This window comes from Homalodisca vitripennis, chromosome 1 (genome assembly GCF_021130785.1).
Source record: "Homalodisca vitripennis isolate AUS2020 chromosome 1, UT_GWSS_2.1, whole genome shotgun sequence".
Lineage (NCBI taxonomy): Eukaryota > Metazoa > Arthropoda > Insecta > Hemiptera > Cicadellidae > Homalodisca > Homalodisca vitripennis.
Window position 1 is genome coordinate 119,432,205 of NC_060207.1, and position 125,160 is coordinate 119,557,364.

The 125,160-nt window shown below is 34.4% G+C and overlaps 2 protein-coding genes and 1 long non-coding RNA gene across 4 annotated transcripts; 1 reads left to right on the forward strand and 2 right to left on the reverse strand.

Annotated features, from left to right (window-relative positions):
- Nucleotides 1-624: 624 nt before the first annotated feature.
- Nucleotides 625-49,696, forward strand: LOC124370504. The gene is made up of 7 exons (XM_046828804.1): nt 625-660; nt 12,481-12,687; nt 17,164-17,488; nt 30,390-30,512; nt 32,336-32,431; nt 34,185-34,343; nt 47,219-49,696. Exons 2-7 carry the CDS (start codon nt 12,500-12,502, stop codon nt 47,711-47,713), a joined length of 1,386 nt encoding a protein of 461 aa, XP_046684760.1. The 5' UTR covers nt 625-660; nt 12,481-12,499; the 3' UTR covers nt 47,714-49,696.
- Nucleotides 49,697-52,965: 3,269 nt separating this feature from the next.
- LOC124370512 lies at nt 52,966-55,192 on the reverse strand. Its single transcript, XR_006923189.1, has 2 exons — nt 54,411-55,192; nt 52,966-54,022 (listed from the first exon to the last, which is right to left on the reverse strand). It is a non-coding gene; the product is annotated as an uncharacterized LOC124370512 (long non-coding RNA).
- A 3,300-nt stretch (nt 55,193-58,492) lies between these two features.
- Nucleotides 58,493-108,848, reverse strand: LOC124370519 (endoplasmic reticulum membrane-associated RNA degradation protein-like). Of its 2 annotated transcripts, XM_046828809.1 has the most exons (11): nt 108,511-108,848; nt 105,688-105,871; nt 103,173-103,432; nt 95,382-95,471; nt 89,815-89,970; nt 86,451-86,632; nt 75,407-75,558; nt 71,471-71,640; nt 70,063-70,364; nt 66,864-67,130; nt 58,493-59,228 (listed from the first exon to the last, which is right to left on the reverse strand). In XM_046828809.1, the coding sequence occupies exons 2-11, from the start codon at nt 105,833-105,835 to the stop codon at nt 59,054-59,056; spliced, it is 1,902 nt and encodes a 633-aa protein (XP_046684765.1). In that variant the 5' UTR covers nt 105,836-105,871; nt 108,511-108,848; the 3' UTR covers nt 58,493-59,053. The 2 variants fall into 2 exon arrangements, with proteins under 2 accessions (XP_046684765.1, XP_046684768.1); XM_046828812.1 differs by lacking the exon at nt 108,511-108,848 and having other exon boundaries at nt 103,173-103,385; nt 105,688-105,818.
- Nucleotides 108,849-125,160: the final 16,312 nt, after the last annotated feature.

Genomic DNA, 125,160 nt, shown 5'->3' on the forward strand with positions numbered 1-125,160 from the left:
GTTTGGAGCCTCTACACAGGCAGTTCCTTGCCTTTTGAGGTCCTATTTTGTTTTCTTGAATTTTGTTTATTGATGTACCCTAGCTGTATTAAAATAAAAAAAGACATGTTCATATTTTCTTTAATAAAAAGTAACATTGTTTTATTTTTATTCTCATGTCAAATTGTGTCTACAACTAAGGAGCAATGTTTGTGTTTGTGCTTAAGGTATAATGATGTTTATATAATTTTACTATTGTACATATTTTCAAGAAAATAAATAATTTTTCTATTCTATTCTAGATTATGACATTTTATTCGTTGTGCACCATCTCACATTTTGTAAAGTATCTTTGGAGTTATAAAGAAAGTTCAATATTAATATAATTAATTCGATATAATTTCTATGTTTTGCAGATATGTTCGGATATAAAACGACTCATTAATTCGGATATAAAAACGACTCATTAATTCGTAAGATAATAGAAATCAGAACCGTTCCGAACTGAGGTCGCTATCAGCCGCATGTACAGGGTTTGTCAGGAATGTTCGGGATTTATCGGTACTGCTCGGCTCTGCCCCCACTCTTTCTCTCCGCCTGTCACGATCACCCCATTGAAAACAAACGGGAGGAGCTCGTGGCTTTCAACACATTCATTCTATGGATCGAAGAAGAAGGCAGGTCAGGTTTAACCTAATGTTTTGCTAACTATCTTATTGTTTTTCATTGTTTATAATTTTTTTACTTTAACTAAACCTTATGAATGATTTCGGTGTACTATCCCTAGTTGTTTGCTACACAGTGTTAAGCAAGATTCCTAATCTCAACTGAACGTTTCATGAAACATATTTAATATAAAGGTATAGTTCATTACTACGTACTCTTGTTATTTTTCTTTGTTATACTATTTTATAAAAATATGGTATAATATTGAACGATCTGTATACTTTTTGTTACTATGTTAAGGTAATTTAACCAAGTGGTTGTTGTGTTTAATTAGCCAACAGGTCAGTTTCGGGATAAATAATATTTTAATATACGTGAGAATAGTTATAAATTGAATTCTTCTGGTAGGCATAGGAGAGTAATTAAGCTAATTGTTACTTGTAATGTGCCTATTAAATTTAAGTGTATTTAAATGGTAGCCAAAGTATATTTAGGCCCTTATCAGATTTTTATCCTTAGGATAGGCTAGATTTACATATAGACTCAGATGCAGTATAATAAGCGGCCACCACCACAATCAACTCATAAGTATTGAATCCTCGGTATTCACTGCTATCTACAAATACTGAAAATTAAATGTACCAAATTATGTAATATTTATTTAAATAACAATATTGTTCAGCTGGTTTGAATAGGTATCTATAAGGTTAAAACAATATTTTAACATTGAACAATATTTTAAACGGTTCCAAGGCAATGAATGACCTTGTAAACTCCTTAAAATCTGAAGTGTACAGTTTGTAGTGAGGAGATGAGAACTAGAATAAAAGGTGGAAATCAAATAGGGTTTTGTTGCTAGAAAAGTTATGACAAACACAACATTGCACAAAATGCACTTGAGAAGACGTATCTATGAGATTAAAGGTCGACTCAGTAAATCACGATTTTCATGTTATTAATGCATTCTGCTCATCCTCTAAAACAAAAAAATATATAGTATTAAGGGGTGAAAATGACAATTATCATGGTTTTAGGAGGTATATTAATAAATAGTTAAATTCTTAATATTTTAATATTCTTTTTGTGTGCTGTGTCTCGATATCTGTGTACCTTAACCCTTTGCACTCGAGAGTAAAATTTTTGGTCACTACCAAAAACTCGGGCCTCTATTCAACAAGTACTGGCGAAAACCTCGGAGCCCTTTTTATCAATTTTGTAAACGTTTTGTTAAAAAATTGTAACTTTTTTATTTTAGCAGATAAGAGTTATAATTTTGGTTTTGTTTTATTTCTCATAAAATTCTAAATTGTAAAAAAATATATATTTGTAATTACCTTATTTTTAATACCTTTTTTCACTTATAAAAAAAGTTTTTTTGGTACTTTGGGATTATACCGACCACACCAGTATGAAGAACACAAAAATAGAAATTTATAGAAACAAACATGATAGAACGAAAAAACAACTCTTCAATTACAAAATTACAAACTTACAAGCATTTCCAGGTATTGTGATCGGTATTGTTGTCGCTGTTATCTTATCTTTCTCGAGAATCCTGATTACGGCAGGCCGCGCGGCATCACGTGATTTGCACGGTACATAATTGCCTTTCCATTTCAATTCAATTTATATTTCTGATTAGCCCCTCTAGAATTTGATATTTTACTGATAGGTACTATCTCGAGGGATGTTTTTCTTTCGTCGACATCAGCGCGGGGCAGCACCGAAGGTGCTGTCGAAGCCCGCGCTGATGGCCGGAGGCACTCGCATTTTGGGTGGCGGAATGTGATCAAGAATAAAAACAAGTTTTGAGTGTTTTTTTAATAAAGAGTTTAGTTTGGTAAATGTTTGTTTTTGTTAAATTTTTGTGTTTGGAGAAATATAGAGGTAAAACACGAAAGTACAACAAAGCGATGCACCAGCTGAACGGGCGGCGAGGCTCTGCAATCACGTTATCTACTAGACGCTCGACTTTGACCTCTGTCTGAGGATGGGGAGGGGTTTGCGATAAGACAATTCCTGTTTTATACTGACGAAATAGTCTTCTACGCTAATCTAGTAATCAGTAGAAGCAAAATGTTAAATAACGATTCATGTCTGGGTGTGGTCGGTATAATCCCAAAGTACCGTTTTTTTGTAAAACTTTTTACAAAAATTAACATTTAGCTGTTATAACTGAAAGAATTTGCATTGACATTATATAAACTATTATTATTTCTAGGTTCCTTACATAATTGTAAACATGCACATAACATTTCATAAACTTACCTCTATAAACAAAAATGTTGTAGGCAGTTTTGTAATTTCCGACAATTTCCCCAAATAGTGAGTTATTTGTCAAATGATTGAATATTTACTTTTTTATACCTTTTTATGCCCGTAATACCGGTACTTTGGGATTATACCGACCGCACCAGTATGAAGAATACAAAAATATAAATTTATAGAAACAAACATGATAAAACGAAAAAACAACTCTTAAATTACAAAATTACAAACTTACAACGATTATCAATGGGGTCAGATTCCGTTATATGCCCCCAACGCTTAAACCTTTTTCAATGAACTTAGAACGTTATAAAACGATGTTGTTGAGTAACAGAACTAACATTCCATCAATCAACAAGCATTTCCAGTATATTGTGATCGGTATTTTTGTCGCTGTTATCTTATCTTTCTCGAGAATCCTGATTACGGCAGGCCGCGCGGCATCACATGTTATTTAAGTTTTTGCACGGTAGATAATTGCCTTTCCATTACAATTCAATTTATATTTCTGATCAGCCCCTCTAGAATTTGATATTTTACTGATAGGTACTATCTCGAGGGATGTTTTTCTTTCGTTGACATCAGCGCGCTGATAGCCAGAGGCACTCGCATTTTGAGTGGCGGAGTATGATCAAGAATAAGAACAAGTTTTGTGTGTTTTTTCAATAAAGAGTTTAGTTTTTGTTTGGTAATGTTCGTTTTTGTTGAATTTTTGTATTTGGAGAAATGTAGGGGTAAAACACGGAAGTACAACAAAGCGACGCGACGCACCAGCTGAGACTCTGCAATCACGTTATCTACTAGACCGCTCGACTTTGACCTCTGTCTGAGGATGGGGAGGGGTTTGCGATAAGACAATTCCTGTTTTATATTGACGAAATATTGTTCTACGCTAATCTAGTAATCAGTAGAAACAAAATATCAAATAACGATTCATATCTGGGTGTGGTCGGTATAATCCCAAAGTACCGTAATACCTCCCTCACTTTCACTTTTAGCATCGTCAGATGATTCCGAATCTGATATGTTACTGACAAAAATATCACTCAGATCGTCAACATAACCTTATTGACTGAAATAACTTATCAGACTAAACAAAACAATGAAGAGATCAGCTGTTAAAGTTATGATCAAATCAGCTGACGAAAATGGTGAAGTTGACAAACCTCTACAACACAATGTAAAACTGCAAAATCACTGCTATAGAGTATAAAGGTTTACTACGTTTTTACATCCAACAACTATCCAGCTTGCGTATCGCAAATTTACCGCATTTGGATAATTTAATTTGGATAATAAAGCCAGTATAAAGGATTTACCAAATGTCCGACATTTCGGACGTCCGAGGTTTTGGCCAAAACAACGATGTCCGATATTTCGGACGTCGGAGTGCAAAGGGTTAATGTTATCTGCGGCAGGGACTGATAGCATATATCTGTTATCTGAGCACTTCGGGGTTGTGGTCCAGTGCTTTACAAGATATCGTGTACTGCAGTTCGAATCGAGTGAGTGCTTGTCAATCATGGATCAACCATCCACTAGTTCGACGAATTGTATATGTTTTTTTCAGGCCTGTTAGTTTACTTTTTGACTGAAATGAGATTATTTCCTTTTAACCCATTCAAGACATTGGACGGGCAGTTTCCGTCCTTCACTTCACGCGGCATAACGACTAAAGACGGGCCGGGCCGCGCCCGTCCGCTAGACACGACATCGACGTAGTTGAATATATTGCCGATAGATCGCAGAGGCATTCACATTTGCTGCATATTTTGTTCTCAATATTCTAGTCTATGTTTTTATTCTTCTTCTTTGCTGAAAATCATCTGATATTGTCTCAAATCATCTTGGCAAAACAGCTGTCTTTCACACAGTCAAGATGGCGTCCGTCTCCCGACCGGAATGATGTGTTTGTAAATTCGGATGATTTTGCGGCTTACGTTGCTAATGTTTTAGATGAAAGTGGTGATGAGGAAAGTGACAGTGAACAAGATGACATGATACATGAAAATAATGAAATGTCTGATGGTACAAACGATGACAGCAGTGATAATGGAAGTGACAATAACCCACCGGCTAGGCCTTGTGATTTTGCGTGGAGCGTTTGACCAAATACTGCTAGTGCAATGCGTTTTACCGGCAATCATGGAATAAATCCTATCATTTCGTGGCAGTGAGAAGAAAACTGCACTGAATCAGATGTGTTCAATCACTTCTGTGACGAAACCTTTTGGGGTCAGGTAACCCTTTGGTAGCTCCCGCTTGTGGAGAATCACCACTGCGCCTTCAAGGAAAGTTTTGGGGGCATTTTATTGAAAAGATATCTCCAACCACCAAAGCCAGGCCCTCAAGAAAATGTAAAGTTTGTGCCTCACAGGGGAAAAGAAGTGAAACAGTGTACCAATGTAAAAAGTGTCATGTTCCACTTCATCTGGAAACGTGTTTTGAGGTGTTTTACACCCCAACCAACTTCTAAAGAAGTATAATAAAAATTTGTAAATATATATATATATGTAAAAAACTAACATTTTGTGTTCATACAATAACAAGGAATAACTAGGGTAAATTTATAATATTCATAGCATGTTATACAGTAAGTGTTATGCAAAGTGCACCTCTTCTTACACGAAAGCATGGAAAATATCCAGTTCTGTAGTCCAAAAATTATAGTAATTTATTCAGTCACGAATGGGTTAATGGTAAGTGTTCTCTATTACTGTCCATTTGTATATTAATGTTTTTTTACATGATTTATTACGTTTACATTTTACATAAATTTCTTACATTACTTTTTAATGTATATTTCTGATCAGCCCCTCTAGAATTTTATATTTTAGTGATAGGTACTATCTTGAGGAATGTTCTTCTTTCATTGACATCAACTCAGAGCAACAACTTTGGTGCTGCCGCAGACCACGCTGATGGCCAAAGTCGCTCGTCTTAATCCAATAACAACAAATTAATTTGTAGCGCAAAATTAAGTAAAAACATCATTCATTTGGGTCAAAATTCTGCTCATTTCAGTATTATTTTTCATTTATGTTTCCAAAGATGGTCGCACATCTGATGATGTTATCATACACGTGACGCACGAAGTGGATGTAAAACATGAAAATATTGTTCCGCGTGTAAAAAGTAGTTCTAAATTTTATTTCTCATTTCTTCTCTGTGAATTATTATATTGTCTTCAGTAGGACAATTACAATAAGTTAATAATGCGAAACTTTATTTTGTTGCTCCGGCCATTACTTTCACACTTGCCTAATAGATATATTAACAATAAGTAAAAATCTATCTAAGGTATCTATAATTTATAAAATGTTACAAACAGAACAATGTAATATTTACTTAGTTTTTACTATTTTCGAGGATAAATGTGCCTGACTTCTTGTGGTACATAGAACACGGATACATCGTTATTGTATTTGTCGCCATTAGTCAAATACCAAACACATGATTTTACTTTAAATTAATGTGGAGTAATAGTGTTGAACTTATTTATATTTTAGGATTTCAAATTTTATTATAGTAGAGATATTTTTGTATATGTAAATAAAATGCATTTGTTTCAGATTATATAAAATTACTAAACTTTATCTAAACTATGTTTGAGTAGCATAGTACTTACGATAAATAAATAGCCAATCTGAAATAGTATTTCTGCAGGTGCTGATGCTGTCAAAACTACATTAATTAATTAAGAAAGTTAGTTAGTTTGGTTCCAACTAAAATAGTAACTTATATGATTTTTCTGTATATATACTGTATATATTCATAATACCAAATTTAGAATGTTAAAAAAAGTCTTCTCTGTAATTCTGAAGGTAAAAGCTGACCCGGCAAAAAACTTTTTATTTATTACTATCTTCTTCCCGAGCAAAAGTTGTAAAACATTAAAAATGGAATGAAATGCTTTTCATGTGCGGAGCAATATTTTCTTGTTGTACATCCGCATCGAGTGTCACTTGAACTTTAGGGACCGTGATTAAAAGTTATACGAAACGAGAATTTTGATTTGAAATGAATAATGTTTTTCTTAATTTCAAGCTAATTAATGAATTAGTCCTTATCAGGTTGAGAGGAGTGCCTCTGGCCATCAGCAGGTTGCGGCAGCACCAAATTTGTTGCTCTGTGCTGATGTCAATGAAAGAAAAATATCCCTTGAGATAGTGCCTATCAGTAAATATCAAATTCTAGAGGGACTGATCAGAAATATAAGTTGAAAAATAATATAAACAAATTTATCCAAAGTATCAAATACGTAATGAATCATCCATTACATCATTTGTGTATATGTAAAATAACAATAATGTTAAAATCAGGGGAATTTGACCCAAATAAATCTTTGTTTTTATTTAGACCTTGTAAGATTAAAAGTTTATATCAGCCTGGCATAAGTGCCTCCAGTCATCAGGGAGGATGTAGACGACAATGGATGTCACATTTGTTACACAAAGAAAAGAATTGTAAAATTCCATGTTTAACTAAAAATTATACAGTATTTGATTTTCTAATATAACACAATCAAACACAGCACCCAATACATATATTATTCGCAGGTATAATACCTTTGTAGAAAATAAGTCCATTGTTGTAACCAAATTCAAGGGAGCTCGAATACAAAATGGCCAATGACAACGACAAAACACAGAGAATGTCTTTGCTTTGAAATGTACTACGCGGCAAATCTGACGAATCACAAAACAGGAAAAAGTAATTTAACTATACTGGTTATCCCCTCCACCAATGCCTACCCCTCCTTGTTCTAACACGATCTCTAGGTTCTTTTAACAGTTATTTCACAGACAGACAGAGAATAACATAATTTCAACATAGCCCTGTCCATTCCTTAATAAATTAAATTAGCTAATGCAACTCGTATATGGAGAAATAATAACATCTTTGGTACACATGTTTGTGAATAAATACATATGTAGAAATATTATTGTAATTTTTTAATATCTATAATTCTTAACCCTTAGTATCCCATAGTTATTGTTTTAGTTTGCCTTCTATCAAGTTTGATACTATCAGCAGTACTCAAATTACCGATTGGTAAAACATGTTTTTTTTTTTTTAGTTTTTTTGTGTATAAAACTATTTAGAAATATATAGCAACAGAATAACGTAATTTATAAATAATATTATAATTGAATTTCGTGTTTTCTGTGTCTATATTTTTCAATGCTAGCGTGTTTGCTGGTTCTATGCGCGGACTTAAGCTTCTCGTTAGTAAACAGACGTTTGCTAATTCGTATTTTATCTGTACGTCGTACTTTGTGTAGATGTAAATAAATATATTTTCTATAAATATAGAATCATACATTTTTACGTAAATGTAATTTATTCTGGAAGCCAATTTTATTACCTACCATTTCTATTACTTAACACTTTGAGTCCCCGGTTCTTAGTAATATTTATATGTGCTGTCCCAGCCATTTCAAGGGTTTTTTTAGTTTAATTGTAAAAAAATTTTAAGTTATAGTTTCTTAGCAACCAATATATCAAATTAAAAAGCAGAAAAATATAAATAAAACTATTAAAAATGATACTTATCTTTTTGAAGTCAATACAAATCTTGAGTCTATAAAAAGTGTGTAAAATACTGAAGAAAAAAAAATTGGAACATAACTCATCAATTTATTTGCACATTTTTCTTCTTGACTATTTTCTGCTAACCATAACATATTACACATCAAAATAAAGCCCAGAAGTTTTAGTCCAAATATATGTATATATATCCAAGGTAAATATATCAACTTTTTTTAAATCAATGAAAATGTTGAGTCCATAAAAAGTGTGTAAAATATTGAAGAATAAAAATTGGAACATAAAGCATAAGTTTGTTTATACATTTTTCTTCATGATTCTTTTCAGCTAACCATAACATATTACACATCAAAATAAAGCCAAGAAGTTGTAGTTCAAATATATTTATTTATAATCAAGCTAAATAACACAGATGAAAAGTTGAATAGAGAGAATGTAGTCCTATTTACAAGTAGTTAGCTTTAGTGTGAAATAATTTGAAACATTCAGGAAGGCAGAAGGCAGTGTCACACTCTGGGCAAAACCACACATTTTCTTTTCTTCCAGATTTGCCTGTGGTTTGTTTATTTTTCTCTGAACAAACTTTACACACTCTTGTTGGATGGACCTTCTTATCAGTCGGAGGAATTTTTTCGGGAAAATGTCTGCCTGTAAGTCAGAATCTGTATGATACAATGTATCAACGATAAGCTTCGTTGTTTTGGGATCCAAAAATTCACTCATTTTACGCGTGTGAGTTGAATAACATAATAAAACAACACTGAGCAACACAAAATCCTAATTGTATAAATAACTATAACTAAAGCAACTTTTATTTCACTGTAAAACACAAAGCGAGTAGACGTACAACGAGTACAGACGCCACGGCACGGCACTAGCAGACAAATACGTAGTTCTTGACTAATGTAAGATAAATAACATAATAAAACTATAACTGAGCACTCCAAATACTAATTTTATAAACAACTGTGGCTAAAATAACTTATAATTCACTGTAAAACACAGAGCTAGTGTAAACAGTGCAGACGTCACGGCACCAGCTGACAACTGCGTAGTTGGTGACTCGGCGTCGTATCAGCTGTTTGTTACACAATTTCTGTTATAATATTTTTTTGCTTGTAACCGTTTATAAATAACCAAAGACTAATAAAATTAGTCTAATATGACTTGCTAAACATAACACAACCTCTAAAAACGTCAGTAATGCGAATTACCAGTCTCCACGAACTAAAAATAGACTGCCCGGCCTGAGCTCGGGCTTGGGTCATTGACGATATTGACACAGCCCGGCCTGAGCTCGGGCTTGGGATTCAAAGTGTTAAAAAGGAAACATGACTTGGAATTTTAAATATGTTCATTTCCCTGAATCTCTGCAAATTCCTTTAAAGTAATGTGGTATTCTTAGGCTTCCCTGTCCCCTACAAAAGATAAATTAAGTAGAGTTCAGATGACACTATTTGGTTTATTCGTTGATTGTACCGAACCGACCTTGTGTACCGGCGAAATCATTGTCTCGTTGACAATGACCCACCGCTAGACCTCTGACCCGCAAACTGGGCTGTTGTCTGCCCCTGGTATTTATTTGTTATCTTTGAATTTCCAAATTGGATACATGTATTTTCTAAACATCACAGAAAAGAAAGTTATTAGATATGCACAGTGTTATGTCGACACATCGAAAGACACAGAGATAAAAATTAAGGAGCTTAAAATAGGTGATAGCAATAAATCGTCACCGAATTTCTCGCATATAGTTAGCGAGGAAATACTAGTGCACCGCAGCTTTGTGGCATTTTTTGAAAATACTGCTAGTGACGATAAAACGTCATCGTTGCACTTGGCGTAAGGGTTAAATACAGTACTACAGTTGTCTGTTTGGTTTGAAAATATACTAGATAATCGGAAATTTTCAACTGGGAATAAACCGGGAATTTGAAAAGAGGTTTTGAGTGGCCACTCTGTAAACAAAAAACAAAGTATAAGAAAACAAATGTATTATATATATATATATATATATATATATATATATATTATGTATGAAAGTAAAACTAAAGTACTATTTTTCAACCTAGTCACCATACAATAAATGTAGGCAGTTATCATAGCAGTGAACTGGTTTTGAAATCCCAGCGTTATAAAATTCAGCCGCCTGAGACTTCAATCAGTCACACCCATTAAAGCAGTTCGACGTTGTCATTAAAGCGCTGCATCACAAGCCAGGTATTCATTGCTAGAAACATGTGGTAGTCCCTGGGTGCAAGATCCGGACTAAAAGGCGGATGTGGAAACACCTCCCACTTTAAAAAAGCACCCAGGACTTCTCGAGTCCGATTTGCCACTGTGTGGTCAGGCGTTCTTATGTAAAAACAAAATTTTCGCCCTTAATTTTCCGCTGCCCTTGTTTTGTATTGCTTTTCTTAACATATGCAAAGTTTCACAATACCTCACAGAATTTATGGTTGTGACACATTCTAAGAAATCAACAAGAAGAACTCCTTTCCTGTCCCAAAAAACAGTTGGCAGAATCTTCCGTGGCAACAATGTGTGAATGCATTTCTTTGGTTTTGTGGGAGAGTGTGTGTGTGTGTCCCCACTCCATAGACTGTAATTTGGTTTCAGAATTCACATGTTTTATCTATGTATTGCCTTCTGTAATGATTCAATCAAGCAGTGAGTCACCATTTTTTTTTAATTGTTAAAAAATGTTGATAAAGCAGCCATAAGCTGAATTTTATGAGTTTCTGTTAAGATTTTTGGTACCCATCTTGCACAAAATTTATGGTAACCTAACTTATGTATAACAATTTCGTGTAACAAACTCCTTAAAATTTGAGGAAAGCTAAGTGAGAGTTCTATTATTGTGAATCTGTGGTCTTCCCTAATCTTCTAATTGACTTTAGAGACAACTTCATCGGTTACAATACTTGGCCGTCCACTTCATTCGTTACCATGCATATTAGTTTCGCTATTTTAAACCTATTGCACCACTGACCCACTTCACCCTCAATAACCACATCGTTTCCATTAACTTCACAGAGTTGGTGATAAATCTCAATAGGTTTATTGTGCTTAGCCAACAAAAACTGTATTACCGATTGCACTTCACAACTCACGGGATTTTGAATTGTGTTCCACATTATAAATTGCTATTGTGAAACAACAAAGAGTGACAGTAACCTCTCACTAGCACGGGTGGATTGCCACTGAACGGAGAAACACCCTGACATAAAAATGGCTGTCAAATGTTATGAAAAACAATTGATTGATATTAGTATATCATATATTTAATGTTTCTTGAACATTATTTAAACAAAAGGTATATTATAACCAAGAATATTAATAATATATGGTACACTTTGAGACGTCGTTGGTAAATTTTTTTGTTTTTAAAAATTTTTAATCGTTTTTTTGTACATTTAGAAAATATGGATATTATTGTCACTAACAACTTTTTATGATTTTTATTTAGTTTGTGTTAGGTTTAAATAATTTATTTGAATTGTACAAGAAAATTATCTCCTAAAGTACCATTTTTTGTAATGTAGGTTATAAATCATGTAACTTTAAAATGCAACATAACCAAAACACATGAGTAAAGTTCACAGACTTGTCTAGCTATAAAAAAAGAACCTAGATTGTAGTAATTCCGTAACCTCGTGTAATTTGGAACTTTAAATAGGTATTTAAACGTGATTGCATAATTGGGAATAAATTAAATCAGAGTTCAGTGGCCAGATGGTCAATTGAAGTGGAGGAAACTGGAGTAGGAGGACAAATTTTCGATATTAATACCGGAACTGTAGGGATTTACCATGTTCTGCAATGCTGAACCCAGGAGCACTAAGGGTTAAGAGTACATAGTTTGTGATTTAGATTACTAATTTTAATAATAGCCATACAGGATTTAAATAGTTTTCTAACATTCTCCCTATTTCTGTGGATTGACCCAGATATTACCTTTGTAAGTTTTCTTATTTGACATAAGCTAATGTTATCAGTAACACTTTCTTGTTACAGCAAAATTCAACCTGTTAAAATGACGTTGCCAGAGAATGAGGAGTGCCAGTCAGAGAGTCCTCCTGCTAAGAAGCTTAAACGTGAGGAATCCCCACAACCAAGCACAAGCACTTGGTTTGTTGACTATTCACTGCTTGATTTTTGTGATGACTTGCTTCTTGAAATATTCTCCCATTTGAAGCCTATTGATCTTATAACCCTAGGCCAGTAAGTATTCCAAAAATCAACTAAAAATACATTTTTGGATATTTTCTGCTAATTGATCACCAGTACATTTTTCTCTGATTTTGCAATAGTTTTAGTTCTCAGTCTTAAAAATAACATGAACAGTTAAATTTCAGAAAGGCAAAACATTTTTTAAAAACCTTGTAATAGGATCTAGTAGTTGAACGAGCTGACAGTAATGCGATGGTCTTTGATGTTGCCCTGCGCTGATGGCAATGAACGAAAAACATCTACTTGATGGTATCGATCAGTAAAATATAAAACTTTAAAAGGCTGATCACTAATCACTAATAGCTAAAAATATGACAAACTAAAAAAATGTACCATGTATAATTGTATGTGGTGGCCAGTTAATAGATATGTCCAATTATTATTTATCAGATATTGATGTTTGTCTCTGAATGTTGGAGATAAGAAAGGCATTTTGACCTTGGGACTATTCAATTTGCTTAGAGGAATGACTGAACTGGTTGAATCACATTACTTTGTATTGTTTGAAGTGGCTAAATATTAAATTAGTCACTATTCAATGTATTTTTAATGGTCAGGGTGAAGTTGGGACTATTTTATTTGTTTACAAGATTTATTTATTACTAATGATGGTGCTTAGCACATAGTATACTACTGTAAAGAGATGAACTAAATTAACAGGAAAAACGATTAGACTAAAATAGGAGTAACAAGGTGTTTATGTGTATAGCATAAGTATAAATTAATAGGATACTTACAGAAAACTGTATTCATGACATCAAGTTCAAAATGAGCATCATACAAAAAGTGTAAATACAATACAAAAGGAAAACATGGATTTTTGAAATTTTGTAGTAACTTGGTAGTTTTCATGGTCATTCAAATAGTTCATATTTTGTGTAACTTAGAATTGTTTCTTGGAAAATGGAAAATAGTGGAGTTGTTTGAGCTGGAAGATGTAAGTTAATTCCATTTATAGTTGTTTGTCCATTTTAGTTGTTTCTCGTTCAATTGGAGCTGACAATGTACATGATGATTTCAAGTACAATGCTTAAAAACGTTTAGGAATAAATAGAAAATTTTGCATTTCACAGTTGTTTTAATGAGACAAAAATATCAAGAATTATAATTAATATGAAAAATGGTTATATAGTGTCATTTAGAAATCGATTGAACCTCCAATAACCTTAATGCACTTTGTATGCAGCAGATTCTTAACAACGTACAATCCCAGTGATAGTAGTCGGTTTCAGTCAGTGTAGACCATCAGTGAAGGTGTTACAGGATGGTGTCAGTCAGCTTGCAATACTCTTCCTTTGTGATCAGGCCTGGACGTTCATAGACTTCAGAATAGTTTTAATAGGTGGCTGCACCTATAATTTTCTAAATGTTCTCCATAAAGTTCAGATTTGGGGTTCTAGCTAGCAGGCCAGTAAAGAATTTAAACACCATGGGTATCAAATCATGCCTAGTTCTGGTGGGATTTGTGGCATGGAGGATTATCATGTTGTTAATGAAGTTTCATCAAACATTTTTTGTGCAGATGGAAGCATAAATTCTTCTCTAATATGACATTAGCATTGCCATCAACAGATCCCTCAAGACAAAAAGTAATCACCAGACCCTTCCAAAGTGATGCAGCTCCATATCGTGACTGATTTATCTACTCTGTTGCATGACTGGAATAACATTTAAACAACTTTTTGTAGTGCTGCATACACAACTCTTTTAATGTTATACAGGGTGATTCACGAAAATATGCAGAAACTGTGGGAGCTCATTTTATATGTAAAAATAATGAAAAAAGTTTATATAAACATTGGGTCCGGAAATACTTTGTTAGCGAGTTATGGCTAGCGAAAGATTTTGCCCACGTTTCAACTCACCATGTAAAACGATGTCTTCTTGTAGATTTTGGGAAAAACCGTGTCAAATACAAAAACATTGAGTGAAAAAACGTATTTTCATCTTTGGACAACAACTTTATTAGTTCACCAAGAAACAGATAACAGGTTTTAATAAAACCTTTAGGAAATTTTCTTGGGATTAAAAAGGTGTAAATAAAGTACACAGAAAGCGAATAGATGTTTCATTCAATAAATATTTATTCATAACAGTACAAAGTAAAATTAACCAGAAAACATTAATCTAATTCAACAAATTACAGTATATTTTTTTAAATGTCTCTGCCGACTTCAATGAATTTTTCTGCTCATTTAAGAATGGCTCTTTTTTCTTTCCATAGTCCAACAGGACTTTCCTTTAATTGCATAAAGGCTTCATTAATACGTCTAATTAGCACCTCACGGGAATTGACTATGACCTTGTAAACCTTCTCCTTTATCCCCATCCACATATGCAAAAATCCAAGGGTGTATCATCTGGTGACCTGGGTGGCCAGCATATAGGACCTCACCAACTGCTCACCTGTTGGACTTATGGAGTTGCAAACAACGGGTGAGCATCGGTACTTTAACACGGAGTGGCCGATTTCAGTTTTTAGCGCCAAAACACACTGTGTGTGTGCAGTGACACAGCACTCAACACTTCTGGCTCTTACGTCTTAACTAAGCTTGAATAGAGGTATACTTTATATCAGTTCTGATGTTAAAATTTAGAATGTAATCCTTTGTTGTGGAACCAAGAAACAAGTTATTATTCCACACTTGTTCGTTGAATGATTCTTCGGGTAATCATAAAAAATATTCTTTATTGATACTGTTTCATCAAGATACTACTGCTGAATGAGGCTGAGAAGGGGAACTGGAATCGCAGTAGAACGCTGAAACGCATTGCCTGTCTAAAATGGTCCTGTGATATCACTGCCACAGCAAAGAACATTTATCTGTGTTCCGTCTGCATTTTGTGGCCTGTGTGAAACCGCTCTAAATTGCACCAGAACTGATCACCATGAGTTGCCATGATTAGGCTTATGCAATTGTCACTCTTGTGAACCGCTTCGATTAATAGTAAGAGCTCTGGTATGATAAAAGTGGCAAATTTTGTTCCGTTTTATGCTCATTACTTAACAAACCATACCGTTGGACGCATATCGCCCCTTGCTGCTTGTCGTAGCCTAGATCTAAAATCAATTTCTATTTTTAGATGCATCTGTCCATTTCTGCACAAATCGTTGACATCGTTAGTGAGATAAGGAAAAGTATTAAATAGTTTCACCATTGTTTCTGAGAAATGAAACATGTCTGTATTCAAGCAGAATTGAGACACGAGAATGGGCAACATACGCCAAAGTGCCCAGGCCTAGGTCCACTGCACGCGCTTGTGGCGTGTTATGGTGCTGGATATTGAAATCGGCCATTCCGTGTGATAAACACTATCTTTTGTACTTTTATTCGTAATGTTTATAAAAACTATTGACCGTGAAATTACTATTTTTGTACCGTCAAAACCCTGAAAGAGCCTTGAATTTGATTATTAAGATTGAGTGGGAACATTTATAATGTTTTAAATGTGTTAGGTAATTTTAAGCAACTTTTATTCTATCACATTTTTTATGTCTCTTAACTCTTTCTAATTGATTTTTTCATCTTTTTCCTTTCTCAGCTTATATTTATTTTAGCATTTTCAGTGAAACCCCATTTTTTAGCAAACTACTATTTATAAAAGTAAGTAAATTATTTTATTTTATAACAGTTTATTATATTGTTAATATATTGTATAAAGCTGTAAAAAAGATACTTACTCTAACAAGTTTTATATTTTAACAAGGTCATCTTAATGCTCAAAATAATGTGTAATTTGAAGGCCAAGATTTTTCAGCAGGTTTTGCAGTAGTAGAATGTTTCTCTTACAACTCGTATATCAGTTGTTGTCCAACATTGCGACTAATAACATTATTTTTACTTCATTTCAGCCAGTCTGTGATGTTTCCAATTGGTCCTGTGATGGCACAGCATTCTTAGGAACATGACAGCTGGAAAACGATTGTAATGTGCTGAGTTTTGTTGTAGCCAGTTACCTAAGCTATTTTCAGATGTGATCAAGTCAGTAACTAGATGTATCTTTAACGAGTACGTATTTTTTCAAATTTGTATATCCACGTAATAAAATTCATTTTTTAAGTATTTGAAAGTGTTTGAAGTATATTAACATGCCGATCTTGAAAGCCATTGTACAATCAGTGTTGTGCAAATTAAATGTCTAAACTAATAATTCATGTTCAGGTTGACATTTCAAGATGACAGTTACATTTGAAGTATGCCTTTCTTCCGACTAAGCTGGAAGAGATATTTTAACATGAAATGATTAGCAGCAATCAGTTACAATCACTCTAGGAGAAATTAAACTTGTAAAAGATATCAAAAGAATAGTGTAATTTGAACTGTGTTTCAGATATAATGTTTAAAGATCTCATCTCTGAATATAAACAAAGTAATGATTAAATTAGACATGTTTTAATAATGTTAGAGCAGAGCAGCTTACATTCGTTCTCCTTGAGCGATGACTTACAACTGTTCAATTTTTCAGATGCTGCAAGAGGCTGCAAAGAATTGTCAGGGATAGAGTATTATGGAAAAATGTGGACTTTAGACCACTTTGTATTTCGGATAAGGATCTTACAAAATACTGTGAATTCTTACTTCCAACTACTAGAAAACTAGCAGTGAAGGGATTGTGGGTGCCACCTCACCCAAGAGAGAGAGGTGGAGAACTCCGGGCAATCATAGACCAGAGCTATTTAGAAAGCAGACTTGCAATAGGCATGTCAGCAAATTTTTTCAACAGTTTAACCAAATCTGCACCCAACCTTCATACACTGATTATTGAAAACACTGTTTTGGACACAAAAAACGTAAGTTGTAGCATATAAAAGATTTCAGTAACCATTGTTTAGGCTAACTATATTTAACCCCCTAGATGTAATCATAGTTAAAAAATGAAACAACCATATTTTAGAACTTAGTTGTAGCATTTGTGACATCCAAATTCTCAACCAAGGTGACATCCTCGAATATAAATAGAGACAATTGTCCGTGAACAGTCTTCCAATCAAACAACTAAACCATTATTTTGAATGAAAAAATGTTCCAGAAAAAGTGGAGGGACTTAAAATTTTTCAATTTGGAAAGCAATAAAACAGTGGTCTTTATTTGTACATGTGAGGTGTAACAAAGAACTGAAATGTATTCAAGTTGACACTGTGTAGTCTAAGTACGTAAATACTTCTATCATAATTTGTATTTAGATATAACTAACTTTGAATCACTAAATGACTGTGAACCATAACTGTAGTGTAAAAATAAATCCAGTTATCATACAATACTTAGAGGTAATATCAAATTACTATATACTTACTAAATAAAAACAGAGCTACTAATCACTGATTTGCAGTTAGCTTTAGATTTATTGTTTTCATTGTAAATATTTTAATGTAATAAAATATTCATGGTCATAATAATTATTGTATTACTGTTGATCTTATAAAATGACTAATATCATATATTTGAATAATATTTGAATGGACAATAATGTGTATATTTCATAATAATAATTTGTTAATATAAATTATTACTATGATTAAATATATAAAATGAAATATATATGTGATTTGTTCTTTTTGTTTGCTCTTATCGATGATGAGAATGAAACAAAAATATTGTATACTGTTATTTTATGTACAAATACAGATAAAAGAAAATTAAACATTTTAATGTAAAATAATTCTTTATACACAGAAAAATATACTCAATTGTAAAAATATTTCTAACTAATCATTGGCATATAATTGTTTAACCTTTTCGGTATGACAGTAAACCAGGTGCTGTACCACTAAAAACGGACTAATCCGACCAGTATTTTCCTGTATAAATTGAATCAGAATAATCTTTATTCATTTTGGCACATGTAGATAAATGGCATAATGAATGAATATGCAATATTGGGAGAAGTAAATAAAACTATCTAAATAGTCTCAGCAAATACTACAAAATAATAGCAGTTCATTGTGAAATTAAGTGAATAAAAAAGTGTTATTACCAGGTAGTTACTTCTACAGGCCGTCCGGAACAGTTGGTAGTTGTTACTACTTCCTTACCATCTACTTACTATAACACTACTACTGTATTTGTGATTGTGAATACTCCTGAATCTACCCTGACCCATTCAATATAATAATTGTTTATGGCTCAGTTGCCAGATGGAGACGTAATTCACAAAATCAGCTTTTGACTATTTTATTCATTAATGAAGTTGCTCGGGTTTGTTTGTCAGATGGATGATAGATCCTAGCTCAGGTTATTCAGGTATTTATAATAAATAAAGACTCTCCCTTGGTCGACCGAATAAAACAATATACTTTATTATTTGATGAGGAATTTGAAATTTACTTTATAATTTAGTTAAACTTTAGAATGGGAGAGATAGAGCAATATCACGTGATCTTAACACGTTTTAAACCCTGGCACGAATGCTCTGAGAACAATGGACTTTCACCCAGAGTGGCGTTATCCCAGATGCTAACTCAGCAGATTCAGCAAATTCCTGCGTATTTACTGCAACTTAACTGGGCAACTGCTCTACATATTGAAAGTTTTCAGACTTATTGGTGACTGACCTGGACTTACAATTCATATGTTATATTAAATTATATCTCTTCTTCCTGCATTGCTTAACCTAGTAAGACTGCATGATATGTATTGTTCATTATTACAATTAAACCATTAAATGTTTTGCTATGTGAATAAAAATAATAAAATATTTTGCTGATAATTTAATATTATATTAAATTGGTTGATTGAGACCATATAAGATGTTACCGGTCTGGCATTACAACTATATGCTGGAGGTCATCACACTTCCTCAAACAGTAAAAATTGTTTATCAATGACATGCCGAAGCTCACGATACAACTTACGTTCATAAATATGCATGATCATCACCATGATGCGACTGAACTGAAACAAAATCTGATCTACCCAAGCTCCACAAATACGAAGCAATTACTATAGAAAGGTAGTAATTGTTAAGTTTTATCCACAAAAATCTGAAGCAAATACTACAAGGTCTGAGAAATATTAATCAAGCATTTACCTTGGTAGCACTTCATTTTTAGTTACTGGTAAGAAGTAATTGCTTCAAAATTACTACAAGGAAACAAGTAATACTTTTTATTCACTTTACCTATTTAATACTATTACTAACAATATACGAGGGCTATTTAGAAAGTAGATTATTTTTTATATAAACAAAATAGTAGCCTACATGAAAAAAAATGGTGTTATGTAAATAGATTTGAAATTGACACTAAAATACTATTTTTCGACATATTCACCATACAAATTAAGGCACTTATAATGATGAAATTTCAGCATTATAAAATTCTGCCACCTGAGACTTCAACCAGGTAGTCACACCCTCGAGCAGTTCCACAACGTCATCAAAGCGCTTCATCGCCAGCCAGGTCTTCATTGCTGGAAACATGTGGTAGTTGCTGGGTGCAAGGTCCGGATTGTAAGGGGATGTAGAAAGACCTTCCACTTAAAAGCATCCAGGACATCTTGAGCCCAATTTGCTGTGTGTGGCCTGTTCCCATCTTGCACAAAATTTATGGTAACTTCTGTGTAACGATTTCGTGTAACGAAATCCTTGAAATTCAAAGAAAACTAATTGAGAGTTCTGTTATTGTGAATCAGTGGATTTCTTTAATCTTCTCATCGATTTTAGAGACAATTTCATCCAGTCACAATGCTTGGCCGTCCACTTCGTTCGTCATCATGCACGTTATCAGCCATTTTTAAACCTAATGCACCACTGACGTATTCCACCTTCAATAATCATATCGTTTCAATAAACTTCTCAGAGTTGGCAATAAGTTTCGATTGGTTTATTGTGATAACAAAAACCGTATTAACGACCGTACTTCACAACTCGCGGGTTTTTGAATTGTCACACATTTTAAACTGCTATTGTAAAACAACAAGGAGCAACAGTACCCACTCACTAGCATGGCTGGATAGCCACTAAATAAGATACGCCATATCATAAAAATGGCCATGATAGATCCCTCTCTAGTGGCTACTGAGCGAAACATAATCTACTTTCTGGAGAGCCCTCGTACATTTATATAACATACATATATACGAAGTACCCGACCGCCGACCAGTAGGCGGCCGCGGCGTAACCGACCGGTTCGAACCAGTTATTGGAGGGGAGGGGCATGCCTACTCCTTCCGATATTAGGCATTGAATACGATGCGATCACTCAGTGAATCACAGTGCTCTGTTCCGTACAGTACTGCCATTTGTGTGCATTGCATTTCAATATGACTGATGAACGTGTTGAGCAACGCATTTGCATTAAATTTTGCCAAAAACTTGGCCATTTACCATCAGAGACGATTACTATGATACGGAAAGTTTATGGTGACGTGTCCATGGGCGATACACAAATAAAAGAGTGGTTTAGGCGGTTTAAAAATGGCCGTATATCAGTGGAGAGTGATGACCGATCTTCCAGGCCTTCAACGGCCATAAACGCTGTAAATGTTGAACGTGTTCGTGCAACAATTAATGAAACTGTTGATTGACTGTCCGAGAGCTGGAAGAAGATCAAGGAATACCAAAATTGTCAGTTTGTAACATTTTACACGAAGATTTAAAAATGTACTGTTTTTCGGCAAAATTTGTTCCTCGGCTGCTGACAGAAGACCAAAAGAACTGTCGACTTGAAATCACACAGCACAATCTGGATTTGATAAAAAGTGACCCAGGGCTATTTAAAAAAAGTTATTACTGGTGACGAGTCATGGGTTTATGGCTACGACCCTGAAACAAAGGCTTAATCTTCACAGTGGAAAACTCGCGAAGAGCACTGGCCGAAAAAATTAAGACAAAGTCAAAGCAATGTAAAGACAATGCTGACAGTTTTTTTTTACCAGGACGGCGTTGTTCATCACGAATATGCTCAAAGAGGCCAGACAGTGAATAAGGAGTATTATCTTGAGGTCCTAAGGCGGCTACGAGATGCAGTGCGAAGGAAACGACCTGAACTGTGGACAAGCTGTGACTGGATCCTGCACCACGACAACGCGCCAGCTCATTCTTCAAATCTTATTCAGCGTTTTTTGGTCAAACACGACATCAACCAACTACAACAGCCTTCCTACAGTCCTGACATAGCTCCTTATGACTTCTGGCTATTTCCAAAATTAAAAATTCCTTTGAAAGGAAAAAGATTTGACGATGTTGAACAAATAAAACAAAATGCGACGAAGGACCTGTTAGCCATTCCGCAAAACAAATTTAAGGAGTGTTTCCGGAAGTGGGAGGAGCGTTGGAATAAGGTAGTGGCTTGTGGAGGGGAATACTTTGAAGGGGACCAGATTGCCGTTGCCGTAACGTTGCAAGTAACGTCAGTTCATGCCAGACGTCAAGGTCGGAGACTTTAGACACACCTCGTACTTACTTACATACATACTGGTCTTTTCTCAACTATCTTTAATAATAGGATTTCGGACATTTGCCTTCATTATACTTTACAAAAAGTTTAACACTATGTTTCAAGGGATCCCACCTTCTCCCTCAGATGTAAAAACTTAATACATAAACATGTACTTAAAACCTACAACATGTGGCAGTGGACTGCCACTAAAACAATTGGTATTGTACCCGAAAACAACTTGAAGACAGACAGGAGAAAATGAATCCGGGTGTTTAAATCAAGAGCACAAACAATATGTTTCATCCGCACAAGCCAAAGTGGAACACTAATAAGAAAATCAATATCTGCATTTCGTGTGGTATAGCAGTTGTCATCTGAAACAGTGAGACAAGAAGGCAGACAATGGTCTGGAGGGGAGAAGAGTAAATTGAGCCGCCCCTGGTTCCTAGACTTCAATGTTATGGCGTGTGTGTACATTTTGTTGGTTGAGGTTTATTTTATTAAAATATTTTTAGGCATCCATGCACCACTTCTTTTAAGCCTAAGAAATAGAACTAGTTTATAAATAGAACTTTTTCCACCTTGCTGCAAAAATAGAATAAAAATAAACAAAATGGTATCTGGGGTCTTAATGGTTCTAATGTTCTTTAGAATATTTGATATGAAATTTAATTCTTATTAAAACACTAAAATTTACTTCCCTTAAATGAAGACGTTGACTGACTATGAAGTCTATAGACTTGGCTAACATTAACTTTAGTCATTAGAGTTCAAAAGTTTGTAGTCCAAAAGAATCAAACTTGAAGTAAAGTGAAGAATAAAATAAAACTGGGGTGAAGGACAGATCTGAACTCGTCTAAAACAAAATCGAGATTGGATTAGCCATTTATCGAGACAAATTTACGGACAAAGCGCACATGATCCTTTCCGGTAGACGGATGGTCAGCTACGAGTTTAATAAAGAAGAGATTACTAATAGTGCCAATTAGGTTATCATTTTACCAAGAATTTAGTTCCAAGAGCATATGAGAAATATTGATAGTCAGTTACAAGCAAAAGGGTTGTTTAAACAAATTGTAAAGTATCGATAAATTTTTACATTCATAAACAATACAAGAGTTGATTATAGTCCTTGAAACGTAGTTTATACATTTTGTAACATATAATGCATCAATTGGTTTTTAACACTTTGTACCCTGAGCCCGAGTATAGGTCGGGCCGCGTCAGCAGCGCCTGCTACCGGCGCCCGAGTATAGCTCGGGTTGTGTTATTTAATTGTATTATTTAGCTCAGTCATCTTATTTTTGGATTCAAACATTTTGATTATGTTCATTGGTTGTCTAAGTTCGTATTTGTTGGTTTTGAGATCCCTGGGTCACGTTTTAGTAATGAAATACGTATATTTATCGTCGTACTACAAGCGAGTCTAGACAGCTGATCGTAGGCGCCATGGCTGATCGTCGGTACTGTCAGTTTGCTTTGTAGTGTTTCACGTTGTGTGTTGTTGTGAGTCTTAGTGATGTCTTCTACAAATCTTGCCGATAAATACTGAAGCAAATGTTATTATAATGTATTATAAATGTGAATTTAAGTGTTTGTAAATAATCAGAACTTTAGTTTCTTACTGAATGAAGTAAAGGAAAATGCAAGCAATGTGAGGTTATCCGTGTGTTTTGTTTTGTATTTATACTCGCTTTGTTCTTTCTTCTAGACTTTCCGTTAATTTTATTTTATATTATTTACTTATTATTTTCGAGTTTAAATAATATGGGTGATGAAATCAAAAGTGATGCAATTCGCGATCTTTTGTTTAACTCCGAGTCGGAAAATTACGATGATTTTGATACACACCTGGGACCAAATATTGATTTTATGAACTATCTAAACGAAAATTTGCGAGATCCTGTATTTGATTCAGACTATTGTGCTTTAAAAATTACCACTCTGAGGCGAATTACCTGAACTAACAAGCTATGTAGCAAAAACTTTTTTGTATTATTTACATAACATTCAATATTATGTAATAATTTTAGTTAGAAAATAAACTTTATATTTATATACATTTAAAAAAAGTTTGTATCTCTATCTTTAAAAAGATATATAGTATGAGTTTATAACATAATTACTGTAATAACACAGAATTTTTTAAAAACATCATAAAACCCCCAGGGAGCCACGCCGAAACATGTATTAAGGGCCCAGGGTACAAAGTGTTAACACATTGACTTTGGTAGACTCACCTCACGACTACCCCAACTATTCTAAAGTCGTGTCTACATGACTTGTGTCACAATGGTGTTAGTTATGTACTCTGTAGGTAGAGATGTATTATAGTTTAACCCATTGGCTTATATATATATATTTTACTATCAGCTCAACTGGAGTTATCCTGTTAAAAATACTAAAAACGTAAGAGTTTTGTTATATATTTATAAAAAATTATTTTTCAAGTTATTTGGTTATATTTTATATCTTTTTGGATTAACATGAAATGGGCTTTAATAATAAATAGATAATGATTTATCATAATTGATATTTGGTCATAATTTGAAAATATTAATGCTGTACAAACTAAAAAAGTTTTGGAATTTTTTTAATTACAAATTTCTTTACTCAAATAATATAAAAGAATATACTCCATTGTTGCTTTTATTTTATTTGAAAAGTATTTCTCTAGCTAGCAATACTAGAATATGTGTATATATATATATATGCATAGGTTGTCAGAATAAATGTTTTTTCTAAATACTGAAAATTCCAAGAATTTAGATTTTTTTCTCTTGTAGTTTCAATTAATTAGTATTGCAGTTTTTCTTTAGTCTAATTTATACTAACATTTGGTTGAAAAAGGAGTTAAAAAAAAATTATTTAGATGGCGCTGTACTTGTCACGGAACGGTTCCGTGATATAAATTTTGAGCCCAGACTAGCTGTCACGGAACCGTTCCGTGATACAAGGCCAATAGGTTAACACATTGACTGTGGTGGAAACACCTCACAACTACTCCAACTATTCTAAAGTCCTGTGTACATGACTTGTGTCACAATGGTGTTAGTTATGTACTCTGTATTATAGTTTAACACATTGACTGTGGTGGAAACACCTCACAACTACTCCAACTATTCTAAAGTCCTGTGTACATGACTTGTGTCACAATGGTGTTAGTTATGTACTCTGTAGGTAGAGATGTATTATAGTTTAACACATTGACTGTGGTGGAAACACCTCACAACCACTCCAACTGTTCTAAAGTCCTGTGTACATGACTTGTGTCACAATCGTGTTAGTTATGTACTCTGTAGGTAGAGATGTATTATAGTTTAACACATTGACTGTGGTGGAAACACCTCACAACCACTCCAACTGTTCTAAAGTCCTGTGTACATGACTTGTGTCACAATGGTGTTAGTTATGTACTCTGTAGGTAGAGATGTATTATAGTTTAACACATTGACTGTGGTGGAAACACCTCACAACTACTCCAACTATTCTAAAGTCCTGTGTACATGACTTGTGTCACAATGGTGTTAGTTATGTACTCTGTAGGTAGAGATGTATTATAGTTTAACACATTGACTGTGGTGGAAACACCTCACAACCACTCCAACTGTTCTAAAGTCCTGTGTACATGACTTGTGTCACAATGGTGTTAGTTATGTACTCTGTAGGTAGAGATGTATTATAGTTTAACACATTGACTGTGGTGGAAACACCTCACAACCACTCCAACTGTTCTAAAGTCCTGTGTACATGACTTGTGTCACAATGGTGTTAGTTATGTACTCTGTAGGTAGAGATGTATTATAGTTTAACACATTGACTGTGGTGGAAACACCTCACAACCACTCCAACTGTTCTAAAGTCCTGTGTACATGACTTGTGTCACAATGGTGTTAGTTATGTACTCTGTAGGTAGAGATGTATTATAGTTTAACACATTGACTGTGGTGGAAACACCTCACAACCACTCCAACTGTTCTAAAGTCCTGTGTACATGACTTGTGTCACAATGGTGTTAGTTATGTACTCTGTAGGTAGAGATGTATTATAGTTTAACACATTGACTGTGGTGGAAACACCTCACAACTACTCCAACTGTTCTAAAGTCCTGTGTACATGACTTGTGTCACAATGGTGTTAGTTATGTACTCTGTAGGTAGAGATGTATTATAGTTTAACACATTGACTGTGGTGGAAACACCTCACAACCACTCCAACTGTTCTAAAGTCCTGTGTACATGACTTGTGTCACAATGGTGTTAGTTATGTACTCTGTAGGTAGAGATGTATTATAGTTTAACACATTGACTGTGGTGGAAACACCTCACAACCACTCCAACTGTTTTAAAGTCCTGTGTACATGACTGTGTCACAATGGTGTTAGTTATGTACTCTGTAGGTAGAGATGTATTATAGTTTAACACATTGACTGTGGTGGAAACACCTCACAACCACTCCAACTGTTCTAAAGTCCTGTGTACATGACTTGTGTCACAATGGTGTTAGTTATGTACTCTGTAGGTAGAGATGTATTATAGTTTAACACATTGACTGTGGTGGAAACACCTCACAACCACTCCAACTGTTCTAAAGTCCTGTGTACATGACTTGTGTCACAATGGTGTTAGTTATGTACTCTGTAGGTAGAGATGTATTATAGTTTAACACATTGACTGTGGTGGAAACACCTCACAACTACTCCAACTGTTCTAAAGTCCTGTGTACATGACTTGTGTCACAATGGTGTTAGTTATGTACTCTGTAGGTAGAGATGTATTATAGTTTAACACATTGACTGTGGTGGAAACACCTCACAACCACTCCAACTGTTCTAAAGTCCTGTGTACATGACTTGTGTCACAATGGTGTTAGTTATGTACTCTGTAGGTAGAGATGTATTATAGTTTAACACATTGACTGTGGTGGAAACACCTCACAACCACTCCAACTGTTCTAAAGTCCTGTGTACATGACTTGTGTCACAATGGTGTTAGTTATGTACTCTGTAGGTAGAGATGTATTATAGTTTAACACATTGACTGTGGTGGAAACACCTCACAACCACTCCAACTGTTCTAAAGTCCTGTGTACATGACTTGTGTCACAATGGTGTTAGTTATGTACTCTGTAGGTAGAGATGTATTATAGTTTAACACATTGACTGTGGTGGAAACACCTCACAACCACTCCAACTATTCTAAAGTCCTGTGTACATGACTTGTGTCACAATGGTGTTAGTTATGTACTCTGTAGGTAGAGATGTATTATAGTTTAACACATTGACTGTGGTGGAAACACCTCACAACCACTCCAACTGTTCTAAAGTCCTGTGTACATGACTTGTGTCACAATGGTGTTAGTTATGTACTCTGTAGGTAGAGATGTATTATAGTTTAACACATTGACTGTGGTGGAAACACCTCACAACCACTCCAACTGTTCTAAAGTCCTGTGTACATGACTTGTGTCACAATGGTGTTAGTTATGTACTCTGTAGGTAGAGATGTATTATAGTTTAACACATTGACTGTGGTGGAAACACCTCACAACCACTCCAACTGTTCTAAAGTCCTGTGTACATGACTTGTGTCACAATGGTGTTAGTTATGTACTCTGTAGGTAGAGATGTATTATAGTTTAACACATTGACTGTGGTGGAAACACCTCACAACCACTCCAACTGTTCTAAAGTCCTGTGTACATGACTTGTGTCACAATGGTGTTAGTTATGTACTCTGTAGGTAGAGATGTATTATAGTTTAACACATTGACTGTGGTGGAAACACCTCACAACCACTCCAACTGTTCTAAAGTCCTGTGTACATGACTTGTGTCACAATGGTGTTAGTTATGTACTCTGTAGGTAGAGATGTATTATAGTTTAACACATTGACTGTGGTGGAAACACCTCACAACCACTCCAACTGTTCTAAAGTCCTGTGTACATGACTTGTGTCACAATGGTGTTAGTTATGTACTCTGTAGGTAGAGATGTATTATAGTTTAACACATTGACTGTGGTGGAAACACCTCACAACCACTCCAACTATTCTAAAGTCCTGTGTACATGACTGTGTCACAATGGTGTTAGTTATGTACTCTGTAGGTAGAGATGTATTATAGTTTAACACATTGACTGTGGTGGAAACACCTCACAACCACTCCAACTGTTCTAAAGTCCTGTGTACATGACTTGTGTCACAATGGTGTTAGTTATGTACTCTGTAGGTAGAGATGTATTATAGTTTAACACATTGACTGTGGTGGAAACACCTCACAACCACTCCAACTGTTCTAAAGTCCTGTGTACATGACTGTGTCACAATGGTGTTAGTTATGTACTCTGTAGGTAGAGATGTATTATAGTTTAACACATTGACTGTGGTGGAAACACCTCACAACCACTCCAACTGTTCTAAAGTCCTGTGTACATGACTTGTGTCACAATGGTGTTAGTTATGTACTCTGTAGGTAGAGATGTATTATAGTTTAACACATTGACTGTGGTGGAAACACCTCACAACCACTTCAACTGTTCTAAAGTCCTGTGTACATGACTGTGTCACAATGGTGTTAGTTATGTACTCTGTAGGTAGAGATGTATTATAGTTTAACACATTGACTGTGGTGGAAACACCTCACAACTACTCCAACTGTTCTAAAGTCCTGTGTACATGACTTGTGTCACAATGGTGTTAGTTATGTACTCTGTAGGTAGAGATGTATTATAGTTTAACACATTGACTGTGGTGGAAACACCTCACAACCACTCCAACTGTTCTAAAGTCCTGTGTACATGACTTGTGTCACAATGGTGTTAGTTATGTACTCTGTAGGTAGAGATGTATTATAGTTTAACACATTGACTGTGGTGGAAACACCTCACAACTACTCCAACTATTCTAAAGTCCTGTGTACATGACTGTGTCACAATGGTGTTAGTTATGTACTCTGTAGGTAGAGATGTATTATAGTTTAACACATTGACTGTGGTGGAAACACCTCACAACCACTCCAACTGTTCTAAAGTCCTGTGTACATGACTTGTGTCACAATGGTGTTAGTTATGTACTCTGTAGGTAGAAATGTATTATAGTTTAACACATTCACTGTGGTGGAAACACCTCACAACCACTCCAACTGTTCTAAAGTCCTGTGTACATGACTTGTGTCACAATGGTGTTAGTTATGTACTCTGTAGGTAGAGATGTATTATAGTTTAACACATTGACTGTGGTGGAAACACCTCACAACTACTCCAACTGTTCTAAAGTCCTGTGTACATGACTTGTGTCACAATGGTGTTAGTTATGTACTCTGTAGGTAGAGATGTATTATAGTTTAACACATTGACTGTGGTGGAAACACCTCACAACCACTCCAACTGTTCTAAAGTCCTGTGTACATGACTGTGTCACAATGGTGTTAGTTATGTACTCTGTAGGTAGAGATGTATTATAGTTTAACACATTGACTGTGGTGGAAACACCTCACAACCACTCCAACTGTTCTAAAGTCCTGTGTACATGACTTGTGTCACAATGGTGTTAGTTATGTACTCTGTAGGTAGAGATGTATTATAGTTTAACACATTGACTGTGGTGGAAACACCTCACAACCACTCCAACTGTTCTAAAGTCCTGTGTACATGACTTGTGTCACAATGGTGTTAGTTATGTACTCTGTAGGTAGAGATGTATTATAGTTTAACACATTGACTGTGGTGGAAACACCTCACAACTACTCCAACTGTTCTAAAGTCCTGTGTACATGACTTGTGTCACAATGGTGTTAGTTATGTACTCTGTAGGTAGAGATGTATTATAGTTTAACACATTGACTGTGCTAGATGCTCCTTACGATTATCCTGACTGTCCTAAAATCGGTACATGCCATTATGACAGTTAGTTCTAGTTTGCAATAATGGTGTCAACTACATATTCTACAGATAGAGATGTATTATAGTTTAATTAACACATTGACTGTGGTAGATACACCTCACGACTACCCTGGCCCTCCTAAAGACATCACATGACTCATGTTGCAATGAAAATGTTAAACAATTAACATAGTTTCTAGATATACTTGATTGTGTCTTAATTAGAATAAACATTGGTATTTTAAGTTGTGTTTTATATGATATGTTACATACAATAATACTATTTAAAGTATTGCTTCATCTTGTTCACATTGCCTTGTTTTTATTGTATTATACTTTAGAACTGTCATTGTAACTTAATTTTATCTAGAAAATAATTTCAAGTAATATTTAAGAGTTGATTTGCAATTAATTGTGTAAATTAAACTGTTACAGCTAACATGGGACAAAGTACCATCAAATTTGGAAAATTTGTCATTGCAACATTGTCATCTGTTTGAACTTGATGCATCAAAGTCGTTCTTCTATGGCATCGACAAGTCTTTGCTGAATTTAAAGGTTGGTAAAATGTTTCTTGGAATATTACATTTATACTATTATATTATTACATTTACAATTTAGGACTGATGTTACAGTTGTTTATACATGTAAACCCAAAACCAAAAGGTAAGGGTTTATTGTTTATAATAATTAAGTTTATGCTCTTGAGTTTAGCTCCAGTTCACCTTCCTTTTAGTGCAGTGTCTGGAATTTTATTTCATAAAATGCCCAATTGAGTGCTCTACATTCTTTTAGACACAATCTTTAAGCATGGTGGACGAATTTTATACTCATAATGTAGCTATGGTGAGAATTGGAGCCAAACTCAAAATTCTTCAACCAATCCATATTTTTCAACATAATTTTCCCACTAATACTGGAACACTTATCTTATCAAACAATTGACTTTCAGTTGCATAAACACATGGTAATCAAATTGTACCCTGCCAAATGTTGTGATGAGATCTTACTCCATTTGGAACAGGCATTGTTTATACAACAAAACAATTAACAGTTAGTAACAATGTCATAGAACACTTTGAAAGTTGAAGAAAGTACTCTGATACTGAACAAATCATGAAACAACTCTTTATTTTCACTTTTTCGTTCTCTGGCTACATCAGATCATCAGTGATCTCTAAGGATTGCCCTCTCCATTCCTCATCTTGAATTTTTTTTGTTCTCGTCATGAACTTCTTTTGGCCATCTTTGAAAGCTCTTTCTCATTTGCATACCATTGCACTGCTCATAATGTTTTGTCTGTACATTTCACAAATCTGACAGTAAATTTCAAATACTTATTCACTAAGAAAACAAATAAAATGACTATTTTACAGTTAGCAGAATTTTCAATAGACAAAATAATTATAAACCAATGCAAAAACGATTTGAATATTGCCATAATGGCATCTGTGGCTTGTCAACAGATGTAGGTACACAGTATGTTAGTGCTAGATATAGGGACTGCAGTGTTGCAATGGCGAAATTTAAAAATGGTGCTTACTGAAAAAACACGCCTCATCATACATCATTTTGGAAACTATGAAAATGGTTGAGTTAGATAGTGTAGAGATATTTTTATTTAGTTTACTCTTTTAATATTTATTTTAATTACATAGTATTAGTTGTAATTCATTTAATTTTATAATTTTAATTACATTGTCGTTCATTTTGTTCGGTCAACACAATGACTGGTATAACACACTTTAGCAGGAAGGTTCAGTAACTATACTGACCGGTTCAACTGAACAAATCGTAGCAGTGAACGAGACCGATTGAGCCGGATCAATCAGATGATCGAGCGAATGCCAAGCAGTGGTGGGGATACTATGAGGGGGCGGTATCACAGCGTCGGAGGGGTACGCTGAACTCAAATCACCAAATGGGGGTACGGTCTACCAATAGTTGATTACAATGTATGCTATTGCTGAGCAAGTTTGGAATGCTGGGGGATCTGTGATAGTATGTGAGAGTAATTGTAAGTCTGTTAGCCATCTTTGAACTTCTGAGAGTGCTATTAGTTGATTACAATATATGCTAACGCTGAGTAAGTTTGGATTGCTGGAGGATTTGTGACAGTATGTTGGAGTAACTGTAAGTCTGTTAGCAGTCTTTGAACTTTTGAGAGTGCTACTAGTTGATTACAATAACTGCTAACGCTGAGCAAGTTTGAGTTACTGGAGGATCTGAGATAATATGTGGGAGTAATTGTGAGTCTGTTGGCAGTCTTTGAACTTTTGAGAGTGCTACTAGTTGATTACAATAACTGCTAACATTGAGCAAGTTTGAGTTACTGGAGGATCTGAGATAATATGTGGGAGTAATTGTGAGTCTGTTGGCAGTCGGTGAATATGCAAGACTGCTTCTGGTTGGAGTCACATTCATTGTACATGATGAGAAAGCTTAAGACACTGGAGCAGATGGCACAGTGTTTGGACGTAAGTTTGTATTTACTGAGATTACTGATTATTTTGAGACACAAAGTTTTATAGCTACTGGAATGGTGGAGGCCATGTAGGGTGCTGGTGTTACCAATGGGTCTTTTGCAGTATAGCTTTTCCAGCAAAGGTCACTGCCATTTTGAATGTGTCTTGTGTGGATGTGGAAATCTTCAATATAGATACAAGATAATCAATACTGTTAGCTAGGCAGTGTTAAAAGACATAAAACTCCTAAATGTTCAGCTTGAAACTTGTCTGGTATTGTCATTATGATATTTCCTCTTTTGGCAGGATCAACATCATTATTATTTCTTGAATTACAGGCCATGAGGGAAACAGGAAATGAAAGGGCTCATGAGTAGGCAAATTGGAAACAATATCATACATGAAAGGACCTCAACAGTTTGTGGAATCGCCAGGATTTAGCCTTTTGAGCTATCTTGAATAGTTCTTCATTCACCTTCCTATAGGTTGGCATTTATCAATCATTGAGTGATATTTATTAACTCAGATAGTGGGTCTTATCACAGAACATGTATAACTGAGCTACTTTTTCCACATAAAAGTCATGTACCTAGAGATAATCTGTTCTATATGCAATGGAAGAGCTGTTCTGTAGGCATATTAAAAATTGACTAAACTTCAGACCACTTACATTATAACTGCTCTATATTTTCCAAGAGTTTTTATGCCAAGTTTGGCATTTTTGATAAGGATAGTAGGTATATTGATGAAGGTATGTTCAGTTGCTTCCAGCTTCTTATATAAACTGCAAATTGCTAAGTCTTCATTTCATAGGCTCTTGAGGTTTAAGTAGTTGCCTAAGACTCCGTCTTTTAGAAGAAGACGTATAGGTTTGTTGTCAGACATAGAACCTTCGAGAGTGCTGCTTATTCAAGTCACTCATACTACTCCTTCTGAGCAAGTGTGATATAATGGAGGAGCAAGGATATTGTGTGGAAGTAAGTGTCAGTCTGATGCAGTTATTGAACCTCTAAGAGTGCTATGTATTCATCGCTAAAGATTAATTATACCATTTAAGTATGCCTCCAACAGAACCACAATTACTAGAACATATACACTTACATATATATATCAGTACTGTTCACAAAGAGAACATTTTAACTGAGACATTATGTGGAAGTTGTAACAGTCTGTTGCAGACATTGAACCTCCAAGAGTGCTACTAGTTTGAGTTACAGTCATTGCCGATGCTGATGAAGTGTGAGACATGCTGGAGGCATTATGTGGAAGTAATTATAATTCTGTTGCAGGCATTGAACCTCCAAGAGTGCTACTAGTTTGAGTTACATACAGTGCCGACACTGGGCAAGTGTGAGATATGCTGGAGGATCTGAGACATTATGTGGAAGTAATTGTGATTCTGTTGTAGACATTGAACCTTCGAGAGTGCTACTAGTTTGAGTTACATACAGTGCCGACACTGGGCAAGTGTGAGATATGCTGGAGGATCTGAGACATTATGTGGAAGTAATTGTGATTCTGTTGTAGACATTGAACCTTCGAGAGTGCTACTAGTTTGAGTTACATACAGTGCCGACACTGGGCAAGTGTGAGATATACTGGAGGATCTGAGACATTATGTGGAAGTAATTGTGATTCTGTTGTAGACATTGAACCTTCGAGAGTGCTACTAGTTTGAGTTACATACAGTGCCGACACTGGGCAAGTGTGAGATATACTGGAGGATCTGAGACATTATGTGGAAGTAATTGTGATTCTGTTGTAGACATTGAACCTTCGAGAGTGCTACTGGTTTGAGTCACATTCATTGCTCACGTTAAGCAAATGTGAGAAGCTGGAAGAATTGAGACTGGCTGACTGTCTTCTCAGCGACTTTGTGCCATACGTCAGTCTTGGTACTCGATTTGGCTTCAAGACGCTGACTGTGAGTAACCATCATTACACGGAGTTTCATAACAGAAAAGGGCTTGTTGTATCAATAAGTTGAAATGCATCTAGAGAGTAATTTCAAATTAATGTGTTGTATTAAACCTAACATATTATGAATGAGTTGTCACCATATTGAATTAGATACTTGTTATGTTAACTTCATAGTGATCATTATTTTAAATTTAAATATATTGTAAAATGTTTAATGTCTTTTCAATTTTGGATTATAAACCATATTAAACCAGTATCATTTATCATGAAGTACTGTTAAAATGTTTGTGTAATTTTAGACAAACAAAATCTTGAATTTGTTTCTAAACTAAACAAACAAGGTTACTGTTAACAAAAGATAGATGCCACTGAGTAAATTATAATATACATGTTTAACCCATCAATGAACAGCCTCACCCATCATCTTTTACCATTAAATCACTCGTCATATTTTGCTCATGTAAATAACTGATCTGTTGATGGATTTCTGCTGATGTAATATGTTTCACTTTGAAGAAATGAATGACAGATCTAATCTTACGCATGGCAGGATTTTCAACAAGTTTTGCCATTATAGACAAGCAACACAAACAAAAGAAACATAAGTTTTTATCTCTTTATTCAAAAATCAAGGATATAGCGTGCATGTGTGAAACTGTGATTGCAATGTTTTAAAGACGAGAAGTAAAATAGAACTTATTGGGCTTCATAACAAATAAGTAAATTTAAGACATGAAATGGAGCTGATAAATTGCTTGGAAAAAGGTGTTAGTAAATTTCAAAAATTAGACAGGGATAATTGATTCACAAAGTTCTCTATAAACGGGTTCTTGGTCATTTTTTACACTTAAATGTAGATTAAAAATAGAACTTCTTTTTCTTCAGTCCACATATTTTTTGTGAGTGGCATTTCCTTGAATTTTGATCACAATGAAAATAAGCGTATTGCAGAAAAACTTGTACCAAGACAACATAATCATTGTAAGACATATGTAATTATTAGTAAAATAAAATTCATAGAATCGATGTACAAGATAGGTGCTGGAAAGGAAGTCTTGTATTACAATTCGAGACAAACATCCTCCGGATGTAAGTGGATACGCACATCCACCCAGACACCGGTGGTGAACAAACAGGAAATGCTTGCTTAAGCAGCGGAAATGCTTATATATATAAAAAAAAACCATGTGACGATGTAAGGGGCAGCCATGCTTATATGAAAAATTGGTACTCACGAATTATGATGGAGAGATTTGGCAGAGGCGTGGTCATGAGCTGGCGGGAGAATAACATCAAAACTGAAGAATAAGGAGGAGAGAAGGAAGTCGAGGACGGGATTTCGAAAAAGGAAGTTCGGGAGTGCTAGTGCTTGTGTTTGTGTGCGGAAAAATATCTCTAGGCGTAATAAGTGTGAAGTGGAATAAAATGTAAGTAATTTTAGGAACTTAGTATATATCAGGGTTCATTAATCATTTACAATTCCATATCTATTTAAATGTTCACAATTTCAAAAATGTAAATTCATGTAAATGTCTAGCTATTTTAAAAGAAAGTTTCTCACGTTAGTCCATGAACTCATAATTATTGCAACACTACAAGATTACTAGTAAATGTTATAATGAATTAAATTAAAAATAAATTGTAATGAATAATTTAATATTAAATATGTCTTCAAAGTATTAAAGTATTAAAATTTGTGCTTAATATAGACGCAATCAATTGTTAATTAAAATTTTTAATAAATTTAATGAGATGTCACAAATAAAATATGTGTTGTTTCATTTGAGGGTATTGTACTGCCAATCTAACCTATTATTAAATCCTCTCACAGCAACCCTTGCTCATAATATGTCACAACCTTAATCTTAAACTAAACCAAACTTAAAAACCTTACAGCATACTTTGAAGTCATGTTTTAGAGTAATGACTGTTAACTAACAAGGTTTTGGTCTTATTGTAGAGCATTGTACTAAGACAATATTTCTGTAAATTATTAAACCTGTTTAACCCTTTCCACTCGGATTTTTTTCACTAGTCTGCCCCCTCAGCTCGTATTTATTTTAGCATATTTTCAGTAAAAACCCATTTTTAGCAAACTGGAAGTCAATAAAGTATATACATTATTATATTGTATAATAATTTTTATTTTATTTCTAATTTATATTTTAGAGATATAAAATTTGATAATTACACTAATAAGTTTTATATTTTAGCATGGTATGGTATCGTTCAGAACACTCTGCAGGATGAAGACCAGGATTTTTTGAACAGGTTTTACAATAGTAAAGTGTTTCCTTTCTTCCTCCTGGCACCTTTCTATTGCTACAAACAGCACAGTCTTTAGTTTTTTTTGTTGGATGAGCTGCAAGAAAGTGAGGTTGTTTGTTTAGCCTTTCTTCTTTTTCTACTGATGAAGGACGACCCCGCTTCAAACTCATAGGGTTACGGACATGGCCTACAAGTTCAGTGATAAGGATTTCTCTGAAATTCCTGTGTTGAATTGTTTTTTCTCCATGGTTTTGTTTATTCGTGTTGAACAAGAGAAAGCTATTTACTATTCCCACTTCCAACATCCAGAAAAATAGCTTTCTCCACTACTTCAGAGATTTACGGGGAAATTTGTAGGAAGCAATATAGTGGTCTGCTTGGTCCAAGCCACCCATATATTTGTTATACTGACAGATAACTGTTGGCTTTTGTATGTTTATTTGATTATCCTTGCCTTAATTAAGTAATTCAGCAATAACTTCTGAATCAGAAAGAAAAGAGGTACTTGGTAACGACATATCGAGTCACTAATGCGAACGCGTCTGAAAATTGGTTAGGAAACGTGACTACAATGACAAAGCAAAATAAATCAGCAGCCGACCAATCGTAGTTCAGCTGTCATTTATTAGTTCCTGAGAATGCCGTGCGATCGCAGCACCAATCGGAAACATCGTAGACCGCCTAAAAATAAAGAAAAGCTGACGTCACTGCAATGTCGGATGGCGTCCGACATACGAGCGGAACGGCAAAATAGCAATGTCGGACGACGTCCGACATACGAGCGGAAAGGGTTAACATTAAATCTTCATTTCATAAAGTTATCCTTCCATATAGATTACTTGAACACACAATTTTCTGAATTTGCACAGATCAAGGCTAATGATAAATTCTCAACTATTTGTATAAAACCTATTGTGAATTGTGTGTTTATCTTCCATAAGCATGTAGCTATTCTGTTCTTTGGTACTGTTAAGTATGAATCACTGTACCCTTTCATAAAGTACTGTGTCACTTAAAATGTTCACATCCACGATAATAGCAAGGTCACAAAGAGGTCTCTTAATGGTTTATTGTGAGATCATACTCAGTTTAAATAACTTACCTTCCTTGCTCATCAGTTGCAACGGCTTTACTGCGTGTTTGCAACTCTTCTTTGGTACAGTTGAGTCTCATAATCCCATGCTTTGACATGAATAGTATTCTATTTGGTATAACTAAATAAAAGTTACAATTTGACTTTTTTGTTTGTGCTGAGTTGAACTTTTTCAGGTGAGATTAATATTTTGAGACAATTGACAATAATGTATACTATTCCTTAGATAATCTTGGGAATATAATTCCTATTATTGAATTTGAAATTTAAATCATAACAACAATATAGTACAAAAACATGTATTTACTCAATCAATTAGAAGAGATGTCTCTGGGACACAGTTTTGTTGGCATGAACTAAACATTGGGACAGGAAGAATAAATTCATTACTTAGGATGTACAGTCAACTCCCGATTATCCGCGGAATAGGGTGGCTTGGCGGCCGCGGATAACCTGATTCGCGGATAATCCGCAAAACGTAAAGAAAGGCAAAGAAAAACTCGAAATAAGCAAAGTAGGACATTTAATGACTTATAACTAAGTTTTTATTACATTTAAAAGGCTGGAATAAGTTCAAAGTTAACATTACGTACCGGTATTGTATACCGTTACGTAAGCCTACAGTTAATACAGTATCGAGTACAAACAATTTAAAAGTTAGTAGTACTGTACTGTACATCATAGCTAACTAAAAATATACATAGACGGGAATGAAAATACAGTACTGTTCTGTAAATACCCTACTCTAAATAATAAAACTATTTTATATTACATTAACTGCAAATTAATTTGCTTTAAAAAAATCAGTAAGTTTCTTCTGTTTTGTTTTGTTATGGCACTTAACCCTAATTTGTGGTCTAAGTTTACGTAATGTAAGATCGTCTGCAACTGTCCCGAAGTCTTCGCCCTCTAAATATTCAATAAGTCGTTCAACGTTGAGGGTACATGGTGAACCTGAACCTGAACTGACAAGCTCTATAATGTGGTGTCTAATTTAAGTAATTATATAAAATTTTAGTTTTCCATTGGTTATAACTCTGTGTTTTTGTGAAGATTTTACTATAGTGACATTCTTGAAGACATGGACTTGGACTGTAAGACTATTTTTAATTGAAGTTTTAAAATTGTATAATCTTCTCGTAACATAACCTCACTCTTATTATTAAAAACTTAATTGTATTGACTACATCACATAATCTCAATAGTTTGAAGATTAACAGTGGCATTTGAAGTTTGACAGATAAACTAACAATAACATTTTGGAAAGCCCAGTGATTGTTTAAAGACAAGAAAACTCTTTTTCTCTTGCCAGTTGTATAAACTGAACTATCAGTGTTTAGTTCTGCTAAGTTTTTATCATTATCAAATAGCTCATTTGATAAGGTGACTGACTCCTAATGTGATAGTTCCAGGTTCAAATCCCACTAGTGGCATTTACTTTTTGCAACCCCAATTCTTAAATTTATTAGTAATCTTGACTGAATGTAATAATAATTTTCTATTTTAATCTTTTACCTGACTGCTATTTAATTTATTTAACTAATTGTTATATTTGTGTTTCTTATTATTTTAATGTTAAATGTTTAGTATGTATGCATTGTAATTATTATTGTTGTAATTGTTATTGTCACCTTTTAAGCTTTTAAACTTATCTGGCTTACAACTTTTGTATTTTAATATTTGTAATTAATTCAATTTACTTTTTATTGTTATAATAACTGTTTATACGAGCCTTAATTACTTTTTTAACCTGTCTATATTACAAATTTTATTAATTTAATTTAGTTTTAACAACTGTTTTATTTAGAAATAAGGCAATATGTCTAAACATAATAAATACCCCTGTGGAGTATGTGGAAAATGTGCAAGCACTTCAGCTATATTTTGTAATACCTGTAAATCATGGAATCATTTGAAATGTGTAAATTTAATATACAATAATGTTAAGAATTTGTCAGAAGAAGATTGTAAATCATGGAAATGTCCTAATTGCAAGCAGAATTATGTTGAGGAAAGTGGAGATGAAAGGATTGTATGTGACAAGCATGAAGAGGAACCTAGTAATTTAGAGGATTCTCTGACACTGGCAGCAGAAATTGGACAAGCACTTTTAAGAGAGAATGAAGAGCTAAAACAGGCCCTGCATGAAACCAGCAATGCCAAATCTGTCTATGAGCTGGAACTTGAAGACAAAATAAAGCAAAAGGAAGAGGAAATTGAAATAATGTTGGAAAAATGTAAAGAAAAAGAAGAAGAATTACTTTTAGTTATAACTACTCTAAGAAACAAGCTGGAAGAAGAGAAAAAACTAAATATGGAGCTCATATTACAAGCAGAACAAGGGAACTGTGGTATGGTTGAAAAACGAAAGGAATTACCCTGTACAAAATGTGAAATACTCAAAAATGAAACTAAAAACATGATATCCTCTATAAGATCTCTAGAAATTGCAGCAAAAGAAATAAAAAATGAAAATCTAGTTCTACAAAGTAAACTGAACAATTCTCAATGTATTCAGTGTTTTCCACCTTTAAAACTGAACACAGGGACTAAGCAAAACATAGTTGCTGACCAAAATAAGTGGCAAAAAGTTCCTGTGGCACATAAAAAATCTGTACCTCCAAAAATCCAAACCACTAGTAGTTGGATTGACACGAACAATCGCTTTGAAGTATTGTCAGGAGAGGAGACTGATGAGGATGAATTTGGAGATGACACAGAAGTAGCTACAAAATCAAAAGAGGAAGGCAGGAAACAAATTAACAAAAATAAATCAATTTTTTTAAAATCTACAAGACAAAATAAAACAAAAAGTAAAAACCAACGTCATACTGCTACACATACCGTTAAACAAAATATGCATGTGACAACGAGACCTTCAATGGAGTCTGGAACAATAAACAAAAATAAAATCCTTATTCTGGCAGATAGTCATGGGAGAGGCTGTGGTGAACACATCAGGGACCGGCTTGGTAGAATGTTTGTGGTTACTTCAATAATCAAACCCAATGCAAATTTTAATGATGTAATTGAAAATATTGAAGAACTAACAGAATCCTACCAGAATGGGGATTATGTTATTGTCTTAGCAGGAACAAACAATTTCAACAATAGAACACCAGATTTAGATTTTCGGTTTGATTTAATAAAACAAGTAGCCCGTAAAACCAATGTAGTTATACCTGGAATTCCACATAGATTTGATAAGTTGGGGTTCAACACCAATGATGCTATTAAAAGATCCAATATCAAACTGATCGAATACATAAGAGTCTCAAAACTTGATAACCTCAACTTTGTCATTGTTCCAAATACTAAATATACCTTGCATGATCATACCAAACATGGCCTGCACTTTAATGCAAGCGGTAAAATTAAACTCTCAAACCAAATTTGTCTTGGAATTAAGAATCATATATCAAAAAATATACGAGGTTACGTCATTCCACAAGCTACTGAGAGTGAACTAATTACACTTCCCCATGAGACATACGTGGATGCTGTCAAAGGGATCACTGATATACCTGGAGGAGAAGCAGAGTTCACCACCTCAACTACATCAGAAGTGCTGCAGTCACATGAGGAAAGAGACAGTCCAGTGCCAGTGTTTACCACAACTATAACAAAACTTGACAACAAAACTTGTACTGATGATTTTTTAGGGACACAGGTTCCACCCCCAGAGTTGCAACACAGAACTTAAACCTCTTCCAAAAAGTAAAACACAGACATAAAACTTTGTTAACAAATTCTACGTTCAGCATAGTCCACCAAAATGCTCAAACTGCAACAAATAAGTTAGATGAACTTTCTCTTCTATGTGAGGAACTTAAACAAGACATCTTTATAGTCTCGGAACACGGATTTACAAACGAAACAATAAATTTTTTCAAAATTATTAACTTTGATCTGGCCCAATCCTTTCAGCGTCAATTTTATAAGGGAGGTGGAGTAGCAATTTTAGTTCGAGATCGAATCAAGTCTGAGCCACTGAGGTTTAATGTAGGAATTGAATTAGATTTTGAGATGGCTGGAGTTGAGGTTTGCTTGAGTTCTCTCGGGAGAATTGCTGTAGTTGGTTTGTACAGATCACCAAATGGCCAATTTGGTGTTTTTTTCGAGAGACTTGAGCGGCTTCTAAACTATCTCCTCAATAATTTTAAATATTTTGTTATAATGGGGGATATCAATATTAATGTTTTAAATATGAATGATAAGCAAACTCAACAGCTTAGAGACTTGCTCAAATCTTTTAGTCTTAGCTGGTCTGTGAACTCGCCAACTCGTGTGACAGCGACATCGAGCACTGCCATTGATAATGTCATAACAAACGTACTCAATAGTTCTGTGTCAGTGCTGAACACTGCTATATCCGACCATTACGCACAGGAGGTGGTGATCCGTGGATGTTCAGTGAGCCAAGAATCCCACAACATTATTATAAGGAGAAATTTCCATCCACATAATATAAATCTTTTAAATAAATGTCTGGCAGATGAAAATTGGATTTTTTTAGATTCTTTTACTTCTGCAGACACAATATTCGACTCCTTCAACAGTTGTTTCATGTTCCACTTAAATGTTTGCTGTCCCCTTAGGAAAATAAAAACAAAAGGTAAAGTTCAGAAGAATTCTTGGATAACACCTGGAATTCTGATTTCTAGAAATAAATTAAAATTCTATAATGAAATATTCAGGAACACTAATGATTATAGATTCAAATCCTTCTATAGAAATTACAAAAGAATTTATAAAAAAGTAATAACTGCTGCAAAATCATACGAAATAAACAATAAACTAAAACAGTCATCTAACTTTTCTAAGACAGCTTGGAACATTATAAAAAACTCAACAAATAAAGCATCTTCAAAATCCATTCAGCTTGATGCTGATGGGATAAAATTAACCGATCCAAATGCAATAGCTTTGGAATTTAATAAATTTTTCTCCTCAGTGGCTGGTTCTCTTGATGCTGACCGTGAATTGGAACTGGATACAGTCACCACACATACCCCTGCTTCATCTATGGTTCTGGCCCCTGTGTGTGAGGACGAAGTGGGACGTATTGTAAGAAGTTTTTCAGCTAAAACTTCCAATGACATAAATGGCATATCAATGTGGCTTATAAAACAATGTTATCAGCACATATTAAGCCCATTGACAAAAATCATAAATGTTTCTTTCGAAACTGGCACATTCCCATCCGCACTCCAATTGGCAAAAGTCGTACCTGTTTTCAAAAAAGGCGATCCAAAGTTAGCGGATAACTATCGACCAATTTCAATTTTACCTGTTTTTAGCAAAATTTTTGAAAAACTGTTCCTGGACCGACTTCTTAATTTTCTTGACAAACACAAAATTTTGTCTGATCTACAATTTGGTTTCAGACCAGGAAGATCAACTTTTGGAGCAATCACACAACTTGTAGACTTTATTGTGGAAGGCTTTGAGACACACCAAAGAACGCTCAGTGTCTTTCTTGATCTCTCAAAAGCGTTTGATACTGTTAATCATGGTATATTGCTACACAAGCTGGAAGGCTGTGGTGTACGAGGGACAGCACACCAGTGGCTCCACTCATACTTGAGCAATAGAAGTCAATGTATTCAGGTCCAGAATGCAGTATCAAGTACTATTAGAATATACCAAGGAGTCCCACAGGGATCAATCTTGGGTCCTGTCCTTTTCTTGATTTATGTGAATAATATCCATGCATCAGCCTTATATGGGAAAATCATTCAATACGCAGATGACACGACTCTCTGTTTCCGGGCTGATTCTCTAACTACATTGGAGATTCAAACCTTCATTGATCTTAACTCCTGCATTCAAAATTTTCTGGTAAATAATCTCAAAACTAATCATGAAAAGACAAATTACATCAACTTCTGTTTACGTGGGTTGAATACTTATGAAACCCCAACAGTAATGATGGATAACATTGTTCTGGAAGAAACTGATTCTGCTAAATTTCTAGGAATACACCTAGATAAAGGGTTAACCTGGAAAGTTCACATTGAAAGTGTATGTGCTAAATTGGCAACTGGAATTTTTGTCCTTCGCAATTTATCAAAGTTTTGTACGTCTGATGTCTTAATGATGGCTTACTATGGATTAATATTTCCATACCTGTCGTACGGAATTTCTCTGTGGGGCAGTTGTGCCATATCAAACTTGGAAAGAGTATTCAGACTGCAGAAAAAAGCTGTTCGAATCATCGCAAAATTGAACAACAGAGAGTCATGTCGAAGTGCCTTCAGGGAGCTCAACTTGCTAACTCTACCCAGCTTGTATATTTTAGAGACTTCATTTTACTGTCGATTTCAGTGTATATTGACGCAGGGCAGTGATATACACAAATACGAGACAAGAGCTCGGGGGCGCTTTCGAGCCCGACAGCATAGAACAGCAGCATTTGAACGCCTCCCTTCGCAAGCTGGGATCAAATTCATTAACAATCTCCCTGAAACAATAAATTTAGAAACAAATCCAAAAAAATTTAAAACCCAATTAAAACACTACCTGGTGTCTTGTGCTTTTTACTCAGTTGGCGAGTTTATGGAGCACACTTGGGATTGATATTCGCGGCAGTGTTGCAATCCTGGGGGTTGATCCCACGAATTATGAATTTTGTATGTGTATGAATGTGTGCCTGCGTGCAACTGTATGGAAAGTCGAGTGAATGGATTTAGTTTTTAAGATAAATACCGTAAAAAATTGGTATTATTGACTATTGCAATACAATGTAATATATATTGTCAACGCAATAAAATATATTCTATTCTATTCTATTCTAACGTGTTGTAGAGCTGATTCATGTGAAACACGCGATTGAGGAGGCATCTCTTCTTCTTCATTGTTGTAAATTTCTTCCTCGACTCCCTGAGCTTTGTTAATGATGTCTTCATTACTCAGGAGTTCGTACCCGGGATCGTCAGCATCACAGTTCATCCATTCATTGATGTTTTCGTCATTAACTTGCTCACCCCCTTCGACGGTTCTTGCCAATTGTGCTAAAGCTAATGCACAATCTACATCAGATTGATCTTGAAGGGCTTCTTCTTCTACACTAATATTGCTGTTTTCTTCACTCGCCATTAGTTTCTTCCATGATTTTTGCAAGGTTGACGATTTTACTGACTTCCAAGCTGCTGCAATGTCGTAAATGCTGTCAAGAATAGAAAAATCTTTCCAGAACGATTTCAGGTCATAACCTTCATTTATTATTCTTTCTAGTAAATGGGACCTATAATTCTTTTTTGTGGCTGCAATAACTCCTTGATCCATTGGTTGGATCAAAGGAGTTACATTTGGCGGTAAAAACTTTAAAACAATGTTCCCATCAACAGATTTCATCACATTTTCAGCGGGATGTGAAGGGGCGTTATCTACTAATAAAATTGCTTTCAGGGGCAAGTTTTTGGACATAAGATTGTTTTCAACTTGTGGGACAAAGTGTTTTTCAAACCATTCTTTGAAGATTCTTTGGTCCATCCATCCTTTTTTTTGAGAAAAGTACTGAACAGGGAGGTTTACAGCTCTAGAACCTTTAAAGGACCGTGGTTTTTTGGACTTACCAATAACAACTAAATCTAATTTATGCTCCCCTGAAGCATTGCCACAACAAAGAATTGTGTATCTTTCCTTACTAGATTTGTGCCCTGAAACTTGACGTTCTCTTTCAAAAGCAAGTGTATGTGTCGGCAAACATTTCCAGAACAAACCAGATTCGTCTGCATTATAAATCTGGTCTGGAGTCAGATTTTCAGCAGCAACATACTCCTCAGACTCTGCTTTAAATAGTTCAGCAGCTTCAGTGTCACTGCTGAGTTTGTCACCTTGCAGTGAAATTTCCCTGATGCCATGGCGTTGCTTAAACCTAGTTAACCAACCAGAAGAAGCATTAAACATACCTTCGAGGCCAAGCAGTTTGTGAAAATGTTCAGCTTTTGCTGCTAGGATCGGACCTGAGATTGGCGTACCTTCACTCCTTAACTGAGCAATCCACTGAGTGCAGCGTCTAGGTGTTCATAGGTAGAAAGCTTCATTGCCTTTCTCTTTTTCATTGCAGACGACGTTTCAGCACTAGCAGCAAACGACAATAACTTATCTTTTTGTTTAAAGATGTCACGTACGGTCGTTTCTCCAATGCCATATTCTGCACATTTGTAGTTTTTTTTATTATTTCAAGTTTTTGGTTGATTGTTAAAACAACTCTCTTTCGTTTTTCTGACATAGCGAATTAATATAGGCCTACAGTATACTGATAAAACAAAGTAAAGGCACACCTAGATAAACAGTCAATAACACACAAGAAAAGACAGTCAATAAGAAATGGCAGAATAGTCAATAACACACGAAAGACACTTCAAAAAGAAACAGCAGAACAGTTGACACACGGAAGGCCAGTCACTAAGAAAAGGTTGAACAGTCAATACACTAACTAATCAACAAAAATACAGATGTTTAGAATAACGCAACAAATGTAAAGTAAACAGTGTAGTGTAGACAATAGGCAGTAACAGACTGATGAGTCATGGCAGATGAGTGACAGTAATGGCTGATGCGCGACAACAGTGCGCAGTGACACAAGGGAGTGGAGGTGGCAGTGGTGGAAATGCTTGGGAAGTGAGACGGGAGGCAAATAAGTGGAGGGGAGCAGACTGAGCTGGGTGCCTGCCCGCCTGCCAGACGAGTCACACCGCCACTCTCACTGCTACACATCACGCGTCGCCAACACAACTTACGTCTTCAAATAACTGTCTATACAGTACATTATGTAGTTAATATTCCACCATATTACTTATTACTTAGTTATTAATTCATTTATCACTAATATGCATACAGTAAGTACAGTACATAGGCTATCGTTCGCAGATCGCGGATAATGCGCAAAGCGGATAACCCGCCCGCGGATAATCGGGAGTTGACTGTATTATTGATGGTCCAGGGCAAGGAATTGTCACAAAATAACAAATCAAAGGGGTGCCTTATTGACACTCAAAGCAAAAACTGGATTTACTCCGAGTAAAACGTTTAGATACTCAAGTTTGAACATTGATAATTTTTTGAACGGATCATTCTTGTCTTGTTTCGATTTAATATCTATAACTGAAAATGGCTTTTCACAGTGAGGCCGAAATATTTCAAGAAGTTAATTGTGAAAGCAATATTTCGATTTAGTGTGAACCAAAAGACTGATGTTAGTTAAAACTATTAATTAACTTAATATATTTAAAACTGTTTAGAAACATATCAACTAATATTGATTTGAAATTTATTATCCCTACCTATGATATAATGTATAAGAATAAATAAACAGAATTTAAATAGTCTTTAGTATATTATAATATAAAAATTGTTTATCCAAAAAGTTATACGAAAAGTATCCTTGTTAATTTCTTTATTAAAAGAATCATGAATTTCATTGAATTGTTTATTTGCAATGTTTAAACCTAGAATAGAATATTGTAGATTAATATATGCAGACAAATATTGACAATTTTGTATCATTTCAGATAATCGATTTCAGTAGAACTTACGTGACTGATCGTGAGATATCCTGTCTCAACAAGACTCCAAATCTCCGAGAACTGTACCTGGAGTCGCCGGGTGGTGTACGCGGCTCAACACTGATCTCAGACATGGCTGTTACTGCTTTCGGAGCTACCTTGGAGGTGTGGAATCAGTTAGGTTACTTCGTGTTACTAATGCCTGAGATAGAAGAGGAAGAGGGGAGTTTCTTACCTTCGCCACTCAGAGTTATACAGCTCCTAAATTATAGAACAGTGACAGATACAAGTCTGCGCCACTGTGCCTCGTGTCTCAAGGGCCTCCAAAGAATCGACGTCCGAGGCACGGCCTGCTCTCAGGCTGGAGTCATTAAGTTCAAGTCCGAGCGGCCTGACGTTACTATCATGTCAGATTTCAATCTAGAAGTAGAAGTAGAAGCAGAAGCAGAAGCAGATGCAGATGCAGATGCAGATGCTGCCTCTGGTGTTAGCAACACTTAAATAGTTACATACCATGTCTCAGACTGTAAAATGCTTGAATGTTGTTCAGTAAAAATAAGACTAAGCACTGTTTTTAAAACTGGCATCTATTTTGTCCAACTTGTTTCATTTGTTAGTTTGTCAAGGAATGACTTGATACAGAGTTATATCAAGAAGCAATCAGCCCAAATGTTATTACTTTTGTATGTGTATGTGTAAACATGAACAATTTTTATTAATGAAATATTACCTATAAAACTAGGGTTGCCCAGAACTATGAAATAAGATTAAACTGCAGAATTAGTCCTGCAATGTAACTATAATCTGTATAATTAATATTAATTATATACATTTGGTCATAAATACATTCTTTAACTTGGAGAGTCCTTCACAACTTTTCATATCAAGGTGAAGGACATTTTCAGTGCAATAAAACTTTTTCTGGTGTCTAGAGAGTTATGAAAAGTTTATATAAAAATAATCATAATTTACTAAACCTTAAAACAAAGGTCTTTATTATTTCATGCTACAATAGTGTTAAAAGAAAAAAATAAAATGCACGTATTAACTTGAGTTTTAAATATTGAAAGTATATTTAAGATGATATTTAACTACGTGAATTTAGAATTTTAAAAAATTTCTATATAAGTTTATACTGTATTTAATTAATCTAAACTCTTCAGAAAACACTACTCTGGACTATAAAATGGGCGGATCAACTTATATAAGTTTATAAATTTTAATCTTAAAACTAATTATTACTTTCACATCACATTCCTTATTTCAAAGTTCAAGGCGATATCTTTGTTTCAACAGAACTTTTATTTTAATGTTATTTTTCACATATTTACATCACTGCTTGTGTTATAACCTTTATCAGTGTTCTGGGTACTCACTCAGTAAACTAGTGAACAAGATGCAACCAGGATGAAACAGATTCTACTTTTTAAAATATTGTTTAGTCTTATGTTCATTGAACAATAATAAACTTCATATAAATGTAAAAGTGTGCTTATTGTAGTTCCTACTATCATATTATAGTTCCATAAAATTTAATTCTGTGTTAAGAGTTAAAAAAAATTAAACTTGTCATTGTATCATTTTTATGAAGTGTCTATTTAAAGAGTAACTAAAAATTAAGCTAAGGAACAAGTTAGTTATTATGTACATGATTTTTAAATGCCTTTATGAGGCAAAATTACCCATAAACAAATGTTATGGCTGTTACTGTTGGCACGGAAAAGACATGGTGGCCATTTGGAATTGGATAATAATATAAGTGAGATCTCTTTTTAAATTTGTGTTAAGTTAGAAAGCCATTGCACCATATAGTCTGTGGACTTCAAGTAAGGGCACATCCTATTGGAGTTGAACCCTTGAGCTGTACAGACTATATCTCTTACATAGTTTGTTTAGTTCACACAAATCTATTGTTTGAGTAAGGGTGAAATAAGGCCCAAAAAGGATACATTTTCAACTGGTTTGCAATACCTGTAGTAGACTTATTTTTCTAAGGGGTTTTCCTGCCTTGTTATACTGCTTGTTTGATATATTTCAAACTGGGTTGAGATGTATCAAATAAGGATTTTAATACAGGGTATAACATCATTTTTATTGTCACTCTGTAATTTTTTAGAGTCTCAACACAGAATTATGGAACTAAATAATGTTGATGTTTGTGGTATGAGCACATTTCTAGTTTTGTGATGAAGTTTATTATTGTTCAAGACAATTAATTTTAAGGATTGTTTACAAAACTGAATTTGGTTTTGTAATATTGGAAAAAAATAAAATCCTAACTCTCATTATTTTATTAAGGTAGGTATAATTTTAAGACTAATAATAAGATTTTATGCAACAAAAGTCTGTCATAAGCATGATTTAACTAGATTTAAAACCAGAATGAAGTATTTTGCAATGATTCATTTAACTTAAAGCAATGTGACTCATTTGAAATATTTGTTGAAACATTAGAAATAAAATGTTAAAACTTGTAGTCTTCTATGTATGTACCAATGGTATACAAATATTTTCCCCTTTCAAACTATTTAAACGCTGCAGTTATAAGGATAAAAATTTTGGAACTTCTAACCAATTTAACTATTAGATTTTAACCCTTTCCGCTCGGATGGGCAGCAGTGCTGACCAAATATGGCCTCTCGTAGGCTCGTATTATTTTAGCGCGTACTGTCCACTCATATTCATATCAGATGGGCAGCGGTGCTGTCCACTATGGCGCCTGCGTGCACACAGCAGCCATGTAATTGTTGCGTCCCCACCAGCTCGGATTTATTTTCAGCGCGTGATTGATACTGTGCCTTTTAAAAAGTTAAATGGATTTAAAGGTACGAAGGTAAATAATAATGTAGTCGAAAAGTATTACAATGGAAATGTTATATTTCTATAAACTAACATGAGTTACAATGAGTATTAATAATGTGACAGTAAATAATTATAACATGATAAAAAATAAAATTTAACTGCTTATTATTGTTCCGAATGCAAATTTAACTGCAGGCTAGTTGTCATCTTGTTGTTGAAATATCTGAGATGAATGGTACTTTTCAAAACAAACACCGATGTGAAGACCGGGCTCATTTTCACAAGTTTTGCAATAAAACTTCACTCTTTTCCTGGTGCCGCCTTGTGCTCTGCTGCTACACACGACGCAATCCTTCACTTTTCTACCTTCAATAGGTCTTCCACATAGATTTTTTTCCTTAAAGGAGTTACTTTCATTATCTTTTCTTGGGCGTAACGATTAGTTTCCTTTACAATCTCAGTTAATAACTCATCTGTAAAGAAAAGTTGGAAGAATTGCAAAGGGGTTGTTGGTTTTACACCTGTTTGAGGTTTAAAACCACTATTGAGTGTCCAATTGAATTTTACAAACATTTCCTCACCTTCATTCCGTTCTCTCCAATCATTAGAATCTTCATTTCCAGCTTCCTCATCTAGTCCATGTTGACTTTCAGTACTATTATCTTCATGTTGACCTTCAGTACTATTATCTTCATTTCGTCTGCCACATCTTCGTCTACATCACTTGAGTGTACTGAACTGTCACTATCTCCACCATTTAGAATGTCCCTTACATTGCCTGGACTACAGTCAACAAACCTATATTCATTCATTGTTATCACTTTAAAAACACAAAGTACAGGTATTAATACTGATATATTTACAGTTATATTTACACTGATATCTACAATACTTCATTTACACTAATATTAATTTAATAAAATTGCACAATACTAAGAATAATAAACAATCCATTCTAATAGTGCGTGTAGTTTAACTCACTAGTGACAATGTGGTTAAAAGCGTGCTAAAACGAAAGCCTAGAATGCAATATTGACCAGATGATCAATTTCCAAGCTTTGTAATGAAACAGCTGATTGATCTTAATGCGTTGTATTATAAAAAAAATACAACAGAATAAAAAAAGAGTTTATAACTTGTGGTCAACGCTGCTGTCCATCCGAGCGCTAGTAGGATTATTCAACGGACAGCACAGCTGACCATCCGATCTCTGAGAACGGCAACTCTAAAAATAAATGCGCACGTTAGAGGAAATGGCGGTGGCCAACACTGCTGCCCATCCGATCTCTATGGACATTCTAACATTACCGCTCCGAGCGGAAAGGGTTAAATTGGCTTGTGTTCTCTAAATGTAAAAAAAAATAAAACCATTCAATAATATACTAAAATATATTTTATAAATGGGCAAAATATACTACATTTTGCACATTAAATGCTTGATGGAAGTAGTATGGTTTTCATATCAAAGACATTTTTATTACTTCCACAGAATTTTATTCTGGCAAAAGCACTCTCGCCAGTTAGGGCATCATAATATAAACAGAAACATCTATATAAAATATAAATAAAAAGAACATGCAATAAATCAGTTAAAATAACATTTAAAACTAATTGTAAAGACCAAAAACTAATTAATTATAAAAAGAATTATGTGGAAAATATTTATATTTTCCACAAAATTTTATTTCAAAAACACATTTGCTAGTTAAGGCATTATCAGTTAATATAAACATAAAATGTGTATGAAATAGAAGAAAACATATGTTATAAAGTAGTTATATTAACATTTAAAACTAATGGTACAGACAAAAAAAACTGATAAATTATAAAAGTATGTGGACAAATTGATAACATCCATTAGATGAACCTTTGTTGTTCGGAAGCAACCACATTGTAAACTCTCCTAAGAATGTTAGGAATTTAAGCCTTTTAGGTTAGTTTGTAAATATGTGTACTTTTTAAGCAAAATTTACAAGGTTTAAAATAACTTTTTTAATATATAATACTAAAAATGTTATTAAATAAAAATGTCATTGGAATTATATGCATAATTATTATTAAAAGAACATTATAATTAAATCCATGTTTAAGAATGCAAATAAAATTATGCCACTAAAAGGTGCGAATTGAAAAATTGAAGCAATCATTGATAATTATATTTAATTAATTTTGGTCTTTTTTAACAATTTTAATAGATACAAATAATTATATATATTTGAAAAATGTAGTGATCTTTAGCTTGGAATATGTTCAGAATAATTTTTCCAATTTTACATCTCATTTAATTATATTTATTAAAATATCCATTGAGTAACATATTTCTCCAAAACTGCTTGTGATTGCGATTTTTGTGTGTTATTTGTTAGCAGTACTTTATTTTGCATATTAAACCCATATAAAGACATAGTCTTCTTACAAAAAGTTTATTGGCATCCCTGGAAAACCTCTTTGTTACATAATTATGGCCTTGCTTTAAAGATATGAATTTGTTCTTAAAGTTCCAACTTAAACACTCCTGTTGTAAATTGCACTTAACCTGTATTGGCACTATTTCAGTTGATATTTTGCAAGCATTAAATTTATTTAATTCTATTTATGAACCTTTGAAAATAGTTAATTTTGGACTGCTAGGTTTATCCAATAAAACATACAACTTGTTTATATTATGTTGTCTATTTTGATTAATGCAGCACATAAAGTAATGTTATTTGAAAACAAGTTTTGGAGGCTACAGACATGAAAAAAATCATAACCATAACCCCCATTGTTTTATGATTTTATCTGTTCTCTGAAATTAGAAAAGTGATTTTGAAAAGCCAAACATTTTTATTCAGTTGTAGAATTTTTGCAGATTAAAAGCTAAAATAACTAATATTAGTCTTTACAATAAATCTAATTAACAATTTAAAAATCAATATAGTATTTTTGTTCAATGGACTTCCTTATTAGTGGAACAGTGAGTTGGAAAGTGTTGGGTAGTATGGGTGAATCATGAAAAAGATTATAATCTCAAATTGTAATAAAAGGATTGTAACTCAACACGAAATCAACTGTGTACCTTCACACAGAACCACCATATCACAAGGTAACATCAATCATTTTAAAATTCATGTATTAACCGTAACATCTAAGTACAGCGTTAAAATAAACAATGCATACCTTTGTTTTAAAGAAAAAAATCCAGCAATAATTTTCATTCTTGACTCTCAGGACTTGCCAAACATGTTTGTTAATCCTTTCACCACCACAATGCCAACCTTAGAAAACTATGTCCAACATTACAAGCAATAATTTTGCATGACTTGTGCCAAGCCTTTATTGCATGGTTCTGCTTGATAGCCATTACTGAAACTGCTATTTTGAGTTGGTATAACACATTTTTCCCAATCTTAAAGCTCTATTGGTTTTGGTCTTATTTTATCATAACAAATTAATGTTAAAACATTGGCAAAAGAAAATTGTCTTATTTTATATAGTTTGCTTTATTTTTTATAGAGAAAATAATTGATAACTATCGGTTTGTGTGTGTGCGTGTTTGTTTATGCAACTTAAACATTATGTGTCATTAAAGTTATCACACAGTGTCAGTTCTTAAATGGTGAATTGGTTAGCATTTGGTGGTCAAAGGATTAAAAATATAAAAAATAATTAAGTCCAGGAGAGTGTAAATTATAATTTAAACTATATCATAATATAAGCTATTTTTGTCAAATATATGTAGTAATTACCACTGACAATGATCAATCATGCTACTTTTGGTAGGGGGTTTGACATGGGAGCATGTCAAAAGGGTTAACATGTCAAATAATGTGTTCTCATAGTTTTTTTAGCTTGACACTAAAAACCAATCATTAATAAAAGTTAAATCAGTCACAGCCATGTGGAGATTGAATATTTGTATGAAATGGCAACTTTCAGTTTTTAATCTTATAAGCTGATAGTGATACAACTATTGTTTAAGTGTTTGATGATTGCTTTAAAGTGAGCTAACCAAATTTAAATTATGACCTGAGAAACAATTTTATTTGATATCTGTAACCATTTAATACCCTCCCATTTTTAACTCCTACCAAAAATAGCATGGCTGATGATCGATTTCTTTATTTAGGAGAAATTCCTTTATCCGGTTTGATGAGAAACTATGTTGTCTCTTTAAACAATGCAATTGGCAATGATTAGGTAGCACATTCTGGTGGGTTTTAGACATGATGATATTAATTGTAACATTACCAACTGGAGACCAAGCTGGTTTATGTTGTAATAACCAAAAACCATTGCTATACTTCTCAACTTAGTTGTTAAGTTGATGCATCAGGATATGCAATCCAATGTTGTAGAAAATGCTTCCTTCCAGCAAAATAGATATGATCAAGTAACCATCAAGACTGATTATGACCTGAGAAACAATTTTGTTTGATATCTGTAACCATTTAATACCCTCCCATTTTTAACTCCTACCGAAAATAGCATGGCTGATGATCGATTTCTTTATTTAGGAGAAATTCATTTACCGGTTTGATGAGAAACTAAGTTGTCTCTTTAAACAATGCAATTGGCAATGATTAGGTAGCACATTCGGGAGGGTTTTAGACATGATTATATTAATTGTAACATTACCAACTGGAGACCAAGCTGGTTTATGTTGTAATAACCAAAAACCATTGCTATACTTCTCAACTTAGTTGTTACCTCACTTGTGAAGACAACTTTTCATGTACCTCTATATTGACTTATTCATTGTTGGTGGTGTATGTTTCTCTGGTTTTTTGCAGAAAACATTTGTTTCCTCGGGAGTTTTGATTTGTGGGAAACAACACTAAATGCATTAAAAGTTTTCTGTGTTACTCCCCATCTTTCTAAGGAAAATGTACTGCAGTATTATTTATTCACTAGTTATACACAAATGGCAATTCTATAAATCATAAAATTAACAATTTATGATCGAAATTCAAGCAGGTACTTTGCCAAGATAGATCTCTCTGTAGCTCTAGGATCGTTGTATGTACATAATATATAAATGGTTACTAATTACCGTATCATAGGAATCTGCCATTTACACAGACCTAGCTACATTCTAATTGATATAGACAAGAAGTTGTGGACTGGACTATAGGTTAGATTTTATATTTCTTATAATTTTAAGTTTAATTTTTAAATCTATTCCTTCTTATATATTTCCTACATTATTGAGTTTTTAGATTTATTTGTGTTATTAAAATCACATTTTAATGATTGAGTAATTGTTTTTGTCAACCTCTGATATCTACCTCTATTTAAATAAACTGCTATTGTTTTTAGGCATTTTATTAAAAAAATACCATATGGGCCTAAAATCAATATATGTTAAATAAAAAAATAAACAGTTCTGAACAGTAGTGAACACTTAATTTAAGCTACAGGATTATAAAAAAACTTTCTTACTTTCATTTATACATTTTGTCAGACAATCTGTAATGCTTAACCCTAGATCTGGCCATCTATTTTCCTGTTCTGGCAGACCTAGTTTGCCTGATTTCGATAAGCCTTTTTGTTTTAACACAGTAATATACTTGTTGTTTACATGGAATTTTCAGCATAAAATATAGAATTTGGATACGTTCTTAAAAAAGAATTTCATATTTCTATCAAAATATGTTTTAGTATGAGCTTAAAACAAGACAGCCAATACGTAGTGAATTCAAAAAGTAGTAAAATTAAGAAACTTTAAACATTTTTACAAAACAAAATAAATAAAAATATGCAATACAAAAATGTTTCCATTTGAAATTCACAAAAAAGAAGACATTTCACTCGCCAATACGAATAATGTTTTTACCAATTGAGTAATATATTTAATTGTATCTTATATCAAGATTAAAATTTAAAAATCTATAATATGTACTTTTATTTAAATGTTGTAAAATTAGATCTTACAACAATATAAGCTTTTCATTGATATACAACAAATTGATAAACATTTTTACTTTTATCTGCATGAACTGAAAAACTTAAATAAAATGGACATGTCAGAATACAACATGATATATTTACAACTGATAACAATAAAAGGATAATAAAACACAATACCATAGAACAATTAATGTATTTATTACTTTCTCTTGTTTTATTGTGGAAATAAGGCTTAGCTGTAGTATAAAAAGAAGAAAAATACTAATTGTATTTGTATTGTACAAAAGTATTTTATAACATTGTGCAATATGCCTACTGATATGTATAAAAACACAGGGAACATGATTAAATAAAACACACATAAAAATGCAACAATATATTTTTATTGTAAACAAAAGCAAAATTGTGCTAAACTACTGAAACTATTGAGGTCATTGATGACATTTAGCCAAATCCCATGGATGTGTAGAAATTAAGAGTTTCATGCAAAATTTTTAGTTTACAGATGAAACTTTTTCAAGATATCTTGCGGATGGTTAGGTTACATGTTTTATTGTCATGTGTTAAAATGTCATGATAATATTCAGTTAGTTCACAAATTTATTTGTTTTGTGATTTTATTGTTGCCATCTTAGTTATTCATAAGCCCAATCAACAAATGTTCACTAATGCTCAGCCAAATCCCATGGAGTGACCATCATCATGAAGCTTCATACAAAATGTTAAGTCTTTACATCAGGTCATTCTTGAGATATTGTGCAGAGAGACAGATACATAACATTTTTCCAGTGATAGGCTTCACCAACATTCAGACAATTAACCCTACATCGGGCGCTAAACGGAGTTTTCCTCCGTGTATTTTTTATTATTAAAAATAGTAATACTTTTCTGATGTTGGCAGTCGTTTCCCGCAGTGTACTTCACGAGCATCTTTCGGGGAAGCGAAACAATAGCCTCCCGCTTATCTTTGTCAAAATCTGTCAGTATGAGGTCTACTTCCGTGTGAGACTGGACGATTCCTCCGTGAGCGCCCGATGTTGTGTTTGTAGTGCTTGGACGAAATCTCCGTGAGCGCCTTATAGTGTTTAGTTTTTCTGGAGTAAAAATCCGTGTGCGCCTAAATGTGTGACCTGTGATGGTTTCTTTTTAAGTTTTACAATATATTTTATTTGAATTTTGTGAAATGGAGAATGAAGACGAGAGACTTGTCAGTACAGTACCCGTGTGCTAGGGAACATTTCAGTACTGTTTATGGAGTGAACATTGTCGTTATAAGAACCAGAAGGAAAATGTTTTGAAACTTTGTGTAGTGTTTAAAAAAATTTTTAGTAAAGAATAAATTTTGATTTTAGAGTAATAACTGACATTACAATTGTATAATATGTCAAGAATTGAAGTAAGTTGTTTTTGTAGGAAGTTAAAAACTAAATTAATTTCCATATATTATTACAGTAGGTTAAACATTTTTACAATTAATTGCATTATTCCTTAAAATAAATCATGTTGTTATTATACAGTAACATTTTTTAAGATTTTGAATTTCTTATTTGGAAAATTCATTACATAATTTTTATTTAATTTCTAAAAATGAATATATTATATTGTAATTAAATCAGTATGAATATTAAAAAAATTAAAACAGTTTAAACGACTATGATATCCATTATTCGCTAACCTGGAGGAAACCTCCGTGAGCGCCTGGTGGTGTTTCTAATTTTAAGCGCCTGATGGAGGGTTAAGCAAGATGACCTGCTTCCTCATTTGCTACATAATGTCTCAATGCTACTCCTCTCATACAATAAATAATGGAAGTATGAAATGCACAGAACATTGTTAACCAGTACATGGTAAAAAAACAATTAATTGGTTTGATACAGTGGTTTTATTATTACAAGACCAGTTTAATGCAATAAACAAATAAAGACAAACAAAGTAAATTTAAACTATTTTAAGAAATTTGGTTGTAGATACTTCATGTTTTGTTGAAATGTTTTTGTTCTGTCTATGTTGTAAATCACAACAGTTTCTACTTACAAATTCAAGTAGAAGAGTGCTTATTACCTTTTGCGATTCAAATAACAACCCTATAAACAAGTATCTGGTTCAAGCGGTAAATAATTAACAAGGCACTTTGGGTCTAAATTTTATGTTTGGTTATTGTTATTCAAACAAAATCCTAATCCTTCAAAGACTAAATTATCTTTCATTTCAACAGGTTGGTAAAGTACAAACTAAATGTCCATTTTGGAGATGTTAACTTAATCACAAAAAGTAATCTCTCATCTATCTAGTAGGGACGACGAAAGTAAAGTTGGTGGCAACCAATAGAATTGACAGGCTCATGTGATGCCACACAAGCCGACAGACTTTACTCATTAAATTTGTATAAGTGGCTATAGCCTAATTTAATTTCAATAAACATTGAATCACAAAAAGTACTTGCTCCGCCGGGACTCGAAACTAGATCTCTTACCTGCTGGGTGAGTGTGCTACCATTACACCACAAAGCCCTCACTTTTTACGATTCAAATATATATATAAAACAGATCAGAGAAGCCTACTTCTGTCAAAAGAGAAATAAGATTGGTATATGTCTTTAAATTTTTAGTAAATGTTTTTTTATATTTTAGAAAACTTAGAGCTGCATTACATTAGTTCAAATTGTTCAGCAAAATTTCATCTAACATAGTTCTTGTCGGCTGCTTCAAATGGATGCAGTAAACGTATCACTAAAACGATGGCAAATGTCCAGAAAATTCCTGTTTCCTTTCATTGTCAAAAACAAACTTAAAACACAAATGAGAGAGAAATGGTCGATAGTCTTCACTGCCCCTATTGCCACCCTTCTGGTGGATAAGAGTAAGGAAGAAAGAAAAGTGGAGCTGGATGCAAACCTCAGTTCAATAACGTTTTCCGTGTCAAACAAGTCAGGTCTTCCCACAAGAAACAAGTGATCTGACAGCCAATCCAGCATGAAGCAGGCCAGAGTTAATAGCAGACTATGAACCTCATTCCAAAGGTTCTTGTTAACATCAGTTACAATGTTCTTCAGGACTCAGAAGAATCAAGTGGTCTCTCAGCCAACCCATGATAAAGTGGACCATAGTTTGACAGCAGAGTGTGAGCTTCAACTAATGATTCTTGTTTACATCACACTGCATCAAAATGTTTGTCAAGACCCAGAAGAGAGGAGTGTTCTGACAGCCAACCTATGACAAAATAGGCAAGAGTTGACAGCAAGCTGCGAGCCTCATTCCAACGGTTCTTGTCCATATCACACAGAGTCACAGTGTTTCCAACAGTCTTGCACATGGCCTTCACCAACCTGTTAACAAATATACTATTTCTAAACTATCATTGATTAATTGAGGATAGGGTAAGTATCTTATATAGATAGAAAAATACAGTATAGATAGACTAAATGAAGAATCAAAACATTTACTGTTAATACCTTTTTATATTTATACATTTTTTTTATATTACATGAGGAGTAGCACAAGATTGAATTACTAATATTATATTCTAGTTATTTTTCATTTATAATAATTCCAAACATGTGTAAACTATTTGTAACTATAAATATACAAAATATTTAATACATTGACCGACTAGAGTAGGTGTACTTGTGGTACAGAAGAATTGAGCATGCACTATAAGCTGTATGCATTTTTATTTTCAATTGTTGTTAAAACCACTTAAGTGAAGTTGAAAGCCCATGCTGCCGCCTCCTAATATGGTTGAACTGGTATGTAAAGAAGTGTGGATGGGGGAAACATGGTAAAATTCACTGTTTAAAGTTTAAAAATTAATGTTTGTTATTATAAAATATTAACTCATCAAAACAAGTCATAAATTCATAACAAGTCTCCTATTTTTTTAGTTTAAGACATAAAGAGACATATTTTTTTTGCTGATGTAGTTATTGTCTTTACATTAACTATAATTACAATCAACTAAAAGCAATCAAAGTTTCTAGAGTAATTTTTTCAACCATAAGACATACATTCACATTATTACATATTTATTAGCAGTTACCTGCAGCTTCGCACACTTTTTTCTGTTGAAAACTCGGACAATATATTCATGTATTCTTTATCTATGACATAATAAACACTTCTGAGATAATCGATAGTCACTCAAAGCTATTCCAATCTCCTAATCCATTTTAGATTTAAGTTTAAAGAACAGTGTTTTGGTGTCCTGAAGTCGTAAAGTGAAACAATTTTTATAAGATTCGTATTCCCTCCAACATTCTATGATAATTTATTGAAGTACTCCGACGATTTCAGTAACAATAAGAGTTAGCCTTTTTATCCCACCAATTTTATCGTCCAACTAAAAAGTTGCTGCGGTCAATATGAGTCTGTTCTGGTCGTTTAAATTCACCCCCGGTCTAATCTATTTACAGTTCCACAATTGATTTATGCTATTGCACTAACCAAAACAATGGTCTCATATGTTGGTTTCGGAATTCAACTTAGATTAAATTTTGGTGATTAAGTGATTTTGATATTTTTACGGATCAATAAATATGTATAAGGGGTATATGCTTCTAGTATAAGGGCAAGAGTGTGTTATCCCCATTTGCTTTTCAATAACTACAGTAAAAATGCCAGACACAATGTTTAAGGAGCTAACCAGATTTGATTACTTTATGTGGAAACATTCACAGCTTTATTTAATGAGGTAGTTTTTATAACAGCGTATAAATAGCATTTCCATGGCATTAGATGGATTATTGATCATTGGCGCTATCAAAATTAAAAATTAGATAATAACTTCGTCTCTGCAATCTGCATTACACTACTGATAAAGCAGTTTACAGTAATTTAATAGTTACTAAAGTTTCAATGTAAACAAATGTTTCTGCCTCTTTGATGAACTTCAGCTGAAAATATCAGTTCACTTTGTATTACATGTCATAGCGCAGTCTGTTGGATCCAATATAAAACACTCCAAGATCAACAATAATTTATAATTAAAAAATTAATTAAATAAACTATTTAAATTGGACCAAATTGTGAATCTGAACCATTCTCGAATCCCCTTCAACATACACAAAAACTTTCGTCAAAATCGGTCCAGTCGTTTAGGATGAGTTCAGTAACATACACACGCACACAAGAAATATATATATAAAGATATATATATATATATAAAATTATATATATATATATATATATATATATATATATAAAGATTAGTAAACCAAATTGACATTTAATTATTTATCACATAACATTAACAATATTTTATGTATAAGATTACCAAACATTTCTAATGCACAGATAAATGATTGTGTGTGAAATATAAATGGTTAACTAAAGAAATTCCAAAGGAGTCATTAACCTACTATTGGTTGATGCACAGGTAGCCTGTACTATCAGGGAAAAGGGGAACCAACTGCAACTTTCTTGTTTCCCTTTACTATCAAAACAAATCATGAGGGGCAGGAAGTAAATGTCTCTATGGAGCAGTGGACTGTAATCAAGATTTTGCCCAAGGAAGGGGCGATCTCAACTGAAATTTAGCAGTGATTACATGTACATTTTGGGTACAATACTTTGACAAAATTCCATGTGTATGCTTGCCACAAACAATTTTCTGAGAAGTGTGTAAAGGTTGAGAATGAGAGCCACGATCATTGCCCACAAACAAGTGTAATCAAAGTCAACATTGAGGCAGTCCAAAATTTCATTGAGGAAAATCGTTGATAACTCTTTGAAATCACAACATACAATATTATTGTAAAGTACTGGATGCCAAAAAATTATAACTTTGAACGAAAAGGAAGCAGCAATTGCTAGAAGTGACATTCTTATGCACGATAATGCCAGGCCACATGCGGCTAACGCTATGTGGCAAAAATTGGTTGCATAAATAAATAAGGTCTTTATTTAGCAAGCGTCCATCAGTACAAAAACTGTTTTTCATGAAAACTCTTGTCAGACATACAGAACACATGGAGAACAATAACGTAAACCATAAAATAAACGTAAAACACTAAACTATAAAAACTAAACTAACCTGATGCATATGCATGGGTCAGGCAAACACCACCTTCACACTCCCCTTAAATTTCTTACAGCTATAACTTTTTAAAGTGGGTGGCAAAGCATTGTATTTCTTTGGTCCAAAGTAACTAAAACCCTTTTTCCCCGTTTCCAGTTTTGTCTTTGGTAGGTGCAATAGGCTGTTCTGACGGGTACTACGCACATTAATTTCTTGCCTGAATACCAGCTTATTCCTGAGGTATTCAGGTTTTCCCGTCTGAAGAATTTTGTGGACCAGATTGACGGTTTGCAAGTCGGAGACACCCATGATAGACAACACCTTAGCATTTAATCTGTACTCGCTGATGTGGTCGAATTTTTTCAGATTGTAAACGAATCTCAGTGCTCTGTTCTGCAGACGAGTAAGTATCATCACATTTTCCTGAGTCAGACAACGAGCAAAAGCTGGAAGAGCATAATGTATAGCAGGAAATATTGTTGACCGAACAATTTCCAGCTTGGAAGATTCTGGCAAAATTGTGCTTAATCTGTAAAGGGCCTTTAATCTAATTGTCACTGTTTTACATATAGCTTTGACATGATTGGAAAAATTGAGTTGGGGGTCAATAGTAACACCAAGAATCTTTAGACTATTACTTGCCATCAAAGGCTTACCGTCCACAAATATACACCGTTCAGCGCAGCTATTCACTTACTGACTACTCGAAGATATCCGGTCTACAAGCATCACAGAACATTTATTAGAATTCAATAGCAAACCATGATCGTCTGACCATTTCTTTACACTCACTAGACATGACGGACAGCCTCAGCCGTTTCTGAGGGTTTAAAAGAAATCAATAGCTGTGAATCATCCGCGTAGGAATGCAAAGAACAGTGACTTAAGTGATCTTTCAAATCTGCTGTGTATATAAGAAAGAGAATCGGTCCTAAGCAACTGCCTTGAGGAACACCGACGAACCTAGGAAGTGCTGTCGATAACTTCCCGTTTACCTTTGTACGTTGCGTACGCCCAGACAAATAAGATGAAAACCATCTAACTGAGATATCATCAAACTGGTAAAATCTTAGCTTTGCTAGCAACAAATCAAAATTCACCGAGTCAAAGGCTTGGGAGAAGTCAAGGGAAGTAATCATACTCTCTAGGCCCTTATCTTTAGCTGAAATAATTTCATCAATGACATTGAGAAGTGCTGAGCAAGTGCTAAAACCCTGCCTAAATCCTGACTGTGTTTCAGGAAGTAATCCTTCAGATTCCAAATATAAGACTAGTTGTTCTGCCACAACTTTTTCCAGTATTTTGGAGATGACAGGAAGGATTGAGATAGGTCGAAAGTCTGAAACTAAAGTAGGATTGAGATTCTTTGGCAGAGGAACCACCACGCTCTGCTTCCAACTAGAAGGGAAATTGCCAGTTTTCAATGATACATTGACCAGGTGAGAAACTGCTCCAATGCAAAAGGGACTCAGGCCTCTAACCATTTTTATGGATATTCCATCCACACCAAATGCAGTACTTGCGATACTGTTCATCAACTCCTTTACCTTACTTTCGGATACAGGAGAAAAAGTGAAAGTAGAATCTATCCCTGCACATTTGTTACTGTTAAAGAATTTCAGTTTTTCTGTGCTCACTGTCCCGTTACAACCCATAGTTGAGAAGTAATGATTTAAATCTTCTAGTTCAACAGAATGGTCCTTTTCTTCAACCGACCTCATCAAACCACCATCTCTTAAAGTAGCCCAGAAAGTTTTAGAGTTTTTTGTATTCAAAGTATCAGTAAAATACTTCCTTTTCGCTGATCGTATGGCCACATTGAGTGCATTACGAGCCCTGCAGTATGCATTCCTAGAAATCTGTGTTTTCAGAGACAAATAAGTATGTTTACAATTATTCTTCTTTTTTGTAAGGTATGCTATGTTTGAATCTCTCCAAGGAGCTTTCTTTCTTGTTATTCTTTTTCTCACCAAGGGTGCACATTCATCAAACACTTGGACTATTTTTGATGTTAACACATTAGCGATATCATCCACGTTTCGATGAGTCATTATGTTATCCCAGTGTATATTGGAAGCAACATCAATAAACGTATCACCGTCAAAATCTCTAAAATTCCTATATGTAATAAACTTTTCTTTGGATTTTTTGCAAGGCACGTCACAGTAAGTCAACCTGTGGTCGGTGATCCGTCTACCATTATAAGGCTAAGGATAGGAAACATTGGAACATCTTCTCTAAAGCCCGCATTGTCACCTTGTGACACATCTTTTTAGACAACTTAAAGAAGCGCTTGGAGGCCAGCGTTTCAAAGAGAACGCGGTGGGAACAAGCGGTGGAGGTGTTTGTGCTCCATTGCGTAAGAGAACACTCTAGGAGTTTTTATGATGATGGAATAAAAAAGCTCCCAATCTGATCAGAAAAATGTATTTTGGAATATGCAGAAAAATATTATAAATTTTCTAAGTTTAGTCAAATAAAGTTCACACTTTTTCATCAGTTAGTTTATAGTTGATACACCCTTGTATCTACGTAATAATAGCTCAAAGCCTCTTCTATATGGTAAAATCAAAAACAGGTCATGATACGAATGATGTGGAGTGTCTAAAAGCAGATCAATCAATCAATCAATCAATAATACTTTAATCATAATCATAAAGAACAGAATAAGTGTCAAGTTACAGTAAGAAAGACAGGTAGAAATAGAAATCAGAATAAGATGGTTTACAAAGTGTTTCTTCCGGTATTTTGTAGTCAATGCTGAGGAGTCCCTCCAGCATGTGTCATGAACTCGTCCATTGTGTAAATTGATTTATTGATTAGCCACTCTCGAAGTTGTCTTCTCATTGTAGCTGAATCTTGAGTCTTCAACTCGTCAGGTAGAACATTAAATAGTTTTGCCCCTGTATATGAAGGCTTTTTTTCAAACAAGGCAGTCCGGTGGGGTTGAAGGATGAAATCGTCGGCATGGCGAGTTTGTCGCCCATGTATGTCTTTGTTTTTTGGTAACTTGAGTCTGCAGGCAAGTAAAACAACTTCTAAAATATACAGAGGGATGTCACAGTTAAAATATTAAAGTTCTTAAAGACTTCACGACAGCTGTCAAGGGGTTGAAGGCTAGCCATTGTTCTAAGGGCTCTTTTTTGAAGGACCAAAATCCTATTTAAATTACTGCATGAACTGTTTCCCCATAATATTATGCCATAGTCAATGCTGAGGAGTCCCTCCAGCATGTGTCATGAACTCTGTAGATGTCATCTGTAGATGACAGATACACACACGTCCACTGAGTGAACCGTAATGGTAGTTACATTTGAATAATACTTTACTTCATTCTACAATATTTTAAGGTAAAGGCTAATACAAGGTTATTTCTATTAATTAATCTTAATGACTATAAAAGATATATCTAGTAAGACACATTTTTAGAGAACATATTTTACAAGTCCATTAGTGTTGTTTTCATTCTTCTAACAACTATTATCAATTTATAAATTTTTTTATGTTTTTCTTTTCCCTCTACCCCGAGGTTGTTGACCACATTGGCAAATGACAACATGAGTTTTTAATGTCACCTAAGTGGCTATTAAGATTTATAAATAACAAAAATTAAACTGTGCAGCTAGAATACATGCTCAACCCTCCGTAACTCCTGTTAAATAGTTCGTAACAAAATCCTCACGTTTGTACCAGTCTTTTGCTGCAGTCAATATGTTATGTTAACTAAGTTAAAAAAAATTATTGAGGCTTTAAAATATGGTACTAATTTAATTATTATTTTAATTTAAAATAAGAATATTTATGAAATAGTTAAAATAGTTTCAATTTCTACTTTATTTGCACAACAGCAAGTATTTGAATAAATAATTTTGAAGCCTATAGTGAAATAGGAAAAGTATAAAGATTGGAATCTCCTATAATAGCATAAGAAAATATAATAATAAAAATGTGACAACCAAATGCTATCATAAATGATGTATTGCATGGTTTAACTCAGTGTCAAAGAGTTGTTTGCGTTGGAAGTTTAAAGATGTTCATTCAGAAGACAAAGTAAGAGACCACTGCTTGATAGTAAACAGCAAATGAATTTTTTGCTCATTGTTTTTAGCTTGACACAATTAAATACAACCGTTAAGACATGTGAATAAATGTTAAATCAGCACTAGCTAACTATATAAAAAACATTTAAGGTGCAAAACTTTCAGTCTTTATCTAGTTATCTGATGATATAACTATTATTTATGCATATGATGGTCGGTTTAAATTGTATTAACCTAGAAGAAAAATAATCTGGGAAAATGATATATTTAACCCTTTTCATACCCTCCCATTTCAACCTTCACCCAAATTCAAAGCATAGCCGGCAATCAATTCCTTTCTATCAAAATTCCTCTATTGATTTTAAGAAAAACCAGGTTGTGTGCTTATACAGTGCAAATTGTAACTAATATTCTTATTACTTGTAATATATAAATTATTATAATAAATAGCATATAAAATGTGGTATATACTGTAGATCATTAGATTTGAGAAATTTATAGACTTGGAGCCCGTTTCTGATCAATCACACTTGGAAGGGAGTAATATAGGTTATATTTATTGTTGTAAATAGCTATTTTCAAATTTTACTAGCTTTTAATTTAACATGTTTCTCAGGAATCATCCCTCCTTTTGTTTGAAATTGAGTGTATTTTTCTAGTTGTAAATGCTAGTGTTAAAATAAAATAAAAATTTATCAATGATATGACCTTTCTCTTCATTTTCACTAAAGATAATGTATAAAAATATTGTTATATATGCAATACAACCTAGTAAACATCAGTCTTGGGTATTTTATAAATGCAAAACCAGAACTCAACAAAATTCTGAAAATTGGCTTACCTCCAAAGACTAATGTAGCTGCCAGTTTCAGGGTTAAATTAAGCAAAAGAAATAAATAAGTGCTGACCTGTGAGCAAACTGAGCATGCTGAGCTAGCAAGGGCAAGGACTGATAGCACCGAGTAGTGATCATGAGGATGCACAGTAAACCAGTCCACAGCTCGGGTAGCACAGCCCACATGCGCTGGCAGGTCACCCGCGCTCGAGACCTCAAGGTCCGTGCAGACCACATCTGGTGGCGATATGTAGCAGCATGTCTCAATTTGTCAACTGTCTGGACAACATTGTCTACTACACCTAGCAATGCAGTAGCCAATTCTAGCTCTGCTCGAGGTCTGCAACATCATTATCACCACTCTGAAGTTGTTGTAATATTGCACTTATCCCCTTATCTAATTTAATATTTAATTTAATATTATACTTAACAAAATATTTCAAAACAACAATTCAAATTCAATTTGGGCTGACTGGGCATAAACTCTGTTACAACCACATGCTTAAAGTAGAATAAGTATCTGTATGATTTTCTCACTACTGTAAATATGGCTTGTACTTGACTGGGAATATTGTAAGGCAATTTGTCACTTTTTAGCACTACTTGTTATTTAATTAGTCATTGCAATTGAACATTATGAGACTTAATAAAAAAATATATTACTCTTAAGAATACTTTACAGAATATTACAAAAAATGTTTATTGATTTCATATTATAAATATTGGAATTTGGTATATTTCAACATAAGTAATTGCTGCTGTCTGGTGCTCCTCTCATTGTGCAGCATAATAAAATATGTGTATTTTGTAAGGGGCTGTTTCACTGATTGTGCGTTAAAAGATTATTATAAAATTCATCATTACTGGGATTTGGTCTCAGAGTATTCTACGTATCTTAGGGTCGATTTAGTATGCATTACAGTATTAATGAGAATATGCACAAGGTCTTTACACTTTGAGTTCATGTAAATTTTATTAACCCTGGAACGGGTCATCATTTTTCTTAAAATGGCAGGCACTTTTGCGGTTTTGTAAGTTTAAAAAAATTTTACTCACTGCTCATCTATTTTTTGAGATACAGACATTTTAAAAATATCAATGTTTATAGAAATAAATTGAGTTTACAATAAAATAATTGAATATTGAATGATTTGAATTTTACTATTAAAAATAAATTTATTAAAATAAAAAGTAGTAAAGAATAAATTTTTATCCAATGCATAGCATTGTCACAGCCAAAGTGAAATTTATTGTAATAAATCCAAAATATACAAAAGTTTGGTTATATACCTAATTCACAGATTATAAAAAAATATTCCAGTAAAAAGGGTTTGTTGATACTTTTTAATAATATATCTATATAAACTACAAAATCTAGAAAAATGTTATTGCTCTCTTTTATGTATAATTATGACAGTTTGGATTCTATTGGATGAACTCATTATTTACTAAAATGTAAATATATGTAGAAAAAATATATTTATAGAAGTTTATGTTATATAACATTTTTTGTATGGCAACATATTTTTAATTTTTACAAAATTAAAAACTGAAATAAAGGTCTAAACATTTGTAGGTAGCAATTTTATTTTCAATAAACAATTATTTACAGGTATATAGAAAGTACATTTTTATAATTGATAGAACTTTAAAACAATGTATTTTTTTCTTGATTATTTTTCAAGTTAGTAGGATCAGGCTTAATTAATTAATTCACTAAGCAATTGTTCATTCAAGCCAGATAAAACTTCATCCATATCTACCAATCTAACATTATCTTACGATTCACTACCCAGTACATTCCTAATGCCACTACTATTCAAATTAACACTTATTGAGAAATTTATGATAACATATTTACACAACAATACAAATATTAAACTTATATTAACATAGGCCAACCTGCAGTTCCACAAATATCCAATCAAATCACTCAAACCTTACACAACTTCCACATTTTTCACCTCACTAATTTATAAAATAATACACAAACATTTATTTATATACTCAAACCTTACACAACTTCCACATTTTTCACCTCACTAATTTATAAAATAATACACAAACATTTATTTATATACTCTAAACAATGAAAAGTATAAAAGATACAAATAATAAATTAACACAAGTTTTGACAATGGTATTATAACAACTGAGAAATCCCAATGGTAACCAGATAATGTGTAATTCTTATCTACTAGCTAAATCACAAATTATGAAAAGAATGTTTATATGCATTTAGTTTAAAAATTTTTTAATAGAATGAAGTACCAATAACTGGTTATGGATTTAGTTTCTATCGTCAGAACAGCTGCACGGTTCAAAAATTAAGTTTATAGCAAATGAGAAATATGTAATTCTTTAAAAATGTGTTGTTGCAATCACTTGACAGTTATTACTAATTATATAAAATATAGTTATACGTAAATAATAAATTAGGAAAGGGATTGAGCATGAAGTGATGTTGTCCAAGATTATGAGTACTTAATGTTTTATAGTTTAACTCAGGCAATTCAAACCTACAAGTCACTCTTAAGCCTACGCGTTTTTGCTGACTGCAGCAGAATGTCTCAACTTGTCAACTGTTTGGAAAACACTGTCTATTACACCAAGCATTGCCCAACTATAGCTCTGCCCGAGATCTGCAACATCTGGTTCAACTTTGACTGACTGACTACCAAGGAACAAAGCTTCTCCCATGTATATTACTGCACATACATCAAGTGTTACGTTAAATGTTATCATTTTAAATAATAAATATTCTGTAACAATCTACAATACTTTATTGTGTTCAAATATGATTTCATTACAATTAATTCTATTTTAATGTGGTTAGATTGTTATAATGCTTTTGTTATTATAATTTCTTCATAAAAACATTACATTAAATGGTAGTTTGAGTTCTAGAACTTGTCAAGTTGTAAAAATTGCTTGTTTTCAGGCTACCAAATACCAAATATTACTCATTTTAATCAAGTTAATACTTATAGATTCTTTTATAATTATTCATTTTATATGATCAACCAATCATATGACATTGCAACTGCCATTTGTCCGCTCCCAAGCTCAATTTTAATGTAAACTCATACATAATAAAGATATTTATCTCTCATTTTATTTACCCACTCCATAGTGTAGAAAAGTACAAATGTTTGAAGAAATATTACAACCAAAAACCTAAAATTAACATGAGCAAAATTGAAGAGAAAGTTCTTTCCCTGATCCAATTTGTTGCAAGACAAAACTGACCTTACTGAGAATAGAATGTTTACCTGTACAAAATAGGAGGTTTCTGCTGCCTGAGGTGGAAGCTAACAGTTTGTACTCTCTCCGCCACTCTTTCATCCCCGTGAAACATGAGTTCAGCCCAAGTAGCAATATGGGGACAGGAATCCATGGAGGTTTCCGGAAGGTCAGGTGGTGGGGGGCAGTGTTGCCATTCCACCCAATTATCCAGCAGGTTGCCAATGCGTCCAGATAGGTTCGCCATCACATGAAACCTACTGCGGTAACATGAGCTAGCAGTTTGCAATTCAGAGCAGAGCACACTGCTACACTTATGATCTCCGTCTTTCTGAAGAAATATTTCTTAAGGTAAAGAAATATTTTTGTAACATTTTACATTACAGCAAAAACTCATTAAATCTTATATTTCAAAAATTTTCTTAAGTCTAGAAATAAGTATTTGTGAGGGAAAATTTCAAAGAATGTTAGTCATTGGTTTATTTGGTGTATTAGAATATATTTTCCTACAAAGTGAGATTGATGCTACTTTAATTATTTAATTAAACATATACCTATTCACTTAAGAAAATGGAATAGTATGCCAAACTGACAAATATATTAAAAATAAAAATACTTGGTGGTTTTACTAGCCCAGGATTTTAAAACACCTATTTCTTGAAATTCTTGTTGCGATAAATAAAACTAATTTACACTCATAGTGGATGTATAGAAAAATCTTTACTTTTTTGGTTAACACAGTAGTCAAATACAATGGCACAATTTTATTTATAGTAAATGCCAACAAATTTGTATTTTGATCAATTTTTACATTTGATAACATTATCTACAAGGGATCCAACTATTTAAAACATTCTGTTGACAATCTTGCCAACTGTATGATTTGGATTTGGAACAAAATAAATGTCAAAGCAGTCAAAATCCATTGTCAGATTACCAAGATTTATGGTGAAGGTACAATTAGTAATGGAATGGTGTGGAAAGTGGGTTTGGCAGTTCAATGAAGGATAGAAAAAAGTCCATGGCGAAACACAAAGTGGGAGATGTTCTATTGTAAATGATGATAGTTGGGAAAGTGAAGAGTTATATTCTATGAGACATGACCACAAGAAATGATAGCAGACATATACTCTACATATTATATTAAGCATAACAATGTTATTAGACTTATGTCAAACTACAAGAAAATGCAAAGTACTAGAAGAGTAGGCCATAGACAGCCAGCTCATCTTTTTCATATATGTGAATACTGATGATAAATCAACCATTGGTCCTAGAAGGGTTAAAAAATGTTGCTTGTGGTTTTAATTGAAACAATAATTTCTGGTTGGCCTTGTACAAAATATAAACTTACCTACAATGAATAGAAGAATATATTTAAAAACGTTTGTATCATTCTTTCACATTGTAAAAGAGGTTATAAAATGTGATACAAACCTGCTGGTGAGAGACACACAGAGCAACACAGAAGACATGGTTGACTAGCCACTGAGGCAATGATGAGAGATCACACTCTCCATGGCTAAGTCTGTCTCTGAGCCTGGGGCCTGTTAGGCTAGATGTCAAGTCCAGCAGCATCATCAGTAAGCCTTCCTCCACCACCGGATCTGACAAACCATCAACGTTACAAACATGCAGGTGAGTAATACAGAAGACATGGTTGAGTAGCCACTGGGGTAATTAATAAGGAGAGATCAAACTATCCATGGCTGAGTCTGTCTCTGAGCCTGGGGCTTGTCAAGCTAGATGTCAGGTCCATTACAACTCTCTCTTTAACCCTAGAAGTGGCGCGCAAACGTACTGTAGTGGCACAGTGTTTTAGGGTAACCGGTAAGGTATTTTTCTAAAGCTTGGTTTTACTGCAACGAATGGTCCAAATGTAACATATTATACATCATTTTTCTCACAAAAGAACAGAGAAACATCTTTTGGTAATTTTATTTTATTTAACATTATTTTTTTTTTTTTTTTTCAAAAAGTATGTGAAGTTTTTGGTTTTTAAAATTTTTTTACTCCAAATTCCGTTTTGTACCTAATTTTGAGTTTATAAAACAAAGATTTCAAAATACCCATTTGACTCGAAATTTTATGCTGATTTCAGAAATATATAGTTTATATGGCTTAAACGTGATATATTTACATATTTTTACGAAAATTCATAAAATTGTACAAATTCAGTTTTTTGTGTCCAGAGAAAGTGGCAAAAAAATAATAAATCTGTATGTATTCAAGACCATGAAACTACATCTAATAATTTCTAAAGTCTAGAAATTAACTTCAGAAACAAAATAAAAAATATTTATTACAACTTACCAGTATTTACAATATTTACAAGTGTAGTCCAACAGTTTTATTCTGAATCGCTGTTGGTTGCCTTCCTCTTCTTACCAACTACTGTTGGTCTATAGAAGTGTTCTAGAAGGTGGTAACAATTCTGATGGACCCCGCAGTTGCAGCCTGGACAAAAATAGCTGGTCCTTTTCTTTATTTTGTGTTTTTCATTACACACAGCACACAACCGATTATTTTTGTTGGGGAGTAAAGTGAGTTCGTGCACTGGACCGACTACATCACCACCCGCTCCTGGGATTGGTAACTGTCCTTGAGTTTCATTAGGAGCTGCACTCAATTCCTCTATTATGCTGACTATAAAATCTCTTCGAGACATGGGCTGATCACTATTACTTTTGTACAGTATATATGCATTATGCAAAGACATATCAAGGAAGTTTGAGAAAATATTCTTCCAATACCTTCTAGTTGGTCTACTGCAGGTGGCATGGTAGATACTTTTATCCTTTACGTCAACACCTCCCATAAAGGAATTGTATTTGGCAATTAGAACAGGTTTCTCCACTTCAGTACCTCTTTTACTCCTCACAACTGCATTCTCTGCATGTACAGCGGTAGACAAACAATAGACTGGCTTACTAGATTTTTTCTCTCTAAAGCCTACAAGTAGGCAAACATTTTTCCTAAAATAAACAATTTCTTTTGGTTGTAAATTTTTGTTGATTAAAGATTTTGACAGTCCTTTAGAATTTTTCCTAATCGTTCCTGTGAGGTATGTGTTTCTTTCAAAGAGTTTTTCTGCTAGGGGAATTTTAGTGTACCAGTTATCCGTAAATAAGTGGTATCCTTTGTCCAGTAGATCAGATTGTTCTAAAAGGTAGATAACTACCCTCTGTGCCAATGGATCAGTGCCGTCTGATAAAAATTCATGCCCACAATACAATTCAGAATGAATCATGTAGCTAGTCCTGCTATCACATACCTCAAATTTTTTCAAACCAAATCTGCAGTGCCTTTTGTTTGGCATATATTGTAAATAAACCATTCTGTTTTTCATGCCTATTAGACTTTCGTCTATACAAATGTTTTGGGAAGGTACAAAGTACTTTTTGAAATTATGGTTAAGTTCGTCAATGTAAGGTCTGACTTTGTGCCATGGGTCATGACCGGGTTGTCCTTTTTGAGGATTTTCTGTAGAATTGAGATGAAGCATTGCATTTATCATTTGAAATCGTCTGAGAGACATTACTTTTTGGAAAAATGGTAAATGTTGGCTTGAGTTGGTATCCCAGTAATGAACAATATTGTTACGGAATGATAACCCCATATTGATCACTACAGAAATGTATTTTTTTATTTCACTCACAGTTACAGGTACCCATTTATTTACCCTACTATGCGTTTTCAATTTGCCTTCATTCCTAGCCTTATCAATAGAATTTTGAGCATAAATATTTGTTTCTCGAGATATCAGTCTCCAGATTGTTTGCGTGAAGAATAGATACAGGTACATTATTGGTGGTGAGTTTCTTGCAGGACAATTTCTAGGTCCAGTATTAGATTCCCTAACCAAAAAGGGTATTTCTTTTACAGGTTCAGGGGGGAAGACAGACACCCATACAGAGTCAACAGGATCAGTAACTTGGGGATCAGGTCTGGAACTAGGCCCAGAAATGTCAAACAGGTTGGGAGATTCAGGCCTAGGCCTAGAGTTGAGGTTAGGCCTACATGGAGCTTGCGGCACATTTTCCAAATGTTGTTCAAGGTTCCACTCATCAATTTCATCAGCATTGGGCACATAATCATCGTCTGATGAGCTATCAGATAAGCTATCACTAAAGTTACCTTCCCTTGTAATGTCGAAATCAGAATCCTGTCCTTCATCATCACTTGACATAGGCTCACCCACTAACTCCCTCAAATCACTTGAACGATCTTTATAGTTTGTGGAAGACATATTTTTCACTAATACGGAAAAAAAGGTTACTAAATACACTGAAATAATATAATATTATCACTACTGAACCTAAATAACACAAGTAAACAAACGCTACGTGACTGCACAAAGACACGACACGACGTCAACATAGCAACCAGCCACCAGCTGTCTTCATTCCAGCTGTCAGTATTTCACAACACATAGAGGAAAATAAAAGTGCAATACAACTTAAAAACTCGATATTAGAGAAGTTTGGTTCTTCCTCTGTGCAACCATATAAGTTTTATCACGATCGGATAATATTTACGACTTCAAACGTTACGTAATATGAAAGCATGTTAATGCGCCGTATATACGGCATTGGCGTCTGACGACGGCCTAATGCGCCGTATATACGGCGCGCGCCACTTCTAGGGTTAACAATAATGATGATTCATTAGTAATACAGAATCTGCATTTACTTAATCACCCAGTAATACAGAAGTACAGGAGAGTGTACACCAATAAATAAATCTTAGACTTCAGAACTGATAATGGTTTGTTGTAACACTGTGATATTATGAACTGACACTTGTTGTGTACAAGAAGTTCTCGGATTAATAACTATTATTATACGCAAAATTAATACTCATGGACACAGCTTAAAGGAATTTAGTTTCATGGCAGGGACAACCCAATCTGTCTAACCGATATCACTACACTTATATTGGCAGTGGGTGTTTCCTCAGCCACGTAAAAAATAAAGGTCATGAAAATTATTTATTGTATTATATAAAATATTATTTTTTTTATGAGTTTTATTGTACAAATAGAATATTATTATGGGTGCATACATAATAACTTTCTTTTTTAACAAAAATAGGGATATGGTACAAAAAGCTATATAAATGGTTATTTGTTTTTAAACAAAAGCCCACGATGAGTTTTGTTTTTCAGTTTTGCTTAAGTAATTACATAGGATGATGAAATCTTCCTTTTATAATAAAGTTGTTGTTTACTTAAAAGTAGTTCATCCCTGGACAAATATAACAACAGGATGTAATTCTTACAATGTTATACTGTTTTTGCCATTTAAAATGTTCAAATAGATTTTATTTAAGTAGAAACAAACTGGACTTTAAATGGAAATTCTCGATACTTACGCTGAGCTGGGGCTAGGATCTCATCTAGGGTAGTGTAGAGAGAGGTAGACTCTGCAGTGAGTAGTCTATTTGGGCAGTCATTCACCTGGCAATATATCATCCTCAGACAGTGTTCTAATTGTGGCATCAGTAACACCAGACTATCTCCATACCTGAGAACATCACTATTACATTACTGTCTTTCACCTGGCAATATATCATCCTCAGACAGTGTTCTAATTGTGGCATCAGTAACACCAGACTATCTCCATACCTGAGAACATTACTATTACATTACTGTCTTTCACCTGGCAATATATCATCCTCAGACAGTGTTCTAATTGTGGCATCAATAACACCAGACTATCTCCATACCTGAGAACATCACTATTACATTACTGTCTTTCACCTGGCAATATATCATCCTCAGACAGTGTTCTAATTGTGGCATCAATAACACCAGACTATCTCCATACCTGAGAACATTACTATTACAGCAAATTTCAGCAGCAACCCTCAGTCTACTGTGTTCCCAGACATTCATCGCTATGAGGATGGCTCATATGTAGAACTACCTGCCTACCTCAAGAGACCAAGACCTATAATCTCAACCAAAAAACCTTATTCTGTTGAAGAAGAGAACGAGATAATAAGTATTGGTGAAACTGTAAGTACCTTAAACACAGACATTCTATCAATTGGAACCAAGATCAATGCTGAAAATCAGAGCAACAATACAGACCAGAAGAACAAAGTTGATCAGAGAGTAGATCTTGTACAAAAGGCACCAAACTCCTCACATTTTTTAGCACAGGCAAAAAGGAAAAAAGTGAAGCTCAAACAGACTCAGCTTTTCCCGACCACAACATTCATAAACTCAAAATTAACAAAACGCAATCCAGACAAGGTAAATTTATAAGTCCCACACTCCACCAACAACCAACAGATTTGTCGGCCCAAATTAGAAAAGCAGATGGAAAAAACTCACCTGAGAAAACCAAAATTCTCCACCACAACGTAGACCAACTTAGCAACAAACTTGATAGGCTCAACCATTTCCTTATCATTCTAAGCCTGACATAGTTGTGCTGACAGAACATGGACTTAGCAACAGCATTCTTCCTAACGCTAATCTGATCAATTATACCTCATAACTTCCTATTGCAGAGCCAACCATCTCAAAGGGGGCGTGTCTATATACAAACACAAAACTCTAGCCAACTCTGTAAAAGATCACAGCATTGCTAATCTAAGCCAAGAATTAATCTGCGAAATGGCTGCCGTAAAAATGATGACAGGGAAAGGTGATCTCTTTGTCTTGGGGATGTACCGACCTCCTAATGCTCCTTTTGATGAAACACTAGCATTGATTGCCGAGGCTTTGGACACTATTCCACAAAATAATTGCGGAATCTGTTTGGTTGGAGATCTGAATGTTGACAGTCTGGAAGATACCAATGAGAAGTTCCTCCTCCGTGATCTTTTAGCCTCCTATGACATAGCTAGGCTTGATCTACCACCAACAAGAATCACCAACACATCCATCTCATCCATAGACGTTGTGTGCACTAATCTGAACAATACCATGATAGATGTAGATATTGTTGACACTGGCATATCCGACCATACAGGGCAGTTATGCACTATCAAGTTTCCTTGTAGATCTAAAAAGAACCCAACATCTTGCAACAGAACCTTCACCTCTTGTAACGTAGCACTTTTTAAAAACCTAGTGTCTAACCAATCTTGGGAGAAAATCTACAAGGCATGAGAAGCAGACATGGCATATGATAACTTTATCAACATTTTGACGACCGTGTTAGACATAACTTATCCTTACAGAAATTCAAAACGCAATAGTCAACGATCTAAGCTAACCATCTACAGCCCAGAAGCAGATAATCTAAGAAGATTATATACTGCTGCTAATAACAGGTACATTCTCTTAGGTCAGGAAGAAGACAAAACAGCAGCCTCGAGAACAAAAAAGGAATATTACTTAAAATTAAGATCTATCAGGCGAAAGGCTAATGAAAAGTTGATAACTGACTCTGAAAATAAAAGTAGAGTGATTTGGAGCATGATTAATTGTGAGAGGGCTTCGAGAATGAGGGCTGAACGAGAAAAATGGAAGCATCGCAGGAGAGCAAACTGAGGAACCCTTAAAGATATCAGAACATTTTAACAAGTTCTTTACAACAGTGACAGAAAAGACTTTAAAAGCCAATAACACCCCAAGAACTGTTGCTACAGGTGTTTTTCAGCACAACTAGAGGAGCAAACTTGTTGCTTTCAAACCTACAACGAATGAAGAAGTCAGGATTATCGTCCAAGGAATGAAATCTTCAATGTCAGCTGGTGTAGATGATATCTCCTCAAGACTTCTGATGCTCTGCAAAGAAGAGTTGTGTGCTCCCTTGAAGGACATCATAAACAAATCGCTTTCACAAGGAGTCTTTCCAAATAAACTAAAAACTGCCAAAGTAATTCCTCTGCATAAACAAGGTCAAAGAGATGAAATAACCAATTTTAGACCCATATCACTTATCCCAACGGGGGGGTTGGCAAGCCTGGGTCGTTCCTGTAAACACGCTGTCTATTACGCTCTGTAATTAAAACTAATTTTATATGGTTTAAGAAGTTTTCTTTAATTTGTTAAGATCAGTACGTTAAATTTTATCTTAAAATCGGCATTAATAAGTGAACTGAGTAATCATTATCTGCGTGAGTAATATATATTGACTAGTTAGTAACCAATCAACTAACAAGGTTAGACTTGTATTCGAGTAATACTGCAAGAGTTTGACGTATTATGGAACGACGTGCTTTATAGACAGCTAATCAAATCAATTGCGTAGCAGAGCGGTGTGGCTCAGGCGATAGCGTTGTACTCTGGTAACCACGAGTTCGCAGGGTCGGTTCCTACAGTTGACATAAACTTTTTATCACTGAGACTGAAAGACGTGTTTCAATAAATTAATGAATTGAATTTTTTTAAATTACTATCTTATTACGTTTTAGTTGTTAACATTTTCTATTTATGCTTTTTATTGTATGTGTAAACGTTTATTCTATTTATTATCAAATTTATGTATTATATTTGTCTTTAAACTATTTTAACTTATTGTTGCATATTTAATTTATTTGAAGTTATTATGTATTACGTATTTATTTATTTGAACTATTATTGAATATTTCAATTTATTTTAACTTATTATTGGATTTTAAACTGTTTTTAACTTATTACATATCTAATTTGTTTTAACTGTTGTAATATTTATTTTAACTATATTTAAATATTTCAATTTATTTTAACTTATTATTGCAGTTCAAACTGTTTTTAACTTATTACATATCTAATTTATTTTAACTGTTGTAATATTTATTTATTTATTCTGACAATTTCATAATTTTAATATGTCTTTCAAAATTGAACAAACAAAAACTGGCCGACCAAGCATTGTGTTCAATAACTTTAAATACAGGCAACAAAGGACATTAAAAAACGGTGACGTTTCATGGCGTTGTCTGGGGAAAAGCTGTGGTGCGACTATAAAGACGGATCCTGACACTACTACTGTTACTGTGTGTAATACAAAACACAGTGGCGCACACCCAGCCACTATGAGACAACTGATGTCTCCACAACACGGACAAGCTACCACGTCCCCCGCGCCTGTGCCCGCGTGTTCCACGCCTAGTCTCAGCATCTCAACGCCACCTTCGCCTGCACCATCCAGTCTACCGAGCAGTCCCTCAACACCTGATGACTCCTCGCTTAGCCCAACACTTTCGGATGATTTGGCAGTGGAAAACAAGTTACTGAGGGAGAAAATAGATGATCTAAACAGACGAGTAACGGTTTTACTGGACCACTCAATCGAATCGGATACTCGTCTTCTCCAGTACTCTGACCAAGTGTTTGTCGCCAACAACTCTATTTCCGCAAATATGACCGCGCCGCGTGCCGCCATGACTGTCGACTGTGCCACACAGTGTGAACCTCCGACATCTCTCGGTAATCCAGACGATACTGTCGTAACAGTGGACGCCTGCGTGCAGTACGAGTCATTGACAATCCCGGCCGTGTGTGACAGCGAACAGTGTTGTGTGAATCGCGATCTAGTTCACAGCCTCCAAACGACAGTTGGGGTTTTGGAGGCAGAGATTGCAAGCCTTAAATATGAACTAAACCTATTTAAGCGTGAGGAACGTACTAATGAGGATGCCTGGACAAAAGTACAAACCAAAACCAGCCAGCAAAAAGTGCCAGCTAAATCTAAAAGTAAGTACGATGATGCTAAAAAGAAGAAAGCTATTACAAAGACGTCAAACAAAAAACATACCTCGCAGCAAAAAACTATTAAAAAGCAAGACATTGGCTTCAATACGGTGGTAATTCGGGGGGATAGTCATGCACGCTACATCGCCGGACTGTTGTGGGAGATGGTTAACTCCGAGGTGACGGGCGTCTGCAAACCTGGAGCGAGACTCTGCGACATCATCGACCACAGCCCGACTCCACCGGTGGCCGGTACCCGCTGCGAGGTACTGATAGCGGGTACCAACGATCTGGCTTCAGGTGAACAGCAGAATATATACCGTCACCTGGAGAATTATATGACTACCAGACCCGCCAACACTAGCCTGGTCATCTCTACTCTGCCATATCGCCACGACCTGCCCGGAGATGACGGCACAAATCAAGATATCGGCCTCGTGAACGCTTACATCCAGGAGTTGGCCGTGAGACACGACGCTCGATTCCTGGATTTTAACCAGTTAGACCGGAAGATGTTCACGAGGCACGGCATGCATCTGTCCCAGCGAGGCAAGAGAAAACTAGCTGGTTTGATACAGCGAAGCCTGGCCAAGATGCAGAATCTCACCTCGAGGCCTTCTCCTAAGGTGCCACCTCCATCCTCGGGTGAGCCGCCGTCATCAACTACGCAGTCTCCGAGCGTCACCACCGCGGAGCTGCGATGTCTGCCGATGCCGTCGCCGGCTGCCGACACCGTGGTCCCCTGTGTGCCGCCCAGCCCGGCTACACCCTGGACATCACCCCACAACAGCTACGCGGAGGCAGTGAGATCTTCACCCTCATACGAACGCTCTACAGTTGTTGTTGATGAAAAATCAAACTCAGTTTTTTTTAGGGACCCCACTTGGAAACAGCGGACAAAATTGACAGAAAAAACCCAATTAAAACTAAAAAACACTAAAAAACAAACTGAAGTAAGACTGCTTCATCAAAATTCTCAATTTGCAACCAACAAACTGGATCAAATCCAACTTATGTGCGAGGATCTGAAAACCGATCTCCTTGTATTAACCGAAAGCGGTTTCCAACATGGAGAACGTCACACTCTGCAAAATTCCAAATTACAAATTGGCTTCCGCGTTTTGTCGAACTCACTCCAAAGGAGGAGGCATTTGTTAAACAAAATTTTGTTAAACCATTTTTGTTAAACAAAATTTCTTGTTTACCCCCTTTCCGATCCAAGAATTAATTGAAAAAGATTTTGAAGCAGTCGGGATCAAACTTCAAACGCATCAATCAAAATTAGTAGTGATCGGAATTTATAGGTCTCCTAGTGGAAATGTAGACACTTTTTTTTCTAAATTCGAAAAATTATTGACATGCCTGACTAACCAACGTCAGGAATTTGTCGTGATGGGGGATTTCAACATTGACGCGTTGGACAGTATCACCATTCCACAATTCGATTAGTCGATTTACTTAGGTCATTTGACCTGGAGTTGCTAGTCAGAACTCCAACGAGAGTGACAGCTACAACACAATCTGCTATCAACAATATCATCACCAACCACTCAAGTGTCGCGGTGTCTGTAGTGAATACAGCTGTCTCAGACCACTATGGCCAAGAAGCCGTCATTAGTGAGGTACAACTCAAAAGGGAGCCCAAAATTAAACAAACAGTAAGAGACATAAGGCCAGAAAACATCGCTCACCTCAACACTTCTCTTTCTAAAGAAAGATGGGATTTTCTAAATTCATTTCAACCTGTAGAGCAGCAGTTTAGATTGTTTAACGACACTCTAAATTTCCACATTAACATTTGCTGCCCTACAAAAATTATCAATGTTTGCGAAAAAAACTTCCAAAAATAACTGGATCACAGCGGGTATCTTAGTTTCTAGAGAAAAACTAAAATTTTTCTCCGAAATTTACAAAACCACTTCAAACGAACAATTTAAAACTTTTTTCAAGAATTACAAAAAAACATACAGGAAAGTGATCCAAGCTGCAAAAGCATATGATGTCTCAAAATCTATTCTCTCTTCCAAAAATGTTTCAAAAACAACTTGGGGCATCATTAATAATGAAACGAAAACTCATAAATCAGTCAAAATTAAAATTGGGTCTAGGCTTGTGGACGATGAAACGGAGATTGCCGATCAGTTTAATAACTTTTTTGCATCCGTTGCTGATGGGCGGGGTCCTCGGCCATCTGAACCTCAAGTACGCCCCTTGCAAAGACAGAGCCCCACATCGTCAATGGTGTTGGCGCCCGTCGTTGAGGATGAGCTTCACCGAATTATTCAGCAGCTCCCAGCCAAAAAATCAAACGACCTCAATATAATGTCTCCATGGCTCATAAAAAAAATGCTGCAAGCATTTAGTGAGACCCTTAACCCAATTAGTAAATTATTCATTCCAAAAAGGAGTGTTTCCCTCTCTCCTGAAAATTGCTAAAGTTATTCCTATTTTTAAGAAAGACGACCCAGCTTCAATTACTAACTATCGGCCTGTCTCAATTTTGCCAGTGATAAGCAAAATTTTTGAAAAGCTATTTCTTATAAGAATGCTTCACTTTTTGGACAAATACAATCAGCTCTCAAGTGAACAATTTGGTTTCAGAAAGGGCAAATCGACAACAGACGCAGTTGTGAGTCTTGTCGATATGATTGTAGAGGGAATTGAATGTTGAAACCACACAATGAGTATGTTTTTAGACCTGTGCAAAGCATTCGACTGCGTAGATCACGGTACACTGCTCGACAAACGAGTCCCACGGCATTCGAGGCGTGCCTTTTAAATGGCTTAGCTCGTTCCTAAGTCAGAGATCCGAAGTTGTCCAAATATCAAATAAATCATCCAAACCAATAGACCTGAGATATGGAGTCCCTCAAGGGTCTATCCTCAGTCCTGTGCTTTTCCTGCTTTACGTAAACGATATAAAATCATCGCTTCTGCATGGAAAATTGGTGCAGTTTGCCGATGATACGACTCTTTTTTTCAATGCAATGTCAAGCGAAGTTTTGGAACAACAGGCTTTTGTTGACATCAACAACTGTGTCCAATACTTCCACAGCCTCAATCTAACAACAAACTCTTCAAAAACCAACGTTTTGAATTTTGCCTTGCGCACTGCAGGCAACCAGTGTGAGCCGGCCATTTTGTTAGATGACTCCACACTGGAAGAAGTCTGCTCTTTAAAATTCCTAGGAATGCACCTCGATCGAGGGCTGACTTGGAATGAGCACATTGACCATGTTTGCGCAAAAATCTGCTCAGGCATTTTTGTTTTGAGGTCTTTAGCCAAATACTGTCAGAGTTAGGTACTGATTACGGCGTATTACGCCTTGATTTACCCCCATCTTGCCTACGGAGTGGTCCTTTGGGGAGCTTGCGCAAACACTCAGTTTCAAAGAGCATTCAGACTCCAAAAAAAAGCAATTAGAGTAATCGCCAAAATCAAATTTAGAGAGTCGTGCAGGGAAGCTTTCAGGAAATTGCAGCTGTTGACTCTGCCGTGCCTCTACATTTTGGAAACAACTTTGTTTTGTATGAGTAAATGTGCCTTAACCAGAGGCCAAGACATACACATGTATGAGACGCGTGGCAGAGCAAACTACCGGACTGGGAGACACAGAACGGTGGTTTATGAACGTCTACCCTCGCAAGCGGGTGTGCAGTTCCTCAACAGACTGCCCAATTCAATTAAACATGCCCCAACGCCTAAGGCGTTAAAGACTCGCCTCAAACGCTTCTTGGTGTCTCAGGCATTCTATAATGCGGGTGAGTTTTTGGCATTTGACTGGGAGACCGCCCAATTAGAAGACTGACTCTGCTGTGCTAAGTGGGCTGCATTGGCGAAGAATGAAAGAGGCGTGATTGTAAAATTGTAAGTATGAATGTGTATTGTGTGTATGAATGCTTGGAATTTTAGAAACCCCGTATTGACGTTTGCCATACAATGTATATACAATGTCGCTGCAATAAAAAATATTTTGATTTTGATCTAAAGTCATCGAAAAAGTTGTGCTAATAAGACTAATTGAACAACTTGAGTTTAACAAGCTCCTACCAGAGAGACAACACGGCTTCATCTCTGGAAAATCCACTACAACTGGGCTTGTTGACCTGATTGAGTTTGTTATCGATAGCTTTGAGTCTGGAAACTCTGTTGTTAGTACCTTTCTAGACTTAAGCAAGGCTTTTGATTGTCTTGACCACAGCCTAATACTGAAGAAGCTTGATTCTCTGGGAATATGGGGAACACCTCTCAAATGGTTCACAAGCTATTTGTGTAACAGAAGACAGATTGTTGAAATCAAACATGTTATTGAAGGGTCAGTGAAGAGAGTGGCTTTAGAACCTAGGGGTGTATCACGGGGCGTGCCCCAGGGATCCGTCCTGGGACCCGTTCTATTCATCTTATTTGTTTCAGACTTGCCAAAGTACTTAGAAGCTTACTGCTATCCCATCATGTATGCTGATGACACGGCCTTACTCACTACCAGCAGGTCTGCAGAAGAACTGGAAATAAATGCATACATATCTCTAAGTATGGCACAAGACTATTGTGAAAAGAACGACCTTGTGTTCAATGAAACAAAAACAAAGCAGATGAACCTGGGACGACTAAAAGATAGGGTATCAGGACCTCCTAATATAATAATGACTGACTCACTAAAACACCAGGGAATGATTCTGGATAGCTGTCTTTCATGGACTCTGCATGTTGACTACTTGTGCCAAAAACAAAGCACGGCAACATTTGTTCTGAAAAGGGTAAAGGCCACCAGTACAGAAGAAGCTATGACCACCACTTACCATGCTCTGTTTGAGAGTCACCTACGATATGGTGTGGTACTGTGGGGCAGTACATCTAGTACAAATATTCAAGAAGTTCTTGTCCTGCAAAAGCGTGCCCTAAGGACTATGGTGGGTCTATTGCCGCATGAAAGCTGCAGACAGGTGATCAAGGATCGCGGAATCCTGACAGTAACGGCTATCTATATTCTGGAGGTAATTCTTCATGCCACAAAGAAAAACTTGAAGAAGCTTGGAGACTTTCGAAGGCATGCAACTAGAAACGCACAGGATTACATCCTCCCACTACACAGGATGGAACTCTTTACGAAGAAACCATCATATGCCGGCACAAAGCTCTTCAACTTGCTTCCTTTTGAAATCAAGAGAGGAGACTGCGAAAGTGGCTGCTTGAAGAAACCATCTATACCCTCAATGAATTCATTGACCGCTGCAGGAACTACAGGACCACCTAGGAAGAACTGCACACAATTAATAAATACACTAATTTTTTACTTATTGTTAAATCCTTTAACTTTATTTGTAAACATGATTGTAAATTCTGTGACTATTACATTTCTTGAAGAAATTGTTAATACAGATTTTTGACTTGACTTGACTACATTACTGTCTTTCACCTGGCAATATCATCCTCAGACAGTGTTCTAATTGTGGCATCAGTAACACCAGACTATCTCCATACCTGAGAACATTACTATTACATTACTGTCTTTCACCTGGCAATATATCATCCTCAGACAGTGTTCTAATTGTGGCATCAGTAACACCAGACTATCTCCATACCTGAGAACATCACTATTACATTACTGTCTTTCACCTGGCAATATATCATCCTCAGACAGTGTTCTAATTGTGGCATCAATAACACCAGACTATCTCCATACCTGAGAACATTACTATTACATTACTGTCTTTCACCTGGCAATATATCATCCCCAGACAGTGTTCTAATTGTGGCATCAATAACACCAGACTATCTCCATACCTGAGAACATCACTATTACATTACTGTCTTTCACCTGGCAATATATCATCCTCAGACAGTGTTCTAATTGTGGCTTCTAATCCTGCTTGTCTTCTTCCAGACTGGATTTTGTGTATGTATTGCGCTGCCACTTTCTAAGTTAGCTTGTCATACTAAGCAGAAGTAGATTCAGGGATCAAATTTATTTTATCTTAGAGAATTTTAACACAAACTTAAACAGTTTTTGAGTATGCGATTTAAAATTTAAATTTAGATAATTTTTTTGTTTTGTAGATGAATTTCCGTTATCTTTTGTGAATACGAAAAACCAGGGTAAAAAGCTTAAAATTTTGATACATTTTGTTTTAACTATGTCAAAAAGAAGAAAATGATTTTTTTCCAAAATACCTATATTTAGATATATTTCCCTTCTTTTAAGTACTACTATGCATTAGAACATGAACAATTAAGTTAAATCACGTATAATACTTAAATTTTAAATTGCATTTCTAGAATTTAACTACTTGTGATTGTTGCTAAGATAAATAAAAACCTGTTTAAGTTTAGTAGTGTCTTAGTTTTAAGTAAATTATACTAATGTTATACACAATCACTATATATTTGGAATACATTATATGTTTATGATCTCCAAAGTAGTGTATGGGATCAATTATCTAAGCTACTAGCCACTTGGTTAAGTTGTGTCGTAGCAACAGTTTGTGATGAGTCCTACACACACTGCACTGATATACTATGTCATTTTCAGTATATGACGTATATTTACACTATATCCATTTAAGCTGAGAAATAGTTACTTGTAGGTGTCATATGGGATGCACTCAGGATGCAGACCTCATATCCAAAATCCAAGACTTGTTTTATTGATTGTGTATTTTCAGCAAACAGGCTATTTCTTATAAAGGATCCGATAAGAGAGCTGTAACTACTTATTTTTATAGACTAAACCTGGAGTTTAAGGAAGTATGTATATTATAAAGACTGGCAGAAGAAACACTTACTGTCTGTTTTGAAAAAGCTCAAATGCTTTGGTCCAGAGTACCCGGCTCTTATTTGGAATGTAAAGAGAAGTCTCTATGATGTCAGGTACTTCTTTACTTTGGCTTGTAAGATCAGGAAACACTCCTTTCAGTTCACTGTGGAATTTTTCAAATGAGCAGAACTGAGGACGTTTAGGTAATGCCTGCAGAAAAAGAAAATAAACATAGAACATGTGGGAACTGAACATAGTTTTAGAGGTATTAATTGTATGATTGTGCATTTGTTATGCCTTTGGAAACTATGGCTTGCTTTTCTTAATTATTTTCATTTTACAATGTTATATGTGTTAGAAAAATACAGAAGTAATTTAGTAGTCCTGATTTCCTACTGAAGGTTGTTACTGGCGATGAGTCGTGGTGCTACGATTATGACCCAGAAACAAAGCAACAATCACCATTGTCAGGCATGTCACCCTGTCCAAAAAAGCCTTCAAATCAAATATCAAGACAATGCTCATTTGTTTTATGATGTGAGAGGAGTAGTTCATTCAGAGTTTGTTCCTCCAGGCCAGACCGTTAATCAAGCTTTTTATTTGGAAATCCTAAGAAGATTAGAAGATTGTGCTGCAATATATTGTCAATGATTGACTAAATGGACTAGACTGGACAACTATTTATTTTGATTAATTTAATTCTAAAGTGATTAATTGTAAATTTGTTGCTTTAAAAAATACACATTGTAAATTTTTTATATTTCAAATTGTAACTTTGTTCTGTTAATGTTCAATGATATAATACTATTAGAACATGAAAGGGATTATGAAAGGAAAACTATCTAATCAGTAGGGAAAGTATGAAAGGAAAGTAAGCATGAGATATATAACATTTGAGAAACATATATTATTCTACTTACTTTGTGTACAAGTGTTTGTGCTTGTACAGAATATATAGATTACATAGATACATATTGAAAATTAAAATGCTGCTAAAGAAAAATGTCTTGCTTTTTTGGGCATTTCTTCAACCTACCTTTTCTGCAGAATGTTTCTTATGAAAAATAAGCTATTCCCTAAAAATGTGCGTTTTAAAATTATTATAAATAACAAGAAAATAAATTGTAAGATTTTCAATTTTGATTATCAATTTTTTTTATGTCAGTATTTTTAATGAGAGTTTCAACAGTTAAGATTTTTTTAATACTATCAATGAAATTCTCTATATTTTTTCCATTATTTGAAGGGTATGATGAATTTAATCTGAGAAATACACCTGAATTAGTTTGCACATAATCATTTTAGTTTGATCTCAAAAGGGAACATTTAATGTTTCACAAGTTTATAATTCTTATATGAGGAGGTACCCAAAAAAGCTGGAATTAATTTTTTAAGCTGTATATTTCATTTTTGTTAAAAATACAGTAATAACCTAATGTCCTTTAAGTACTCTCCATTACACTTTATAAATTTGTCCAATCGATGCTCCAATGTTCCAAACATTTTTTGTAATTCTTCAGTAATGGCTGCTGCTCCTTCTTCACTTTCTGAGTCCTGTCATGTTCTTTTTCATGCATGTAAAAAAGAAAATATCACATGGTACTAGGTCAGATGAGTAAGGTGCTTGGGTTATAGGAACCATGACATATTTTGTCATAAGATTGTTAACAGAGATAGCTGTGTGTGCAGGTGTGTTGTCATGATGGAAAAACCAGTCTCCAGTCTGCCAAAAATCATGTCATTTTTATGAACATTGCCATATATTGTCAATCGATTGTTTTATAGAGTAAAATCATTGATTATACAAGGGTCGTCCACAAAGTAACCTCCGTTTTGAAATAAAAAATAAACCAGTTGAGATACAAAAAGTTTATTATATAAATGTTAAAACTACAGCTTTTCTCTACTTTTCTACATATTCACCATACAAATTCAAGCACTTATCATATTTTTTAACAGTTTTTGAAATTCCGTCTTTAAAAAAACTCTGCCACCTGAGAATGTAACCAACCTGTCACAGCGTTTTGAAGCTCTTCATCACTCGCAAACCTCTGAGATGCAAGCCACCGCTTCATGTACGGGAAAAGATGGAAATCACTGGGAGCCAAGTCCGGGCTGTAGGGGGGTGGTCAAAAACATCCCATTTGAACTTTTCCAAAAGTTCTGTTGTTATTTGAGCTGTATGAGGGCGGGCGTTGTCATGGACAAACACAACACCAGATGTCAGAGGACCACGACGCTTGTTTTGGATCGCTCGTCGTAGCCGTTTTAAGGTTTCACAGTAAGCTGCAGCTGTAATGGTTGTACCACGCTCCATAAATTCAATGAGCAAGATGCCCTTAGCATCCCAAAAAACTGTAGCCATCAATTTTCTCGCTGAAAAAGATTGGCGAGCTTTCTTTGGCTTGCTTGGCAAAGCGGTATGACCCTATTGCATTGACTGTTGTTTTGTTTCGGCATTAACATAAGCTACCCAAGTCTCATCTCCTGTAACGTTATTGTTCAAAAATGTTTCTCCTTCAACGTCATACCGAGTAAGAAAGTCTATGGCAGAACTCATTCTTTTCATTTTGTGATCATCGGTGAGCACTTTTGGAATCCAACGAGCACAAAACTTGTGATAGCCTAGTTTTTCTGTCACTATCTCATGCACAAGACTTAGAGAAATTTCAGGAAAATGATCTGAAAGTTCCGAGACCGTGAAGCGACGGTTCTCTCGAATTTTTTCATACACTTTGTCACCAAGTCATCTCTGATGAGAGATGGCCTACCACTCCGGTCTTCATCGTGAACGTTCGTTCTTCCATTTAAAAAAAAAACCAACCCATTGACGGACTACACCTTCGTTCATAATGTTTGGGTCATACACCGCACTCAATTCACGATGAATTTCAGTTGCTGTGTAACTTTTCAACCACAGAAATCTTATTACACCACGCACTTCACACTTGGCGGGATTTTCTACCACGGCACTCATGTTTTTACGTTGTAACAAAAGAACGCGCGATCGCACAATGCTCTCCTTTGCACAGCTAGAAGCGTACTGAACGGTTGCGCACGCCGATGTGAGAATGACGGCGCTACCCCCACTACTTATCGCGCCACGCCCAAACGGCGGTTACTTTATAGACGACCCTCGTACATAGTCAGGTGATCTATAGGCCTAAGTGACAATAGACATAATATTATTCACCAGGACAAGTAAACATGACAGAATGTTTCCTTCAAGAATTAAAATGTTATATATTAAAAAGAATAAAAGATTACACACTGAGTGTTGTATTTTATATAGTATTGCTCAGTTTGATTTCTTCAAAAACTACTAACAAATTAATGCGTTAAATATTACATAGCAAAAAATCCTCTGACTATATTCAATCTAAATTATTCACCTGATATTGAAGCTCCTGTCCCAGTGAGGCAAATAGAACGACCAATCCTTCCACAATATCAGTGCTGAGCTCCCCCGGTGTGACAAATCCGTGCCATAAAACATTCCTCAAGTTGAAACCTTTGGGGGAACCCAGTATCAGCTGCATGAATACAATCTGTACAGTGTATACACAATATAATCATTCATTTGTTAATTACATTAAGCATTATTTAACTTGTAATAAGAGCTACAATAAGACTATGATTGCATAAGGATAACAGGATTATGGACATTTGCCATGGTTATGTATTACAATCAGGCTCATATTTAGGTACGTTTCTATACTGTGTTCATGCACAGAGTGGCAAGATTTGGGGGACGGCAAAATATAAATTTTATTTTTAATGTTCATAATAAAATATTTATAAAGCATTGAAAAAATCATAATACATTATGCTATATTAATCAAGTCATTATATTATCTAAATGAGGGTCACGCACTGTAACATACATAGGTTTGTGTATATCAACAGATATTGTTGTGGAGGTAATCTGTCGCCGCCTGCCCACCGCTCCACTACTCTTGGATTAAAAAGTTTGAACATAAACCACTAGCTAACTAGTAGAGCTACAATACCAGAATTTACATTGAACCTTAGTTTGTTTATTTCTGCTTTTAGACACATAAATCAAACTATCTACAAACAATAACTTATATCAAAATTCATGGTCTATAGCTCCAAAACTGTATAAACTAAAAAATATAGTAGTTCCAAAATATTGTAGATTCCCATTACATGTTTCAGAACAACAGTTCCATCATATTGTGTTTAATACATTAAAAACCCCAATTTGAGCATGTTTTAATTTTTTTAACCTCCACGTGAATTATTGTTATGAAACAAGTAGTGGACATCTATGATATTTTGGAACTGTTTGACAAGGTATAGTACTATAATTTTTAGTAATAACTTCTACTTCTTATTTCAATAACAACAATGAATGGTACATATTTTTGGACTTTTGAACATTTGTAACACAGAAAATTGTAATCCGTTTAAGCCCAATCTTTTATAAAAGATTGTACAATTGTATTTTTTTGAGTATGTAATTTTATAATATTTGAAAAAATTACCATCTTCAGTTTTGTTCTTACCAGGCATTAAAAAATTTTAACTTCTTTTGTCTTACCGGGCGACATTGGTCACGCTATGGAATTCTTAAAGTCATTACTTGGACGTGTAACTTTGTGACTCACTATTCAAAACTTTTGAATACTGGTTTCATTTAACAGATTTTGTTCATTTACCAAGGCCAGCACCTGCTCATTGAAACACGTATACTAACAGACTGCCGAGGATAGTGTTGTTATGATCGTGCGTGGCACATTCACGCCCTGTGTTGCAAGAAAAAAAGGTAATAACTGTTGTTGTAATATATTTGACCATTTCCTATAAGTGCTTTGGACCAAAATGACAGTAAAAGTTAAATGCTTGCTTGCTATGAAGCTGTTCTCAACATTATTTACATTTTATCTGTGTGACAATCCTGTGCATTGAATCAGACATGACAAACAGTCTAAGTTTTGATATAGTAAAGGACGATTTTGCCTTAAGGCAAGCTAAAATAAAACCACTTCTTAATACAATCAGTGCAGCCGGCCAAAAAGGGGACCAGGGGACCTGTGCACATAGCATGGAACTCTCCAGACAGGGCCGCCTTGCCACTCAACTAACAATACTTCAGTGTAATTTAGCCACTGGTTGTAGACAGGTGATTCTCTGCCACATTTTTAGACGTGAATAAGGCTTTATTGTAATTAGTTTCATTCGGGTTTACGTGGTATGATTCGGCTTCCTCTTGTATAGGAACCTCTTGTAAACTATGAATGTTTTGTGTTTAGTGTGTTGTTTTTATGTAGGTAATGTGTCTATTTTTTTCTGTACATTATTTGTGTGTTTTATTCAATAAAAACAGATCCTGCAGTGCCAATTATCTCTGGTCAGAGTACCTTTCACAACAATGAACAAAACTTTGATGGTGGACCCCATACAAAGTTGTTGACTGTTCCTTAGCTTCTTCATCTGGTCATTCTGAAAGTGAATGATTCTACTGTTATTGAGATTCCAACTTGGAGTATTACAATAACAGGTATGTAGCATATTGAATATGTCAGAACTGAATCTTTGTTAGTGCCAATCCCTGAGGTTGGTTCCCCAATGGATTTCTTCACACCCCTACTTGACGATATTTTTCTAGAAAGGCTTTGCAATTTTACAAATACTTATGTATTCAATTATGTTTACAGTAAACCAACCTTGAGACAGAAATCAAGAATCAATGTGTGGAAAGACATAGCTGTACCTGAGCTGAAGAGACTTTTAAGCATTTTATTGCACACAGGCACAATAAACATTAATCAAATCCAACACTATTCGAAAACAGAATATTTGTTCAATTTCAAGTATTTTAGCAATTTTATATCGAGGAACTGGTTCTTTTCCATTATACGTTGATTGCATTTTTTCAAAACAAGTGACAATGCTCTTGATCCCTGTACTGCAAACGCCATAGATAAGATTCAGTTTGTTGTAAGTTACATCAATGACAAAATGGAAAGTGTTCTAAGAATAATCGGATAATTTTCTTGGTCTAATCGTGCAATTCTATAACTTTCTCCATTTTGTTAAAAATCCCTGACTATGACCAGTCTAAACTGATTGGTTGGCAGGCGGGCGCGACGCTCCGACGCTCATTGGTGATGAGTGGCCTAGAATTGTCAACTAACCTCACAATCCACCATCTCTTTCACAAAAACAGGGCTGTCCAATATTCTTGAACTTAATCACAAAAAATAAGCATTGGACGTATTTCGTTTATTTTTAATTTTTATGCATTTTGCTCAAAATTCCTGTACATATCCCACATTTTTCCCTCACATTGAAAATTTAAGTACAATTCCTGTATTTCTCGCACACTGGACACCTTGTAAATGTAATTTAAAAACTCATTCAATTCAGTGTCTCCATGAGGTAAAACAACAAAGGTATTATCCACATACCTCCACCAAATCTTCGGTTTGAACTAAGCTACAGCCAAGGCATTTTGTTCAAATTCCTTCATAAAAATATTGGCAAAATAGGAGACATTGGAGAACCCATTGCCATCCCTTCATCATGATGGTAAATTTGACCCTCTAACTCAAAATAATTGCATTGAGTGCATAATTCTAATAGTTCCATAGTTACTGTGACGGGAAGTTTAGTTCTTTTCTTTATAATAATAATAAATGTGTTTATTTTTCTCATTTAAATACACGTGAATACAGTATACAACAATATATAGCTTGAGAAAAATATACCAACCCAAAAAGAAACAAATATTGCACTTGGGTGGGAGTCATCATCAGCTTCTTAATTAAAAGAAAGAAAAACTAAGCAGCAAACTCAAGTTCTACAATAAAAATATTAAAATAAAAGCAAAAATTTTATTGTAAATAATCTTAAATTACTCTAAATTGTTAAAGTTACACATGTTAATTATAGAAATCCAACAAATTTTCAATATAAAAACATTCAGTTATAAAGTAAGAATAAAATATTTTTACTGAACAACTAAAAAAAGTTTTCAACATCTTCAAAACTTTTACTCAACAACCAAATATTCAGTAAAAAAAATATATATATATATATCGATCTATTAAATTTAATCTCACTTGGAATTAAATTAAAAAACTTATAACTTAAAATTACAAAACGTTTCTGAAATAATGAACTGTTTGGCTTAGGCAATCGCAAATACTGTTGATTACCGAGTCTAGTAGTATAACTAGAGTTATTAATAACAGGTCCAAAGTTACCACTTGATACAAAAAAATTACTAAAACTTAAAAAACATATAAATATCTCAATGGTAAAATATAATTTCTAACAATAAGTTAAAATGAATGTTCTCTGCTACTAGCACTACATACCAATATTATAATTTTTTTCTGAAGGAATATTAATTAAACTAGATAAATTTGAATCATGAACTACTCCACAACGACAATCCATACTCCAGCCTAGAATTAATCAAAGAAAAATAAGCCTGTCTCATTACTGAGGGAGGACAAACTGATTTCAATGAAAAAATGCCATTTAATTTTAGGTCTTGACGTGATTCAATGATTTCAAGAGTTTCTGGAACTAGCAAATTTGTGAATAGACTTTCAAGTTTGTCACAACTTGTCACTAGACATACGAAACTTACTAGTTTGTCACAATGGAAGTGGAAAAACTGACTCTTTTATCAACAATTCCAGGAATTTTGTAGAGAAATCAAAATCCCTGAAGTTGACTGAAACTGACAAACTAATAAGTTTTGACATTCAAAGTCTCCTTCCATCCTCCTCACAATGGAAGTGGAAGTCAAAAACAAAATTCTTTTTTTAGATGTGTATGTATTAAGAGATAGGGATGTCCTTACAGACTACTGTTTTTCGAAAGAAAACACACACAGGAAAATATTTAAATTATCGATCTAACCATTTAAAATCTGTCAAAGATGGAATGGCCTACTCGTTATCTGATAGACAAAGAGCTTATGTTAAAATAAAGATGAATTTAAGAAAGTTCAATCGGATCTCAGACGCAATGGATACCCTCAATTAGTAATCAAATAAGTGCAGACGAACCAGAAGAATCATTTCTGAACAGAATAGTGATAAATTTGTGTTTACGCCAATCCCTCATGTGCCGAGATTATCTGAGAAAATTAGAAGAGTACGAAGAAAGTGTAACATTATAACCATGTTTAAAACAAACAATACTCTTAGACAAAGTCTCATAAAAACTGAATCAAAAAATGGCACACAGGATTCCAAAAATTGTGTATACAGTATAAAATGTTGTTGCAATAGGGAATACATAGGTGAGACAAAAAGACCATTAAATGTAAGGATAAAAAAACACAAAGAAAACACGAGAAAGGATCTAACAGAAAAGTAAAAAATTACACATCATTGTTGGTCCGAAGACCATCATACGAATTGGGTTGGAGCCAACATAATACAGTGGGAAACCCATTTCTTTAAAAGGAAATTAATCAAGACTTCATACATTACATTGGCAGATCAACCATCAGTCAAGATTAGCCAATGTTGTAAGAGTATTTAACAAGGCACGTTAACTTTGTGAATCTATTCCTACTATCACCAGGAGAGCATATACTCCCAGTTTATCAAGATAATAGTCTGTTGGTAATTATAAATCACAACTAAATTGAGTGCGGGATTGTTTGTTCCATTGTCCAATATCCACCAAATGTAAATTGCTTCAATGCTGTAAGGGTATTTGACAAGACACGTTAATTTTGTGAATCTACTCCTACTATCACCAGGTGAGCATACTGTATACTCCCAGTTTATCAAGCTAATAGTCTGTTGGTAATTATAAATCACAACTAAATTGTAATGCAGGATTATTTGTTCCATGGTTGTGTTCCACAACCAGTAGTGTGTCAGTGATTGCATGTCAGTAATTATGAAAAACCTTTGATATTCATAGTTGTATGTTTGATAAACTAATACTAAATTTACCAACGTACAGGCACTTTATTAAACACCAATTTTAGCTGTTCCGTTTGCAGCAAGTCTTTCAGCAGAAATGGAACAGGCTGGTTCTTCATCAAAAGTATCTGAGGAAAGAAAATTTGGAATTGTAAGTAATATTATATTAAAGTTAAGATAACCAAGTCTATATTCACATTACTATTCTAATATTAAAACAGAAAGAGCCTAACTTTTTAAGGTTACTTGCTTCATCAGTAGTTAGCTACATCCCTATAATAACTATAAATTCAAAATGTAAACACTATTACTTTTATTAATTACATAACTCTCTGCCCTAAGTAAATATACTGTATAAACAAAAATTGTTTTTTAGACCAACAACATAAATTTATTATATACCCGGTCTTTAGGAGATAAAAGTTATGAAACAAACTCTCAGCCATATGCAGAATATATAAAAAAATATTCAATTCGAGCTCTCATTATAAATAATTAAAAATTATTTTACTTAACATTTATCAGTCTAAGTACTATTTTTAGAAACAACTTAAGTCAACTATGACAGTATAAACTAAATAACAAATATACTGCTTATTTAAAATTTTTGTAATAAAAACTAAAATCTCATGATAATGTTTTTAGTTAAATTTTGTTAAATATCCAGGTACAACTTTCATTACACCTATTAATTAGCTCTCTTAAACTAAATCTGTTAGTATTTAAAGTTTTGCTTTATCTTAAATTGTTGAAAAATGGTGCACAAAATACTAATTTTGACGTTTTGTTGCATTAAAGCCTTTTGAAATCTGAATTTATTGTAGGTTTTTAGTAAATTAATTTTTGCTACCTTTTTTAAACTTTTTCTCCATTAGGTGTTATAATATAAATTCTTATTATTCCTACAATTATCTAGATTCTAATTATTTCAGCTAATTATTTATGTTATCAAACTAATCTTTTTTTACAGATATTTAAACTGTAATCCACTGTTTTCCAAAACTCCCTTTAACTGAAGTTTCTACAACCCTTAAGAATTCTTCTCTATTTATTGATTGAATAGCAATACTGTTTTGTTGCATCATGCTCTCTCGAGTCATGAGCCACTCTCAAAGTCAAAGTCAAAATCTTTTTGTTTACATTTATCATATAAAAATGTACCAGTATCAAAAATAGAATGTTACAATTAAAAATTTAGAAAATATAAGTTAAATTAAACAGTCTTGATTTCAAAGATGGTCACGTGTCCTACTATATAGATATTCTTCCAGTGTGTAGAATAGCTTGGTCACCGGCCATTTTTTCAGTGCCATTTTCAGGTTCTTCCCCTTCTGAGTTTTTATCTCGGTTGACAGCAGTTTGTAAGGTTTGTGTTCCATGTATGATGACTTCCTCCCATACAGTGACAGATGGTGTGCTGGCAGGACGTAGATGTCAGCATGTTGAGTATTGTACATCTGTTACACGAGGAAATTCATCCCTATCGGCAAACATCACTTCCTAGATATAGAGAGCCACAACTATCAAGATGTGAAGATCCTTGAAGCCTTCACAACAGCTGTTCTTGGGTCCTAGGCCTTTAAGAGTTCTTATTGCTTTCTTCTGGATCAAGAAGTCTCTGTAGGTTAGTGAGTGTGGTGACCTCTCATATACCAATGATGTACCTCAGATGATACTCAAAAAGAGCATAATAAGTTGTCTTTTCAGTACTTAAATCACTGATGTGGTGAATTCTTTTCATGACAAAGAGGCTAGCGTTTAATTTCTTGTAAAGGTCGTCAACATGCTGAATCCATGAAAGAGTATCATCAACTGTCACGCCAAAAAGTTTCAACTTCTGGAAGAGTTGCAATTTCATCTCTTCTTCTACCGAATGCCAGTTGTTTGGTGTTGGTTATATTGACTACTTATCATTTGAGTGGTAGTACTGGTATGCCATATTTAGTGCTGTATATGAGTTAATTGCTATTCCTTCTGTAGAGTTCCCAGTGAGCTGGAGTAGTATTGTCGGCATACATTTAAATAGAGCAGTAGGTATTTAGAAGATAAGACGTCATTAGTAAATAAAATTAACAAAACAGGGCCTTATGACACTCCTCTGCTTACAGATAATGGTTTGGATCTGACGTTGTGTATTGTTCCTTTGTTATGATATCTTGTCTCTATCACTTGGGTGCTTTCTTCCAAATAGCTTTAAAACCACTAGTAAGCAGAGCCACTGATACCTTGATTTTGAAACTTTTATCAGATAAGATTATGTCCCAGAAAATTAAAAGGCCTTGTGAAGTCAAGCATTATGCCAGTTACAAACTTTCCTGCTTGCAATTGACCACAAATGAATTTTGCCAGCTCAGCAATTGCAATTGTTGAGGATCTGCCTTTTACAAACACATGCTGACTATTAGTTAGCAAGTCTTGTTGTTCGAGGTAGTCCATCAGTCTCTTTAGTACAACTTTTTCTATCACTTGTGAGATAATGAAATTAGTCTAATGGTTGCTACTAAGTAATTTTGGGAAAAATTCCGATGATAGTGACTTAGTTATAATGCTGATAAGGAGGAGGGGATGCAAGCTTCACTGCAATATTTAAGTAACTTTGACATCAGGCCCTGCTGAGGTTTGGATTTCATGCTTTTAATCATAACTTGTACTTATTCTGTAGTCATGTTATGGAGATGACTGAGCCTACAATTTGCTATATAGGATGTGAGTTGTCTACCTTTTTAGTGCTGGTTATTGATGGACAACGTTTGCTGTGAATATTTGGTGAAAAATTCATTGAGATTTTCAGTGATGCCATGTGGATTAGTTGTATCCTCTCCATTTATCTTCAGTCAAGTCTTTAAACTTCCCCACAAGTAGTAGTCGATGCTATATATATATATATATATATATATCAAGTATCAATGTGATTCATATACAATTGGAAAGGTAAAAAGTTGCCAAATACAGCACTTTTTTTTATTATTGCTCTGTGACATCGGAGTAATTTTAGAATGATATATATATATATATATATAATTTTAGAATGATATATATATATATCACATATATATATATATAATTCCATTGTTCGCGTGGCCGTTCCGTTTACCTGCTTTTCTGAGGTCGCACCTATATCACCGTTAGTCTTGAAAATTCCTTTGTAGTGAAAACACATAGTTATTCCAAAATATTCTCTGCTAAAGTTTGTGTTGTATTCACTTTTTGATGTAAATATGTCACAATTCTGTTTTATTTGCTCTAAACTTTGATCTTCAAGTGAATGTGTTATTGTTGATTGCAGCATGAAGACATTAATTAACACGAGTATTCAAAGGGGGGGGTAAATTTACTGATTACTTGAAGAACATAAATTCAGTGACAATTCATGTGCAGTGTCGCAAACAATACACTTGAAAGAGTACAATTGCTGCAGCAAAACGGCAACATGAAGAGGAATCAGCTAGTACTTCTCAAAAAAGTTCTCCTCGTACTAGAGCACGTGTAAGTGAGTCATATTTTTCTTTTAAAAATTGATGTTTATTTTGCGGCGATGAGTTGAATGAGTAATACAAAAAGAAACAAGCACAGAAATCTCGTCGTAAAATTTGTAACATTACAACTCTTTCATTTAAGGACTCAGTTATGAAAGCAGCTCAGTCTTGTTCTGATGACACCGCAAAAATTATTGTTACACGCATCGGTTTGTACACGATTTAGTTGCTGCTGAAGCTAAGTACCATAATGATTGCTTTGTTTCATTTTTAAATCCGACTACTGGAGGCCAATTCGGTCGTCCTCAAAATGAAACATTGAATCTCACCATACAGGAAATATTTTCATATATTAAAAGTAATCATGACTGCCAGTTTACGTTAGAGGAATTAACAAATAACAAATATTTTATTCTATTCTATATTTGTACAACTGTAAGTGTTGATAAGAGAACATTTAAATTACGATTGAAGTTAAATTATGGTAATAGAACCATTATTATTGAGAAACAAGGACAATTAACATTTATATGTTTTCTTGGTAATTATTATGATATTATCGATTAAGCTTAGAGTGAAAAGAAAAAACCTAAAGGCAAAGAAGAGCGATTGAAGGTTTTAGCAACTGCGGCAGCAATTATTTCGGAAGATATTCAATCGGTTCAATCATATACTGTTTTTACATGCTATGACTGGCTGTAATACAACATCAGCAATGTTTCAAAGGGGTAAAACAACAATTTTTAAATTGTTTGAAAAAGAAAATTTTATTACTTGCGCACAAGCTTTTGAAGATATTAACTCTTCACCAGAAACTCTAATCACCAACGGAATTCGCTTTCTTCTGTCCGTATATGCAGCTCCAAAAAAATTACTTCCATAGACAAATCACGTTACTTATCTTTTAACATGTAATAAAACACGTGCGCAATTAGCTTGCCTTCCTCCAACCGCGGCGTCTGCTACCAACATTTTTATCGTGTATATTAACAGGTTCAGGTGTGGTTTGGTAATCAACTAGTCCCAGAAACATGGGTTGGAAGCATGTCAATAATGTATTGGAACCAACCCACAGAAAACAGGAAGAAGAAGAAATAATTAATAACGATGATGATGAATAAAATATGTTGACAACCAAGTATAATTGAACTTGTCACTCGAGCTGTACCTGATCGACAACGACCACTCTGACAAGAGTGCAACGACTGAAAAGAATAAGAATAATCAAACATTAATTAAATTGTACTGGAATACACTGTGGAATAGGCCTACCGGGGACACTACATTAAAAATATTGCGCTAAGTACACTACCTCATAGGTGGTACCTAGCGTACCACATTTTTTCATAAATCTAACCGTTTCGCTGAAAAATTAAAAAAACCCATTTTTACGAAATTTGACCTTGAATAAAAATTTTTGCAGACATGGGATAGATGGGGACTTTTCACAATTTCATAACAATAGTGTCCCTAACATCTATTCAAATTTTCAGCTTTCTGGGAATTTTTGCAAGGGTCAATGTTTAAATTGACCGGACTATTAATGGATATCTATTATTTATTATCTTTCATTAAACGCCAATCAACAGATATACGTTGATTTGGACCACTCGCTTATTCTCATTTGTTGTAAAATGTAAACAATCAAGTATCAATGTGATTCATATATGACTGGAAAGGTAAACAGTTACCAAATACAGCACTGGTTTCTTTTTATTGCTCGTTGACATTGGATTAATTTTAGAATGATATATATATATATGATAAAATTTTATATATATATATATATATATATATATATATATATATATATATATATATCATTCTAAAATTACTCTGATGTCACAGAGCAATAATAAAAAAAAGTGCTGTATTTGGCAACTTTTTACCTTTCCAATTGTATATGAATCACATTGATACTTGATATATATATATATATATATATATATATATATATATATATCATTAATCAGTAATTTTAGAATGATATATATATATATATATATAAAATTTTATCATATATATATAATTTTAGAATTATATATATCATTCTAAAATTAATCCAATAGCCAGTCATAGCATGTAAAAACAGTATATGATTGAACCGATTGAATATCTTCCGAAATAATTGCTGCCGCAGTTGCTAAAACCTTCAATCGCTCTTCTTTGCATTTAGGTTTTTTCTTTTCACTCTAAGCTTAATCGATAATATCATAATAATTACCAAGAAAACATATAAATGTTAATTGTCCTTGTTTCTCAGTAATAATGGTTCTATTACCATAATTTAACTTCAATCGTAATTTAAATGTTCTCTTATCAACACTTACAGTTGTACAAATATAGAATAGAATAAAATATTTGTTATTTGTTAATTCCTCTAACGTAAACTGGCAGTCATGATTACTTTCAATATATGAAAATATTTCCTGTATGGTGAGATTCAATGTTTCATTTTGAGGACGACCGAATTGGCCTCCAGTAGTCGGATTTAAAAATGAAACAAAGCAATCATTATGGTACTTAGCTTCAGCAGCAACTAAATCGTGTACAAACCGATGCGTGTAACAATAATTTTTGCGGTGTCATCAGAACAAGACTAAGCTGCTTTCATAACTGAGTCCTTAAATGAAAGAGTTGTAATGTTACAAATTTTATGACGAGATTTCTGTGCTTGTTTCTTTTTGTATTACTCATTCAACTCATCGCCGCAAAATAAACATCAATTTTTAAAAGAAAAATATGACTCACTTACACGTGCTCTAGTACGAGGAGAACTTTTTTGAGAGGTACTAGCTGATTCCTCTTCATGTTGCCGTTTTGCTGCAGCAATTGTACTCTTTCAAGTGTATTGTTTGCGACACTGCACATGAATTGTCACTGAATTTATGTTCTACAAGTAATCAGTAAATTTATCCCCCCCTTTGAATACTCGTGTTAATTAATGTCTTCATGCTGCAATCAACAATAACACATTCACTTGAAGATCAAAGTTTAGAGCAAATAAAACAGAATTGTGACATATTTACATCAAAAAGTGAATACAACACAAACTTTAGCAGAGAATATTTTGGAATAACTATGTGTTTTCACTACAAAGGAATTTTCAAGACTAACGGCGATATAGGTGCGACCTCAGAAAAGCAGGTAAACGGAACGGCCACGCGAACAATGGAATGGCAGGTAGATGTTGTTCAAGGGCACATGGTCCCTTAAAATTAGGGACTCAATTTTTTTAACATCATATTCTCAGAATTATGGGTCAATATGAATGTATTAGTCTCGCAGACTTAAACTATAAGTCTGCGACTACTTATAAGCAAGCCCAATGATGTCATAGGCAGCTTAGTCATGCTTATTATGGAGAATACAGCATAAGAGGATTTTGTAATTGCTTTTTCTCAAAAATGGTTAGTGTTACGAGAAAAAACTTAAGGACAATTTTTGCAGATAATTGTATGATCTACAATTTTTGACTGACATATTTTATTATAAAACTAACCGTTTCGCTAAAAAATTCAAAAAACCCATTTTTACTAAATTTGACATTGAATAAAATTTTTTGCAGACATGAGATCGATGGGGACATTTCACAATTTCATAACAATAGTGTCCCTAACATCTATGTAAATTTTCAGCTTTCTGGGAATTAATGCAAGGTTACCCCTATTTTTGGGCTAAATTGACCGGACTATAAATGGCAGTCGGAGGGTTAAAATGAAGAAGAGTTCAACCTATCTTTGTGAAAATATTTCAAAAATTACCCCTACCTCTTCCCCTCAAAATTTCTATTTTGAAATGCCATTAAACATTATTTTCTCAAATTCTTTGGTGTTGAAATATATGGGTTTACGTTACAAAAATAGGTTCCTCAGTTCAGCCGCTATACATAATGGACAGGTGGTCTACCTCACCCTGTATAGTTAATTTAATCTATAAAAGATCAATTATTACCATACTTTTTATCGAGTATTAAATTTACTACACTTTCGATAGTACACAGTCTCAAACTCCCAATTTCAACTTTCTGTTTTCAGAAAAGATTATCCGTCCCTTAACAAGAGTATTACAGACATCAGAGGCAAACACACACAGACACATGAAAACATATGTATCAACATAATACATGCATGCTTGTCTCGAGATAAGGAAACAAATTTCATGGGGGAAGGTTCCACAATTTAATAAAATTCAACTTTTTGTAGTAATGCAATACATTATTCAATACTTTGAATGGGAGAAACAGTACAAATTAATACATATGATAAATTATTCAAGTCTTATGTAAGAAGATATCATATAATTCTTTCACTACAAACTGAATTCTAAGAGAAACAAAAACATTTTCCTCACATTTCCAAGAGCCCTCTCTAAAGCAGCCGTCATATGTAGAGCCGCAAGCAGGCTGCCAACCTTAGGCTCCCGATTAGTCCAGCTGAGGTATTTGGTCACATCGTGTTGGCAGCACACCCAATCACAAAGCTGACACAAGTTATCTCTCTCATGGCTAGTAGAAGCAGTGACAGCCGCTGCAGCGGAGTGCACTACCTCCCACACGACTCGAGTCTGGGTCAGATACCAGACTTCAGGTTGGTCTAGTATATCTAAGTCATCTACACACCAAGCAAGTTGATATAAATGATTAGACATTAAATAGTTCATTACATATATCGAACATTACCTTTAACAACTCAGCTGAAGGAACCACATTTTTCACCTCATATCTTAATTGATTAAGCAGTGCATGTGTAATTTTTACCTCCCATTTTTATTTCAAATAAACTGAGATGATGAAATCATGTTTATTATATTACGAGTTTTTTGGTTTTGAAGTAACTCTTCAACAGTTGTCATTATGTTTAGTAACAATCATATTAAGAAATAAAACTTTCCACTTATTATAGAAGTTGTGCTTATATTTAAACGAAAAGTATTGAAAGGATTATTTAAAATAGAAGTCTATGAAAATGTGTATCTTACATTATACAGTAAGTGTGGGTTATAAAATACTTTTCCGGAAACACGCTAATGGTTATTAGCACTTTATGCAAGGAAGGAATGGAAATTAAGATTGGTATGTGTTTTAAATCTGAGACACAAAACTGCCCATTTAAAAAAGTCTATTAACCTTTAATTTAATATCTTTGTCTTATTAAAAAATATATTTACTGTACTTATTTGAATATTATATGTGACTTTATATATCATGTTACTGGCTTGATAGTAATAGGCTACAACTCATTAAAAAGCTGCTAATAGAGTAAAATTTGGCAACTGTATTCTTGGACAAATTTTGAAATCTTAATTCAACAAGCTATACCATCCTTAGATGCCCTACCTATATTAGTTCTAAAAGAATTTCAGGTAGATGCTTTTAAAAATATGTAATTTATATTTTTTGAAATGTTATCTGCAATAAAAAAGGCAACCCACCCATTTTAGACTAGAATAATATAGACATTTTTCACTTTTATTTTTATTTGTTACAATAATACTAAGTATTATTTCTAAATAGTGTTACAGAAAATTATAAAAAAACAACATGAATTAGACATATGGATTAATAATAGTTTCCAGGCACTCAGAAACATGGTTACCACAATTTTAAACCCCTTAAGACAATGAAAATTTTAGTAATTTTTCTGGTTCATACTTTTGAAATGACTATTTTTTTAGAGTGTACTGAAGAGGACAAAATTCAAAATAGGAAAAATGCAAATGTTTTATCAATACAGTATAAATGTAGTATTAAAAAAGAAATATGGCTACATATATTTCTTTATCCTATTATTCACAATAAAATTGTCTATAATAACATTATTAAATAATAATTTGATTAGTATACAATTAAAACAACTTTAATGTGTTTTTGTTTTTTTTTTAAGTTTTATTTACCATTAGTTTACTATAAGAACAAGAAATCATTTTACACTTTTAATATAACATTTTTCATTTTCTTACTTTATTTTGTGCAAGAGTACAAAATTTAATGTTGATTGGATGGAAAATGAGGATAAAACCACAATTACAGAACACTATCATCTGTATAATGACACAGCTAGAGAGACGTGATGCGGCAGCATTGTGAGAAAGATTTAGATGACTTATACTAAAACATGACTGCATAAATTTTTGTAAAAAGATTGTAGGATTTACATTAGCGTGTAAAACCAAGATTTTATAGTTTTGTAACTCATAAACATTAAAACAAAAAGTGGGCTACTGATAACCAACCTGTCTTTTTCAGCAAGTATTTTGCAGGCTACTAATAACCCCCATCGTCTTCTCGGACAATAAACTTTGCAGTATATAGTGTTAAATTAATAAATAAGTGAAATGGCCTTGAGGTTTTCCCAAGAACAGTGTCAAACCTCAGGGAACTAAAGACCATTTGGATGCATATTAATTATTTCTTTAAAATGAGACACCTTCCATCATTCTACGGCTAAAAATAAAGTCATAGAAAAGCACTGTCCAATCTTAAATTTCGGTATATATAGAATGCTGGTGTTTACCAAACCGTACAGTTTTCAGTTAACGTTTTGTTTGCCTCTTAGTGAACTCTACTACAAATAAAGAACCCAATACAAACTTTTAAACATATAGTTATTGACTTAGGAAGAAAGAACCTGTATTAGTATTTAAGTTCTTGCAGATATTTACTCGTCACAATTAATTCTTTTCCTTAACAAAAAATCTTAGTAAGATTCGAAGGAAATGCAATGTGTTTCACTGTAGGAGAACTAATATTTGTTACCAGATTTAGTAATGTGAGATACTCGTTAACGTACTAGTTCAATAAACTTAACATCTAAATGATTAAATTATACTTATCAATTTAATCAATTTCAATTTCAAATCAACTTACCGATTATACCTCCCAGTTCTTTTTCAATTTCTTGCCAATCATAAGTCAGATGAGAAGTGACATATTTGTTTCCATGATATTTCGCATTAGTTTCTGCATTTGTAACAACCACTTGGTGTACATACTCAGACAGGTATGTTTCCATCATAAAATACTGTTTTAATTTTTTTTACAATTGTTATCTCTGAAACAAATCATAACACAATCATAAAGAATTTGATATGCAAATACTTTTTCATGGTTTAATTAGTAAAGTCATGTATCTTACTGTAAGAATATCTTTGACCTGCTGATCAGTCACATGTGAATATAATGTTTCAAAATTTCATTTGTATTTAATTGAACCTAATAAATCAATTCAAATGACATACTTTTGTACCATTATAGCAATTTGGAAGTTAATTTTCGTAAGTAATGGCTAGTTTTTTTTTAACACGTCAAATAATGTACAGAGATAAATAAGTTATATTTTATTTATTAGAAAATAAAATAAGTTGCAATATTTTAATCCATGAACTGTGCATTTGACCATTACACGAATCTGTATCACCCAATTTAACCTGTGCTCACATGCTATTTTTTTGTTTTATGGAAAATATTCCCTTGAGTGTATACTAAGAGTCTAATTAAATTTAGTAATAGTTTCACCCAGTGGTGTATTCAGGGGCAACAATCTGTGGGTGTTATGGGTCCAACTGTCTGAGAAATTAATTCAATTCTTTGACAAGGTATAAATTCAACTTTTAATTTTAGGATTAAATAAAATTGTATAACTCATTAAATTTAGTTAAAACCCTATACATTGATTTAAGTATCATAAAATTACGTTGGTTACTTCCTCACAACCTTAAAACTAAATTAAACGCTGACCAGTTTAGCAGCACCCTAGATTTATTGTGATGTGCAGGCTCAAGAGTCGAATCATACTTGGAAATTAAACGAGGTCATAATTTGCACCCCTATATTTAATATTCCGTTCCAAATCTTTCTTCTTATTATAATCATATATGAATGTCAGAGAAATCTAAAGAAATAAAATTGGACATCGTTTTAAATCTGGTATGATTTATTGCTCGCTTGGTTAAATATCTTTAAAATTTTCATTTCAGTTTAATTCCAATTTGGCTATATTTTCAGAAATGATTACCAATCATAAGATTAGGAATATAAATACCACTCATAAGAAAACATATAAATAATTACGCATATTTTGATATCTCGTATTTCATGTTATAAATGTTTTTTTATGTTGTTATCATTTCATTATTATTTCCAGGGATATTTTAAGATTAAGGCCGAGGCGGCAAATCACGAATTTGACGTTATCAACGTATTCTGCTCACCCTCCTGAACAAAAAAATATACATAGTACTAGGGGGTGCAAATGACATATAACATGATTTTAGGGGGTATATTTACAAGTAGTTAAGTTTCTAATGTTTTAATGTTCAGTTTGTGTGCTGTGTCTGGATAATCTGTTTACTTAAATATTATCTGCGGCCGGGACTGATAGCAGCCTGATAGCGTATCTGTTATCTGAGTTCTCCGGGGCATGAGTCAGTGCTTCACAGGATATCGTGTTCAGTAGGTTGGATTGAGTGAGTGCGTTACAATTATGAATCAACCATCCACTAGTTCGACCAACCCTAGTGAATCGTGTGTGTCGGAGTGTTTAGTAGGGCACGTAAAGAGTTTACGTTTTAACCGAAACGAAATTATTTCCTTTTTAATTGAACATGGAATTTTTAATAATGAGTGTATTTGTTCGTCGTGCGGTCGCGTTGTTTTTAAAACGGGAGACTTTGTTGTTTCGTTGCGATAGGAAAATTAGAAAAAGTAGTAAAAAAAAGTTTTAAATGTTGCAATTTTAAAAAATCCACTTTTTTGTTGCTGCTGCACAGCTATATCCGTCAACACACTAATGGTAAGTGTTCTCTGTTAATATCCATCTATATATTTATATTAGAGTTTTTCATGATTTATTAAGTTTTTTCCACTTTACATAATTGCCTTTGCATTACATTTCAATTTATATTTCTGATCAGCCTCTCTAGAATTTGATATTTTACTGATAGGTACTATCTCGAGGGAAGTTTTTCTTTCATTGACATCAGCGCATTCACATCAGCAAAGCCCGCGCTGATGGCCGGAGGCACTCGTCTTATTTCGATAACAAGTAATTAATTTGTAGCTCAAAATTAAGAAAAACATTGTTCATTTGGATCAAAATTCTGCTCATTTCAGTATTATTTTTCATTTACATTTGCAAAGATGGGGACGCATCCGATGACGTCATCACGAGGTTGAATCATGGTCACAAAAGGTCATGTGACGCTTGACGTGGATGTACAACATGGAAATATTACTCCGCGTGTGAACAGTTGCTCCATTTTGTATGTTCTAGAACTTCGTTATTTCTCATTTACACCCCATCAAAACTTATATTTTTTTTGTTCTGATTCCAATAAGTTAATAACGCAAAACTCGTATTTTTCCGCTCCGGCCATTAATATGATAATTACAATTTCCAGTTCTAATATTCTTTGTTTGATCATTAGAGCTCATTTATTATTTATAAGATTGTAACTATGTGCGTTTTATTTGTTATTTTAATTTAAAATATGATTGTGATTATGGATATACATATGTTGATATGATTTATAAACATGTATTCGATAAATGAATATTAAGTATCGATGATTGTATATATAAAAACCGGTGTGCTTATCATACTCTACCCATTTTTGTGTCAATCAATAAAATGAAGCTAAATTTTTAGAGAGAAAATGTTTAGTCAACATAACGGAAATAGTTTAGACCTACCTTAAGTTAGAACCATAATCTTACTTGCATAACCTCTGAGAATAAAGTTGAATTGCGAACAATCTTAAATTGTTGTATGGAATCAATCTGATATGGTCGAATTAAGCATATTCTTAAAATCCCTGAATTATGGATGCTCCATAAAGCTTAAGGTTGAGTTCTGAACATTACTCAATTCACACATAGTGAAATTGAGGTTAAATTGTAATATGTTCTATTACCACTGACTAAACAATTTAAGGGGAGCACTTCGTAAAAAATCTCAAAAATTACAAATTTTTTTTTTTTTTTTTTTTTATTAAAGTTTGGAATTTCCCGATAACAATGGTGGTATTAAATTTTTTTTTATGATGACTAGAAGTGTCCGAAATATTTTTTTTTTAAATAGGCCTGCAGGCAGTTTCGGGCCTGTAGCAGTCCACACTTTGAATGGTGCTGTTATAGTACTACTTCGTTGCAGTCATGTTCATGATTTGGTTGGCAGTGACAGTTTGTTATGTCAACAACTTACACTAACCAACAAAACATTCTGTTTTATAACCATTGCTTATAACCTAGGTAGCATACATGTTTTGGTTACTGACATTTCTGTTTTAGAGAGTGAAAATTACGTAAATGATTATGGTTTTTTTTTGTGAGTTTAGTGGAGAGTTCTGAGTATTTTTTGTTATAAAGTGTAGTGAATTTTATAATGCCACGTTCAAAGCCTGCTTTCAAGAAACGCGTTTTCAAAGGAAATCAACATAACCCTCCAACTAGTCCTAGGCCTAGTTTCTCAGGATCAAGTAACAATCGAGGTACCAATACTCCAAATGTGGATAGGGCCAAGACCTCAAAGTGCATCTTCTAAGAAGGTCAGTCCTTTTTTGAAACAGTACCAATTGAATGAAAAATGATGAGTCTGAAAACTGTATAGTTAATATAGGATTGTTTGAAATGAGGCTCTTAGTAACGTTTCAGTGTGTAAAAATTGCCATGGCCAACTTGTTTACAAAGTAAAACACATTGTAGGCCTAGCATCAAAAATTATAGTCAGCTGTTCTGATTGTGAAAACACTATTACTGTGAAAAACTCTGAATTAGTCAGGCCTAACACTAATCAGAATGAAGCAAAGTCTGATAGGCCTAACACATTTTATGACCTAAATCTTCGTTTGGTTTATGCTATGCGTAACATAGGCAAAGGTAGAGTGGCTGCGGAGAAAATTTGCGCTTTTATGAATCTTACACCTCCGCCTTTGAGATATCATGAACATGAGCATTACTTGGGTTCAATTGCTGAGTTAGTGTGTAAGAAGTCAATGCAAAGTGCTGTGCAAGAAGCTGTATCGGATAATGATGGTTGCAGAGACCTCGCTATAGCTGCTGATGGCTCATGGCAGAAGCGGGGTCACCTTTCACTAAATGGAGTGGTATCAGTGACATCTTTATCAACCGGTAAGGTCCTAGACATCGAGATTTTATCTAAATATTGCAGATGCACTAATAGACTAAACAACACGCATGGTGATGGCTGTATCGCAAACTTTGAAGGTTCTAGTGGACGCCATGGAAGTTGCTGGAGCAGTCGCAATTTTTCAGCGCTCGCAGGCATTGTATGAGGCTCGTTACCTTGAATACCTTGGTGATGGAGACAGCAAGGCGTACTCCAGTGTATGCGAAGCCAAGCCCTATGGTGATACTGCTGCCATAACAAAGATAGAATGCATAGGCCATGTCCAGAAACGGATGGGATCGAGAATTAAAAAATCTAAAAGCTAAGACTAAAACACTCCCTGACGGCTCACGACTTGGCGGCAAGAGAACAAGCTAACAGATTCTGCCATTATTCAGCTCCAAAAAATACTACGGATTGGCAATTAGACGCAAACACAAACTCTGTTGAAGACATGAAAAAAGCCATTTGGGCAGAGTTTTTTTTCCATGTGATGTCTTCTAATGAAAGGCCTCAACATGGACTATGTCCAGATGATGAAGAAACCTGGTGTAAGTACCGCAAAGCCGTAAAATCCAATGAAAACTATGATCATGGCAGCCATTTTCACTTGCCTGAAAAACCTAATGACATTTATTAAACCTATTTTTCAAGATCTAGCCAATCCAACTCTACTGGGCAAATGTACTAAGGGAAAAACTCAAAATCCCAATGAGTCCCTCAACAATGTCATTTGGACCTACATACCTAAAAGAACATTTGTGGAGATTAAAACTTTGAAATTTGGCATATATGAAGCTGTTACAGCTTTTAATGATGGCTACATTGGCAAATGCAAAGTATTTCAAGAAATAGGAGTGTCACCAGGGCAGCATTTTATTACAGCAAATGAAAAAGCTTGACCGGCGGCGAATTTGGAAGGCAGAGAAAGCTCAAGAAGATATAGAGAAAAAAATTAGACAGAAGAAAAAACTTACTAAAAAAGAAGTCTGGAGGATGAATATGAGGAGCAGGAAGGAGATCAGCCAGCCTATGCACCTGGAATGTACTGAAAAAAGGTAATAAAGCAGTATTTTTTTTTTCCGTTTTTTTGTGTTTTTTCCGAAAGTTGCGGTTTTCAATACAAAAGTACATGTTTCTCAAAAACTACAAATGGTAGGAATATGAAATTTTTTTTGTATGTTTGTAGCACTGTTTTTACATATGTGGAACCACTAAAAACATCACATTTTCACTGAGTTCAATATTTATATACATACATATACACATATTTATATTAGGTTTTTGACAAGCGTTAAAAACAAAAATATATAAACTTTTAGGGTATATGCCAAAAAAAATTTTTTTTTTTGGTTCCACGTGTTCCCCTAGAAGCCCTCTTTAAATGAAAAAAAGAATTATGAAGATACCTCAAGTAGTTCTTGAGATAAGTGTACCTATGTTAACATTACGAAGATAGGGCGAAGTGCTCCCCTTAAACAATTCCTATCAAAAAGTAGTGGTGGGAATAACTGAATGAAAATAACTGGTTAGTTCGGTTATTTTATTTTAACCGATTAGTCGGTTATTTTTGCTGCATCCAGTTAAATTAGTCTATAGACTAATTTTTCTACCGACTAATTTTTCTATAAGTTAACTGATTGTGCAGACTTAGTCTGTACTTGAATTAGTCGTTGATTCTGATCGGTTATTTTAAATTAGTCTTTAGATAGGTTTTTCTACCGACTAATTTTTCTATAAGTTAACTGGTTGTGAAGACTTAGTCTATATTTGAATTAATCGTTGATTCTGATCGGTTATTTTAAATTAGTCTTTAGATAAGTTTTTCTACCGACTAATTTTTCTATAAGTTAACTGGTTGTGAAGACTTAGTCTATATTTGAATTAATCGTTGATTCTGATCGGTTATTTTAAATTAGTCTTTAGATAAGTTTTTCTACCGACTAATTTTTCTATAAGTTAACTGGTTGGGAAGACTTAGTCTATATTTGAATTAATCGTTGATTCTGATCGGTTATTTTAATTTAGTCTTTAGATTAGTTTTTCTACCGACTAATTTTTCTATAAGTTAACTGGTTGGGAAGACTTAGTCTATATTTGAATTAATCGTTGATTCTGATCGGTTATTTTAATTTAGTCTTTAGATTAGTTTTTCTACCGACTAATTTTTCTATAAGTTAACTGGTTGTGAAGACTTAGTCTATACTTGAATTGATCGTTTATTATAATAAGTTATTTTTATTACTGAAATATCGTTCTTTAGCGATTAACTTTCGGTTAACTTTGGTGATTCGTAATTAAAATAAATTATAATTTTACAATTTGAACGGTAATTATCTTGTAGTGTTATAGATGATATATGATAATATAACATTTTAAAATGTTATGACTATAACGTATGCACAGAAAAAAGTAATAATACAATTACAGAATTTCGTTTTCAATTACGGTTCTGCCAGTGCGGGTTTGCTTGGAAGTTTTTGATTGTATATTCAGGTCCGAACTCAGACCGGGTTTTCGTACAATTTCTTCCGGAGCCAGTCACACGGCTATATGAAGGGACTGTGTCTGGTGGGGGGACACGACGGGGCCCGACCGAATATCTTTACCAGGGCTCGCCAAAGCTAAGTACGGCCGTGAGTAAATTGGCCGCGCCGCGTACCTGTCTCAACAGGAATGGTTCATTCCCTCACCACCCCATCCCTTTGACTCTCCATATCTATCAAAAAATATAAATAATCAGTTCAGTTCGCACCTACTTATCTCCAATAGAAGATCTTCTTTTATCAAACTTTGATGTTTGATTTTTTTATATGACATAAATAAAATAATTGTGTAGGTATTATGGTAGTGTGTTATTAAGGTATTATTAAGGTGTTTCGTAAATAATAGTGTTTTGTTTAAATACAAAAATGAAATGCGTTATATTGAGAGTTGTAATGTATTGAATTACAATAATAATTATAATAATAATTATTATACATATTATAAATTGTTACTGGCAAGTTAAAGCCACAGCCAAAGACCAACTGTATGATCTATGATGCTGTGACGTCATATGGGGTGATTAGTTTGAATAAATGCCATTGGCTGTTCTCATCACGCCACCAGATCACACCACCTACCACTTCCAGTGTCCTGCCCTTGTCTCGCTCTCTGTTACCCTCCAACCTTAACCGAGCACAGTCGATGATGTAAACTAATTCAGTCTTTTATTCCGATTCCCCGAAACCCGTACACAACAATTGGCGACGAGGTATTAATGCGATCCCGCGAGTGCAATGCAACCTGTTCGATTGTGCGTAAATAATTTCTCCGAAAATTATAGTGGGAGGAAGTGTGTCTGTAGTTTGGCGTCACGTGGACTCAAAATCGGTACATTTTGATGTTGGAAGACAAGGTCGTAAATTAGAACATTTCGTCTTTATTTAGTGAAACAGTAAAAATGGCGGGAATTATTGGCGGAATTGGTGACTTCGACAACAGTGCAGAAACTTGGAATTCGTATGTTGAACGATTTGAATTATTCGTTGACTGTAACAGTATTAGTGACGACAAAAAGGTTAGTACGTTACTAACAGTCGTGGGTGTGAAAACGTACAGTTTGTTACGAGATTTATGTACGCCGGAAAAACCTTCAGTGAAAAAGTTTGATGAATTAGTGAAGTTAATTCAGGACCATTTGTACCCGAAGCCATCATTCATAGCTGAAAGGTACAAATTCAGCAAAAGGAATCAACAGGAAGGAGAATCAGTCGCAGAGTACATCGCCAGCCTCAAGAAATTGTCTGCATACTGCGAGTTTGGCGCATCCCTCAACGACTATCTCAGAGACAGACTGGTGAGCGGCATCAGGAGTGAGTCGACCAAGCAGAGGATGTTGGGAGAGACCACCCTAACTTTCGACCAGGCTGTGAAAATCGTCTGCTCAGTGGAAGCGGCGGAGAAGAATGCGGCGGCATTGACAGTGAACGGCGGCAGCCGGGTCCAGCGGATGGCAGCGCATCACCACCCACATGTGAGAGTCGGCGGCAGCGGTGGCAGCGCGAGCTACAACGCAAGGCACGAAGTCAAGGTGCAGTGTACCTGCTGTGGGCAGTGTGGTCACTATAGGAAGCAGTGCAAATTGTTTGGTGTTGTGTGTCACAAATGTGGTAAAAGAAATCACATATCTAAGGTATGTCGATCTACTGAAATTAGTAAGTTACCAGACAATCAGCTTTCGAAAGTTAAGAAAGGTATATCTTATCAGTCTAATTTTCAAAACAAGAAAAACAAAGATTATAAGATACATAATTTTGTAAATGATAGTTCAGAACTGTCAGATTCAAATAATTCTAAGAATTATGTTCAGAGTGATGAAAATCTTGAGAGTTATGTCGAGGACATACAGAATTTATTTAAAGTAAATGAAACTCACCGTAAAAGAATTAGAGTTGACCCAATTAAGATTAAAGTCCTAGTGCAAGGTCGAGAAACCATATTTGAAGTTGATACTGGAGCTAGTGTCACAGTGTGTAGTGAGGATTTTTATGAAAATAATTTTAGTTCTTGTGAATTGTTAGAAAACGACCTAACTTTGAGTTCGTACACTAATGAACCTATTATACCTGTGGGCAAAGTTAATGTTGATGTTTGCTATGAGAAAATACATAAATGCTTAGATTTGTATGTGATTAGAGGAGGTTCACATCCTTTAATGGGTCGTGATTGGCTTAAAGTACTGGGAGTTGACATTTCGTTTAAAAATAACTTGTGTGTTATAAACAGACCTATAGATAACAAGGCTAATTTCGAGACAATGACGTCCGAGCTAACTAATCAATTTCCAGAAGTGTTCACTGAGAAACTAGGTCAGTATACAGGCGAACCAGTAAAACTAAATCTAAAAGAAAATGCTAGACCTAGGTATTTTAAGCCAAGACCGATACCATTCTCATTGAAAAGTAAGGTAGAAAAAGAACTACAACGCTTAGTTGACGAACAAGTGTTAATTCCAGTAAGCAGCTCGGAATGGGGAACGCCCATTGTACCAGTATTAAAAAAGAACGGTGAAATTAGGCTATGTGGAGACTTTAAAGTTACTCTAAATCAGTATCTAGAAGTAGACAAGTACCCTATACCTAGAATAGAAGATTTATTTGCAAATTTACAGCATGGAGAACGTTTCTCTAAGATAGATCTTAGTCAAGCCTATATGCAATTAAAGTTAGATAGTGAGTCACAAAAATTATTTACAATTAGCACGCATAAGGGTCTTTTCTCATATTGTAGAATGCCTTATGGAATCTCATCAGCCCCAGGCATATTTCAAAGAGTTATTGAACAATCTTTGCATAATTTAGAAGGCATATCAGTGTTCATGGATGATATTCTTATCACCGCACCTAATAACGAAACTCATGTAAGTAGGTTGCAAGAGGTTTGTAAACGCCTGAGTGAAAAAGGATTTACCGTAAAGAAAGATAAATGTACATTCTTTGTAGACAAAATCGAGTATCTTGGTTTTAGTATCGATAAAGATGGACTGCATACCTCTGAATCTAAAATTAAAGCTATAAATCAAGCACCTGTACCTAAATCTGTCACTCAAGTCAAAGCTTTTATTGGCTTGGTAAATTATTATGGAAAGTTTATCAAAAATTTGTCAACAATCTTGAGTCCGTTGTACAACTTGTTAAAAAAGGACGTGCCATTTGATTTTGATGAAAAATGTCTCAAATCATTTAGCCATGTCAAGGATGTTTTGACTAAAGCACCAGTTTTGGCGCATTATGATTCAAAGTTGCCTGTAAAACTAGCAGTAGACGCAAGCTCGACAGGGCTGGGCTGCGTACTTAGTATCATAACCCCTGAAGGCGTTGAGAAACCTATTGCATACCACTCTCGTACTTTATCACCAGCAGAATGTCAATATTCACAAATAGATAAGGAAGCTTTAGCAGTAGTATATGGAGTAAGGAAATTTCATCAATATTTGTATGGCCGAAAATTCACATTGTGTACTGATCACAAACCTTTAATTAGCATATTTGGACCGAAAAAAGGGTTTACCTGTTTTCGCAGCAAGCCGATTACAAAGATACGCTATATTTTTAAGTGGATACAATTTTGATGTACAGTATGTAAGGTCAGAAAAGCATGGTAACGCAGACGCATTATCACGCTTACCATTAAGCACTAAACACGTTGTAAATAATAACAATGAACCAAGGTGGAAAGGTACCTATTTACACTGTATCGCTGAAAGTTCAGTACCTTTAACTTTTGAAGATGTAAAAGCTGAAACCCAAAATGATCCTATTATAAAACAAATACATAACTATGTGATGTACGGATGGCCAAATTTTTTGTCAGGAGAGAATAGGGAATTGTTACCTTATTTCCAAAGGAAGGACGAGCTAACAGTTGAGCATGGCATTGTTATGTGGGGATATAGAATTGTTGTTCCTAACAAGTTGCGTAGCTACATATTAAATGAGTTACACGCGAGTCACTTGGGAATTGTAAAAATGAAGTCAGTAGCAAGATCCTATATTTGGTGGCCAAATATAGATGAAAACATTGAAAGCCTAGCGAACAATTGCTCTTCCTGTCTTATGGAACGTTCTAGTCCTAGTAAGAGTAATCTACATGTTTGGCACTATCCATCTATGCCATGGGAAAGATTACATATTGATTACTTGGGTCCTTTCAAAGATAAGACCTACTTGGTAGTAATTGATGCTTACACTAAGTGGTTGGAAGTATTTGAAGTAGGCTCTACTTCAGCTAAGCTAGCTATAGAAAAGTTAAGAGAACTATTTTCTAGATTTGGATTACCTGTCACTATCCATAGTGATAATGGACCACCATTTACCTCAGTTGAATTTAAAAATTTCATGCAACTTAATGGTATAAGACATACATTTTCACCAGCTTATCATCCTCAGTCTAATGGTCAGGCTGAGAACTCAGTTAAGTATGCTAAACGTAAAATAAGATTGGCTTTTCAAGAAAATATTGATACTAAAGTAGCCTTGAATAGGATGTTATTTGATTACAGAAACTCCGTTCATAGCACTACTAACGAGACACCTGCCAAATTAATGTTTAATAGACCACTAAGATGCAGGCTAGATTTACTCAGACCTAATATAGCCAGAACTCTGCAATTAAAACAGGACAAACAAAAAGAATATTTTGGCGGTAGAAAAACGAGAATTCTATTTCCTAATCAATCTGTATTAGTGAGAGATTATCGCTCTAAAGACAAATGGATAGAGGGCATTGTAATAAAACAGTTAAATAATGTAATGTATTCTGTTATGACAAAAACTGGTCTAATTTGGAGTAGACATATTGATCAGCTGATAGGACTACACAGTAGTATTGTTGACAGTGACAGTCAAATTCCACCATCTCAGGACCGTACAGTTGCGGAGCGTGAGACAGGCGCTCAGTGTCCGCCAACTCCAAGCCCAGTCAGAATTAGTAACACTGACCTCACTAGATCAGCTGGTCTCTCCCCCTCCTCACCGCATCATACCTCTCCCAACGAACTATACTACTGGAACGCGCACTGCCCATAAGCAGCATGTTGTGTTTTCCGGTCGCACACAGCTGTGCGTTACTGGTGTATCCATGGATTTGCAGGCGCTTAAAGTGGGCAAGAACTCACCAAGTTCTGTACTCCATGCCAATGATGCTGATCTTAGAACACATTAACTTTTTATTGATTTTAAATCTAAGGGTAAATTAAGTAGATCAAGTGATGATGTACGGTATTGAAAATTGTAAAATATTATTATTTACTCTAGTTATCTCAAACAAATGCGACCACTTCTAAATTGACAGGAAGCCACGAGTTACTTTGAATTAAAACTGTGACTAAACTATTTTTTTTAAATAATATCTCATCACATCGAAAAAACAAAAACTTTTGACATTAAAAAAGAAACCAACTTAGAAATAAGGCAAAAATATTGGTCAAAATAATTTTATTTTCTAACACGTAGATTAAGTGTGTCATGTTTGTAAATTTTTTGTAGTTTATTTTGAAATAAAATACTGTCAATAAAAAGTTGTTTTTTTTCATCTGGGTAATATTTTAATGCCTGTAATATTTGTTTCCGACTTTGTAAGAAAAATAAAAGTCAAAATCTCAGTTATTTTGATATTGCACAAAAATCAGTTTTTTTAACAGAAAATAAAAATCCACGGTAAAAAGCAGCTACTAACATTTGTAATAATAAATAAATTGTAGTATCTAACAATTGTATTAAGTCTACAAGGCGTTTTAAAGTGATATTAGATCATTACTATAATGCCTGCCATATGGGCGGAGTTAGTTCTTGCCCATTTCCAGCGCCTGCAGACTCGGAACGCAGCCCAGGATTTCGGCTCGGTTTCTCCGGCCCAGAGCGCGTTCCATTATTATAATTCGTTGACCTCTCCATGTCACATCACTACCCCTCATTCTAGACCACGTCTTTCTCTACCCTCAGCTGTTCCTTCTCCTGTCACTAGAACAGCTGATCATACAAACAGATACCCAACTCGTATTAGGAAACCTGTAGAGAAATTAAACTTGTAAATAACTTACAGTACTTAAGGATGACATTTAATAATGATATGTGTTATTTATATTTATATGTGTTTATTATATATTTATTATTACACTTGTATTGTTTAATTTATCTATGACTTGTGTGAATTCAATTTATTTTGAAATTTGGAAGGGAGGAAATGTAATGTATTGAATTACAATAATAATTATAATAATAATTATTATACATATTATAAATTGTTACTGGCAAGTTAAAGCCACAGCCAAAGACCAACTGTATGATCTATGATGCTGTGACGTCATATGGGGTGATTAGTTTGAATAAATGCCATTGGCTGTTCTCATCACGCCACCAGATCACACCACCTACCACTTCCAGTGTCCTGCCCTTGTCTCGCTCTCTGTTACCCTCCAACCTTAACCGAGCACAGTCGATGATGTAAACTAATTCAGTCTTTTATTCCGATTCCCCGTAACCCGTACACAACAAGAGTAAGTTAAGCAGAGCATTAGGCTAATTGTTTAGGTGTAATTGTTATCTGTAAATAAACTCTGAAATTGTGTACTAAAATGTGGATTGAATTTAAAAGGTAATCGGTTATTCATTCGACTAAAATAACCGATTAACGAGAAAAATAACAGACTGGTTAGTCGGTTATAAAATCCATTCGTTTATCCCATCACTATCAAAAAGTAACAAAAATGTATTTAACCCTTTCAGTCCCACTGTCCATGTACATGGACATCAACTTTAGGATTTTTTTTTTAATTTTGTTAAACTACTTTTATGCTGTTAAATCCCACTGTCCATGCTCATGTACTTGTTCTTTGCCAAAAAACACCTATAAACTAGTTTTGTTGTCTTTGAAGTTCATTAGTAATGTTATTTTGGTTGACGTCAAGGGACAGCTGATGTTGTTGTTGACATAACCTCAATAAATTTGGAAATAAAACAGCTGAGTAAATTTTTCCATATAAAAATACATATTTCTTGAAAGAAAAACATACACGTAATGTTTTGATGTGAAATACCTGTATTTATCTTTATTATAGTGGTTTCAGGAATTTTCCAAATATGGGTGTCCATTTACGTGGACTCTGGGTTTTGCTTCAAGTCGGCAGGGGCATTTAAAAATTAAATGTCTTCGATTTAGAAGGCCTTGGAATAGTGGATTTGTGATTTTTTGGTTACTGTAAGGGCGAAACTTCCAGTGTAAGTGTTCAGTTTTAGGTTATGACAATTGGACTGTAGTAAATATGGACAGAAATAATAAAAAGTTACGTTCATCAGACATTTTAGATTTAATTGAAAATGGAAATTTATCTGAGCTTGATGATTTGAGTGAAAATGAGAATGAAGATGAAGCAGAAACTATCCCTCGCATTAGACCACCAGAAGATAATGAAGACGATGATATTGCAGATAATTGTTTTGCATCCTATAATTTATTTGAAATATTACGGGATCTAAACATTCAAGCAGCTGGTACTATCCAGTTGCCTAGGTCGTGTCAACAAAAAGAAAAAATCTGACAAACGACCACCACTTAGACCCTTAGAAGAGATGAAGGCAACAGGACGGGGTACATGTGATGAAATATGTAGTGCTGACAATAAAGTCGCACTAATTAGTTGGTTTGACAACAAACTTGTCAACATGGCATCTAATTTTATTGCCTCAGGAACTCCAGTTACTGTTAGAAGGTGGGATAAAAAGGAAAAAGAGTATGTTGAAGTAGAAATGCCTGAAATAACTAAACTATATAATGAAAACATGGGAGGTGTGGACAAGTTGGACCAGCTGCTTAGCTACAATCGGACATTCATAAAATCAAAAAAATGGACACTGAGAATGATTACTCATGCTATTGATTTAGCAATAGTTAATTCATGGTTTGAATACAAAATTGATTGTAAAATGAATAACATTGAAAAAAGAAATGGACTTACTAAAATTCCGTACTAGTATAAGTGACCACCTTATAAATGTTGGACAAACAGCAACCATAAGGAAGAAAAGGGGAAGGCCTGCGTTCACAGAAGACCTCCCTTCACATTCTACTTCAAAGGAAAGGACCAGGGAAGAAGTTCAACCCTCCAAAGCCATGCGTCGAGATACGGTAGACCATCTGCCAGAAGTTGACTCGAAAAAAGAGGCTACACGTTGTAAAAACCAGAATTGCAAAGGAAAAACCCATGTCTTTTGCACAAAGTGCCAAGTACATTTATGCCTTTTGTCATACAGAAATTGTTTTATTATGTATCACACATAAAGTATGTCAAATTATGATTTTTTATCATCTAATTTCGATGTTTTTGCAATTTTGTTTAATTATTTGAAATGTAAGGGTATAATAATAATAATAAAATATGTTATACTTCTTGTAGAATTGTTTTGTGTTATTTCAAGCCTCCCATTTAGTCATTTTTTTAAAAAAGGAGACCTTTCAATGTGACCACTTAAAATTTAAATGGCCCCCTTTCACTTTCATATAGTCCCACTGTCCATGTAGATGGATATACCCAAAAAATCAATTAAAAAAAATGTTAAACTAAAAATTACATATGTGTGTTCAAACAACCCCAAAGAACAGGTTTTTAATGAAAAAGAATTTTTTTGGACAAAAAAAAAATAATTCGGGACTGAAAGGGCTAAGTACAAAAAGAGTTAGGTTTGAAAAAGTAGATATAAATATAATCTGTCATGAACACTTCCGTAACACAGCAACACAAACACTTAGTTGTAGGAGTAACATATACATAGGTTTAGTCAACAACACAATCTTAAACGTCTGTCAAAAACTAATAAGAATAAGGAATACAGGATTTCTACAAAATGTACGATGTTTTTATTCAGTAGGCTTCCACCAGAAATGCTGATATATAAATGCCAGTCTTTGATTTTGGTGTAAAACAGACTAGACTTAGACTAGTTCAATAGTCTTCCTTCCTTCCGTTGTCGTCGTAGTTTGAGTGTAGTGAAAAGTAAAAAGTTGGTTTGTTTGAATAGATGATGTGGGCGTTATTTAATGTAACAGGATAAACAAAAGTGTTACCGCTCAGCAACAGTCATCCCCATAACATAACGTGTTGCGAGAAACTCCCAGATATTTTGGCAAAGTGATGACAACGAATAATGAATTAATCGGAAAGTAACCACAGAAGTACAGCCTTCGAACGGCTGCCATCTCAAGTTGGTGTCAAAGTAATCAATTGCCTTCCTGAATGCATCAAAAATCAAAACCTGAATCTTTCAAGACTCGTTTAAAGCATCTTTTGGTGTCTAGTGCCCTTTACACGATTGAGGAGTTTTTTCAATACCGCTGGGATACAGGGCCGTCCCCAGTATTTAATGCGCCCGGGGCAAATCATGCCTTGGGGGCCCCCACATAAAAATTACATATCGTCAGTACAGCCATACCAAGTGATAAGGAATTTTTGGAAATTTTTATATGTAAATAAATACTCCAGTTTTCTGTATGTAACAAAATACCAAATATATTATATATGTACATTTAAACATGTTTTAGAATAGATAATAGAATATTGAAAAGACCTATATACATACAGTAGATATAAAGAAATTATTACTTTGGCTCTTTGGCATACAATACTTTTGTGGAACTTTAGGGCTATTAATAGTAGTAACAGATATAAACGCAATGCATAACTATTTCAATCTTAATGTCATAACTATTATTTACCTTTGACAGAGATAGTTTTATTTTAAAAAAGAAATCTTCCTGGCCTTTGCACTAGGAAACTTCTTGATAACGTCTTCTAACTTCAGCCTTTTACATTCTTCATTTTCAATAGACAGCATGGCAAGGGATGACAGTCTCTCCTGAGACATTGAAGAACGCAAGTAGGTTTTTATTAATTTAAGCTTACTAAAGCTTCTTTCACAACTGGCAACAGATATGGGAATAGTTAGAAGGATTCAAAGTGCAATCCATAAGTTTGTGTATAGGTCCTTTCTGTCTGTCTTCTTAATCACTTTTAAAACTTGTAATGGGGTTGCCTTAGCTAGGCTTACTTCATTCACAATAGTTTTGACATGAAGGAGTTCCTGATAAAGTTCTTTTCCGCTTATGTCAGAGGTTTGCCCAAACGATAGGTGTTTCTGTAAATTTTCACAACATTCCTTCAAATCTTCTGCGTGAGGGAGTTGTTTAAGGTCGTATAAGAACCCCCATTTCAAGTTGTGGTTTGAAAACTGAATCAACCTTTCTTTTAGGGAAGCCTGCATAATGTCCAATAGTGGGTAGAAAATGTTTCTTTTAAATTCTTCTTCTGGGGTTGCTTTGTAGTCACTTTTACTTTCATAATCAAAAAGCTTATTTTTTGTTTTTTTTTCTTTAAACAATGGCGTTTTTCTTTAAACAATGGTTCCACGTCAATTTCACTATAAATCTCTTTGGCTTTTGAAACTGAGTCATTTAAACCGTCTTTACGAAAATCATCTATGAACTGTAAAGTTTTTTGCATCAGATTTGGTGTTAAAGCAATATCAGTGCTTTTACCTTGTAAGGTTTTACTTATCAAGTTTACCTCAAACAAAACATCGTGCCAAACAATAAGGCAAACCAGAAATGAAAAGTCTTCCATGTGAATTTGGAGGAACTTAGCTTCAGATGAGATTGTAGGGTCATTGACAGTTTCACTCAGTTCTACAAGAGCGTCAAGGACGTTTTTGTACTGATATCGAACGGCAGATACAGAACTTATTCGAGCCTCCCATCTTGTTTCACAAACCTTTTTCAAAGTTAAACCTTTAACATGGTCACTGACAACGCACCAACGTTTTGGAAATGATGCGAAAATAGTGTAAATCCTTTGAAGGATTCCAAAAAGTAGAGTAGACTTGACGAATGATCTGGCTCCATCTGCAACAACCAAGTTGAGGCTGTGGCATCCGCAGGGTGTAAATACAGCTAAAGGATATTCTGAGGATATTCGTGATTGGACCCCTTTTTTAGCTCCTGCCATGTTTGCGCCATTGTCGTACCCTTGCCCGCGGCAGTTACTCATGTCCAAACCACATAACTCTACCTCTTCTGTTAACAATTGAGTCAATGCTTCCCCTGTTGACTCCTCAGTAATCGTGTAGCCTATAAAACTTTCTTCAATAACAATTTCACCGCCGATCTCCTCTTCTTCGTGAACATAGCGAATGGTGAGAGATGTTTGTTCCTTATGACTTACGTCTGGCGTACAATCGAACATAACTGAGAAGTACCGTGACAGCGTTATTTTCTCGATTATATTGTTTTTCACCTCCTTTGCCAGACAGTTTATCAACTCATTTTGAATATTGACACTTAACATTTGAACTCGATATTCACTCTCTTCAATGCATCTTAAATGTTCCATCATAACCGGATCAAACTCTCCTAGTAACTGGATAAGGCCAAGGAAGTTTCCGTTATTTTTTGTAAAACGTTTTGTTGAGTTTCCACGAAAAGCCAAGTTGTGTTCTGCTAAGTAAATAATAATAGCAATAATTCTTCTTAGTATGTTTTTCCATCTCTCGGCTTCTTTTTGTATTTGGCCCATGAGCTCAGTATCAATTGCTGCATTTTGGTTGATTCTACGTTCAGCTTCAATCCATTGCTGGGTAAACTTAAAATGCTCAGATGACGTTTCGTGAGATGAAGCTCGCTCATGAAATTTTTTCCAATTATTGAATCCTTGCTTTTTGCCAAAACTTGAGTGTGGATTATTTTCAAATAAACGACATGGAAAGCAGAACACTGCATCAGAAGAGCAAGAATAAACTAACCACCGCCATTTCACTTTCTCGCCATTTTCTGCGTGGCGATATTGGAAATCATTTGAAAAATGATGCTTTTCACTGTTTAGTGGATAGTCATCATTACTTTTTTTAAATGACGGAGCACCCCTTGTTATGATTTCATCTCTCTCTCTCTCTGACAGTTAAATTTTCAGGCCAAGTTGACGGGTCATTTGAAAAATTTTTATTTTGGTAGTTTAACATTTCAACAGTTCCCTTCTTAAGCTTGTTTTCCTCCTTTAGTATTTCAGTAGTCTCCTCTACCTCAGTTAAAATTAGGACTTGTTCACATTCATGGTCGAAGTCCTGGGTATTTGAAGTAGCGAGTAAAGATGAAGTAGGTTGTTGGGTAGTGCCCTCAGCTATTGTGAAGAATTTTGTCAAGTTGGGTACTTTACTTAAAAGAGCACTGTGAGCTAATTCACTGTCTTTTGTTAATTTTCGTCTCTGAGCACCTGATAGTTTTTTAGACATTTTAATAAAATAATCTGAAATAAAAATAAACTTCTTCAAAAAATTATGCTTATTTACTTAAAACTAGCTGACTCAGCGAACTTTGTTCCGCCTTAAAGGCAATATCACATGATCACATTTTGTACTTTTTAAATTAGGATAATTGTAAATAAAAAAATATAATTATTCAATGATTCTTTATTTGCCATTTATTGTAGCACCTTGTGATAAACAATTTTTTGTTTTTTTTTTATTAGGCGCGAAAAAAATAACGCGGAAGGTCTTCCGACCTGTGAACATGCCACATATAATGGACCATGGGAAAAACATGGATGTTCGAGATTAAGACCACAAACTTTTAACGATTGGCCTTGTGACTTATTTACAGTCATGGCGAATGCAAGACGGATCAGAAATTGA

What these genes read in the sequence shown, in the direction of transcription:
- LOC124370504 (XM_046828804.1), top strand. Translation starts at nt 12,500, where the DNA reads ATGACGTTGCCAGAGAATGAGGAGTGCCAGTCAGAGAGTCCTCCTGCT. An exon ending in AGATGGCACAGTGTTTGGAC is followed by an intron (nt 32,432 to 34,184) that starts GTAAGTTTGTAT and finishes ATTCTGTTGTAG; the next exon opens with ACATTGAACCTTCGAGAGTG. An exon ending in TTGGCTTCAAGACGCTGACT is followed by an intron (nt 34,344 to 47,218) that starts GTGAGTAACCAT and finishes GTATCATTTCAG; the next exon opens with ATAATCGATTTCAGTAGAAC.
- LOC124370519 (XM_046828809.1), bottom strand. Translation starts at nt 105,835, where the DNA reads ATGATGGAAACATACCTGTCTGAGTATGTACACCAAGTGGTTGTTACA. An exon ending in TGGTGTTTAATAAAGTGCCT is followed by an intron (nt 89,971 to 95,381) that starts GTACGTTGGTAA and finishes TACACTGTACAG; the next exon opens with ATTGTATTCATGCAGCTGAT. An exon ending in GATCCTAGCCCCAGCTCAGC is followed by an intron (nt 71,641 to 75,406) that starts GTAAGTATCGAG and finishes ATGGTTTGTCAG; the next exon opens with ATCCGGTGGTGGAGGAAGGC.